The following is a 140,629-nucleotide window of genomic DNA, read 5'->3' on the forward strand; positions in this document are numbered from 1 at the left end:
TGAATAACAATAAACCAATGGTTCAAGGAGGTTTTTCAAGTGTTTTTATCAAGCAGTCACCCCTTTTATTCACATTCATCTTGAATGGGGTAAAGATCCGCATTGCGGGGTTTTACCCCATTTTGTGGGGCAAAGCCCCGCAATTTTGTTTTCCCGCTAAATTGTGATTTTCTCAATTATTACTAATCAGACGTAGCTAAAATTTGGAAAGATTATAGGTAACGACCCACGTAACGACTCTAATTTGAAAAGATGGGAAAATATGATTTTTACTGACCATGGTGGCATAAAAACTGAAAATCGCGGGGCTTTACCCTCACCTACCCTATATAGCTTTCAATCATAAATTTGAGTGTTCAAACATACATTTTCTTCTTCATGGGGAAAGTTTGGTTTGAAATGAGTTGAGCGCACTTTTCTTCGTTTGTGAAGTCTTTTTCTTGAAATAATTGAAAACTACAGGAATACTTAAATTGTCCTTTCTGACCCAGAAAAGTTATTTTGTCCTTCTGAGTGCATTATGAAAAGTGCTTAGTATTTTTTAAATTCTGTTATTTTAAATTTTTTTCTTTTCAAACAAAATTTCATTTTAAAATTTGATTTTTTAGCGTTAAGCTGTACCTTAAGATTACCAAATCATTTAATAAAAATTCTGAAGTCTGTAAGTGGTCTATTTGCTGAGATATAAGCAAAAGAATGGTTCACAACATATAAGTAACTTGCTATAAAGATCCTAATATGCATGTCTCTTTACTTAGCCCCATTATCGATTATTGGCACAGAAGCATAGATGAAGATAAAAACCGTCAGAAAGCAAAGACAGCGAATAAATTTCATTCTTGCTCCAGAGAAGCCTTGATTCGAAATTTTCATCATGGTTACTATTAACATTACATTTGCAAGGCAACAAAATTTGTAACAACGGATTTATATTTAATGGGGAAATTACATAAAATTGCTATTTTCCATCCTAACCGAAATAATAATTTTATTTCAGAATTTTAATTTTTCAGCGTTAAGTTGTACCTTAAGATTAAGCAAATCATTTAGTGAAATCCCGAAGTCTCTAAGTGATCTAGTTGCTGAAATATAAGCAAAAGCAGGCCTCAGATTACTCAGTGACAATCAGGCCAAGTATAATAAAAGTGCTTAAAAAATAAAATGTAAATGTTATGATTGGACCATGGCCCCACTGAATACTTAAAGCCCACTGAATGCTGTAAGCGCCAGCGCATTCAGTGGGGCCATGATTGGACACACCTTACCCAATATTATTGGTTGAACGACGACTTGACTTATTTCTAGTGTTTGACCAAGAAAGCTCTTAGAAAAAAAAAAAAACTTTTTGTTTTATAATTAAATTTACCTTTATGTGGACTTCTGTCAAGCAGAACAAGATGTTTGGATTGCATATATTTTTCAACGCTTAATGTTCCCAGAAACACAGAGCTATTAAGAAATCCTATTTTTATTCATAAAAAAATAATTTTTTCCATTTTTTCCAATCTTTCGTGAAAAAAAAAACGGTTTTTTTTCTACCACTTCAAAATTTTTGGAAATTTTCCATCTCTAGTTCAAAACGAAACGAGAATACTTTCCCGTACACCGATATCGACTTTCTAGTATCTGGTGAATATTCTCAAAATTAGCCGAGACTGCAACTTATTTCAAAAGAAACTTTTTAACATTATAACCTGATTCTAACCAGGGGTGGACTGGCCTGCCAGCCCATCGGTCCGCGAGCCGATGCGCCCTCCTGCCTATGCTTTTCAAGCCAGAATTTACATTGATAAAAAAAGCAATTTTTGCTCGTCCCAAGTTTTCATATCATGTCTGGAGCGCAAACTTCCGCAAGGACGGATACAAGAGAGGGGCGACGGGGGCGATCGAGCCTTCCTTGAGGGACCCTACACCGGTAAATTTTCGAAACTGAAGTCCTGAAACGAAAATATAAGCTGTCTTTGACGTTAAAGGAAGGAATGGGTTTAAAATCTCCCTCCTGGAAACTTTTTGGAATTTGAGTTTCAAAAAGGCAATATTAGGCGATCGTTAGTGATGTTAGAAGGAGGAGCTTAAAGATCACGGGCATTTTGCAAAATTTAAGTCTTAAAGACGCAATTGTAGACATCTCACGTAGCTTTAGGAGAAGGAATGGGTTCATTGTCTTTTTTCTGGTAACTTTTCGAAACTAAAGTTACAAAAAGCGCTATTTTAGACAATCGTCGATGATGTTAGGTAGAGGATTTCGAAACATTCCCCCGGAATTATTATGAAATTGAATTGATAAAACAAATTTTTGTTCTGATTGATTCAATTCACCGTCTTCAGTCAATCAAATTTGTTTCATCAAGGCACTTTAAGGTCAAAATGCAACTTCTCCACAACGTTACGTCGTGACCGATCACAATTCAGTTATTACGGTGATATTGTAATGAAGTCACATGAAAAATGTCGCAAATGTGTCACAATGTGACTTCGATTTGTCGTCACAATTCAGTCACTTTGTGACTGTGACGTTTGTAACTCGCTGTGACTTAGCCGTGACACGTTGTGTTATTAGAGAAGCACTGATTAAATTTCGGGGACAATCGCTCTCCATTAATCGGCGCAGTTGAAAATTTTTCTTATAGAATTTGATTATTATGCCTCAAAGAGTATAATTCTTTTTACAATTCGTGGGGCCTCAGTTTCGGATCTTACCCGAGCACTTGAATCGTTTACTTTTGTAACATTTTATGACTTAGAAGATCTTGAATTTCATTTAAATGAATATTTTTTCATGAAACAAATAAAACCAAAAAAAAAACCTAAAGTAATTTAATTATCAATGCATCAAAACATCGTGGTAATGTTTTTGTAATTTATTTACCACTGAAGAGAATTGAGATTCTCAACTGGTCTAGACAACGCAAGTTCACGATCATTGGCAAAGATGCAGTTACACTTTTTTTTTTTCAAGTCCTGAGAATTAATACTTTGTACAATTTTTTGGCGGCGTAAAATTCATTTTGGAGTAGCGAAATAAACCAAGACCGATGAAACCATAATAGTAAATAATTCCATCGAAACATTATCTGTTTTCTAAGGATGAAGTGGCAAAGAAAGTGAAGTAAGGGGTTTTAATTTTTAACACTTGAAATCTTTTAAATTTATGTAGAAAAATCAATCAAATGAGTCATTTTTAAAATTTCCAGTTGCTCCCCACTCCCTGTTTTCCATGATGTTAAATTTTCGTTTAAAATACAAAGCGTGAAAATACTCCTGATTATATTTTTGAAACGTATTTCCGATTTTCAATGCATGAAATAAGCTTGCAAAGGCGTCAAAAATATCTCTGACTATTGGTAATAAAAATTTTTAATAACTTTTATGACGTATTTCGAAGTATGTACTCCTCAAACCCTTAAATGTGTATTAAAAAAATTAATAAAATTAAAAAACTTCAAATATGTTCTTTGGCTTTAAACTTCTGTTTTAATAATGAAAAAAAAATTACATTTTAATTTAGGAAAGATATATGGTTAAAAAGTCACTTGGCAACATTGGGCTATAACTAAAATAACAACAAATAATTTACCATCAAATATATATCCCAAAACATTAGTGAAAATTGTAAAATACCTAACTGTTTAAGTAGAAGTAAAACGTTATTCATCATGGAATTCATACTTGGTGTTTTTAAAAGCATTAAACGAAAAAAAAAAAAAAAGCTACATTTGCGAATGCTGAAAAAAAAGAAATTTCTCCCCGTCCCCATCAGATTGGTGCATCTATGTTAAAAATTGATTCAATAGCACCTTCAGTGAGCATTTTCTTGCTTATTGGCAACTACAGAGTTTCAATTTACTCTTATATTTTAGAAGACTAAATTGGATGTATGTTTCCAAATGACAATATGAATGCATTTAAGAGTTAAAAGACGAAATGAAATTTTTGAAAATATTTACAACTTACTCCTGAGGAATCCTCTTCCATAGTCAATTTCACTTAATCCTAATTCGTAGCTTTAGAACAAAATATCCTTTTTAGCAACAGCAACTGCAGAGCTAAAATAAAAAGTAACTGCACAAAACATCCACTCATTTAGAATCGAAAAGATTTTCTTTGGAGTAAAATGTGAATTTCATTCCTGATAAATTATGGAAATGCACAAATCAGTATCGTTTCCAGGAATGTGAGAGGTGAAATTACTATGTGGAACGCTGGAGAATGGGAAGAACTGGTTTTTTTTTAGAAGTAAAAAAGCTAGTGCATTAAAAGCGAAAACCCCGGTGACATTTCACACTGGAGGATATGCATGAGTGCGCTTTTTTTATGCTCTTGCAATTGTGACTCAAATATTCCTGCATCCGGTTAAGTGTTAAAGCAAGTTGTAAAAGGGCATTGCATAATTTAAGCTCTTGTATGTGCATTATTGTCATTATGTTTGCAATGTAAGGGTCAAAGGATATTATTTCCGATCAAAGGTCATTCCGAATGAACTCGTTTTCTCCTATTTTCGAATAAAGTTTATTCTTTAAAGTAAAAAAATGCTCCTGATGTAAGTTTTCCGCTTTTTGTTTTTATTGATTCAAAGGTAATATTTAAAAAAAAAGAATTTTCCAGAAGTAAAACAAAAAAAAATTGAATTTTGACATCTTGAATTCAAATTATGTTTTTCGCAATCACGAGGTGTGTATGTAGGCGTGTGTGTTTGTGTGTAGGGGGTATGTGCATGTGTGTGTAGGCATGTGTGTTTGTGTCTGTGTGCTGGCATAAGTGTGTGGGTAGTTGTGTGTATGAATGGTGGGTGTGGAGGGGGGGGGGGTATGTGTATGTGGGCATGTGTTTGTGTCTGTGTGCAGGCATGAATGTGTGGGTAGTTGTGTGTATGTTTTTGTGTGTGTGTGTGTGTAGGTGTCTGTATGTGTATGCATGTGTTTCTGTGTGTATGTGTAGGTGTCTATGTGTATGTATGTGTTTGCGTATGTATGTGTGTGTAGTTGTGTACGTATGCGCGTGTGTGTAGGACATGGATGCAACCTGGAGACGGCTTTCGCTAGAGGAGCAGCATCGTGAGGAGCCGGTCGTCGGTGATGGGGCGGAGAGTGGCGGTGGAAAAATAAAATGATAGGACGCCAAAAACAGTCAAATGAGAGCAATAAGCAATCGTGATAGCTCAACAACAACAACAAAAAAGATTAACGCTGCTATGATTAAAAGATAGAGAAGCGAAAAACCATGTTCATTGTATTTTATGTATTGTAAAAGCACTTGTTTTCGGGAAATTGAAGATATCGGTCATTTCGGACGCTAAAATGTTCCGATTGTAATGTAAAAATGTACAGAGTGTTTCGAGACTTCTGTAACTGTTGTCCACATGGGCTGGTATGATCTTCCTGAAGTTCATACCCATGCCTAGTTCGTTGGCGAAGGTATTGCGAATCGAGGCTATTGTCACAAATTCTTGCTTGAAAAGCAGTTCGTTTGGCTTGCTGTATCAAAACATCTGTGTAGGTAGGAGGAAAAAAAATAATTTCCCTATTCTTTCTTGTAGGAAACACTCGTCTGAAGTCACTAGTGTTCCAAAGATCTGATGTTTGATCATAAAGTAGAGTAACAGAAAGATGCAGCAGATCATTCAAAGTCAATATCAGAGGTTCCCCTGCAGAGCCGATGCCATGCTCAATCAATTTTACGAAATGACATCCAGACTTTCCAAGTCGGCTTCCTGCTAATGCCACAAAATGTGAGAACTGTCGCAAAAAAGTTAACAAATTTCGGCAAATTTCCAGTAAGAGTGTGACACAAATCTCATGAATTGGAATGAATATCCTGTATTTCCCAAAGTCATACCAATCCATAATTCACTAATGTACTTGTGAGAACAGTGATATTGAAACAATCACTGGAACTCAGTCTACAATTCGTGTTAGGATGTGAATATGTCGACATTCTACTGCATGCTTAACATGGAGAAGTAGGCGACCTTCGGCTTCTTCGTATGACGCGGGAGAAAAGCTTAAAACATCCATAGTTGTTGATGTAAGTAAGAGCTTGATATCACAAGTACAGACAACAAGTTTTTTCGGATACTGGTTTCCTATTTTCCACTAACATTTGCACTGAGTATATACCCTTTGCCCCCCTCCCCTCCCTGGAAAAATTCAAAATGATGGACATAGTGCTGCGCACTAAGACCGTCTGAAATTCCACCTTATGATTGCAACAATGGACAGGATAGCTAGTGAAATCGAATTCCGGAAAACAGAACTCTCAATAACTCGAAGTCCTAAGGGTCTGGTTACAACCTTCGAGTTATCGGAATTGTCATTCCCAGCATCCTCAAGAATAAATTTTATGATTATCAAGAATAGTGCATGATAGATAAACTATAACACGCATAGTTTGGATAAAATTAAATGTCAGTTGGTACTGCATAAAAATAACTTTTCAGAGAATAAATTTTAAAAAGATAATGTCAGCTCCGCTTAATCGGGTAACGGATTAATGAATACTCCGCTTATACGAATACCCCCCCCCCCGAAGCGAGTTTTCCCCCTATAGACGTAGTGTTAAAGATCCCCGCTTTATCGAATAATTTCCCCACGTCATCAAATAATATTGATGGGTTTTCACAAATATTTTTGTTGAGAATTTTTTTTAATGCATTAAAAATAAAAAGAACAATTATTGACGTAGAAATGTAAAACAATATTTCCGCTACCAACGGGAAAGAAAAAAACTTTAATTTTTCATCAAAACATTTCCTCTATTCTAATTTTTTTCTTGTTGCCATTACAAGAAAAAACAATTAATAGTGCAGTCGTAGGAGTACATTCGAGACATAGAGATAACGTTATTGAAAACACGAAATATTTTGGGACCAAATGAAAATTTCGAGACGAAGGAATATTCGAGTTATCGAGAGTCGACTGTATTCTTATCATAAATTATATATGCTCTTGAAGAAGGGAAGCTATCATATTTCATTACTTTTGGCTCATGGTTAAATTTTGCGTCATATTAAAATTAGGGTTGAAAGAGTTTTACCTTTAGTTAAAATTGTTTTGCGAAATTACTTAAGTGGTCTAAATTAGGACTACAATAACAAATTCAATAGATTAATTTAGCAGTACGTTACCGCCCCTAAGCTAGGGCCAAGGCAGATCTACATAAAATATGCCAGACAGCACGGTTATCACATCCAGAGACTGAAGTTCTGTTTTTATTAGAACTCTTCGGTCTGAAATCGTGATTAACGAAGCTCGAGGCAGATGTCAATTGAAACTGAAAGCGCCAACAAACTTGTAGATAAAGTACATTTATCTCACCAGCGAGTGTCCACAGCATGGTGCGGTCCGACTTGTGATTAAATTCAAGAGTCTAAAGAAAACCTACAAAGCGGGCAGAAACGTAAGTCAAACTTGTAAGAAATACAGAATGAAAGCGGTAACGTAAAGTACATTCGTAACGTATAAATGAAACGAGTTTTCAATAATCAGGATTAAAAAAACTCGCATCACCATCTAGACACGCTTAAGCGGTTATGTTAAAAACCTTAAAAGGACAATATAATAAGAATAAAAAAATAAAGGCACTTGGAACAACTAAATCCAAAATATCGGTAAAAACAATAAACAGGTAAAAACAAACTATCACTTGTTTAAAAATTTAAAGTTTGTGCGGGGGGGGGGGCAGCAATCTAGTGGGCCGCTAGGACCCTGCAAATTCTTAAAAGGGAGGGGGGCTTAAAATTTATAGATTTGGGCCGGGTGGAGGGCAATGGTTTTAATTCTTGTCGGTCTAAGTCACTCCATGTTAGCTAATAGTGACTTTTGCACGATAAATCTGTTGAGATCACAAAATCCTTCAAGTTACCCTGCTTTCAATTTTTGAAATTTACCAGCCATAAATGAGTTACGTTAGCCGTAAAGTTTGTGGATTTCGAAAAAAAAAAAAAAAAACCGGAGGTATTGGTTGAAACGACAAATGAATATTGTCGATGTTCAGTGGGGTCGTCCCCTTGTATCCGCCCCTGAGTACTCTGCTCCTGGCCAAAGTTTGGCTATGTAGAGGGAAATGCTGCATGTAGTTGTTTGAATGCAATAATATGAAATTTATGCTAGTCAAATTTCTTTAAAATGATAAAAGTGTAGCATGTTTTCAGCACTTTTGAAAATGAAATTCTACAGCTGGGTCATTTTTATAGGCAAAATTTTAGTTTGTCATTTTAATGATCTTGCTGGTTGTTTATGGAACAACAAGGAAGAATGGCTGTTGCGGTTGACAAGTGCATCAGGTGGAGTAAAGAAATTTTGCGAAGTAAGTACAGTAGACTCTCGTTTTACGCTGGTTTATTTTACACGGTTTCGATTGTAGGCGGTTTAAGATTTGACATCTTTATTTTACGCGGATGAGTTTCGGTTTTACACGGACGGGGCAATGCAAACACATGAAATTTTTCCCTCTTTCAAAATCCAAACTCCTAACCAGGAAACATCACGATCAAGGAAATTCAAAAAAAATCCAAATTGGTGGCATTCGAAAGAGCATTGGAAAACATGTTTATGGCACTGAAACTACGTGCCCTCGTGACCATGTTATCAAAATATGATGTCTTAAAAATTGCCGAAATTTTTAGTAAAGTCGCCAAATTTAGCGAGTTTTGTTCAGAAATGGAAGGTACGGCGCGAATTCAACATCTGCATCTGACAAGACATTTCACTTCCATATTTGGTCACCACCAAAGCGCGTGAGAAATATCGCATTCTTTACTCGGAGTGACTACCATGGCGCGGGGTGTCGTGGCACAGATTGCGGCATTGAAATTTTTAGGGGCTTGTGTTCCGGGATATTAACGTGCAACTGTATAGGGGAAAACACCACAGCCCGAAATATTTGTTTTATTTTATTGCAGAAACAATGGAATTTTTTGTTATTCTTAAGACTGTCTGTTAAAAAACTGATGTTTAAAACTTTTATGCTTCTGCGGGTGAAATATTTCCACTGAAAGAGTTTATTCGATGATGAAACTGTTTTGAAAAAAATATGATAACCGTAGAGAAACGGTAAACACACTTCAAAGTCTTTTTTTTTTTTTTTTTTGAAAAGTCGAAAATCTGAAGTCTTCAACAGTATCTAAATACGAAGAAAACGACATTTTTAAAGATTTCAAACCATGTTCTCAAATTAAAAAAAAAAAAAAAACGATTTCTGTCGGTTATTTCCAGTGTGTTTTTCGTTATGTGTATCGTTTTCAAGTTATGTGTAAACCCTCTAACAAGTCAAATAAAAAAAAACTGTATTGATTTTTATTTTGCTCGTATTTGAATTCCCTTTTAACGTGAAACATAATTGGTAAAAGTGACTTCAGTATTTTTAAAAATGACTAAATAACATGCAATATGATGTGCATTTACGTTATAGCGACTTTCAGTTGCAGTGACAGACTTTTTCGAACTACAGGGGTTGTTGTAATGAACGTCGACTATAAATTTTTTGATAAGAATCTGTTATGAAGTAATTTCCGACATCGTTAGTTTTGCTGCGCAAATTTTTGACATTTACTATCCGTTGTTTTCTTTTTTTTAATTATTATTTTTTTCGATTTTAAATTAAACATTTTCGCTAGCAGTGGTCAGACAATAAAACTTCATGAATGATAATAACTTTTGAAAAAATAAATAAGAGCTGGGATACTACAATCCATGATCATGTTCTTTCAACATCAAAAACTATCCATTTTATTTTCAATATATAAGCTTTAATAAGCATGTTTTTTTACTTATTCATATTAATTCTCGTACATAATTATTAATTACTTACAACACATTTCATTACAAGAGTACAAACTTAAATTAGTTAAGTAAAACACACTTGAAATGCACCTTAATTCTGAAATGCATTATTATCACGATTACAAAGTTAAATCCTACGTTCAATTTCGTTATAAAGTTGTAGCTCCTCTGGATAAAACTCTCTAGTTTCCATTTCACAGGCTTCATAGTTACTTTTTAATTTTACCCACATAAGTAAAGAGTTAATTCGAAACATCATTTACGCGCTTTGCAGATGACCAGAAATGGAAATGAGAGTCTTGCTAGACGCAGGCGATGAAATCACGTGGTATTTTCCATTTCTTGCCAAGTCTTTAAATTTGGCGAATTTTCGTAAGATTTCGACAGACTTTGACCCCCCATATCTCAAAAACAAAAGGACGAGGGCACACAATATTTGGGTCAAATTTTTTTCTAAAGATACTCTTTCGAATGCGACCATTTTTAACTTTTTTCATGATTACTGAACTCGTGATGTTTCCTTGTAAGGATTGCAAATTACGCGTCATCAACTGCATTTTGGCTTGCTAATAATCGAGCTCGGACCACTGGAGACATTTTATGCGATTGGTCCCAGAGCTCTTTCCAGAAGTAAAGTCATTAAACTCACACAGTTAAGAACTCATTGGAAGAAGAGCTTTTAGGAGTTACAAAGGAGGCCAAAACCAACGAGGATACCGACGTCGGTGACACACAACCAAAAACGTTCACATTGAAAATTTTGAGCCATTCCTACACAACAGAAACGATGTTTCTGATTTCTTACTGAAGGAAGATTCTATCATGGATGCGTTAATAATCTGCAAAGAATTACAGAGAAAAACTTTTAATGACTGCCAAAAGACTACCATAGCCAGCTCATCTTTATTTACAGGACACGAAATCAATTTATGTTTCCCTTATGCATGTTGTGCATAAAAGTCGATATAAGTACACATTAAACTTATTATTCAATTAGTCATCACTAGAATATGAAGTATTTTGTTATCTACGGAACTAAACCCCTATTTTAACACTAGTATTAGGTCTCAATTTACGCGGCATTTCCATGGAACATAACCCCCGCGTAAAACGAGGGCCTACTGTATTAATTTTATTATGTAGATCAACAATTCTCTACTGGTGACCCGGAGGATCGGTAACTGGGCAGCAGAAAAATTTGACTGATCCTCAGAGGTCTCTGTCATGTTAGTCCATGTTAAAAGTATTACCTTACTTAAAAAAAAATAGGAAATGAAAAGAAAAGATAACCATCTAGCATCCAGCCCCTGCATTAATTTGGCTTTCGGCAGCTTGAATTCAAATCATGTCATAAGTTACGACAGGGACCTACTCGTTGGTTTCCTTGTTTCTACAAATACCTCCTCAATTTTAAATTAAAAATTTAATTAATTGTGAAAAACATAATTTGAATTCAAGACACCAAAATTCAAACTAATGCTGGGAACTGGATGCCAGATGCTGTACGCAGGACTCTGGACTGTGTAAAGTGGAGAAGGATGGCTATAAATGAAATAGATTCCCGGTCAGGTGATATGGGCGCAACATCCCAGGAGGAGCACCCGTCTGTGGATGCCAGGGGGAAATCAAACAGGAAAGAACACCTTTCAACGGCCAAGTAAAACTAGAAGAACAATCAAATGAAACCCGGTCACTAGTGTAAAGTAACGGTAATAATGTTATTAGCTCATAAATAGTCGCCAAAATTGTTGGCACATTTATCCCACTGCGACAATAGTCTTCGATTCCATCTTTGTAGAAGCTAGTAGGGTGCTACCAGATCCAGGCCTGGAAGCAGTCACACGCTTTGTTTTCCGCTGTGAATCAATGTCCGAGAATAACTTACTTTAAAGGTCCAGAAACATGAAAGTCGCATAGTAAAAGCAGTGGCGTAATTGGCCGATGATTTCAGGGGTGGGGGTTATATCTTAGGTAATTGCGAAGTAAAAAACGGGGCGAGAGAGGGAGTGAATTTGAAGCCCTCTTTTCACGTACGTGTATAATATATATATATATAGAGAGAGAGGAGTACACAATGGATAATCCGGACTTCTGTTTTTCAGAAATTTCAAAAAGCAAGCATGATTTTAAATATTTCTTTTTAAATCAAAAGAACAGTTGCAAATAAATATTTTGAAGAGCATGAAAATAAAATGTTTTGAACAAATTTTGGATTGGGTATACACATGGTAATTTTTCATCGTACATGAGAATAGTTCGCTGTAACTGCGATTATCATAAAGGGCCATTTTTGCGATAGGGATTTTGTTAATTTTTGCTTGTACTTTGAAATAATTACGGAAACATTTTTCTTTTTAAGTTTTTGTCACCTTATTACATAAGATGCTTTTAAATGCGCTCAAACTTTTACACACTCAACAATATGGAAAACTTGCCCATCAAAAATTCTTTATTTCCCGCATTTTTTCGGGCAGTTGGAACTTGTGAGTGTAGTGCTTGTATTATTTTTGGGTCTATTTAAATATTATTAGTTGGTCTATTTTAATTCTATCAGAGCTAGTTTGAATTTTGCATTTCATACTTATCTGCAATTTTCCAAAATATAATAAAACCCTTTTTTTTTTTTTTAAATAATGCCTTCATAACCAGAAAACATCTTAGTCCGAATTATCTATCCATCGTTCTATATCTACAATTCTACACATAAAGAAAGACAGGAATTCTGCCGTGCTAAACGCAAAAATCGAATATGCATCCGAGTTCAAAATGAGAAATTGTCGTTTAAAGTTTTGCGCTTCCATGTATTAGATTCAGTTGCAACATTTTCAGATTAAAAAAAAAATTATATCCCATTCAGAGATGACCGTAAAACGTATTTCGGTGAAGTATGTGGGAAAGAATCACCTGATGTACCGTAACTCAATTTTTATAAAAAGTGCAGATACGACTTTCGCGCTTAGAACGGCAGAATTGGCAATATGAAATAATGCATTCAAAGAAAAGGGGGAACCGAAGGTTCTTCCTTGGAGTTTTCCCGAAATTATAGCTCTAAAAACGCAATAGACAATCTTACAGATTAGTAGGAGGGAGGAAACTCCTCTCACGCTCAAAAATGTTCCAAAATTTGAAGTCTTTAAAACTCCGTAGTTGGCCATTTTTGATAACGTTTAGGAAAAGAATGCGTCCAGGGATTCTTTCCAGTAATTTTTCGAAATAGAAGTTCCAAAAACGCCATTTAAGAAAATCTCCAACGATGTTCGGGGTTCTCCTCTGAAATTTTTTCCGCAAACTAGCTCTAAAAATGCAATTCTAGACATTCTTGGTGATGTTAGGGGAAGAAGAGTTTCATGGGTTCTCCCCTTGGAAATTTTTCGAAGCTAAAACCTCCAAAGCACGATTGTAGACTTTTTGGAAATGTTATGGAAAATGATTGTGTTTAGAGCCTCCTGAGCAATTTCTTGAAAAACAATTTCCAATGATCTTAGATGATGTAATGGGGAACGGGAACAGGGATTATCCTACGAAAATGCTTAAAATTAGATCTAAAACTCAATTCAAAAAAATTCAGGAAAAAATGTTTTGCGATTTTTTTCTCCTTCTGTGCGATTTTTTTCGAACACTCGTTTCGGCGGGGGGGGGGGGGGGGGGGGGAGCACTGAGTGAAAGGTCGAACGGTGTCCCAGTGTTTCCCGCAGAAACTGCTGCAATGCCGTCTTCACCGCAATAGTCGTGTGTGGGCGCCATTGGATATCATGATTGGCAGTTTCGACTAAATGGCTCGTCTAAAGTCCTGTAAAGTGGCTTGATAATGCTGGGCATTGATGTTAAATTCTCTGTTTGAGGCCCTCGAAAAGCAGTGGGCCCACCCTTAGTAGGCCCTTGCGGTGAAAAAAGACACGATGTTTCACAGTGTATGATAGCTTGTATAACCACCTTCTCTTCGACGGGTAACCACAATCGCTGAGCAATATCAAACGTTTTGCATACATCAGTCTCTCTACCAATAGAAGAGTGTCTGAACATGTCCAATTTCTTCAATGTTACCAAAGATAGATTTGAATTTTGCTTTAGAAATTTTCACGGGTAAGCCATTAAACCTTCCTTTTAAAAATAGTCTAAAATTAAGTTTGGTTTCGAAAAGAAAAGGTTCCTTTCCTTCTCTCCATCTTAGTAAACTTAGAGTAAGATGGCGTTTTTAAAATTTCAGACGGAGAGCCGCCGGCATTTGTATAGACTAAAACTGACTAGTTTTTTGAAAAGAAAAATGGGAGGGTACTCTCTCCAACCCACTGTTTTCTTAAAATTACCCAAAAGTGAAAAACATGGCGACTTTTTTACTTCAATTTAGATTGCTTTTCAAATACCCATGACTTTCATTTTCTGCCATCAAAAAGACTTTCTTTTCGAAAAATTCACGTTGTAGATCTCCCCCAACTCTCCTTCCTCTGACGTAAATGGACAGCCAAAAATAGAGTTTTTAGATATGTAACTTTTGATATCTTTTTTTTTTCTCAAAGCAATAAATTACACAAAGTTTCACGGTAATAAACTTATCTTAAATTTTCTTAATTCAGCCTGTTTGTTTTTTATTTTGAAATAAAAACTTGGTATAAAACTTAAACGGCTAAAACGGATGTTTTTTTCGGTAAAATCTAACATTCGGCACTGCTTGAGAGGCGACTAAGGGCAAACATCCCAAGCAAGTTTGTTAAAAAATTTCGAATGGCCCCTCCCAAAATTATCGGCTAGATCCGCAACTAGATACTGGTCCAGCACAAGTATGCATCACACTAAGTTTTCAATTTTAATGTAATGTAAATTTAATAAACAGAAGTTTAAAATACAGGGTGACAAGAAATAACTCGGACAGACTTGACACATTATAGTTTTAATAGTAACGAAAATATTACGAATAAACTGCAAAAAAAGTATGCATACATTATTTCGGCTAATATATGTACAAATTTTCAAAGTGGCAACTTTTAGCCTTAAAACAAACCTTTAAACGCGTAACAAAATTCTCAACTATTGGCCACAGCTCACTGATATTTTATCCCACTAATTGCTTAAGGATTTCTTTATGGACGCGAAAGTTTTAAGAGGTTTATCACACACCCTTGTCTTCAAGATAGACCAAACAGAATAACCCATGAGCAGAGCCCGATCATTCTTATATTGGACACGGGGCACATTTCTATTTCAGCCCCCCCCCCCCGGAGAGGTCCAAAATATTTGAAGACACAAAATTTATTATGTGCCCCCCCCCAAATATATTCCCCCTTATGCTATCAAAGAAGCAATAAAATATTTCGATACTTGCGTATTAACACAGCTGTGCTAAATTTGGTGGTACCTCATATCACAATATAGTATAAAGGTACATTTAAAAAGTAGAAGAGATAATACATTGTAATTATATAAGATGTAGTTAAAATTTGTCAGTAACCGTAAACACAAAAATTATCTATGATATAACTTTTAATAGTAGATATAGACTAAACTGGGATGCAAAAGACATCAAATTTTTAAGGGGAAATTTCATTAACAAATAAGATTTTTTTCCTTGCCTTGGCATTTGCAAAAATATCAATGATATCATTGTACTCTAGATTCTGAGTGAAATTATCATTTATTTTTAATTACTATGATAAATTAGGGGGATTTTGGGCCCCCTGAAATCTAAGAGGAGGGGCCTGTGCACCAAGTGCCCCTGCAATAATCAGGCTCTGCCCATGAGGTTCTTATTTGGGGAATACTGGTGGCCATTCTTGAGCTCCAATGAAGTTCGGAAACTGTCCTGCATCAATCTTGAGTATCTTTAGCTCTGTGTGCAGGTGCGGAATCTAGTTGAAATATCAATCTTCTGTTTCCAAAGAACTTTTGCAACCAAGATAAGACATTATCTTCCAAAATGAGTTTGCGATTTGTTTCTTGATTAATCTTCCTTCTTCGATCAACAACAAGTGGTGTTTTCCCAATATCACATATCCCTTTCCAATCCATTACAGATTGGGGTCGTTGACGCTATTTAACAATGCAAGAAAGTCTTGGAGACAAGGCTGAGTGCTAAACCTCATAAAACTTTGGCATCCCTAAAGAAATCCTTATGCGAGGAATCTGATAAAATATCAGCAAGTTGTGGCGCATAGCCGAAAATTTTCTGACATGCTTAAAGCTCTGTATTAAAGGTAACCACTTTAAAAATTCGTAAATATATGAGATAGAATAGTGTATTCATATTTATTTTGAAGTTTGGCCATAATATTTGCATATTAGCATTAAAATTATGATATATCTAATGTGTCGAATTCATTTCTTGTCCTTCTTTATGTATAAAAAAGTACACAAGCATGTTTAATAGTTCAAAAATTATCAGCAAACTTATAGGTAATTTGCATAATGGCATGAATAAAATGTCATTTACACTAAAATGTAAAATACAATGCGTCAATAACTCACAAGTATAAATTAAAGACAGCAACTACAAATTTCTTGAATTAATTTATTATGCTTGAATAAAGTTACATGATTTCCACAGAACTTGTGAAACAAACTTAATTTTATTACAATTTTTATTACAATTGCCCTTTGTGAAATGGAAAGATGTTTTTAAAGGGGGGGGGGGACAAAAGTTCCAATGACCGTGAAAGTAACAAATGCAAAAGAAAGTAAAGGAAAAGAAATTAAGAGATGAAAATAAGCACATGAAACTAAGAATATAATAAATATAAGTTAGATTTTAACTCTAGGGGATAGAGTTGATATGTTTTTTAATCAATTTTTAAAGTAGTCCTATTTCAGTGTTGAAAATTTGCTTTTAAAAATCTTGAGAGTTAAAATGGTAAAAACATTTAAGAACAGGGAGCCTTTTGTACCAAATTTAATTTATTTTTTTATTTAAAAGCCCCTTTGATAACATATATACAGCAGAAAGTAGCTACATTATGAAATGTAGTCACAAAGCTTAGAAGTTATGTACAAATTTTATATACAGACAACCAATTTTTGCCCTAAACACTGGATGAAAATTTTATTGTAACACATGTATATCTATAAAACTATCCATATGTTTTTCTTTAATATGTACATTTCCTAACAAAAAATATAAAGTAATTACAACATTTCCTGCATGTCAATATATTTACATTAAAAATGTTCTTATATTAATATAAAAAAGCGAAGGCAGAAGATGAATTTGAATTTGTGATTTGCTAATACTCGGACAATAAATACATTTCATTAATCATTATTTTAATGATTTTATACACATCATATGAGACTACATAAAAAGTCCAGTATAGAGGGGTGAGAACAGTCAATCAAAATAATAGAATTTAAGAACTACCAACACAAATTTCCCTATTCCAAAAAAGTTAGCTTCTTAAAAATGTACAATTAGATACCATGGCACTTTCGGAAAAGGGCTTGGACAGTCCAGTTATTTTTATTTAATAGAAATTATTGATTAGATGGCATGTCGTTAGACATACATATATAACGCTTCTTTAGAAGAAATGTGGGGAGAGTAACTTTAGAACAGTGGCACTCAACCTTTTCTTTCACCTTATATTAAGATGATTCTGGCAGACCAGAACACATAAAATTTAAAACTACTGTCCATTCTTAAAAGCCAAAACTAGCACTTGGGATTGATTCCATTTTGAAAAAGGGGGCATTTTCCACTCGCATTTGCTGTCTTTTTCGACGCTATTTTACAGGAACTGCTGAGCACATTAGTTTGCATTCTATTTCCTACAGGTTTCCACCCCAATTTTGACAATAAATATCAGAGCAAACCTAACGCATGCACTAATTCGCGTCAGGTTTCGGCTAAGGAAAACAAACAGTATTTAAATTTTTTCTAAATAACACAGGAAAACATGTGAAAAAATGAAAATTACTAACAAACAATTGTTATCATTACTTTATACTCATTTTGTTACTGTAAAGTTTGCATTTGTTTCAATACAAATATTCAGAAACATATTTCTGAATATTTCTCATGGTTTTTAGTTTGTAACATTAAACAGAACAACTGGCCACTCGGGTCGGCTTCATGGGCTGTAGTTTGGCCACCACTGTCTTAGATAATTTCAAAGTTATAATTAACTGAATGGCAGACAATTCTCATCCGAGTGAAAAAAAGAACTGTTTGTGAGATACCATACATGTATACAAATATAAAAGTCTCATATCAAATAAAAGAAGTTGTCTTACAAAAACTGTTTGAAGAAAACAAGTTGAACCATTGTGAGTAAAAAGTTAAAGCCAGCAAATCACCCACAAACGTGCAACCAAAATAATAAAAACAAAAGTCATTCCATCAGAACGAGGCACTGCATAATACTAGATGCAAAATATCCCAAATACTTTGTTGATTTCTTGCTTAAAGCAATGTCTCCAGGGTTGCCACAGGAAAAATGCAATAAACAAGTGCGAAAAAAAAGGAACCAGAGAAACTTAAAAAGTAGCACTAACATGATTAGATAAATGACATAATGAAAAAATTTAAGGAATTTATTTTTATTAGATGAATAAACTACTTTCTATCATTACCTGAACCATATGGTCGTACTAATTAACACTTAAGTTTTTTACTGGCTGTGCTAATTTATGAAATGTCTCTGTTAATCAATGCAACTGGAAAACTGCATACTACATCGCCCATATTGGTTGCAAGAGACGCTGAACTACAGTGTCCACCTGACTTATCAACCAGAGTCGACATTTTACAGTTTGTTTGTTTTGATAGTTTTGGAATACAAATTCATGAATAAATAGGAAAAACTTCTTTTTGGAACAAGAAATACGTAATATCAAGTTTTTTTTAAACAAATAAATTTTATTGTTTTAAAGTAAGATTAAATATATTAAATGATAATTCAGCCTGCAATTTTGTCGGTAATTGTGTTTAATTTTGAAAATAATAGTTATCTTTCAGTTATAGCTTATATTTGCTAAATCGCGAACCAAACTTGGCGAACAAATTTCCTTCATAATTTCTATTTAGTTTAGTTTTAATTCATTTCTAATTTTAGGAAGAATTCAACTAATCATTAATCAAATTCAATGTTAAAAGGCTTTTAACTACATTTGTAATATTCGACAAAATTTTATCTTTCAACACACTGTAACAATGGCACTGAAATAGAATGCCTTATAATTATTATGTTTTTTAATAGACAAACTAAACTTTCTTCAGAATTGTTTCTTCTTAGAATTTTACAAAATATCAAGTGTAGCTCAAAAAAGCACCTGTACAATTAATTTTACTAAACAATTTTTTTTTATAAATCAATATTTAAAAAATTTTGACTTTTCTAGGAAGCATTTCCTTTATTAATATTAAAACTCATCAAACAAGAGGCTAAATTTTGAAAACTTTTGTTTTGAAAGAAAATTTGCTTTTCTCTTGAGAAAGTCTCCTAAGCCGCCTAAAACCAAAAAGGGGGAGCAAAAATTTGCATTTAAGTAGCCTGTGGCAACCTTCCTGTATCTCCCAAATATATAGTAGTGAACAACCAGCACTCACATATAGTTGATCTTGATGTGTTCATGTTTAAGTGAGAAGTGCAAAATGAAAGACAAGCACTTATCTAAAAAAGAAAGAAAGATGAAACATTTTACAATACAAGGATTCAAAAGCTAGTTACAAGTTACAAGGAAGATTTTGTCTTTCGATGAAATAACTAAAAAAATTGATACATTTCTTAACTTCAAAACAAGTTTAATTTAATTTGTTAAACAAAACTTAAGATGAAACCAAATACATTGCAGTTTTTTATTTTTTGGTTTTCTGGAGAGTTTTTTTTTTTTTTTTTTTTTTTTCAAGGTATGAAAATACTCAAGATTTTTCAAAGGGGTGTAATTTGTTTGGAGGAGTGAGACACAGGAAAACAGTAAAGACTGTAATAGGATCAAATCCATTAAAAAAAAAACGTTTAATGAATGAAACCAAACTATACTGCAGTTTTTATTTTCATACAATAAGGTTTTTTGTGCATATCTTTGATGGGCTTTTTTCTTTTTTAAAAGAGTCAAAAAGAAAACAAAAGAAATAAGTTGCAGAATAGTGATGGAAATTGATACTTTTCTCGTTAAAAATTACAGTACATTATTATATTTTCAGGGTTGCCAACCTTGGAAAAACAATTTGAGGAGTATCTATGGTGATTTTGAGGAGCATTTTGAAATTTTGCAGAACACCTAGGTATTTTGCATAAAACTCAATAAAAAAAATGAGAACCACTCATCTAAAATTGTTTTTGTGCTTTGATAGTTATTTTAAGCACTAGCATGAAAATGAAAAACAGCTTTAAATGCTGTCATATTTGAAAATGCTTGGCCGGAAAATGTGGAGCAAAATTACTTTTTTGCGGAGCTGGAGAGTTTTGCTATTTTTGTGAATCAACTCTGTAAAGATGCGGAGCAGTTGGCAACCCAGCATTTATATGTAACTTTAAAATGAAACAAACATACACCTAAACATATGTCTTTCAATATACATGCACACACAGAGATACAGAGAGAAATTGCTTTTTTTTTCAAAGCATTAAAAATACTCAAGATTTTTTAAAGGGGCAAAATTTATTTTGGGGGAATAAAGTACAGGAAATCATTAAAGACCATCATAAGATCAAATCCCCCTAAAAAAACAACTCTTTTAGGGATGAAATATGAGATGGCAGGGCAAGAACAGAATGTACTTTTTTGACTTTCAACACTCAAGAGTGTCTGACTTTAAAATAAAAGAGAAAGTCAAAAATAATATTTTAAAATCTTTGATGCTTTCTTTCTCTGACATTTTCCACAGTACTTAAGTTTTAGTTGTAACACAATAGGGCAAAAATAAGCTTAAATAAATTTCTGAGCCAAATTTCTGATTTTCAATGCATGAAATACTCTTGTAGGAGCATTAAAAATATCAGTGTATAAGTATATACTAACACGCATATGTATAGCATACATGCATTCCTTTATATTTTTTGAGAGCGAGAGACACAAAACTGTTGATGAACAAGTGAGAAAAAACCTTAATAACTTGAGCTGATAAGAAAGCATAGCATTTTTATTTTCAAAAAAAATTGTAAAAATTTTTTTGGGAAAATAATGTTAGAGTTTAACTATGGAAAACCTGTGTACACTATAATTAGTGCACTAAAATCGCACTGAGATCATTGGTCAAAAAAATGAATATCCTTGGTCAAAAAAAAAAAAAGAGTTAGGGGGTCTATGAATATCATAAGTATTTTAAATAGTTTTTTACTTGCAGCATACTATGATATGTGTAAAACATTTAAAAACAAATACCAGTACAATGTACAAACTTTAAAGTGACAACTGAAATCACAGCATGAATTAAAGTAAAATACAAAAATTCACTGAAAGATGAAATCCTTTACTTTGCATTCCTAGATTTTAGACATTAGCAGAAAAACCAAAACTTAAAAATTCAAATTTAATAAAAATAATGGAAAAAAAACATAATAGTTAATTTTTTTCCTAAGAAATTATGCAATAATTTATTTTGAACAAATAATGAAGAAGAAATTCATTCATAGTTTAATTTATAATTAAACATGAAAAAATACACTAACAGCAGTATCTTATTTGATGAATTATGAATCAAAGAAATTATTTAGCACATTTGGTTAATAAATAAAATCATGTAATTACTAGTTTGAAGATTAAAGTACTTACTTGACAAAAAATTAAAATATCACAATTCATCTCTTAACAGTGTGTATCTGTTCCTAGATGGTGCAAGTTTCCTAAATGATGACTCAGGAGGGTTTGTTGATATAACATTCTGGAAAAATAATAAACAAAATTGCTCAATGAGTGTCTAGATCATTTTATTTACTTCAAAGTTTTAAAAGAGTGTAAAAAGGAATTATTTTAAATGCAAAAATAAAAGGAAAAATCTTTTCTATTTTTAAAAAGCAAGTAAAATTTCCAAAAATATTTAATAAATTAATTGCTAAGAAAAGTTTAAACTTCTCAACATTTTGCTTCAATCGCAAGCACTTTTGCAATACACCCTTCAGTCAGAAAAAGGTTTTCAAGGCACAACCCTAAATTTGAACCATTAACACTATAGACAAATTGCATTTAATTTAAACATGTCCATAGTTAGAGAAAATACCTAGCATTGCTTGGGTCAGTAATTATTGAGAGAAACAATAGCTATTTGCTTTCTCATATTTACAAAAGCAAGTAAAATTTACAAAAGCATTTATTGAACTAGTTACTCAGAAAACCATTTAAGTTTTTGAGCAATCACGATTGCCTATTGTTCTCACTTGACTATTTTGATGTCCCTTGATTTTATTTTCCCACCGCCACTCTCTGCAGCATCACCGTCGACCGGGTCCTCACGATGCTGCTCCTCTAGCGAAAGCTGTCTCCAGGTTGCATCCATATCCTATACACACACACATACACAACTACACACACACACGCACGCACACACACACAGACACACAACTACCCACACATTCATGCCTGTACACAGACACAAACACATATGCCTTCATACACATACCCCCTGCATGCACACAAACACACACACACCTACACACATATACACAAACACATACACACAACTACCCACACATTCATGCCTGCACACAGACACAAACACACATGCTTACACACACATACACATAACCCCTACACACAAACACACATACCACCAACACACACGCCTACATACACACACTCGTGATTGTGAAAAACATAATTTGAATTCAAGATGTCAAAATTCAAATTAATTTTTCTTTTTTTTAAATTTTTTATCAGTTACAAGAACTTTTAAAATGGAAATTCAACAATTTTTCAAAAGTCAGAAAATATTTTTCAAGGCACTTCCATGAATGCATACCATAAACACTGTTGGCAGATTTCATTTAATTTAAACATATAATTAACTAGTGAAAATACTCAGCATTGCCTGAGTCAGTAATAATGGAGAGAAACAATTGCTATTTGCTTTCTCAATAGAAATCACTCATCACACTGGCATGACTGGGTGAATGTTTGAACTTGAATAAAAATAACTTATCCAACAACATTAGGAAGAACTGCCAAATCTGTTGCCAGTAACATGGTAATGGATTTGACAGTAACTGCAAAATAGCTTTCCAAACCCTACATGATAATTAATAACAAAAAGAAATAAATCAAAATGTTTTTAAAGGATTAATGAAAAAACTATATTTAATCAAAATAAAGCAATTAATTGACATTCTTAACACAAAAAACTAGGCAATGGATTCGACAATGAGTTAAAATACTTTAAAACAAATTGTTTATACTACTACACTGTTATTATTTTAACTGAAAAGGAAATAACTACAAGTGAATATTTTACTAGTAGGAGTGTTTTTAATGAAAATGTATTCAGATCTTGCAAAAATCATAAACCTTTTTTTTCTTGATCTTGCATCTTGGCAACAGACTTGATGTAATATGAGGTACAAAGTGCTTTTTAAATATTTTTATTTAAAAAAAAAAAAAATACTCTCAGGAATAATAAAGGCTACAAATAATAAGTAGTATCCACATGAAATGTCTCACTTTTTATCCTTCTATAGTAATAGAAGGAGCGAAAAAATATTGACAAAATATGAAATGTAGAAGAGGTACAGCTATTTTTTTCATCTACTACTTAGTACATTTACTAGATACAAAAGAGTTAAATCTTTAAAGAAAATATATGCAAGTAGACTTTTTTTTTTCCATATTTGTTGTGCAGTGTATCCTGTACCCTAAAGAAATGTAATATTAGCAGTCAGTTAAAAAGAACACATTAAGAGTAAAATAATCTTTTTCTGTGTGGGGCAGTATATGTATGAATACTTCGAAAATGACTCATCTATGTCATGCTATAAGCATTTTGCTATTTCATTTTGTATGTGTCTGTCTTATTTTTTGCTAACACTCTTTTTGAATGAACAAAAGCTGAAACTTATGGCATGCTTACATCACTAGTTACAGGATCAGGTCCATAATGGAATTCTCGATGCAACTTTCCAGAAAACAAATCTAAAACAAACTCCTTTAGTTTTCCAGGAACACTGAAAAAATAATTAAAATAATGTATTCAAGCAAAACTAAAGCACACGCTCGCAAAACGTCAAAAGTACTATCAAATATTTAAAAAAAAACAAACCAGAATACTGAAATTTTAACGAAAAAAGGTTTAAAATAAATAAAACTTATGCATTAAATTAAAAGAGCAATATGAAAGGTTCATCCACAACTTACTGAATATCATTGAAGCTAGAAAATAGATACATGTGGCGAAAACTATCGATTGCAATAAGTGGTAAATCTTTATGACTCTTTCCTAAATGATGCAAGGGATGAGCAAATTTCACACCATCAGCAATCAAAAAATTCACTAGTGCTATGGGAAACAAAATACAAAATAAGCTAAATACGAATAATATTCTACAAAATTTGCATAATTAATAGTAAAATCTGATAAATACTTTACATTGAAGTAAGAGGAGCAAAATGACTTGATGCAAATTAAATGAATTAACATGAAATGTAAACAAAGATGTGAAATTTGAAATGCTCATTTCTAGGATACCAAAATAAGCCTCTTCTTCAGTAAAAAATAGAGGTCCGCAGCAACGTAAAACACAGGATGAGAGAAAAAATATATATACTGACATTGGCAGTCAGAAACTGGAACAATACACTTCATCCAAAGGTAGGAATTGTGTTAAGAAAGCTGTACTAAGGGAATGAAGTTAAAAAAAGAACATGGTTCCCACTCTCTCAACAGGTTAAAAAAAGGGGGATTTTATTTTATGGCCTCTTTCCCGCAGATATGGGAGCATTTCACACACAAAAACTATAACAAAAATTCTATAAATTTTATAATGTTAGAAAATTATGCTGAGGCATGCAACTTTTAAATTATGATTTAAAGACTAAAACAACTGTGAATTAAAAAGGCTATGGTTTGATTGAAATTGTTCCACCTAATTCAAAGAACAAAAAAACTCAATGGGCACAACATAAAAACTCAATAGGGAAAAACGTACAATCAAACAAAATTTAATAAAGAATTGTAAAAATGCATGGACATTGTGTTTACTGCAGTAGTGTAAACCTAGACTTTCTTTTGCACGCAAGGTTCTCCCCCCCCCCCCCCCGGTAGTGAAATTTAAAACAAAATCTTTCAATAATGAAACGGATTAATCTTAAAAACTTTTTCGTTCATTCAAAAAATTAATCCCAATCGTAATAGAGAAAAGGAGTTATAACAGTCAGTTATAACTTTTTATGTAAATGAGTAATGAATGAAGCCCTTGTCATTGTCATTTTCAGCAAACAAGATGGAAGCAAATGGAGTTCTGTTTAAAAAAAAAACAGAAAACCTTTAATCATTATATAGAGGTATTGGGGGGGGGGGGAGGAAGTGTTGCCAGATGGTCAAATCCAGATTTCCCCAATTCCCTTCCAACTTTTCCCCAAAAGGCGATGTTTTCTATCAAAATTCCCCAAATTCAAAAAAAAAATTTCCACTAATATTTTCATAAAACGAATCGATTTCCTCAATATTTTTGTCTCTTGAAAATTTTTTTTTCCCCCAAATAGCCGAATTTTCTTATAAAATTCCCCAACTTTTTTTCTTCCCATTTTCACTTTTTTTTTTTGTCTTTATCTTTATCTCTCTTTATCTTTACTAATAATGAAGCTAAATCCTCTCTGGATATCTCTCTGTCTGTCAGGATCTTTCTGACGCGCATAGCGCCTAGACCGTTCGGCTGATTTTTATGAAATTTTGCAAAGTTAGTTTGTAGCATGAAGGTGTGCACTAGGGTGGGTCGATTTTGACTTTTTTTTTAAATCGAAAACGCCTGTGGTGGGAAAAGTTGTGTATTGGCATCAAATGCTCGCATAAAAATTTTTTTGGAAATCAAAATATATTTAGATCCCCCGCCAGCCCCTTAAAGTTTGGCCAAATATTTAGAATTGACATTTTTAAATTTTTTTAAAAAAAATCTTATGTATAATATTTTTAATCGCCTGTGGTGGGAAAAATTGTGTATTGACATCTAATGCTCATATAAATTTTCTTTTGGTAATCAAAATATATTTATATTCCTCACCAGTCCTTTGAAATTTCACCAAATATGGAAAAATTGACATTTATTTGTTATTTCTTAAATTTCTCATGTTTGATTTTTTTAATCACCCGTAGTGAAAATGATTGCCTAGTAAGATACTTTACTCATAAGTAATAATAATAATAATAATATTCAAGCTCCGCTCAACCGGTAAAATTTGGAATATTTTCATAATTTTTAAAATCTTGACGTTTTAAAGCAAAAATTTTATCCGACACTTTTTTAAAAAAATTTAAGCATTTTTTATACTTTATTCTTCTATAATAACACTATAAAATTCTTTAGGCTTAAAACATAAGTATAAACGATTAAAGTACCAGAAATCCGTCGTCGCAGTTTTACAGCAGCTCTTCGCTCATTTTCCCGAAGTATTAGCGGAAAATGGCCAAGAATTCACCTCGGAGTTTTTTGTAATAAATAAGTTTTACACCTTATACATTGCTTTGTTCTTAAATTTTGGCATTAATTTTCGGGAAGCCAATGTTGTACGTATAAAGCCATCATGGCGTGTTGCTTCACAAACAGATAAAGATGCTTCTGTTACCAACCTAACTGCTCTTTCATGGTAAATTCCACAACTCACTTTCAATAACGGCACCCGTTTTAGCTACTTTCTCAAGTTCCGCATTGTTTGGTGAGTGGAGGGTCTGTAAGGACACAATTTTGCCGATTTATCAATTCTGTATAGTCTTTTGCTCGAAAATTTAGAGGTGAAAAGACAAAATCACGAACAATTTCATTAGTAAGCCTTCAGGATTGTTCTGTAGCCTAATTTCCTTACTGAGGATTGCGTGCCGTTCATCATGGCTATCAGCAGGTTTTCTGGATGACCAAAAAAAAAGAAACCATTTCTTTATATAACAGGGTCAACTATTGATTTCAGTTCATCACTAAGATATCTTGAGTAGTGGATAACTTACCAAAGATGTTGTGCACCGGCTATGCATGAAAGCTCAGTTTTAATCAAAAACCAAACTTTTGCATATACTTTTATAATGTATTCTACAATAGTCCTATTTCTGATTCTTTGTACCGACATACAAACGAAGTACTCTGTTTGCTGTTGTAAGCCACCTAGCATGAGAAAGCTTTCCTGGTGATTTGGTGGACTGTGATGTTGAACAATTTCCTGAACATATTGCTCGACATATTTCATACAAGTATTTTTGGTCAGTGCAAGTCCGTCTGTATCAACTGTTGACAAATGAAAAGCGATTTTTTTAAAGTTGACAATTGGTACTGCTCACATGTGCCAAGAAGTTTCCCTATAGGACCATTATATGTAAAAGGACCTGTAGTGCTTCCATCAAGATGCCGTAACGGATAGGGTAAAGGTAGCTCATTGGCATGCAATTGACATATGAGCCACTGCAATGGTCTTTTTAAATGCAGCTCAAACAATCTTATTACACCATCTTTCACACCAGTATTGACTGCTGTTCCATCTGATCCTACTGCAATTAAATCCACAGTAGATACTTAGGTTGTTTTTAAATAGTCTAATATGCTTGATAACACTTCATTCGCTGTACCAATTCTTCTGTTCTGAGTTTTTCGTTACGATTTCTATTTGGTTCATATATGCTTGGCTAAGTGCCAAGAACAGGCCGATTTGTCAGACTGGGGGGTGGGTGATTTATATGGTTTCATTATATCACAGAGAAGAAGAAAAATAAACATTCGGAGGCAAACGAGCAATTTCAGATCCCGGTAGGGGTGGTATATGTAATATGATATGATAATTATTTTGTTCACAAACAAAGGGTCTTACTATTTACTATTTACACCACAGGTGATTAAAAAAAATACATAAGAAATGAAAAAAAAGTTTTAAAAAAAGTTAATTTTTACATATTTATCAAAACTTCAGGGACCTGGCAAAAGGTATAAATGTATTTTAATTACCAAATTTTTTTTTAATGAACATTAGATGTCAATACACAACTTTTCCCACCACAGGCAATTAAAAATATTATACATAAGATTTTTAAAAAAAAATTAAAAATATCAATTTTTACATATTTGACCAAACTTTAAAGGGCTGGCAGGGGATCTAAATATATTTTGATTTCCAAAAAAATTTTTATGCGAGCATTTGATGCCAATACACAACTTTTCCCACCACAGGCGTTTTCGATTTCAAAAAAAAAGTCAAAATCGACCCACCCTAGTATGCACCTCGAAGCAATTTTAGGAAAAATAGATTTTGTTCTTTTTCTATTCAAATTTTAAGAATATTTTCCCGAGCAAAATCATCATAAGATGGACGAGTAAATTACCAAGCTATCATAACATGGAACCGTAGCGTGGGCAAGCCAATTGGAGAGAAGTTCATCATGCATTAAATATACAGGGGAAACAAAAGACCTTTTAATTTTCTACTGCGTACAAAGCCGTGCGGGTGCCACTAGTCACAAATACAAGCGCCTGACCGAAAGATAAGAAATAGCCAAATATTTTTTTTTCTGCTTGCATTGACTACTATGCTTCTGTATGTACATTTAAACTATGATTTTTGTATATATTTATCCAAGAGCATTCTTTATCACACTTATTTTTACCCGTTTCACGTATCAACTGGCTACTCACGCAGAACATTGAACGCGAATTCCATAGCATAATATTCCGCATAATGCGAAATCCATAAAGTTGAGCAAAGCTAAACCACGCTGTTTGATACAAACAATGTAACTACTACTTCTTGACGCGAATCAAAATGCGAAAAAAAATTCTTTTTTCCCCCCCAAGGTTCCCCCCCCCCCCCAGGTTTTCCCCAAGAAAAAAATTTTTCCCCAAAGAATTCTCCTCAAAACCCATTTCCCCAAAATTTCCCCAGAAAGCACCAGATTTCCCCAAAATGGGGAAATTTCCCCCAATCTGACAACACTAGGATCCATAAAAACTAAAGTTTTTTAAGCCTCTTTTCAAAAGTTTAATTAATTTTGTAAGAGTAATGTTTGTGTTACGTCCATTTCTGAGCACGACTTTCGTCAAGGATCTCTATTTTTCCATCAGTACTTCACCAAGGATGGTGTTGAAATCAAAAAAGACTCTTGGATTAATAAATAATTCAGAAATTGAAGGAGACAAAATTTTGTATGAAAGAATTTTTTCCTTTTTTGTCAAAATTTTCAATGTAGCTAAAAAAACCAATTTGATGACATACTTTAATTTCATAGAGAAATGAAATTTATGAAAATTAAAATATTGATACATGATAAAGCTCATTCTTCTCAAAATATATTTACACAGACCTAATAATGACATGTCAGACCCCTAATTGTATCCCTAATAATAATTTTACTTACTTCGATCATCAAGTAGTTGCTTTTCGACTTCTTTAGAATATATTTTAGGGCTTTCAGTGTCATCTGGATGGTGAAAAAGAATCAAAAATGGTATACCTTCTTCGGTTAATTCCTATGGAGGAAAGTATAAATTATTCTTTTACAGTGTATAAAATAACTCTTTCCCTTTCACTGTTCAGTAAAAATGTTTAGAATTAAATTGAAATAAAATTCCACGGCACTAAAACCAGGGATGCAGAGCCAGAGTCCAGCTGATTTTCGGGTAAAGAAATTGGGAGTTGGAGGCTTAACAGTTCCAGGAGTTTGAGTAGGTCATACTGTAAGCCCCGCTTAATCAAGTAACGGATAAACGAATACCCGCTTATACTATTAAAACCTCCTGGAACTGAATATTTTCCCATAGACACAATGTTAAAGATCCCCGCTTTGTCAAACAATTTCCCTGGATAATTGAATAATACTGATCATCATTCGCAAATATTTTTGCTGAAGTTTTCTTACAATAAATTTAGAAAGAACAATTTTTGGCTAAAAATATAAAGTAATATTTTTCGCCGACAATAGGCGAGAAGAACATCCATATTACATCAAAACGTTTCCACTATTCCATAGTTTCTTGTATCTTTGCCATTACAATAAAAAAAAATGATGGGGCAGTCGATAATTGAACCAACCAACAGAAAGAAATATACACATTTTAGACAATAACAAATTGATGTAAAACACAGCAGAGAGGGGGGGGGGGGAGAGTCGGAAATATGTTCCCAACACAACCCCCACCTTGAGGAAGCAACTCACTGTTATGGAATTTTTCAAAAAATTATGTACTGAAAAAAGGTGCTAAAACAAAGATTTTATAACTCAAGTTGTAAGTTACTTATTCTAATTTTCATCCATACTTGTTTTTTTCTATTAATTATTATTAAACTATTTTGTTGTTAACTTAGCTTATTTCAAAAACTTTTTACCAATAACATTAATTAATTCATTTATATAGCTACTGCTTTGTTATTGTTACGTTTTAAGACAAATGTTGTCATTTTAGAAAGGTAAATAAATTTTCCCTGCTTAATAAAAGACCCTGCTTAATGGAATAATATTTCTTGGAACCCACAATATTCGATTAAGTGGAGCGGACAATATTCCCTCTGAGTGGCAGCTACGTTATGGTTGTATAGTTGCAGTCTGGCTGATTTTGAGGTAACAGTTCTAGTTGGATGCTTTGCAATCCCTGAAGTTTGAGTCTCAATTTTCTTCCGATTCCACAATCCCGACTACAACTACTTAAAGTAGTTCTTTTCATTTTATTTATCTTTTAGAAAACATACTTTTTTAAAGTCTGAATGTAGCACATCATAAATTTTTGATTTACAGTTAGTTAATTATTTTTAATTAATTGTTTCTTTTAAATTGAAAACCACTATTTACGATCATGCATGAAAAAATATTCCTCAATTTTTATTTTTGAAAATGTTTTTTTTGGTAACTTTTTATCATTAATATTTTTATGGACAATATTATAAAAATTTAAAGTAATTATCTTTATTAGTTTCATTAATTAATTTATTTTATAAATTACTTTCACACAATATGTTGCACAGATTGGTAGTTTAAAGATATATCGGTTATGCAGCATTTACACATTTTTTAAATATTTTGTATACTTAGTTAATTATTGAAGACAAAAGTAATATTTGCTATGAATAGCAATTATTTGTGAGAACATTCAACGTAGCAATCTTAATTTCTAAAGATACATATCACGATATGCACAACACATGATTGCACATGCTGAGCATTTAAACCAACTACTACATACTTGAAAGCTAGGTAACATACTTGAGAAGTAGGTATCAAAAAGTACTTATTGGGTAACAACAGTTTATTTTAAGAAAGAAATTAACTAAGTAAAAATACCTCTGCATTTTCAAATGTAATTTCTCGCACAAGTGGTATACATCTATTTGTAGCCCAAGCGCTCAATTCATCATAACTAAGCAAAGCACCAATATATACTTCATCTTGAACTCCAATCTACATAAAATGAAGATAAGAAATGGTTATGTAAGACAATATTATACAACTACTTGACCTTTTTTCAACTAATAGCTTGATTTTTTTTTTCTTTTTTGAACTAGCATTTTTTCCAAAATTTTACTTAATAAAAAACAAATTTAGAGGGAGAAAAGGGTTAAAGAAAAGTAAATGCGCAGAATTTTATTATGTATTGAAATTAAGCAAGTTTAATAAGAAAGAAGTTGACGCATACTTAAACAGGGGTACTTTCCTATAAACCAACGATTTTACTATATCAGCTATTTCTCTTTCAATTAATTAGTTTTGATTTAATTTTGACCCAAATCAATCCAAAGATACTTTTTCAACAGTTAAAAACCATTTTCAAAAATGAAATATGTCTCTGTTACATAAAAAAAAAACTATTACATATCTTAAAAACTAATTAAATTCCTTCTTTCAAACTGTCAGGAATTATGTATCAAATATAGTTCCACGTAAAATCAGGGTTAGTGATTTTATTAATTTTTTTTTTAAATCAAAAAACTGATTTTTTTTAATTTAAATCGGATTTTTTTTGACTTAAATCAGACTTTTTTTTTTTAATTTTCAAAAATTTGTAGATATAAATTACTTTAAATTTATTAATTTAATATATTTCATACAATAGATGAATCCATTCAACTTTTAAAACTAAGAGAAGTTCTATAACTATCCAATAATATTTTAAGATTTATAAATATGTTATAATGCTTAGATAAGAATTAATTTTGTTTTATGCTTTGCATAAAGATAAGGTTTTCATCATCATGTACGTTTTTAGTGGAAAATAATACGCTGCACAATTACTTTTCTGAACTACATTAGCCATGGTGTACAAGAAAAACTCTAAATTTTTATTTTGTTCTAAACTGTAATTTTGGAGTAAAAGCAAGAGAGTGAAAATCTGTTACACACACAGAAAGAGGGATTTATGCAGTTTTGCCAGTTGAAGTTAAGATAGTTTAATGCAGTGTAGTTAAATTTAGAGCAATACATTCTAAAAATGCAAAATTAATTTATAAAAGTAAAATCAACCGATTTTAATTAATGATTTTGTTAAAAAAAATCACTTAATTCAAATCATTTGATTTAAGTATGTGATTTTTTTAATCACTTGATTTAAATCCTGCTTTTAATCAAGCTGATTTAAATCAACAAACTCTGTGTCAAATGTTCTTTATAATGGAGACAACTGTAATTCAAGCTTTGTTTGACATAGACACACAAACAAAGGAAAAACAAGCTATGGAGCAAAATTACAAGAAATGTTTTTCTATCATACAGCTTTGAATATGGAAAAAATTAAGGGGGGAAAATAGATACAGTAAGAACTCTTTTTAGGGGGGGGGGGGTAATACGTCAGAAAGGCAAATAACTTTAAGTAGATAAGACTTAAATTGCATCACTTTATTTAATAGGATTTTTTTTTTTCAATCAGGGTAACATAAAAAAATAAAATTTAGAAATTTTTTCAGAAAGGAAGGAAATATGTACGCATCAATAATCAATTATACCAAAAATAAAATCTCTTAAAGAATCTCCAAACAAAGATCTCTCCCCCTCCCCAAAAATGACTATTTCCCAAAAAATTGTTGAGGATGGGAAGGGGCAGCAGATGGAGATACAGTTTTTCATCAGCTTATATCCTTATTATACTTAGAAAATTTTTATTTCTAAATATTTGCTGTCATTTCATTCATCATGTCATTGTTATTTCATTTTATTTTTGCTTTTAGAGACACTCCTATAAGTTAAGTCATGCTTTTATTTATTTTCTAGTTTTCATTCAAAAAATACTGGAAAGCAGGCTCAAAATAATTATAGGAATAAGACTACAATAAATACTTTCTAGTAATAACAATATGAAAGTTACAAACAGCAAGACACATATTCATGCAGTAAAACCTCTGTTTACAACAATCAGAAACAAATCTTACCAAAAAGTGGTTTAACCTGTTCGACACGAACGACGCGTCTTTGCGTCAGCACTAGGTGGTTCCTCAGATACGAAAAACGCATCCGTGCGTTACGGTAAGTAGTACGCGGCGGGCCTAACGACGACGCTTTTCTGCGTTTTGGATTTGGAATGAAATGTTTACTCTTAGATGGCGTTACTTATCCATGTTCCGTTCAAATGATTCCTGTTCAAATGATTCCTCTCCTGCGTTAGTATTTTTCTGTCTGACGTAAGAATGGGGTCTGTCAAGTGTCTGTGATTTATTGGATTTCATGAAAGAAAATATAAACATGTCCTCGCAAGTTTGAAGGGAAATGTGTACTCATTTTGAAGTGGCTCTTTCTAGTTTCGATTCCATTTATAATGGGATTGGAGGGGAGATATTCTAGCAAGGGGTTTTACTTTTATGTTCATTTAGTAGCCATGGTGAACATGTTTTATCTTTCCGAGGAGGAAATATCTTAATTTATGACTGATCCATCTATGGATCTTTTGGGTCACACTGAAACAACTATAAATTATTTTTGTTGGAGTTCTTTATGCAGTAGTTACTTTCGAAAATGATATGCTGAAAAAGGCAAAGAACTTAGGCGGAGATGTGCAATTTGCTAAAAGCAGAATAAAAGACGTAACACTACTAATGAGTGTAAAATGCTCAATGCGCATTTATCTGTGCTTTGAAATTTTTCATGTGGCTTTAAAATATTAATTCTTACAATATTCTTCAAGTATTTCAAAATATTAAGCACAAATATTTCCCCTGTTTTGTAGAAAATATATTGTTTAATTTTGGTACTTTTAGTTATTGTAAAAACAATATATTTTGCATTTTTATTGTTAAATATTAATTATTTTCATTCAATTTTTTGTTATGATTGAAATTTTGATAGATTTTATCATATATTAAAAAATGGTTTCATTTCTGCTTAAAGTATACATTTTATCCATTATTATGTATGCGTACTTTCCGAAATTGCGTATTAGGCTTCGAGGGAGAAATTGCCCCGGCCTGTGCGCACAGTCTGCGTGTAACAGCTGCCGTCCTGAGGGAGCGCTATCTTCTGCGAACTGCCGTCCCGAACGGGTTAAAAAGAAGATTCAATAAAGTAAGAACCAAGTACATATTTGAGTAAAATATTAAAAATACATGAGTATTTTACTATCAAACTGCAAAAATTTAACTAACAATGAAATTACCTTTGACTTCATTGGACTGAACACTATTTTTGCATTTTGGTTTTCTGAAAATTCTTTCATTGCCAATTCACTAGAAAAAGAAAATTTCAATTTAAATATGCATCACTTCGTTTTTTAAAGAAGAATTAAACTTATTCAAAAGGGAATTTAATTTTCATTCATTATAAATATTTGTAAGACAAAAAAAGCTCTCCTTCTTTACATTATAATATCCTTATTGAAACAGAAGTAACAAGTAACTAAAATTAAAAATTTAAAAAAACCCTGATTGAGTCGCAAATGTAGAATCAAGAAGGAACATTGAAAATCCTTTTACTATCAATGGGCTGCTTTACACCAGCGATAGGCAGCCCGTTGATCGCGATTGACCAGTCCATCTCAAGCCTGCTTTCAGTCGATCGCGACAACATTCTGGACAATGTTTTTCATCAGAGGAACTTGAATATACGTCATTTTCTGCGAAAGAATGGGGCACAACTTCATAATCAAAAGTCATTTGAATATTTTTGAAATCTTTTTTGCAATCGCTGGAAGAACCATAACTTTTGATTTTCATTAAAATCCTTTTTGCCTTTTGTTCTTGAAAAATCTTCTCAAAAGTTACTATAGATTACAAATAAAACTTGTCAATGATTTTATACAATGTTTTCAGGTCGAGGACTGCTGATGGCCTTTGAAAAAAGTGAGAAAGGTGACAAATTTGAAAACAAAGGTGACTAAAGGGTGACAAAAAAGTAACTAAAAGGTGACCAAAAGCAATTTGTTAAGAACTCAAAAAACAGAAAAGCATTATCCCTTTTTACTGATTTTTACCAAAATAGCCTATATATTTCTTGTAAAGATTTCTTTACAATTTTGGAAATGAATATTATAGGGCTAGAAGTAGTAAAATAAAAATTTTAAGACATTTTCAAAAAACTTTCAGTGTAAACTCTATGTAACCTTATTATATATATATACAGGGTCCATTATGAAAGTAATGAGCATAATGTTATTGTGACGCGACGATAGATGGCAGCACGGTAAAACCGGCTGGGAAATGTGGTGCGGGATATGCCCTTTCAATGCATCCAGTCGTCAGTTGCTTTTGAGCAGTGTGAGCGGAGATAAGTGCCTCCGCTTGAAGTATGTTTTCAACTTTTGTAACATAATGCAATGGAGCGTTCGCTTGAACAATGATACGCCATAAAGTTTTGCGTGAGGTTTGGAAAAAATGCAACCGAAACATTCCAGATGCTGCAAGAAGCCTTCAAGGACGATTGCATTTCAAGATCACAGTCTGGGAAGTGGCACAAGGCATTCAAAGAGAGCCAGGAGGAGGTCGTCGACAAACCCCGTTATGGATGTCTCCCCCCCCCCATCGCCGGTGATCCCTCACCACCTTACAGTCCCTGCTTAGCTTCATGTGACTTCTTTTTGTTTCCACGACTCAAGAGAGAGAGAGAAGAAAGGAAAACATTGGGGAACCTTGGGAAACATCCAACACCATGTTACAACGTTCCTGAGAGACATTCCCTTGGAAGAGTTTCAGGGTGCCTTTCAGGCGTAGCAAACATGTCTCTGCGAGTGTATTGATGCAGGAGGAATGTATTTTGAAGAATATTTGTACAAATTACGATCAATAAATATATTTTGCCAGTAAATGCTCATTACTTTCATAATGGACCCTGTATATATATATATATATATAATAAATCTTAATATTGTGAAGTAAAAAGCAAGATGATGCATTTCTTGAACATATAATTTATGTTATTCAATCACGTTGTTAGTATTGTTTTTTCTCTTTTTTTAGCTTGTTGAAAAATTATCAGCATTCTTTCTTTTTTCTTAGTAAATACAAAGCATAAATATTAAATCGAAAGTCTTGACAGTAGAGAATAACTGAGAAAACCAATTTGAAAAATCAGACTTTAACAAAATGATAATTGTACTTACAATGCAAAAATAAAATGATGAAAATATCATTTCATATGCCTGAAAATGTTCATGATTTTTTCTTTCTTGTTTTATTTATTTTTAATTTTTTTAACAAGCTCTGAAAATATTCCATGACATGTCCATGGGAGGTAAAAAATGTAGTATTAAATCAAGTTGTTAATAATTACAAATACAAAAGTGACGACCAGCAACAGGCTCTGGGTCCAGCTAGACTGGTCCTAGTCAATTTGCAATCCCCAACTTATCAGGCTTAGGAATAAAAAATAATGCTGAATAAGCAGGAATGCTGTCATGGTCTCTTCTGATTTGATCAAAATAGGGGTGATAAAGATAGCGATGTGAGGGTACTTTTGTTTTTTTTTTTCAATCGGGACTCATTTGTTAGATGCGTTGGTTGGCTGTTTTTTTTTTTTTATTTCTTTTCTTTTTTTTTAAACATAAATTTATTCCTTATTGAATCTAGAAAAATAATATCTCATTTATCAAAAATACTGTCGTGGTGCATTTTGTTCCAAATAGGTTTACAGCAGTTTTTTTGTTCCAATTCAATAAATAAACACTAACCGCCACTTATAAAATCTCTGGATTATAAAATCAGCAGCTTTCTGAAATGAATGTGGATGAACCAAATCATTACATTAGGGCAATTCCATTGTGACGGGTGTGACGTTGAGACGCTATTTTTGAGAGTTGTATCTGAATTTTACCCAATTAATAACTTAGTAAACACCAACAAAGTTTTAAATGATGTTAACCTATGCATTTGCTTAAATAATTAAGCTAAAATGAAACTGTAGAAGTTTTCAATTTTTTAAAGAAATATTTTAAATTTTGTGACGGGTGTGACGTTTTCGGGGGACATGAGTTTTCACTTACCTTTGCATTTGTACAATTTCCTGTGAATTTTTTAATGTTTCATTTCTGTAGCATTTTATTTTATTGAATGAGATTCAGATGAAACTTAAAACACAAGATTTATAGCACAATGAAATTTTTTTACCTCGTAGGAATTTTTTTCTGGCGTGACTGGTGTGACAGAATTTGTGACGGGTGTGATAGTGTGCCAAGTTGTGAATTTGAGAAGCAAATTTTTGAAGAACAGTGATCAGTACAACTATTAAACTGGACAATACTTAACATATACTTACATTTTATTGGAAATAACACCTATATAAACATACATACAACTGTTTCAGAACTTTCAGTAGCCTGTACTTGTTACAAGGGCTTGTGGAGCAACTTTTCAAAGAAGAGTACAGACAAACAGAAAAGTACATACAAATAGTGAGCTTGACAATAGTTAATATATACTTACATTTTATAATAAATTAAATCCTATACCTATATGTAGTATTGTTTTAGAACTTATAATGGCATCTACTTGTTACAAGGGCTGGTGGAGCAACTTTTTTAATATTTACCGATATTTTTTCGGATGAAATATCTTCTTTTTCTGGCCAAATCCAATGGGGTCCACTAGCCTGCATATATTTTAAACTTACTTCTTCTTTCGTGATGTCAATGTCCAAAACAGTAGTATAATAAAATTTATTTATGCAGTGCTTCGTACAGCTGTCTGTAGTGGTAAGTGAAACCAAAACAAAATCACCAATTGTAAGCTCAGGTGGTTGTAGGATCCTGCTAGGAGGAAGCTCTACTGTTTGAGTTGAAGTGACAGCTACTTTTTTCAATGTAGACTTAGCAGTCTTTCCAATTAAAAGATTTGTAGAATCGCACACCTGAAAGTGGTGAAACGATTTTATGCCTTCTACTGCAATAGATTTGTCCCATCGTGATGACACCATTGCCTTTGACTGTAGTATTTGATGAGTTGTGACGTAAAAAGATGTAATATTGAAGAAAAACAGCTTCTGTTGTAGGAAAGAAACTTTGATCTCTTCACCATCAGAATCACAAAAGAACTCTCACAAAGAGATAGAGTTATATGAGATAAAGTTACAGTTTAAAAATGTAAACCACATTTAATTCTATGGCACAGTTATGTTTATATAAAATTAATCTTATAATTTGTATTTATCAGAAAATTTATGAAGAATGAGAGAAAAATGAAATACTAAATAATTACAATTCTTGCCAAATTCAAATGTTTTGAATTTCAGGATTTATTACTATTTTTTAATCTTTTAATTTTTTGTGAAACAGAATTATGTAAACTGTTCTACTAAATTTAGGAATTATTTTGAAATTTAGAAAGTGTTTGAAGTGTTGTCACACCCGTCACACCAAAATTTTCATATTAATTTTTTTAATCAATTTTTTTTTGTGTCATACTTAATCAGATGCACAATAATTAGACTTTTATGAAATTTCATGCTTTTTCATGGAATACTGCATTTGCTATGCTATATTAAGCATCTTTTCTGTGACGGGTGTGACAGACAGACCTTATAAGTATATTTGTATTACAAATGTTCTTTAATGTATTTTTAGCAAATATTAAGTACTTTAAAAGATAGTGAAAGGTCAGAAATGACAATAAATGTACACAAAATAAAAATGCTACTGTTTGAAGCATTGTTTCAGAGAGAATGAAAATACCCTATTTTTTCAAACTGAAAGTTTTTTATGTTGCACTAACTTTAAGCCCCAAAAAATGAAAAACAGTAATTATAATGAAAATATTCTTTATAGTTTCATAATTCTCATATTATTACCTTTAATTTGACATATTATTTATTGCAAAAGGACAATTTTGAAATGTTTACCCTCATGTCCACTCTTTCGTGGAAATGCCCATTACCAAACCATGTTAAAACTGCATTTTAATAAAATTAGAGACGTACCGAGTAGCACTTTGGCCGAGTAGCCGAGTACCGAGTACTCGGCCGAGTTTCCCAGTACCAATTATGTTGAAAGAAGGACCACCGACACACACCGATGAATTTTGAACTTATTAAAATAGCAGTATAGACCTCCTTGTCCATATAATAGTTTTTAAACTAAATTCCTGCTGAAATTTAACTACAAAATTTTGCAAAAATAATATTTTTTAAATTAAAAATGAATAAATAAAAGGTATGACTTATCAAGTTGGAATTAAAACAAATTATACAAATTAATTCATTACAGGTCTAGTTCGCTAAACATAAATAATTTTTAAAAGCAAAAAAAACAATATGCAGGAACACTGCAGACACGTTTTTCTGTGTTACAAGGATCGTCTTTTCAGTGCATAACATGTGAACTAAAGACTGTAAAGGCATACGACAAAAAATTCGACTTTTGCTGGATGCCTTTAAATCAACGAGCTCACATTTTGTGCATTGAAAAAGAAATTCCTCGTAATGCCAAAACACGTGTCTGCAGTGATCCTGCACTGTGCTTCTAACGTTGTTTTATTTCCTTTTATTTTTAAAGCTAAGGTATTTTTATATATCTTATAGCTAATTTCAGTTTGTAGCAAAAATTCCATATTTGCACAATTTTCAACAAAAAAGCTTTATTAACTTTCAAGACATTCGAACCAAGATTTATTTCATTGAAGTATTTCAAACTTCATTATTCTCAAAATTTAAATTTGAATTGTAAATGGTTGCAAAAAATTATATATGCTTGAGCTTTTTTGTAAATTTTAATGTATTCAATTTTTTGCAACTACTCGGTATTGGCTGAGTATCTGATCAAAATTTGGCCGAGTACCGAGTACTTGGCATATTGGCCGAGTACCGAGTAGTTACCGAGTACTCGGTACGTCTCTAAATAAAATCAATCTCGCCGTTACATAAAATAAAGCTTTTGGCTAGCATTTGCTTCTAAAAGCTTTATTTTTACTGGAACTAGCCATATAAAGCATTGAAACCTAAAAAAAAATATTCGGAGATTCTCTGAGACGCACCAAAAAAGGAAATGTTAAGAAATGTTTACACAGACCAAGTTCACTTCGCACTTGCGCAGCAAAAATAAAACCCAAATTAACCATTTCTGTGCAAACACAAAGTGACACTATAAACACAAACCAAAACTTTTCACTATTCTACGCTCAAAGAAGACATCGAGGCAGGCCTCCTTAACCCATCACCCCTTTTTCAAATCGAACCACGTGTGGCTGCTTAGTCGCGACTTTCGAAGTCAGTAAAAGTAAAACAAGCAAGTAACGTGCCTGGCTAGAGATGAGCGTGAGATTCGGAGACATCAGATGATGTCATTTGATAAACACGGAAGACAATTTGCATTCGATGACCACTCACTCAACAAAGTGTGTAGAAACAAATTGCACAGCTGAAGTCGAACAACACTCTATGGCCAGAAACACGATAGGAAACAAAATGGCGTTTAGACAAGACTTGCGGAAAATGCGTCTGACGGTCGAAGGGGGATAGAAAGACTGGTTTTGCTCATAGGGTGCAATTGCAAACAATAAAAAAAAAAATCCCGGATTTTCCGGTAGCATAGCTATTTTTCTTAAACAACAACAAGATGGGGGGGGGGGGCATATTTAATGCTACTTTTTTAATTAGTTTCACTGTTAACATTCAGATACTTTTCAAGGATTTAATTATTTATTAAAAAAATCATAAGACATTTCAAGAAAGGTGAGAAAGGTGACAAAAGTTGCAAAAGGTGACTAAAAGTAACCAAATTTTCAAAAGGTGACTAAAGGTGAGAAAGGTGACTGACTCCTCGGCCTGTGTTTTTCAGCTGGTAAAAGTTGTTTTCAACGGGATGTTGCCAGTTACCCGAAAGGAAGATAATTCCTCCCCCTCCCCCCAAAAGTCAATCTTAGTGTCCACCAAACTTGGGAAGTCAATTGGCAGTTAATTAAGGTTGCCTACCACTGCCTTACACCATTAAAAATCAATTACAAATACTTTGTTAACAAATAGAGAGGGGCAACAGATAAAAATTTTAAATCATTGTGTTTAATTTCCTTATCAACCAACAATCTATTTGGTTACTAACCGTATGAATAATGGCTTAGCTGTTATTAAAATCTACTTTAAAAAAACATTATAATTTGAATTCTATATAACATTGAAGTTCCAAACACATCCTATCAGACCCCGAAAAAAATTACCTTTATTTTAGTATTAAATTTCTAAACATGTTTTCACTGTAAAAATCACGAAAAACCTTTCAGATGTTTTTAATAATTATCTTCGTTAATTAATGTCATCCAGTGATGCAACCTAGCTAAGAACACTATTGATCAACTCTTCTTTCGGCCTTTTTTTTTTTTTCAAAATCGGTCCATCCGTTTAGGTGCTAGACAGATACACAGACACGTCAAATTTATAAACCCCTTCCTTTGTAAGTCGGGGGTTAAAAATAACAGAGTAGAACAACTTATAAGCTTGTAGTAGACATAGTTAATATTTTTTCTCCCAGGAACAAATATACATCTTGATTTTTTGAAGAGTGAAACATATAAGAGAGAAAAACACTATAGCAGTGTTTGAAATTAGAATTTAAATTAAGGTGTCATGATGACACCCTTAGTAAACATCTTTTTACTTTACTAAGCATCTTTTTACTTGTTAGCAGAGTCCTACTGCTTAACTTCAACAAAATTAAACAAAGTACAGGATAAGATAAATAAATACCTTTGTGCTGAACAGTTGTTATTTCTTACTTTAAAGTACAGGATGCCCAAAACAATTGAAATTTGACAGTAAGGTGTTGACTAGTTAATTTATAGAATGCTGCTGAAAGTTTTTAACTTACCCACATAAAGAAATATAGATAAAGTGAAATCCCTTGCAAAGAACTCCAAGGGTCCAAAAACAAATTTTGTGGTAACAGAATAGTCTAAAAACTTTCTTCTTTTTTATAAAAGTGATAATTTTGCAAATCTGCACTCTAATATAATTCAACCTGCAACATTTATTGTCCAAGATTACTGACCTAAAATGTAAGTAAACACATTTATTTCGAAAAAACAAAGAGAAAAATATTGAGCACTGAACTTTTATTCACTGGTCAGCTGCACAAAAAACGTTTTTTAGCCTACTTTCCCAGTAAAAGTCAGAAAAAGAAGAAAAAAGCATGAAAGAAGGCTCAATGCATCTTAAAAATATCGCGAAAAACAAAAAAATGTCAAAGATAATTAAAATAATTAAATAAATATCGAAAAATCAAAAATTGGAAAGTAGGGTATTGAGATGGGGAAAAATGTCTGTCGGTCCGTCGGTCTGTCCCCCCTAATAATTTTTGAATGAATAGTCCGATACGAAAAAACTTTTTTTTGTTCGAAAGATCTCGGCGAGGACACCTCATTCCCATATTTTACTTTTTGATTTGAACTATTTTTTGTTTAATTTTGAACAGTTCAAAAAAAACTTAACATTAGCGTTTACGGGGAAATTCAAAGGCAATTCCGAACTGTGAGGCAAATTTGCTTCAAACAAACTTTGTAGGAAAAAAGCTTTTGATGAAAAACTTGTATGTAAAATATCTTTTTGATTTGAACAATTTTCCGTTCAATTTTGAACAGTTCAAATCCCTTAACTATAGCACCTACGGGGAAACTGAAAGTCAATGTAGATTCTGTACTTGAAGGCAGATTTACTTCAAATAAATTTTGTTTGAAATAACTCTTGATGCCAAACTCCAGAATTCGACTCCGAGAATTTAGGGGCACTTGACTCCGACTCCTGTGCCCGACAATTAATCGGACTCTGACTCCCCGACTTCAACTCTGACTTCGTAGTTTTGGCAAAAATTTATACACGGAGGACAAATGACTGACTCCGATTCCTAAATATTCGACTCTGACTGCTTTATCTCAAAATGAGATTGACTTTGACTCCAACTCTGCAGCTATGGTTTTAACTGTGAAATAATTATTGTAGATATGACTTGTTTTTATTTTTACGCTAAAGTTTCAATTTAGGTACTCAGTTTTTTTGGCGAATAAACTCGAATTCATTTATGTTTCTATATAAAGATATGCGCAGACGATTTTTTTTCTTTTTGACAATGAAAATTATTTCTTTAAGTTGACATTTTATTGTTTTTTTTTGAGCAATCACGAATGCTCATTGTTCTCATTCGACTGTTTTTGAGGTCCTTTGATTTTTCCTGCCGCCACCCTCCGCACCATCACCGTCGACGGGCTCCTCACGATGCTGCTCCTATAGCGAAAGCCGTCTCCAGGTTGCATCCATGTCCTACACACACGTGCATACCATACACAACTACACACATGCACGCACACACAAACACATACAGACACCTACACATACACACAACTACCCACACATTCATGCTTGCACACAGACACAAACAGATATGCATATACACATACCCCCCTCCCACACACACATTCATACACACAACTACCCACACACTTATGCCAGCACACAGACACAAACACACATAATCCGTACACACAAACACACACGCCTACATACACACACTCTTGATTGCGAAAAACATAATTTGAATTCAAGATGTCAAAATTCAAATTAATTTTTTTTTTGTTTTGCATTAATTCATTTAAAAAAAATATTTTTGGCAACAGGGGAAAAAGACGATTTTTCTTTGATATGTATTTATTTTAATGAGCTTATTAATTTTAATAATTTTTTTTTCGTTTTGAAAGCTGTTAAAGATTTTTTTTAATGGAAAAAAGTGTATTAGCTGCTTTGTTTCAAAGTTGCTGTTATTTTATTTGTTTGTTTGTTTGTTTTTTTCCCTCATCTAATTTTTTTAGATGCGTGAGGATTGTTTTATTCCTAGAAATCAGCTTAAAGTATTTTAAAAATATGTTTGAAAAAATGTGCGACTTTAGCTATTTTTGAGAATATTGATCAGGTACTAGAAAGTAGTATGGGCATACGGGAAAGTAGGCTCGTCTAGTTCTAGACAGAACTTCTTGTTGTATGAGAGATTCGGTCCCAGAGGACATTATAAAAGATTCTATTTTGTTAAAGGCATTTACACCACGAAAAAAGTTGAAAACTTGAAAATTCACTACAGCGTGGCTAAACACTGGCTTTTGTTGTCACACATCAACTTAAATTTCAGCATGAACGGATTTCCGCCTTGAATAACTCCGTTTTGAAAGCACAAGCAAAGTTTTCACATTACGATTTATGGAAGTCGTTTTTATTTTCCGCAAACAGCATTAAGAAAAAAAAATCCTAACTGAAGTTGAGCAAAACATTTTGCTGTATGCTGTATCAGCAGTTGTAATGGGATTTCACTGTACCTATATTTAGCACCATGTACTACCCCTTAATAAGAGTAGGTAAAATGTTTCATTCAGACAAAAATTTAGTCATTCCAGCAATGAAGACTTTGAAATAAAAATTGAGTAGAGGGAGAGAGGGAAAAGAAAAGTAATTCATACCCTTTAATAATATAAAATTGACAGTCATCTCTCAAATCTTTTGCAACTTTTAAGAAAACATCATAAATAGGCGATTGTTTCTCCTTCATATAAATAATAATTTTTCTTTTGTTTGCCTAGAAGAGAGGTTTGAAGGAAATTAATTTTATGTTTCCAAACATTATTATTATTATTTTATCAAATTTTATACATTAAAACTACAGATGGAACGAAGCTTCTGCCATTCCACCAAAGCTTCGGCCTGGCTGAATCATGAGCTGTGATTCGACCTGAAACAATTAACGTTGCAAATTTTCTTTAACAATTATGTATTATATACAATTATAATATAAAATACAGTCTTTTAAATTCAAAATTGTACCTTATGATAAGTCATAGCAGAAGTGTACACTTAATTTTAAAATTTGTGTACATTGAACCCTTGAAGCCAGAATTCATTCATCAATTAATAAAATGTTTATTAAGAATACATTCTATTGAAAGTTACATTATTTTATAGTTTATAATTGAATGAAATTAGTTTATAATTTCATTCAAAAACTTTTCTAAAATAAAGCTATATAAATATACTGCCTTAAACATTTTTAAATATTTCTAACTTTAAATTTATAACCATAGTGACATTATTAATATATACACTGGCGGATATGTGACTAATGGGCACCCTTAAGTAATCTTTTTTAAATTATATTTCATTTAACAGTTATAGGTACAATAATTCAGTTTTTTAAATAGATGCATTGACCTGTCAACATATTTTGCATTCATTGATCAAGATTATCAACTATAAACCAGGATTGTAAAACATGCAGATAATTCTCAATATTAAAGCTACATTTTCATTTTAATTATTCTTTTGAGAGTAAGTCAAATTACGAGAAAGGTGTCCAGTCCATTAATAGAAGATCCATCCTAGATTTACATTCTAAATTTTTGTTTTAAATAAATTAAATCCAGAAATTTATTTCAGACTAGTTGATTAACATAAAAAAAATTTAAAAAAATTCTAGATTAATACTTAAAATAATAGATTAATAATTGATTTTTTTTCTTTGATATTTTCTTTTCTATCATTAGTGTCAAAAAAAAAAAAAAAAAAAAAAGCAAGCTTAAAGCAAGGATTAAAAGCTGTTACTAAATAATAGTTTTCAGCATCTAAAATGGATTTGAATCTCCTGTTTAAATCTTGTAAGAGGGTTTCCTTCATAGTTCCTACACCCAAAAATTAATCTTCATTTTTTTCATTGATTAAATACAGTTTGAATGTAGTAACCATGGGTATGACTTCCAAAACCAAAGATAGAGAAGCATTCATTTCCTTTGTTGACAGCTTCAAAGGGCTTGAGTAAATTTCGTGTTTCCTCTGGGAGCATCCATTGATTTGGGGTTAAATTATTTCCAAAATCTTAATTGATGATACAAATTAATTTAAAAACAAAGTATGCTGAAATTGCTGAAAAAACTAAAAGTAGTTAAGTATATGAAGAATTACATGATGTTATATGCCTTTTTTGTGCATTTAAGGCTAAAACTCAACATACAGGGCAGCCAAAGTTTTGGTAAAGTCGGCCAAATTGAGCTTCAAATCTCTATAAAAACCTTAAGGCACACATAACAGGTAACATTAACTCATATCAAAAGATATTGGGTAATTTCTTCTTACAACAGTCATTAAATACTATTTTTATTAGAAAGTAGGCTAACGAGAAAAAAAGTCACAATAACATACTTCCAGATTTCTCGAAACAGCTACAATATTTCTTTTATTTATTTTTTAAAATAACACTAGGGGGCTCTGTCCCCTGCTCGCTAACGCTCACCAACCCATGAAGATTGCTTCGCAATCTTATTTGATTCGCCAAGATTTAAATCGTCAATTAAAAAGAAACAGATTAAAAGCGCATTATGAGCTCCCTTTGGAACAAAAAGCATCCCTTCCCCGGGTTTCAAAATAACTTGTACCAACTTGCAGAGCCGTAAGGGCTAATAGGCTGTGGGACGAAGGCATAAAAGATGCTTAAAAACATGGTTTCGTTTGCCAACTTCGGGGACTACAAAATGTGATATTTTTCTGAATCCTTAGTGTCTACAGATGAAAAAAACCCAATGTTCACAAAAAAATAGTGTCTCATAATTTTTTTACAGACCTTTAGAGATACATGAAAAGGAGTGAAACTGACAAGCAAGAGGCAGACAAATTTTAAATACATAAAAAATATTCTACATGTAAATTCAAAATATTATGCATGTACGTTAAAAACATTATGCATCAAAAAATAGTGTTTTTCAATTAGCAAACTTCATTCTGAAGTATCACCGTCAGAATCACTGAATTCATCTATCCCGTTTTTGCGTACAGAGTTAATTTCCTCCTGAGAGTTTATACAGCTACAGTCACTAGAGGAAAATTATGTGCACGAAAAATTTTACGTCTTGCATGTACTACATCTCTTCGAAGAACACCGAGTTTTCGGGCATGCACAGGAGACTAATTTTTGAACATTATCTGATGTAATGGAAATAGTGCTCCATTTTATTTCAATACTGCCCGCATTTATAGTCCATTCAATGTTTTGATGAACTGGGAACATTGATTAAATCAGTGGTGCTCAATCTACAGCCCGCGGATCAAACCTGCCCTTTGCAGCTGACCCATGTGCCCAGTCGTTGTATTCAGTGTTAAAAAACGAAAAATATATTCTAAAACCTTCCAAAAATACTAGTAATCTTCTTTCGGTATTATTAATTTTGAAGTCAAGTAGTCATAAATTGATTTCTGAAACACAGATGCAATAAAATAAGAATGTGGTAATAAAGTCAGCAATTTTAGTTTGTAATTGTCTTTCGTGTCACTTGTTTTTCCATGCTATCTAGAAAAACTTAAATTATATAATTAAATTTGATATTTGTTCTGGTCCACAAGATTCCTATTAATGTGAGTTGTAGCCCGCAGGTAAAAAAAGATTATTTACCACTGGATTAAATTTTTCAAGCATCAGCAATGAATATTGAGTTAGATTGATAGTTAGTGCACAAACGAGGGGATAGGGTAAGAGCCACAGTCCGGAATTGGTTCTTTTTCACTCCAGCTCCGCAGCCCTGGTAAAAACATTTGCGCTTTAAATTCATTTCGATTCAGTCATATTAATCTCTGACTTTTGTCAATGTTAAGTCTATGAGGTATGGTATTTCTATATTTATTAATAACTTTCATTTTTATTTCTTGTCACAAAAAATTGAGAATGTATTCAGAATCTACTCCATTTTGTCAATTTTTGGTGACATAAAATAATTTTTCGCGTTGTCGTTAATGTTTAAAATAAAAATTAATTGTCGAAAAAATGCCATTAAAATGGCTAATTAAAAAAAAAATCTTTTGTAAAAATATTCTCATTAAGAGCTTTTTCCAACAAAGTTTTTCTTAAATAAATCTGCCTTTAAGTTCGCATTTTATATTTGCCTCCAATTTTTCCCGCAAACGCTAATATAAAGTGCTTTGAACTGTTCAAAGTTGAACGAAACATTATTCGAATCAAAAAGTGAAATACCGGAATGAGATGTCATCGGGGAGATCTTTCAAAAAAAAAAAAAAAAAAGAAAAACGAGCTGATGTGTGCATCACATGACTTCCTTTTACTCCAATTTACTACTTAATTTTTCCATTATTGGCAATTTTGATGTGATTCAATAGTTTACTCTCTAGATATCGCCAACAGTGGCGAAAGAAATCAGATTTAAAAAAAAATCGCCAAGTTGGCGACAAAACATGCCGACCAAAAGACTGGCGATGTATCGCCAAGTGTCCGCCAAATTATAACATCACTTGAGTTTACATCGAAATTAACAATGATTTCCTCCCAAAAAGGGGTAAAAGACCCCTTTAGAAACACCCGAATGCAACTAAAAGAGAGGTGCACAACTAGACTCCACTAGGAGTCTACGTACCAAAATTCAACTTTCTAGGACCTACCGTTCTTGAGTTATGCGACATACATACATACATACGGACGTCACGAGAAAACTCGTTGTAATTAACTCAAGAATTATCAAAATGGATATTTCGCGTGTCTATACGTTCTTAGGCACTTATCCACATGTGGTCGAGTCGAAAAAAAACTCAACATTCACTCAGGGGTGAGCAAAATAGAAATTGAGGTCGATTTTTGGGTGAAAATTTTTTCGCGAATACAATGCTTCCTTTTTTTAAAAGGAAGTTAAAAAGTTTGTTTGAATCGAACGATTTGTTAATTTTTTTTTGGGAGGGGGGAGCACATAGGTCGACCGACAGACACATATTTTTCCCATCTCAAACCCCTACTTTCAAATTTGATATTTAATTAATTATTTCATCTATTTTTTTCGACTTATTTTTTGTACTAAGCAATATTTTTACGATACAATAACCTTAGCACAGTAAACCACCTTTTATGCCTTTTTTTTTTTTTTATATTACTGTGACGAGAAAGTAAGCTAAAAATGAGCCCAAAATATCGTCTGTAATCAAAAAGCAATATTATTAAAAAAGGAAAAGATAAAACATCGTGATATGAAATATACTTTTTAGTTTTTAATTTATCGTCTGCTAATGTTTAATTTTATAATATTTTTTAAACATCTATTGGCATCTGTCAGAGTTGTTTATGTTGTTAAGATTTTGTAGGGCAATTATTGCTATTCGGTGATTCATTAAATCTTTTTTGTGAAGTAAAGTGCCTTCTAATTTTTTGTACTTAACAATGTCTGTGTGCGCTGGCTCAGTTGTAATAAACGAAATCTTGAGATGAAGATCATTCAGAGCTGCGGATTGATACAATTTTTGATTTCCTTTTAGTTACGAAATTACTAAGCGAAAGTAAGTAATTTAAAACGTATTAATATATTTTGCAAAGAAAAATTGAGTAAAACAGTAAAATTTCGGTTGAAAAACTGTTTATTAAATTTTTAGATTATAAATATTGTGTTTAATAGCGCCATCTAGAGACAATTTTTTTTGTGTAAGTGCTAACAGTCCACAGAACGTAGTTCCTATTTCAATTACTAATTAAAACTTAATGAGACAATTCCAGCGTGTGAACATTGTATTTTTCTATTGAGTTCATCATTTATAATAGATTTCAAGCAAGTTCACGTAGTCCCTAAGATTGGTAAACGAACTTGAACGATATTCACACTCGGCCCATAGACTATAAGGGGCTCATGAGCATTGAAAATAACAGCAGTTTTGTGCGTTTGAAAAGTCGCTTTCATATTCGTGGTCTCTTGTAATGTATTTTGCTCTTTAGCTTGAGGCTTGAATATTGTCGAGCCTAAAATTTTCCGTTAAACTCGAAACCGTTAAAATTCGTGAATAAGAAAGAAGAAACATGCAAATTGAAAAACGTAACTATGGAAATGCCAAATAAAACATCAATAATTTTAATGAAGATGAGATTATTCTAACTTGATTTTTAACGGCTTGTAATTTTTTTCTTTTGGAGATAGAAGCTTAGTTTTTCGACCATAGGTCGAGTTAGATATGGAGTAAAAAAGCCGCTCTTTTCGGTGGTGTCAAAAAGAAAACTGTAGGACAATTCCTTTGCTTTTTATTGATAGATTTAATGAAGGAAGAAGTGCCTAAATTTTAGCTGAGCCTAAAAAAGTTCAAGCTAAAAACATAAATAACTCCCGCCGTATTTAAGTTAGAGCATTGAAACAAATTGCATGGAACGTGGAAAATTCTACCCTTTCCAACGATTTAAGATATTAATATATGCAAGCAATTTTTCACCCCTTTAATAGGCAATAATAGGCAATTTATGCAAAATTTGATATTGAAAAAATTAATTACATAAAAACTAATTGGAATTTTTAAAAATAAAATCCCAGGTGCACACCCCCGGGGCTCGAAGTAGTTTTGTACAAAATTTCAAAGCTTTAGGTGCTATGGGGTCTCCTGGACGCATATCCGCCAGACTTCCTTAAAGAATTTCTTTGAAACCTTACTTTTATTTACTATCAAGAGATTTATCTTGAAGGGTAACCACTTAGGGTAGGTAACCAAGGAAAAGGACTACTTTCAAGCCTTGTTACTAAGATTAAAATTAATTTAAGCATGCAAGATTACTTACATCAACATTTGTAACATCCTCTGGAATAGCCAATTCTTTCACAGGATCTCTCATTAACTCTCTAATATAATCAGTTAATGCTTCCAAGGATCTGGCACCCCTATACTCTCGCTTCATCAACTTTCCATTCCTAATTAGTTTTAAAGTGGGGTATTTTGATATTTTGAAGCGGGAAGCCAAATTTGCTGAAATTGAAAAGAACAAAAACATAAACTTTTAAAATGCAATAAAAAGTTGATACCACAAAATTATTAAATTTAAGAGCAGAATAAAGAAATCATCAAATTTCAAAAGAATAAATTACTACTTATTCTTTATTTAGAAGGTTTTGGTTTAGTTCAGCATTGAAAAAAAAAAAAAAAAGCATTTCTGACTAATTTGCTAGTTACAACTTTTTCAATGCTTGATCAGTGTTAATATTTCCCCTAAAATTTTACTTCCATGTAATAGGAAGTCCCACGTGTTACAGTTGCAGCTTTTTATCCATTCAACCTGAGCTTCTTGAATCCCTGCATGGGAAGAGGAATGAAGTATCGTTTGAATAAAAAAGGAAAGTAGGAAACAAATTTTGCTCTTACACTATTAACTGTTTATTTGGTACCTAATGAAACCTATTTATTCATCTTAACATAGTGTCTGGCTTCCACATTTTGAACAGTTCTTGTTGAATTTCAAACCTTTGCATGACACTTTACATTCATGAAGTAGGTACATAAAAATGGTTAAATTGATTACCTCTTATATTATACATAATCAAAACAAGCCCTAATGAAAATAAAAGATAAGAAAATTTATTGTAAAAATATTCTGTTTCATTTCTATTTTCAAATATTAATGAATACAATGTCATGAACACCATTCAATATGATTAAAAGTTTTTTATTTTATTTTATTTTTTTGTTCTTTTTAACTTCCAAGAAATAGAAATGTAACTAGTCTATACCTGTCCAAAAAAAAAAATCTCGTATCGTTGAACTTACTTTCTGCAACAGAGTCTATCTTTCCAAACAAAACAGATCCACTTCCCTATAAGAAACAATTACAATAAGGAAAGAAAGAAAAAATACAAAGAAACAAGCAATTTTATAGAGAAAATGTGTTTTAGAGTTATCTCTCATTAGTACTAAGATCTAACGCTTTTTTTTTAAATCTGAATTTTTGAATACAATTGAAAAAGGAAAAATAGTTAAAAACAGTCAGATGTTAATGAGTTAACACATCTTGGGCTATGGTAGATTGTATAGTAGGAGAACATTATATTGGACAAAGATTAATACTGGGTTTATTTACTTAGGGGGGGGGGTTACATTTTTGTCCCTTTTTTCCCTTATAATGGCCAAAGTTGGATTTAAATTTTATTAAAAAATTCCCTTTTTATTAGAAAGTTCACTCTCAAGTGCAACTGGATTACAAAACATAAGAAAAGTACAAAAACAGTTAAGAAACGAATTTTTAATGAAATGCACCATAGACATTCACAATTGTTCAGTTTCTGAATAAGTTTAAGAAAAAAAGACCCATATCAATATGATCCATTTTTGATGACTACAATCATCTACAGCTTCGCACAAAAGAGAAAAGTTTTCAAAATGCTCCTTCAATCTCCTAGAAAATCTGTTGACTTTTGAGACAGTTGAGAGTGTTTATAGCATTTTGAACCATGCTAAATTGAAAAATTTACACCAAGATTTGTTCACTCTTAATGAAGAAGATCATGGTTGGAAAATTAAATTTTGTGAGAAGTATCATGCAAAGCTTGCATAGGATGATTAATCACCAAACCACCCCCCTCTCTCTACAGTCTCTAAATTTGAACCCAGTAGCATAACTAGGGGTTGGCAGGAGTGGCTCTCGCCAGGGGGGCGGCATTTCAACTGATTACAAAAAAAAAAATTAAGATTTTTTTTGATCATAAAATTTTAAAAAATGTTTTAAAAAATTAAAAAAAAAAAACTTGCAAGAAAAAGAGTAAGAGACAGATACATAACATCTACGGATAAGGAACATTGGACATCATTGAAAACAATTCTTAAAGATAAAAATAAGAAAAAAAATTACAATGCTGCCTCCTATTTGTCGAATCAACTAATCAAAATAGTCCAAAAAAAAAAAAAATATTTTTTGGAGGTCACAAGGACCTTTGGTGACTTCCCATGTGAGCGACCCAGGGGGGTGGGACGCAATTTCTTTAGTTTGCCAGGGCGCTAGACCCCATAGTTATGCTACTGTTTGAACTCAGTGTCTTTTTTTTGTTTCTTTCTGAGTGGGCATGTCAAGCATAAAGCTTACAACAGGAACCTTACTACTCAGTCAATGAGTTGAGAGCCGCCATTGAGAGGGATTGTGCCTACATACCATTCCAAATGTTTCAGATTCCATTGCTCAGAGCTATCAGCTGTGCCCTTGCCAAAACTGTCAGCCATTTGAACGATTTCACTAAATGTCAGGTTCTACATTGGTCGCTTTATTTTTACATTTGAAATATTTCTGTATCATAATAATTGTTTGTGTATTGCAATCATTCAAAAAGAGTATGGATTTTTTTGGTCACCTTAAATATTAGGGCCACTTAAAATGGGTTCTGTAAGCTGTAACTTAAAATATATGAAAAATAAATAATATGGATCTCAAACAGGAATTTGTCTGGCAAAAATTATAAGCTTGGCTTCAAGTTATAATATTTTTTTTTTAAAACAAGTTACCACCTGGGCCAAGATCTCTGCCCCCCCCCCATATCGACAAAGTAAGCAGACAAAATATTTAAACTATTGTGCATAAAAATACATACCTCAAATTCTTTTGCAATCGTCTCAGCAGCTTCATCGAAAATAGGGCCCAGAATTTGACTAAATCTACACCAATCAGCATAAAAATTTAAAAATACAAGATCATGTGAAGCTGAAAGAAAAAAATTAATAATAAAAATTTTACAAAGCACAAAAGAGAAAAGCAAAAAAAAAACAATAGAACTTTAATGGTAACGCTTCCTTAATAGTACAATTTTTGTTTTCAAGCAGACAGTGCAGGGATAACCTAATACAAGGTCACTGTGACCTCCCAATAATGCACTTATTTGATGAAAATTGATCGACAGCAATAAAGATTATGTGGTGTAATATTAATTCCGAGTACAACAATAAAACAAAAGATTTATCGACTTTTTGGGAAAAATTCACATGTCTACACCGTGCATTGAATAAACTGAATTTATTATTTTAATTGTTTAGTTGCAGGATCATTTAAATATGTATACCAACACCTAACATGTAAATACGTTAATTTTGGAAATATAGAGTGGCAACTATGCAGCGAATAGTAGGTACTAAAATATTTTCCGACTTTTTCTCTTTTTTTACATAGTCGCCAAATGGCAAGTAAAGACCGCTAATCATATTTATTCCTAAAATGTAAGCAAAAGTGCAATTTTTTGGCATAGTATCAAAAAAATAAAAATCATTTTTAACAGCAATCAACACATAAAACATAGACCAACTTACCTACATATTTATCAAAATTATTTTCTGTTAGTGCAACAGCTTTTCCTTCAGCATTGTAAGGAAACTGCAAAAAAAAAAATCAAAGTTAGTCTTTACCCCACACAAAAAGCTCGACTTTTTTGAACTTAAGATGCCTTTTGCTAAAATGTTCTGTTAATACTGTTACAAATGTTATAAATAGTAATCATTATTTTTATGCTCATATGTGCTTAATTTGCTTTAATCTGGTTAAATTTGGCATTTATTCCATTACTTTTTGCACAAAATTACCTTAGGTTTTGAAATAACCTGTGCGTAGACTTTGCCTGCTTTGCACCTTGCACCATTTAACAAGCGGATATGCGAGAAATTTAAGAGATATTTCACCAAGTTGGCATCATTTTTGAGGACTTACTTTTCACGCCAAACTGGGTGGAATTTTGAACATTAACCTGGGAATAGTATTTCAATGTTAAAAATGAATGGATATCTTGTGTAACCTCTAGAAAATACTATAATATTTCTGAATGGAAAATTCTAGATTATACCTAAAGTTAAAATGCTAGAAGTTCATTAAACGTTATGTAAGGGGAGACGCTTTAATGGCAGTCTAGTCGAGTTTTGATCTTCAGCCATTTGTGCTTGAACTTTTTGCTCTGTTAATACGAAGCTTTATGCGCTATGATTTTGACTTAGTGTAAAGTATATTTGGATGCAATAACGTGTTACCACCGAGTTAAGTTTATGGTGTTTAATGATATTTGCTTAATTGCTATGGAAATTTAAGCAATTGTTAATCAACCAGTTGAACATATTTGTAAATAAATTTCCTAGTTTTTCCAAGAACTATGTCATCATTTTAAGAATTTCTTGAAGTGTGTCAAACTTGTAACAATATAATGTACCTAACCAGAAGACTTAAAGAAAGGGTAACATGTTTTTAGACTTATTGGAGGGCTTGACTGATGAATTGATAGAGGTTGTTCAAATACTAAACTATCAGCAGCAAATGTTAACTTGGCAGTATCAAGCCTTCAGCATAATCTTTGAAAAACATTTAAAGTGCTTATAAAACCTGAATGTTTTTCCATTTAAAAAATAGAGGGGAGGGGGGGTATTAGAGAATGTAAAGATTGAAGCCATTCTTCTTAAAATTCGCTCAATTTCACATTGCTGCTGAAAAGTTTTATATGGCAAGCTTAAACACTTATTGAACAATCACCTTACTGGCGTTTAAAAGTTCATAATTGTTTGACAGTTCCTGTACGCCTCGTGATGACCTCTCCTTCCTCTGAGTATCCCCGATACCCAATAAGTAAGCATTACTTTATAGCATAAAAGTTTGCTTTCTACAAGAAAATAATAGTTAACTATTGAATAAATATAAAGGTATTCACCATTAAACAGTAGTTATGTCAATATAACTACTGTCATTTGACCAAATGATACCAAACGAATAGTTAGACCCAAATAATATAGAGGAACACGCAAACGCAGTTCCCAGAAAATTTTCAGTTTGCCAACAATTTTGACATTTAAATGCATTTATGCAAAATTGTTTTTTCTTTTTTAGGCCAGCAATAAATGAGATCGCCAATGTTAAGAGAACACCAATTAATAATTCCAAAACAGATGTAAGTGTAATGAAAAAAAAATGCTGGTTGCTTGTGGTACATTGCGGCATACGAGTCTTGGGAGGAGCAAGGCATTTTTTTTGAAGAAAATGTTTAAGAAACTATTCGAGTTAGTTGACTGTTTTAAATTTTATCTAGGACTCTGAATAGTTTAAAAAAGAGGAATTTATTTGCCCCCTTGCAGGAAGATTTAATAAGTTACAATAAATGAATAAAATAAAAATATTTGAATCAAAATAACATTGGTCTCTCATTTTTTAAAAATGACATAACATTGAATGAATTGAACATCCTCACTCCCCCCGTGTTTTACTTTGATGCTATGTCAATTTCAGTTTGTACTTTCAAGATGAACAGAATTACTTTTATTTAAGAAAAAAAAATATATTATAAGAATCTAGCTAACGAACATTAAAGGAATAATACTTCAACATGCGTTTAAGAATCCGTATTACATTGACAGTTAAAAAATGGAATTTTAATTACAATGTAGACTAGGAAATATAGTAAATTTCATATAGATGACAAAAAGATTTATTCTTCATATCCAAACAGAGGTGAATAGCGATAAATCTAACAAAATTTCGAATTCATTTGAAACGAAAATTGAAGAAATGTGTATTCATCATCAAGTTCTTAAAACATGTTTATAGAAAATAATGGATAAATCAAAACATTTACAGCAAGTTTTAAGTGTACTTATTTGACATCATTAATATTTATTCGAAACTTACCGATGACAAGCACAAGTATGATAATAAAAGGACAATACGAAACATTCTGAAAGAATTTAAAACTGAAGAAAGATTTTTTTAGATTTTATTTATTTCACAATATGCGGATACCATATTACGCAAAGTTTACAGGTCGGTTTTTAATAAACGTGTACGCCGAAAGATTATTTAGCTCCACACGTAATTTTATGTTTTAAGGCGGAGATGGTAACCGCAATAATAATCCACCAGAATAACTGAGAATAAAAAAGGGACTCCAGCCGTGGCTTAATATGGAAATAGAAGAAGTTTTCCCCTCTCCTTCTGAAGCTTTAGAAATAAACTTCTACGAAGAAAATTTGATCCTTCGGAATATTTCAGTTTAATTAGGAATTAAATTTTTCAGATTTTCAAAACCCCATTTCATTTTATGGATTGAAAAGTTAAATCTTCAATGGTTTAAGAAATTCAACAGAAAAACAGATTAAAGTTTTTCTGAAACAGAGTTTTTTGCAACAAAACTATCTTTTGAAATGCTTTTATTTTTTATTGAATCGATTAAATTTATACTTTTTCAATTTTTAAATACCAGCGAAAAAAAATGAGCGCTGGCGCTAGCCTAGCAGAAGCACATAGCCGTGCGCTGTGCTGTACGTTATTTGCCTTGTTGGGTAAATAATTATGTGCTCTGTTTATCTAATGATATTTTAATTTTGATTTTTACGTTGTAATCTTTATATATTCTTCACGTTTTCGCTGTAATCTTTGTCTCTGGCTGTCGGTAATAAAATTTCATCATGCCTCCCAAGAAGAAAGGTCCAGAACCCAGCAAAAAAGCGGATTTAAAGAAAAAGGAGAAAATTATTGAAGTAAGAATTCATCGTATTGATATTTATCTTGTATGATTTCATATATAAAATCTTGGTCTTATCTTTAATCCTAACATGGCGTACTTTAAATAGTTCAACTAGCCACGTTATTTTTCTTCAGTCACTCAAGCAGTGAATGATTTGTTTACTTCCTCCAAATTCAGTTATACCATAAAACTAATTTATTGTTTGGTTATAAGATTTTCTTTTTGCTCATAGGCAATGTTTTATTCGACCTTTGTATTACTAATAAATCAACGATTCATTAATGACATACTGAATGGCATTTAGTGTGTTAGGCTTTGGGAATACGTTTTAATGGTTTTTATTATCATGATAAATATAAGGAATTATAATAGCTCGTAACATCTGTGTTCTGTCTGCAGCGGTTTCTAATGGCAATGTATAAGGTTTTGCTCATTTTAAAAGAAAACTTTGGGTTCATTTGAACATTTCAGTCAGACTTGGCTTTTAAAGTGTCATCTGAGTTGTACAAGTTGCCTTTTTAAGGCTAAGAATTTCTTCACGCATAAATAATTGCTCAATTTTTTTTTGTGTAATTTCTCTTTTATTTCACATTTTTATTTATTTTGTTTCATCCCCCCAGTGGCGTATGTATGTTTTTATTTTGGAGAGGGCCCATATAATCAAGATTAGCCCCCCCTCCCCTCACTTTTTTTGTAACTTCAATTTTTTTTGAGGGGGGGGAGCAACAGTGCCCTGATCTTTTTTTCGAGCTAAGCAAGGACTTCATATTGTCACCTATTGGCACAACCAAAAAATAGTCTTAGGAGGGCACTCTTTAAAAATTCTCGCTTTCGATGGGAGGGGGTGAAGGGAGGTCCGGGGGTTCTCCCCCGAAAATTTTTTTGGAATTATAGTCTTAAGAACGCAGTTTTAGACGGTTTTTGGTAATGGTACGGGGAGGAAAAAGTCGGGGGGGGGGGGGAGGGGGGATCGGCCTTCTACGGAAATGTTTAGAAATTGAAATTTTTAAAACGCCATTATAGGCTATATTTTTTGACATTAGTGTAATGAAAGGAATGGGTCTTTTTGAAGTTGCCTTTGATTGATTTCAGTCTTCAGTCTTTCGCTCTCCCAACTGAGCTATTTCGGCCTTCGATTGATTTTTTTTTTTTAAATAGAGCAAAATCCACCATCCCTCCGCTCAACTTTTCGAAATTGAAGTTCTAAAAACGCAGTTTCGGAATAATTTCATTGATGTTACGGGCAGGGCGGTTCTGGGACTCTCCCCAAAAACTATTTGAAATTTAAGTTATAAAAAACGAAGTTTTAAAGAGATATTCAGTGATACTGGATGGAGGGATTTAAACGCTCTCCACCTTAAATTTTTCGAAACTAGTTTTTTTCGCTTGTGTTGTGATTATGTAAGATTCGAATTAAAGAATTATTCAGATCAAAGAAACTGATTGAAATGAGATTGAATCAAGATTTGCGCTTACCTGAATTTATTCCCGTTTGAGACATCCTGTACCGGCCTGGAAAGGAAGTATTTGGCACATAGAATGGACTTCGAGAATGATTACACGAATTTAATTTCTTTCGAGTTTAATGGAGATTTAAGACTACATGATTCAATTTATATCAAGACCAAGCGGTCTCAGCGTGCTTACACAGACATTTGAAAACACATGACTAAGAGTTAAGAGTTTACAGTCTCTCTTATGCGCTAATTGACTTCAGCTCCCTCTATCAATGTTTTGTCCGAAACATCTTCCGGGGGGGGGGGCACAGTCACTAATCGGCAGCAGTCGTATATATCCTATAGCTCTGGTAACCTCTCCTGTGGCGGTTCGGATGCTGATCACTCGGGTGATGTCATCCTTCTCTGGAAATATTTTGGCGATTCGACCTAGGATGAATCCTTGGGGTGAAGCTTTGTCTTCCACCAAGACCATTTGTCCCAGTTGCAGTCGACGCCCTGCTCTGGTCCACCGGGTCCTGGATTGAAGTGACTGCAGATAATCCTTGGACCACCTTCTCCAGAACTGCTCTTTTAGCTGTAATAACAACCTCCATCTGGAATAAAAACTAAGATGATTATTAGCGGAGTCAGATTCTGGGATTTCCAATAGAGGTGACCCGATCAAAAAATGACTAGGGGTAAGCGATTGGAAATCGTTAACGTTGGTAGATAGAGGCGTCAGTGGGCATGAATTTAGACATGCTTCTATCTGGCAGAGGAGAGTACTTAGCTCCTCAAAATTTAGAAGTGCTCCTCGAGTGATTTTTACCAGATGACGCTTTGCTAACTTGATGGAAGACTCCCATAGTCCCCTGAAGTTAGGCGCATACGGTGGGATGAAGTGCCACGTCACGTTTCTCGAAGCACAATAGTCTTGCACAATTGGGTCTTTGACCATTCTTATGAGTTCTTTTAGGTACTTATGGTCATACGGCAGAGTAGGATGCTTTGACAGGCGACCACCAACTCGAATAAGCCCCTCGGCATCTAAGAAGACATTTAATCTCAAAAGTCGAATTGAAGTGGGAGTAGCCCGGTTTTTTCTCAGGCAGTTAATCTCCATGTTAAAAGTCTCCTGTTGAATTTGTAGAAGAATGCACTTTAAAGACCGATCTAGCTCCGGAACAGTCAATGTCCCTGAAAGTCTTTCCTTGTGCTTCAGATTGTAGAAATAACATAAAATCCACCCAATAACCCTAATTGTTTTCTTATGAGAAGAATATCTTTAAAGAAGGCTCTGCTCTTCAGATGCGGTAGTTGCTAGGAAAAGATCCTCCTCAATATGTGAATCGTTCCGAACAACATCTGGAATTGTAGGCGGACTTGCATAATTTGAAGCATCTTGGAGTCAGGTTGGTCCCGTAAGCCAAGTCTTATGATCTTTCAATTGGTTAGGAAAGAGTCACCTGCTAGCACAGTCGGCTGGGTTCTCCCGGGAAGGAATGAAATTCCAGGACTTAACATTTGACATGGATAAAATCTTTGTAACTCGATGACGAACAAATTGGTTTCCGCTTGAGGGTGGATTGGCTATCCAACTTAAAGTGATGGTTGAGTCACACCATAAAAAGGTTTTCTCATTAGTGAGTGACAGTGTTTTTTGAATAGTGTTTACCAGTTCTGCGAGCAATAATGCTCCACGTAACTCCAGACGGGGTAAAGTCAATTCTGAGCTGGTGCAACTCGAGTTTTTGCTGCAACGAAAGATACGCGCACAGTCTCAGAAATAGCAGGGATGTAAACCACTGCTGCGTACGCCTTTGTGGAAGCATCTGAGAAACCATGTAGCTCAATTGCTGTGGCTTTAGCGCATTGCAAATACCTAGGTGCAGAGATATCCTGTAAGACGAAACTTTGAGACTGAAAGGTTTGCCATTCATCGAGCAGATAATGAGGTAAAGAATCATCCCTACCTATTTTAGTTTTCTAAATCTCTTGCAACATTATTTTCAGTTTAATGGTGGCAGGTGCGATAAGACCAATTGGATCGTATGTTTTAGCAATAACGGAGAGTAATTGACGCTTAGAATTTACATGTTCTATAAGGACGGCCCGAACCCGAAGACTGTCCTTAGTTCCATTCCATTCAAGACCCAAGACTTTCTGATTTACGTCATTTTGAAAGGAATAGGTATCTGTAGAAGCTCTCATGTGATCAGGAAGATTCTCTATTACCTCCGGGTAATTGCATGATCATTTGCGCAGAGGGAAACCCCCACTTTCCATGAATTTTATCATTTCGTGTATTATGGATCTTGCTTCTCCAACAGATGCAGCACCGCACAGTAAGTCGTCGACATAAAAATGAGTAAGCGATAATTCTGACGCAATCAGAAAATTTTCCTTTTCGTCGTCACATAGTTGATGGAGGGTACGTAGAGCTAAGAATGGCGCTGCTGACGTACCGTATGTCGCAATGTTGAGACGAAATATTTTTAGAGGTTCATCTTGATTATTCCTCTACATTATTCTTTGATAATCTTGATCTTCCTCAGCAATACGAATCTGACGATACATTTTGGCAATGTCAGCCACAAAAGCAATGGGATAAGAACGAAATGTTATCAAATTGCGAAATATGCGAGTCTGAAGTTTAGATCCAGTAAGAAGAATGTGATTTAGAGAATTTTGATTAGAGGTTCTAGCTTTGGCATCGAACACTACGCGTAATTTCGTGGTGGTGCTATTTTCATTGACCACACCATGATGGGGCAAATAATAGTGTGGGACCTTATGGACATCTTCAGATTTTACGACACTCATATGATTAAGTTTCTCATACTCCTTCATGAATGTGACATATTGTTCCTTCAACGCGAAATTTCTATCGAGTTTCTTTTCTAGGAGATGAAACCTTTGATGCCCTTGGGTTTTGCTTTCTCTCATATTCGAATTTACTTTTATTGGAAGCTTTACAATATATCTTCCATTTTCATCTCTTTTAACGGATCTCTTAAACAATGTTTCCGCGAGTTCATCATCTTCAGTTTGAATTTCTTGGATGGGCACAGATTCCACGGTCCAGAATTTTTGTAAAGTCTCATTTAATGACCCAGTAAGGTGGGACACAGATTTCCGATCACTGTGGCAATGTCCGACTTTGCCTGCCAGCACATATCCTATTTCTGTTGGCAAGGCATCTGGTGTTCCGTGCTGGCCTTGAAGAGGAGGGCCAATGATAAGACGTGTGGCTAGCTCAGCCCCTAGCAAAATGTCAATCTCTGATGTGTCATAGAATGTGGGATCAGCCAACTGAATCCCTTCCAGGTGAGGCCAAGAATGTTTTCTCAAACGAAAATTCGGAAGAGGTGAGGTTATTTGATTTACTACGATAGCATTAATTTTCAGAAAATTTTTAGGAAAGTGTGCGAAGAATTCAAAGGTATTCGAATGAAGAGAAGTTTCAGCCATAAGGCCATTAATCCCTATCAACTGATGAGATGTGTTCTGAAAATTTAATTGTAAGCGTTCCGCACATTTTCGAGTGATTAACGAATTTTGGGATGCATTATCAATCAATAATTTACACTGAATTACCTCTCCCGAACTACCCTTCACATTAACTAATGCTGTTGACAAAAGTACACACATTGAGTTTTGCCCCGCATTATTAGACGCTGCTCATACTGAATGTATAGGCTCTGGAGCCACAGTATACCTATGCAACAAAGTATGATGGCGCAAAGCACAACATTTACATGTGTATGAAAGTTTGCACTCCGATTGACTGTGATTATCCCTCAAACAATTTTCGCACAACTTGTAAGTTTGCACGACACCCCACCTATCATCAAGGGGCATATTATTGAATTTTGCACATTTGAATAATTTATGATTTTGTTTGCACACAACACAGATATTTCCTTTCTCTATAATTGTACTATTTACAACAGGCTTACGGAATCGATTTGAATGACCCATTTTATTTTCCCGATTATCCATGGGTTTACGGTTTGAAATGCTACTATCAGTTCGACTTTCCCTTTTGTTTTCCAGACTTCGCGCTTACTTTTCCATAAACGACTTAAAACTCTCTAGACTTGGTATACTGCGATTATCTAAAGTCAATTCCCATCTTTGTCTAACCAACTCATCCAATTTGGAAAGCATGAATCGAATTATCGTTAAGTCACTTAGAGCGTTAGACTCCAAACCTAATGTTTTTAGATTTCTGACTGCTTCATTGCATCTATCTAACAACTCCAGTAGACCTTTCGAATTATCAACCTTTGTTATTTTAGACGAAAACAAGTTATTTATTTGAGCTAAGGCTAAAATGCGTTTGTTTTCAAATCTCTGACATAAAATATCCCAGCAGTTTTTTAAGTTCTCTCCTTGGAGGGAAAAGTCACGAATTAATTTGGCTGCACTTCCACGAACAGCTGTCTGGAGATATTGTAATTTTTCTAAGTCTGTTAACTGACTGTTGTCAAGAATTGCTGATTTAAATATTTCTCTAAAACTAATCCAATCCTCTGTATCTCCATAAAAATTCATCAAAGGCATTTTCGGGAGTTTAAGAGTTTTTGCTTCCGGATCGTTTCTTACCTTCTGATCAGCGGATCCCGAGTTCTGTGATACAAAGATTTCGATTTTAGCTAATGCTTCAAGCACTTTATCTGACGTTTGAATGTATTTATCATAAAACTCCTCATTATCTTCAATTAAAAGGAATGCTGATTCCAAACCCCCTGCTAAATTATCCAATTTTGTTTTTATGCCCATTAGAAATGCAATGTTTTCATTTTCCGAAATTAAAGTTCCGACTTTATCACAGTATCTAATACATTCTTTCGACAGAAATGTGAATTTAGACACCATTTCACTCTGATTTTGCTTTTTTGATTTCGGCATATTAATGCTAAGAATCTTCTTACTATTGCAATATCTAACTTTTCAACACCAAATGAAAGAAAAAAAAAATGTCCCGCAAGGAAAAGAAATTTTAGGTTTTGCCACTCACTACTCATTCATGAAAAAACCATAAACAACGCAAAGAATCCCAGCCAAACTTTGAACACATGGCGCCAGGCGATATGAGGGGGAAAACCAGATCAATCTGCTATGCACAACGAAATCAAAATGAAATGAATTAGATTTTCGCAATTTTTTAATTTATTTTTACTTTTTAATTAGCTTCTTTACCCTCGAAAGCTCTCCGGACTGTGACGAATTATGTGTTGTGATTATGTAAGATTCGAATTAAAGAATTATTCAGATCAAAGAAACTGATTGAAATGAGATTGAATCAAGATTTGCGCTTACCTGAATTTATTCCCGTTTGAGACATCCTGTACCGGCCTGGAAAGGAAGTATTTGGCACATAGAATGGACTTCGAGAATGATTACACGAATTTAATTTCTTTCTGGTTTAATGGAGATTTAAGACTACATGATTTGAATTATATCAAGACCAAGCGGTCTCAGCGTGCTTACACAGACATCAGAAAACACATGACTAAGAGTTAAGAGTTTATAGTCTCTCTTACGCGCTAATTGACTTCAGTGCCCTCTATCAATGTTTTGTCCGAAACATCGCTTTCAGATATCATACGGGAGCAGTCGAACCCTCCACCCAAAATCATTTTGTAATTGAAGTCTTAAAACCGCGACTATGGACCATATTTGGTAACGTTATAGGGGTTCGGCCATTTTTCGAAATTGAAGCTCCGTAAAAGCAATCTTTAAACGACTTTCGATGCTTTCAGAAGGCAAAGCGTTTGGTATTGTCCCCTGAAAAATTTTTGACACTGAAGCCCTGAAAACGAGGTTTGATAAGTTCTTTAATGGTTTTAGTGAATGGAGAAGTCTTGCAAAGTGTAGCATTTTGAAGACTTTCCTATATTTAGACAGACTAAGAAAAAGAAAAAAATGGGGCGAGGGGGGGGGGGGTGAAAGAAATATGAGGTGTTGGACGAAATAATCAGATAAATAGTCGGTAACTTTTAATTATTATTTTTTTTTTTTTCAAGTTCTTTTCCAAAGCAATTCAGACTTTTTCCCTAACATTAGGCATCTTTGGAAAGGAAGAATTCAAGAATCCTCCTCTAAAAGGTAAAACGCAATTTCAGGTCATCTTTGGAGACGTTTAGACGAAAGGAGAGGTTCCAGGTATCTTCCTCCGAAGCTTTTCAAAATTGAAGTCTTAAAGGCACAATTCCAGACTATTTTTTGTAGTAACCTTAGTGAAAGGGTGTTCGTTTGGGGACCCTCCCCCGGAAATGTTTTGAAATTGATGTCTGAAAAACGCCTAAATAAATGCGTCTTTACAACCTCAATTTCTATCATTACTCCAACCGAACAACTGAAAAGTATTTTAAATGTCTTGCAGGGGACACGAGTTAAGGAGAGAAACATTTTGAAGACCCTTCTTTTCATACAGACTAGAAAGGGGAAAAAAAGAGGGGGGAGGGGAATTTAATTTGCTAAGTAATAAGCTGCATCTGTTTAAAAAAATTAAATTAAAAAATATCTTTTTGGAAGAAATGAGATCTTTTTCTCAACATGATTTGCTTTTCTTTTTTTTTGAAATAACCTCGCTTTCCCAAGACATGTTCTTTTTTTGAGTAAGGGGTACAGATCCCCTGACCCCTTTTGAACACCATTGCATAGTACGAGCCCAGCTAACGCAAGGTTCCCAAACTTTAATGATTCGAGCAGCACAATTTTAAGAATTAGAATTTTCTCACAGCATCCTATAGTCCCTTCGCGGCACCCTTCACCTCCTCCTGCGGCAACCAGTTTGGAAATCTCTGATCTAACTTTTTATAATTTTTACTATCAATATCATACCAATAGTTGACACCAACAAGACACAAGCTATAGTACAGCTTGAGGACTTTGTATTTTCCAAGGGATGACGTTTTACTTCATTTGAAAAAAATTAAAGAGACTAAGGCTCCGGGACCTGATAATATTTATCCAAAAATTTTAGTTGAATGTGCGGAGGAACTAGCAGATGTAATCGTAAATATTTTCAATGCTTCTTATAACTCGGGGACAGTGCCAGAGGACAGGAAGCTGGCTAACATTACACCGCTCTTCAAGAAAGGGTCTAAAGGGAGTGTGGGAAATTATAGACCTGTGAGTCTAACTTCGGTGGTTTGCAAAATTTTTGAAACATTGATAAAAATTAAGATAGTAAATTTTCTAGAGACTAATAATCTATTGACTAGTTTTCAGTACGGTTTCAGGAAAGGCAAATCTTGTGCAACTAATTTATTACATTTCTATGACAAAGTTACCATGACTTTGGACAATAAGAAGCCTGTAGATGTTGTTTACATTGATTTTCAAAAAGCTTTCGATAAGGTACCGCATGTTGCTCTACTTAGCAAATTAGCTGATATAGGAATAGGAGGGAAAACTTTCATTTGGGTAAAAAAACTGGCTGACCGGAAGGAAACAAAGGGTAGTTGTAAGGGGAAATTACTCTAATTGGAGTGAGGTTTTAAGCGGGGTTCCTCAAGGATCAGTGTTAGGGCGTGTTTTGTTCATTGTTTTTTATGAACGATATTCACAAAAATATTTCTGGGAACATGAATTGTTTTGCTGATGATGTCAAAGTTATGGGGATTGTAGATAATGAAGAACAAGCAAAACAGCTGCAAGAGGATCTAGATCATATTACAGAGTGGGCTGATAAATGGGGTATGGCTGTTAATGTTGGGAAATGTCAAGTGCTACATTTAGGGCATGGAAATAAGTGTACAAGTTATTATTTGCAAAGTTCAGTCATTAGTCAGGCAGACAAAGTTACTGATCTGGGGGTCTTAATAAGTCAGGATTTAAAGTTTAGCCAACAGTGCAGCATTGCTAGTAACAAGGCCAATAAGATGCTTGGGTTTATCAATAGATCTATTTCAAACAAATCTAAAGAAGTTCTTCTGCCCTTATATAGAAGTTTGGTAAGATCTCATTTGGAGTATGCTGTTCAGTTTTGGTCTCCTTATCTTAAGAAAGACATTAATGTATTGGAAAGGGTTCAAAGGCGAGCTACAAGGCTAATAAAGGGACTTTCTCACTTAGACTATGATTCCAGGCTTAGAAGGTTAAAAATGTGCAGTCTTAAGCAAAGAAGAGACCGAGGGGACATGATTCAGTTGTTTAAATTTATTAAAATGAAAGATGTTACGGGGTTGAAGTTAAGCACTGAAAACAGGACAAGGGGTCATTGTTTTAAGCTATTTAAATCTCAGGCTAACATGGATATTAGGAAAAATTATTATTATAGCAGGGTAGTGGAACCTTGGAACAGTTTACCGGAATAGGTGGTAATGAGCAAGGGAGTAGATAGTTTTAAGAGGGTCATTGATCTTCACTGGGGATTGTAAATTGACTACGACCAGTCTAGCTGGGCCCAGAGCCTGTTGCTGGTCGTCACTTTTGTATTTGTATAATTATTTATTCTTTTTTTTTTGTAGCTAAAAGTTTGGAAATTCTTTGTGAGCAACTAAAACCAAAAATAACTTAACTACCTTTCGCAAAAAAAATTCCAGATTTTGGAGGGGGCCCGGGCTACCTCAGCCCCTCCCTTATATACGCCCTTGCATCCCCCCCCCCCTTCGTAGTGTAGCTGCTTCTAATTATAGGATAGATATGTAAGCTTGCTTAACTGCTCTTTCAGTTTTTTTTATTATTATTTTTTTAATTATAATCTGTGAATCTACCTGAAAATGGTGAAAGTTCTTTCTTCTGCAGTAGATGTAACTGATGCACTTAAAATGTTCCTCACAAACTTCTCTACCATAATAATAAACCCATGCTCTCTTAATTTCCCCCACAATCCTATGATGAACAATTGAAAATATCTTCAGTTAAACACTAGGTATCTAATTTCGAATGCTTTCCGGTCCTTTATAAACAAAGGGTAGGCCATCAAGTAGGTTGGATTGTTTCAGACTATCCCCTTGCATCATTGGATTTAAAACCTGTACAGTGAATTAGACCACCGACATTTTTTAGGTTGGAAGTGAAGATTCTTCTATTAAAAAAAAAAGAATTTTTTAATGATTTCTACAAATTATTGAATAAAAAGTAATATAACTGTGATACTTATGTATACAATCAATTTTATACATTTTCTTTCGTATTTAGATAAAAACTTATCATTGATTCCCCCCCCCCTCTCAAATATCCAGTTTTTGGGTATTTACTCAATCCACATCACTAGCCGTGTATGTTGATCACTACGTTTATCTTTTCTCTGGTTTGTGTGCTTGCATTCGAAATTCAAATAAATGTAAGGGGAATCAACGCGGACCATTGAGCATGTCATACCAATCTGAATAAGTTTGGTTTGGTTTATTGAAAACATACGTTTCGAGTTCGTTTACTTGGTCACACAGGACCTGTTTATGAACTCATGTCCAGTATGACAGATAGCACAATACAGGCACATGGTTTAGGATAGAATTAACAGCACAGAGAAGGAAGTTACAACCGGGGGCAAGGGGCGGGAATCGAACCCACCACCTCGGGATAACTACAATGACGGTCGAACCAACTGCGCTATACCGAGGCCTCAATCTGAATAGCTTTAATGCTATTAATATTTCTTTATTTGTAGTTTTGACTAACAAATAGCTACTTTTCCTTGAGCAGGTAAAAGGCAGTAATTGCAAATTTTTCATTTATTTCATCTTTGTTGATCTATGGTATTTTAGTTTTATTGCACAAGCTTGTTTATTTGGTTTCTGCTGAAAAAAAGCCTGAAACACACCTCTAATTTCAATATTTACCTGTTGTAAGTATTTAATCTAAAAGTAGTTTCTTCAAATATCTCGAAAACCCATTTCTCCAGATATTGCCATTTACCTGCCCCAGGGAATGTGACTTCATTTTTGAACATCCCCCCCCCCCACATGCAATGACAGTTAAAATGGGACTGATCTTTTTTTTTTTTTGTTGAAAAAAATATTTGGTTGTATTACTATTTGTTGTAACAAGGTTTTACTTTTAAGTTTGTTTACTGTATGTTGCATTTTTAGGACAAAACTTTTGGATTGAAGAACAAAAAAGGTGCAAAAAACCAGAAATTTATTCAACAAGTACAACATCAAGTAAAAACAGGGAACCAAAGTGCTCGAAAGGTAACTAATGCACAATATTCTTTTGCTGTAAATTTTTTGAATTTTGTTTCAACATTGTGCTTTAAAAGTAGGTTTTAAAAAGAAATTTTAGCCATTTAATATCTTCTCCAAAAATTGAGCTTCACAACCCTAAGCTACTTTTTTTTTCTTTTTTGCAGAATCAAAAGCATCAAATCTTGATTCATAGCCTATTCTTTTCATTTTTAAAAATTAGAGTTCTAAATAAAATTATTAATTCCCCATCAAAAAACACATTTTCTAGCGTTTTATTCAATTATACATCTTGCTCATACTCTCTATTTTAGTTGATAAATTTTGATAAGGCTCTTTCATTTGGCTAGCGAATTCCAAATATTGTTTATAAAGTTCCATTTTATAGGGTTAAAGATTGTTAGAAATAAGTACAGTAAAACCCCTCCTATTGACACCCCTCATATGTGGACAATTTTTAATTCTCTGATTCCAAGACAAATAACATTATTAAACCCCTCTCCTGCGGACAAAAAAAATTGTCTCTTTGGTGTCTGCATTAGAAGGGTTTTACTATAGTTGAGCACATTTTGAAACCAAAATTTTAATTTTAAAAATTATCATTAAACATTAGTTACAAGGAGAGTTTGATAAAAACTCCTGTACTGGTGGGGGAAAGAGGAAGTGTATATCTCACACACGGCTGCTGAGAACCAACTATATTCTAATTCCGAGTTGGGCCCCTTCAAGGAACGGGCACCTAGTTTCCGTGTAGGCTGAAATGGCCTCTTGTCGGCCCTGATCTCACACTGGATGACACGAACAAATGTGTTAATTTTTTCGTTCACATGTGTTTCAAGACGGACAGCAGAGCGTTAAACAGTCTAAGTTATTAAAATCATTTTTGAGCTCATTTAAATGAAGTTTAAGATAAAATTTCAGAAGCTTTACTTCAAATTTTAATTGTGTCAACATTTTCTCATATCAGTTTTTGGCTAGCGGAATACTGATGCTTAATTCTCCTTTGCTATCTCATCTCTCTTTGCAGAACATTTTTCTGTTTCATTAAATGAAAAGGAACATATAAAGTGATAGATTAAAAAGCCAATTTTTAAAATGTTTCCAAACATGAGGTTTCACACTAGGGAAACTGTATGAATAGTAAAGTACTTAGTGCAGTAGACTATACTTTGTAGATGATGAGACGGTTGTAAAAAAATCTTAATGCATATAGTTTTACAAAAGAATTATGTTTTGCTTGCCCCTTAGTAAGTGTTTCATAAAATTATTAGTACTGATAGTTAGTAAAATTGTACTAAATGAGATGAATCATGTAATATTTTTTTTTTTTTTTGAGAAAAGAATGTAGGTAAGTTTTTTTGTGGGGGGGGGGGGGGAGATATATCATCCAGCTTTAACTGGTCATTAATAATGGTTAGAAAACTTTTCCTTGTTGTTGTTCTTAATTTCAACAATTATGTCCTTTTAGTACAGAAACTTCTGCTTAACCAGAGATCCCTCACACCTGTTTTCCTAGTGTACTGTATTTCTTTGTTGTAAACAACCCAAGACTTTTTCTCTTTTTAAACGTTTTATTTATTCAGTTGTTTGACCTTTTTGTATGTGTGTGTGTGTTTTCTTCTCTATTCGTTGTTAATTGTTTGTATGTTGTGCTCATTTTATTTTGTGTATTTTGTACTGTTGTGCCTCTTACCTTCGGGCCCTATGTGATACTATGTGGTGCATAGGGAGTTTCTTTTTGTGTCTAATTAAAAAAAAAAAAAAAAAAAAAGTGTGTTTGGTTAAGATTATTAATTCCTCAGTAAGAGATAATGCATATGATCTATTTCAGGCTGAGCTTTTAAAACCTGCAGATAAAAAGAAGGATGACAAGAAGAAAGAGCTTGATGAATTGAATAATTTATTTAAACCTGTGACTGTACAGAAAGTGGAAAAAGGTTTGTATTAAACTACTGCATAAATTTATATTTAAACATAACTTATACATCGGAAGTAGGTAGTGACCAGAAAAAGGTGCAATAGTAAGAAGTGTTTTAATCAAATCAGGTATAAAAGTGAATACATTGTAGAAATTATAGTTGGGCTTTTTAGAAAAACTTTAATATAAGTGAGTAGTACTGACTCCGGAATAAAAGGGCCTCAGAGGGAATTCTGAAAAGGGTTATGTTTTCTTCAAGGCACTTACGAGTCCAGGGATGTGCCAATTGAGCCAAACTGCTCCAAAAAACCGCTAAATAGACTTTTCTGCGCCAAAATCGGATAAACTTGCTCCAAATGCGCGATTTTGCATTTAATGTTGCAGTTTTTTTCAACATATTTGGCAGTTTTTGCAGATTATCATTAAGTTCATGCCTTTGGAACTTGTTTTTATGATTTTTTTGATTTAACTCCCGATTTTTCGCGCATTTCAAGATCCGATTGCATCTGCTTTTGAAAAACTCGATCATTTTAATTTATCTGTTCCTTTGACTGGAAAAATTTTGTATTGACTATTATTTTCAACCATTCTTATCATTTGTTTTTAGAAGATTAGAACTTGTAAGTTTGTTTTCTTGCCACAGCCACTCGAAAATGTCAATCCAGTTGCATCCAAATTGATTTAAGCAAAAGCCATCTGTAAAAATTAATATCGTTCACCAGTTTTTAATCTTGGGTTTCTTAAGATTTTAGGACAGAAAACTGGTCTGTAGTTTTGGTTGGAGACACTTAAGATTGCAAAAATCTGGGAATTCAAATTCTCTGGGGTAATGAATATGCAGATATTTCAAGTTTCTCAGATTCAGGCATTTTTTTCCATATTCTTAGCCTGTCTCTAAATTTTTATTTATTTATTATTTCACATTTTTTTTCACATTTATTTTTAAATTAATCTTTATGATATAATTTCTGAATCATTTTTTCCCCATTGTAGTTTCACTATTAATTTTGTGGTTAAATATCAAACAGCTAAAAATAAATGGTTTTAATGTTGCATTCGCTTGATCTTCAGATTTGTTAATCAAGTAGTTCAGTACATAACATGTATGCCTATGTTGAACATAAGTAAATAAATTATACATAGGCTACCAAAAAAAAAAAAAAAAAAAAGATTATTTATTAGCTTTTTAAAACTCACTTGTAACTTGCTGAGGTAAAGTTTTTAACTCTAACCATTATTTTTTGCCATCTTTCTTTTCTTTTCTTTTCTTTTTTTTTTTTTTGAATATGTTTTTGAGTTTTATGAATCAAGCAAATTTTAAAAATAGATATCAAAGCATTATAACTTAAATGTGCTCTAAGCAGTGATGTATTAAGCAAAGTAAATGTGTGAACTAAATTTAAATCAGAAGAAGTGTAAGAAAAAAGTAGAGCAGGGCAAAACTAATCTTTTGAGAAAAATATTTCATGGAAAAAAGAAAAAAAAAAACAATAGTAATAAATGTAATCAAGAGAGCTTCAATTAGTAGTTGGAATTATGGTGGTTTTGCATCCTTGGTCTCCTTTTTTGTTATTTTATCATGCCACACATGTTTCTGTGCATGAAATATACATGGTTGCTCCAAACTGATGTAAAATTAAAATTTTTGCAGCTGCAAGCTTCTCCAAATTTGCAACTTTACTGCTCCAGGCTGCTCCAAATTCACCATTTTACAATTTAAAGCGGCTCCAAATTCACCGTTTTACTGCTCCAAACCCACCATTTTCCTGCTCCCAAGATTGCTCCAAAAGCGAGTTTTGGTTGACACATCCCTGTGAATCCCATCCAGCTCAACAAAAATAGAATTTCCTGTTATCAACAGTGCAAAATACAAACTGGTTTCCTGCACCTTGATATTTTTCTTTTCTCTTTTAAAATCTGTTAATTGTAAAATGATTGATAGTTTCATGCCATTTTTTAAAATCTAATTAAACTTTTAAAAGCATAGGAACTGGGAAACTTGATTAGTAGAATTTTATTGCAAACTTCATTTTATTAAATTATGTTTAATAAGTTGTGAAGTATATTTAAATGGTTTAGTGTTTTAATCCCAGAAATGATATGACATGAATAAAAGAGGACAACAATTAAAAGGTAAGAGAAAGTATGGAGAGAAGTTAATTCTGCAGAACATTGCATTCAGTGAGCAAAAGGATTCTTTTTGGACCTAATCTTTTCCTAGGTGCTCTTTTCTCTTTTTATTTTCATTCAAATCCTGTTTTCAACTGAGGTGGCTGACGTACTCTGGAAGACATAGAAATGTAAGTTGGCTGCTGCCAGTGGTAAAAAGGATAATAAAGAGTCGTTGGACATCGGCCTTGCCAAATTGGATTCAAGTCTGCACAGTTTGCTGTAATGAGTGGTTGATGGTTTACTCATTGTGAGTTAAGATTTTATTTTGCTAGTTTGATGTTTAGACTAGGGAATTTAACTTTTAAATATTTTTATCAAAGTTTTAATGTGGGGAAAATTACTTGACTTTAATATAAATTTAGATTACTGTCATCAAGGTGCTGAACCCATTCGCGAATCTAGTCATGTAAGCAAATAGGCTGTTTGATAGGTTTAAAAGCTGTCACTTTGATTTATTGTTTGCATAATGTAAAAATTATATAATATATAATAAAATTGTATAGTTATAATTATTAATATATAATTGTTATGTTGAATATTGTGTTAACAGGTGCTGATCCAAAATCAGTGTTATGTGCTTTTTATAAACAAGGACAATGTACTAAGGGTGACAAGTGCAAGTTTTCACATGATTTAACTATAGAAAGAAAGGCTGAAAAACGAAATGTATATGTAGATGTCCGAGACAATGAAGAAGGTAATATTTCCGTTGTTGAAAATTAATTTATGAGAAATGTATGTTTAAAAATTAAATTGAGACAATGAGAAGCAAAAGGATGTAAGTGGATATTTTCCAGTTTTTAGTGAAATGCACTCCATGTTCTAATCCTAGGTAGCCTTTCATTGAAAAGTTTTTATAATTCATGCTGTATAGCAGCACCTACCAAAGCTACTAGTACTATCTCTTTCTCCAAAACAGAAGAGGTTCACCTGTGATTTGCACTAGTTATCTCAAAATTTTTGATTTTGGCACTTAGTGCATCTCTTTGCTTCTCACTGCCTCAATTGTAATTAGTATGTAGTTTTGTATTTTGCAAATACAATTATATATTACTGGTTACAATTGTACTCTCAAAACCATAACTCATATTCCTTTCTGATGAAATAGTAATAGGAAATTATAATGGTTTAGTCTGTGCGTAAAATTAGTTTTATAATCACATAAATTACAGGGATGAGATTCTTCAGGCTTTTGTTTGAATTTCAAGCTTTTTAACTCTCTGATGGTTTTGAACGTCTTATCATGCCCTAGTGAGCATGTTTCAAAAGCTATCTGCACTTATTTTTCTGATGTTAAACGTTTGTTGTCAGAGACGCAGGGCGATAGCTAGGCATTGATAGAAGGTAGAGCACTTGATTTACATGGCAAGTTACTCCAAAAAACATTTTCATGGGGAAGAATTTCACGCATCTTACTTATGACCTAGGACCAATAGAGGGTTAAGCAAATTTCAAACCATCTAAAAATTTGTAACCATCTTTTAAAAAAAATTTAGTATATGTCCATTTTTCTCTTTTTTGAAAACAGAAGAACTCGACTAAGCAAAGTAGATTTGTCCAGCATTGTACTCAAAATCTCACCAGTGCTAAGTTGTATCAGTTTCCTGAATGCAATCTTTAATGAGAATCTTAAATTTACAAAATGTTGATATGATGGATCATGAAAAATTTGTTGTAAATGTAATAAAATCAATTTAACAAATATTTATGCATACATACATACGTTTTTGAACAGTCTGCATCATTTATATTATTTCTAAAAAGCATTTCTGAATATCACACACTTTTTTAATAAAAAAATAAAACTTTTTTTTTTTAATTTAATTTTATTTATTTATTTATTTATTTTTTTTTTTTTTTTTGCAAAATTAGTTTTATGGTCTGTTTTCAGACTTTTTTAAAATTTAGCTTTATAAAGGTTAAATTATTGGCCAGAGGAAATATTTTTAAAATAAATTTCTCACACATTTTTTAAATGAATGTGATCTATAATTTTTCTGTCTTAAAGTTATTACATGCAGTTCTCTCTCTCTCTTTTATATTGCTAATGCTTTCTGGACAGCGGCATTTAAAGCATAAGATAAAAACTTCTTTTATCATTTCTTCTCTTTATTTTTCTTAAATTCTTTTCCTTGTGTATTTTTCTGATAATTTGTATTAACCTTTACAGATGTTACTCAGCAGTATGTGAAATATAAGCATTGTCCTGTGTAGTAAAGATCAGTTTGAAGACACATTCCCTTACTGCTTAGAAATTTGTCTATCTTTATCTATTCTTTTTTTTTTCCTAATAAATATTATTGTTGATTTTTCTTTTATTTTATTTATTTAATTTTTTTTTCTCTTTTTCCTTCAACAAATTAGATTTCCACCTTGTTAAGTATTTTCTATAATAGGAAATCCAGCTTCCCCTGACTATACTATCTTTTGGCACATTTATATGAAGATTTAAATAGCCATCATATAGAAAATTCTTTGTAGTTTTGCTACTCAAATCTCACTGGATCATAGCATTTAAAACTTCTGGGTAAATTCTCTCACTAACTCCCCTCACCAAATTTTTTTTAATAAAAATGTTTATTTGGCTACCAGAGGGTGAATATTTATTTGCAGGAAATCCATTGCTTTCCATTTACTACTTCAGGGTGGCGACAGATCAGGGAAATATCAAGGAATTTTGAAAAAATAACAAAAAATCAGGGAAAATTGATTTTATGAAGAAAATTTTTTTTTTTTTTTTTTGCTTTACAAAATTAAGTACTCTAATTCCCTACTCATTTTCCGCCAATTATCTGTTCAAAAAAAAAAGTAAAATTAATGAGGTGGGATTATACGCTGCTGCATATTTGTGCATCTTTTTTCCTCTACGTCAAAGTATTGAATCTTACTTATTAACCACAGGATGAACTTCCTAAGATTGCTTCTGTGTCTGTTAGGTTGTTTATTTTACCTAGCTTGAAATTTCCTTTTACGCTTTCAATGCTACGTAAAATAAACAGCCATACAGGCAAAGAGGAAGCCTTCATTAATGCCTGAGCTCCTTTGCCTTTATTCCATTGTCTCGAAGTAATAAGCGTACTGTAATCACGATTTCAAGAAGAAATCCGTGGTTTTTGAATTAATACTATAAAAGCTTAAAAGTTATTACTTCTTCACGTTTTTAATTTAATTCCTAAAATTGAACTTTCAATTAAAAAAACTTTGTTTTTTGCCGTTATACTATTTGTTGTCACCGCAAATTATAATGGTTTTCTTTTCTTCAGACTTAAGTGATTCTTTAATTTATAACCAAGTTGTATTCTTCTTTTATATATTTTGAAATTAACTAATTGTTTTTTTTCCTTGCATTTTAAAGTTGTTTGTTACAAAAGAAATCTTAAGATTTTTTTTTGTTACATACTGAAATCATTTGAAATAGAGTTAACTTGTGCACCTAAGTAAATATCTTTATTTTTTTATTGTTAAAATGCTGTATTCATTCATTTAAACCTATGTTCTTGATTAGAGAAAAGCTCCCTATAAATGAATGTCAAATGGTTTCATCTGTTTTGCATAAATAGGTCAATTAGTTATATAAGAATAACTATTTTACTTCTATTATTTCACTATTACTTGTTATTCTTGCAACAATTACTATACTGTTTGAAAACTTAATTCAAAATAATTTCAATTGCTTTTTAGTTCTATCATAAATACACATATGTTTTTAAGAGTAATTTTAATAGTTTCTTAAAATTCTTATGCTAAGTGGTTTCTGGAAGTAAAGTTTTTTTTTTTTTTTTAATTTTCTATTATCTTTCCATGTAGAAAAATTTAATATGCTGTTTTGTAGGCTTTTTTCCCCTCAAAAAATTGACTTGATATGTTTTTTTAAACCATTTTATTAAAAAAGTAGCATCTTTTTAAAATATATCTTTAGTTCAACAACTTTACACAACCTAAAACATTTAAAATACTGCATTTTATACAAACATGCAATGGATTTCAAGTAGAGCAAAGAAAGAAAACCATTATCATTGGTAACGTAAATCAGGAAAATTTGGTGAACTTAATCAGGGAAATCAGGGAAAAGTCGGGGAACTTTTTTTCACAGTTTCTGTCGCCACCCTGTACTTGATATTTCACTCTTTGTAAGGAACTTTTTTTTTTTTTTTTTTTTTTTTTGTATTTAAAAAGAAATTCCGAAAATGAGCCAGAGATGTATTTATTTTTTGATTATTATTGCTACTTAAAAAAATATATATATATCTTACATGTTTATCTGCACCTAATATTAAAAGGAGCAAATACATGCAATTAATTGCATATGCAGTTAAATTCTTCAAAGTAAAGTAAACTCCTGATCATCGGCGGTCAGATTATATGCGGGTCTTTTCACATTTTTTAATAAAACTTATGATTGTGTTATTGTTAGCTTTTAGATTTTACATATGTTTTTTATATTCAATGTTAGTAGCTGTGATGTAGCAATGTTTTAAGTTACAATTTAAATGTAAGTGTGAGTCTTATCAATATTTTTTAGCTATTGTAAATATTAAGTATTATTTTTTACCTGTTCAGACTATCAGTGGTTTTTGCTTTTCCTGTGCCATCCTATTCCACGGGTAGTCGAGAGTTTACTGTAGTTTGATCAACATTTTTTAAACTTAATTATGGATTTTCAAATTAAGATTTTTTTCTATGTTTTAGATTTAATGGAAAACTGGGACGAAGATAAGCTAAAAGAAGTTGTAGAAAAGAAGCATGGAGAAATTGATCGTAAAATGCCTAAAACAGATATTGTAAGTGCAGTATTGAATATAATTTTTTCCCAAATTAAACTAAAATGCAATTTCAATCATTAAAAAGTGTTTATGTATGTTTTGTATATAATATGTTTCTTACCTTTAATTTGGCACATATTAAATGGGATTGAAATGCTTAATGAAGATTTTTTTATGTTCTGATTAGCAGTGAAAAATTAAGTATCTCTGACTGATGGGCATATGTAAAAACTACACCAGGGCTTGCTTTATGTATTTCAAATTGTTATCGAGTAAATCATCCAAATTTTAAAAGTCTGAGCCAAAGGCTAGTTTTAATAAATTTTAATGATATTTTTATCCTAAACTAGATTCAGAAAGCAAAGTATTATTTTTTTTAAATTTAATCTTGGGGAAATCTTTACCCAAGTTATTAATATCTTGAGAAGTCTATAACAATCTTTCTATAGTTTTAGGGATTGTAGGGAATATTTTTTCTGTATTTGACAATTCTGAGAGAATTTTCCATTTTCCAATACTTGCACCAAATCGGTTATTCATCTGGTTTTGTGGAATTTGGCATGCAAGCTAATGCTGACTCAGTCCCTGTGTTTATTTATTAGTTTAAGTTCCTTATTAGAGGAAGCTGCTGTACCCACAGACAAACTTTACTTTTCAATTTTTGCTGGTCTCTGGGAATGGATAATCGATCGGAAAATTTTTCTGGCAGAATTTACAACTTGTCATCTAATTTGGCAATTTTTGTCAAGTAAAAATTTCAAAGCTTTCAACTTAAAAAAAAAAAATCTTAAAAATCATCTTTTTTGTCTGTGGGTACAACACCCTGTTCACCCAGCGGACATATAAAAAAACATATAAATAGGTCTGAGGAACTCAATTATACTCAATACATTTTCATAAGCCATTTTATATTGAAATACTTCAAACATCAGTAAAAAATAACATTAAATAAAATATCCAAAAGAATTTAAACTTTGAAAATTAATTGAAGATTTTTTTCTTTCTTTTTTAATTTTCCTTAATTTTTAACATCAGTGAACTATTTAAAAAAGTTATTAATCTTAAGAGTTAATGATGTTATGATTAATTAATATGTTTCTAAACAAAAGAATAACTTGATTTGTGATAGTATAACTCATTATGTACCCACAAAATAACTTCAATTTGTAGGCAAATTGAAACCTTTAACCAAAATTAACCCATGACAAAAAACTCAGTTTAGATTAAACCAACAAAAATCTAGAAAAATCGAGTTCAAATGAAAACAGGTGGGATTGACGGTCTGTAGATCCTACAACAGGTGGGGGGTTACTTCAACACTATATCTTCAAATCCTACTATAAATTCATCACCATTGTTGAAAGCAAATTTCGGACGTTGATGAGAAGGCACTATTTTGAGGTACTTCACATTGTAAGAAGGCTCGGGTGTGACCAAAGGAGACTAAAAATTTCTGTCCGTGGGTACACATGCTTATGTGTCCTTGAGTTCAAAGGTACTTCATTTTGGTTTTGCAAGCCAGTCACATCGACAGGACCACAGTTTTACAACATTAAAAATCAGAAACGGAAACCTTCAAAATATAGGGAATCATGATACCTGCAAAAAAATGACTAATACAATCCACGATGGACAAAAAAAAAAGAAATTGCTCATGTTATTTTTTACTTAGATCGTACTAAAACCAAAAAAATGTGATAGAATCTTAAATCTGTTTGATGGCGTTGAAACTTTCTGGGGTACTGGAAAGGGCTGTGACACACACGTTGAACCCCAATTAGGGTCTCTCTCGACGATACCTGGAATTTCCAGACCAACGTTCGTAGGTACAATCGTCCGTATGTACAGCAGCTTCTTCTATATATTTAAGTTAAACCTTTTTGAATGAATGATATTAGATTAGAAATATTTTTACTTTTTATTCCTTCAGTCTTTTTCCTTACTTTGAACTCATTTAAAAACATTTCATTCTTCAATTGCAGATTTGTAAATATTTTCTGGATGCACTGGAAAATAATAAGTACGGTTGGTTCTGGGAATGTCCGAATGGAGCGAATAAGTGTCATTATAGGCATGCTTTACCTCCTGGTTTTATCTTAAAAAAAGATAAGAAAAAAGAAGAAAAAACTGAAGAAATTTCTATTGAAGACTTAGTTGAAAAACAGGTAAGCACAAATTTTATTAACACATTAAAAATGTTTCTTTAGAAAACAATACTCTATGGAATTATTGAATTTTTAATATAACCTTATTTCTTAGCCAGATAACATAGACTTTGTGTTGACATTGACTTGGTGTCATGCAAAATGTCAAAAAACTAGAGAAATTTGTTACCTGAACACTTAGGGTGCTAGGGTGCTGTTTTGGTTCCTCTATCTCGTTATGGATTTTTTCTTGCTAGCAGAAACTTAGATGAGTAGGGAAGTAAATTGCATTTTTATTTTCTACCTTATAGAAACACATTTTATTTTCTATTTCCCTGTGAATGCTAAAGAACTGCAATGTACATAGTTTAATAAAATTTTTCAATTTTGAGTTGATAGTATTAATATTAATAGTATTTAATATTTTATATCCTTCAGCTTAACAAAAGAGGAGAGGATTTAAGTCTTTTGCATCTTGCCAGCGGCGCTCATATTACGATCACAACTACCTAAAGTGCAATGGAGTGTTTTAGAGGTTAATCCCCCTTTTCCGTCAGCACTTTTATTTTTCTTCATTTATCCCACCCTAGAACATTAATGTATTTATACAGTTGGCCCTTGTTTTGTTGTTCGTAATCCAGTCTGAACTCTTACTGGGATAAATACATATTTGTGCAATTTTTTTTTTTACAAATTAAATATTTTTGTAGTTGGAGCGTAGAAAACTTGTTGATATTTTAAATATCTTTTTACTTTCTTCTATGTCTAAAATGTAGAAGTATTGGCTTCGTGAAAATTTTTTGCATTTTGACTGATTTGCATGTTTTTAGGTGTGCTAAGTTCATTTCGACCATTTTTGGACCAGGTCTCTCTGTATGTGTGTGACTAGTTTTTAGTGGCCGCTCTAGAGCCAAACTAATGCATGACATCGAATGAAAATTTGATAGGCACATGAGGCAGTGAAAAGCAAAGGGATGTTAGTGGACATTTTCAAGTTTTGAGAAAATGCGTTTAAAGATAACGTCTTGGGAAGACTTTCATTGAATTTTTTTTCTTCCAAACAACGCTGTACAGCAGCACTTGCCAAGGCTACTAGTACTATCTCTTGCTCCAAGACAGAAGAGAGGTTCCTTGACTATTTGTACTGGTTATCTCCAAATTTTTAATTTTGCGCTTACAACTCTTTGCTTCTCACTTTCTCATATGTGACTTTATGTGAACTTGTGCTCCTTAGTTTTTGGCGTGAATTTTTCCAAGAGGGGTGGAGCAATCAAACCATGCTTCCATTATGCATGCCTGCTACATCTCAGGAGGTAACTGTACGAATTATGTCCATATGTTGACCTCAAAGGGTACAGGTGCCGATTCAATTTTGGCATCAATAGCTGAAAAAGAGGTGGTGCAATCAAATGTTTCTTCTTGTTTATTGAAAGTGCTATATCTCGAGAAGTAATGCTATGTTTTAGTTGAAGTTTGGAACAAATGTGAAGGTGCACGGAAACAGGCGTTGGTTTAACTTTTGCATGGTTGCCACACTTCCGTCCAAGGGACGGACTTCCGTCTTTTCAAAAATTTCTGCCATCAGATTTTTTTTTCCCATGTTCAAAATGATTTTTATAGATGAAACAAATCTTTACTTTGAATCTCTCACTCAAAAAAGGTCTTATTCTTCTGAGGATAAAAAACTGGCCCATCTGCTAAAGTTAAAAAGATAAGCTGTTTTTTTTTCCAAAAAATAATTAAATAAGTCACTTAATCTGTTGATTTCAACCATTCTTATCTTAATCTGGAAAATTTTATTAAAGTTTTTATCACAATGCATCTTATAGCCAAGAATCTCATACCTGAATTTTTTTTAATTACTAGTTTTTTTATGAAATATGAACTATTTATGTAACATGAACTATAAAATCTGAAGCTTTTTTCTGCAGTAGCAAATAGTAAGTTTTTTATTGTATTTTATTATTAAGTTCTTTTTCTGCTTTTACCTCCTAAAAATCTTGGACAATGATATGTTAGTTTTTTTTTATTTAGGCTTTAATTTTTACTTAATCTTACAATTTGGTTTTACTATATAGTTACAGCATCAAAAATTAGCATTATATATGTCTAAAACATCAAACAAACTAAGCACTAACATTTTGGTATCGCGAAATGTAGCCACGCGCTTTTCAGTCCTGGCCAATTTTTAGAGTGGCACCCATGAACTTTTGCACTAATGGCTCCAAGGCGGGCCGATTTTTGTAATTTTTTGTGTGAATAATAAAAATTAATGCAACAATTGAAAGATAAATTATATTGAAATGTTTTTGGGAGTTTAATTGTTGGAAAACGATTAGGAAAATCTCAATGTTTTGAAGTTTTTTTATCTGCTGCCATCCTCTGTTTGTTAACACATGAAAAATTTACATGTATTGAAAATTGGGAAAATTCTTTTGAAATTTAAAAAATACTTTCCAAAATTTATCAATGAAAAGCACTAGTAGGCGGCACAAATTGAAGAAAAAGGTGTGCAAAAAATCTGTTTAGTTTTAGTTCTACATTAAAAATTATTAATGAATTATAATTAAGAATGTATTAATAGGTAAAAATTATTAAATATTTGATGATTTGGTAAATATCTGGCTATTTGTTTCTCTTAAGATTAAAATTTTTAGATGACATACCCAGAAAAATTTAAAATGTTAATGAATTTTTCAGATTAGAGGGAGTGGGGAATAGTCAAGGAATAGCTAGACATAACAGAAGCATTGTGTTGTCTACATTAACTCGAATGTAGCTCAGAATAACTATTTTAAATTATTTGGCTAAAAATTTCTTTTCTGAAGGAGGTACAGAAATTTAATTTTCCTACTCTGTTACACATTTAACAGATGAGAATACAGTATAACCATAGTAAGATAAAAAAAAATAAAGTATCTGTGCATGCAACTCAAAACTATCTGCAAGTATATTAAATATACAGTGGGCAGATAAAATTTTCAGTAAGGCAATGCTTATTTTGCTTTCAATCATGTATTCATTAAAGCAAGAGATTAATTTCATTAATTTATCTACAGATTTTCAAGATAATCATTGTTTAATATTGATATTAATCTAAAATTTTTAAGCGAAGTACATATTTACAGTAAATGTATCTGCACAGCGGCAAATGTATCCTTGCACGGCGTGCGCGTGTGCATCTACATTATTTAGCAATGAATATAACTCTTACTTAATGATTATCAAAGGCTTGGAAAAAGTTATCAAATCAAGGAGCATAGACATTCAATGCAGTCAAAGCTGGGTCAGTCAAATATCATTAAATTGAGGAAATCGTTAAATCATGTATTGTTGAATCGAAGTTATACTGTATTTTGAATATTATTCTGATGATATCTAATCTTCAAACTCAAATTCTACTCTTAATTTTCTGACATCATTCTCAAAACATTCAAAAATAAAATAACTTTTTTAAAATTAAAATATATTGATTTTTTAAGCATAACTTTTTTTTATTGTATTTCAGAGAGCTCAGTTAGGCGTAAATTTGACACGAATCACTTATGAAACTTTTCAAGCCTGGAAGAAGAAAAAGGTAAGAATATGGCAATTTACATTGTATATTTTTTATGAGTGAACTTTTCTTTCATATTTTAATTTTTCTTTCATAGCTTAGAGAGAGACAAGAAAAAAATAGAAAAGAAGAGGATAGGAAAAGAGCAGAGTTTAAAGCTGGTCGGCATGTTGGGGTAATTTTCTTTCCTTTTAATTAGTAATCCAATTTCCATGACATAGTTGCTCAGTGGCGTACCAAAGGGGGGGCGGAGGGGGCGGTCCGCCCCAGGCCCCGCTTTGGCATAGGCCCCTAAATTTCAATTTTTGGTTTTCACCCATATTGTCGCATATCTTTGTTTGAATGCTTAAACAAGTTGACTTAATAAATTATAATTTTTTTTAAAGAACAAATATTTGCTCACAGTGACTCCTCTTCGGGATCAATGGAGGGTTTATGATACCCAGGCCCCGCTTTGACATAGGCCCCAAAATTTTAATTCGTTTTCTTTTTCGCCAGACCTGCCTTATGTCATGGTTTAGATAAATAAAAAGTTGTCTTTTTATGTAGAATGAATATTTTCTCAGTGCCTCTTGCCTAAACAAAGAGAGGGCAAATTATGTCCCACAGGCCCCGCTTTGACATAGGCAGTGGCGCCGACTCCATGGGGCCTGAGGGGGCCCAAGCCCCCTCAAAAAAACTTTTGAGGGTGCAGAGCCCCCCCAATAAATCAAGAAAAGTATTAGTTATATTATGTTTTCTAAACTCATAAATTTATCTTTTATTTTCCTTGTTAGAAAATAGTTTACCTTGTAAAATACATTCAGTAATGAGTTAAAACAAATAATTATTACGGTAGTAAGCAGGTTAACTGAAAAGGAGTAGTGTGAATAATGATGGTGTTATAGTGCTGCAAGCACACTTAAAATTTGTCCCAGTGCGCGAACTTACGGGTCAAATCCGTTGCCGGTGGGCAGCGCTGCGGCGAGCTCATCTAAGTGTTGCTGATCTGGAAAAATTATATGAGGATTTGATTTGTATATTAAATGGGAGGCATGATAGTTTTGAGTACTTTTGGGAATTGTGTTTAAAAGAAAAACCTTCACACAATGATGATCCTTCGCTTCCTCGGAATCGACGTATACCAAAGTATGAAAACAACGAAGCCAGCTCACCGCATGCTTTCAAAATCCCAAAGGCACTTTACATTGAGGTTTGTGAAATGGTGCAATCTTGCATTATTGGGCGGTTTACATCAACTTGTCTCGCACAGATCATTGCAGTTGAACAAGAGTGCTTGCTTTTATTAAACAGAGGTGAAACAAATTTTGAAAAATCAATTGAGTTTTCAAAAATAACCTAGACATTGAGAGAGTGCGTTTACACTTGAATATGTTAGCCGGTATAACTAATGAAAAAACTGGTCTTAAAAAAAAACATGCGTAAATTAAATTACCTTTTTACGAAAATACTGTGCGTATTTGTATTTATTTTTTCCTTTTTTCAAAGCCAAAAAATATGTGTCAGGCTTGTCGAGTTTTTGGGATTCTAATGTTGATTATATGATTTTAAAATGCTTTAAAAAAACTTTAAAACTCACTATTTTTCATCTCAAATTTAGAAAATTTCCCCCGGTTACCCCCCCTCCCCCCATTTTTTCAAAAGTCTGCGTCTCTGGGAATGCCTTTCCATTCAAGTCTAGTGTCCTTCCTACCTTATAATATCAATGCTTAGCTACGGCACTGCACGGCTCCCCATAAAATAGAACAAAAAAATCTCTTACTAAGACAAGTGATATGCTTTAAAAGTTGAACCAGAAAATTTGTCAACCAATTTTTAGATTCTTTTACTTCGAAAACGCCGTGTCACATACTGTTTATTTGTTAAAATTATACACACTAGAAAATATGGCATTTTCAAGGCACAAAAATCTGACCTTTATTTGGAGTGAGGGACCTCCGAGGGATTACATAACACCCTAAACCCCCGGTGATGTCCAGCCCCCCCCCAATAATTTTTGCAAGTCGGCGCCCCTGGACATAGGCCCCGAAATTGTATCTTTTTTTTTTTCCAATAGACCTGTCATATACATCATGATTAGAAATATTAATCAGTTACCTATATATGCGAGTATATATCATAAATTTTGTTAAATATGACTTTTTTTTCAGTGACCCGTCTTAGTGTACAAAGGCACATGAGCGCTTGTGCCACGAATTTAATGGGGGGCCCCAAATTTTTAAATTAACCAAACCTATAAAAATCGTTTGCTTTTATTTCGTTAAGTGCTTTCAGCAAAGTTTCATGCATCTTTTTTCAAACAATTTATATATATATATAAAAAAAAAACGAATGCATAACAGATGCACGTTTATAATTTTTGATCATTACAGTATACAGCTAAAATATCTGTTTTATGTTTTGTTTTGTGTATTAAGACTACGATGGTCTAGTCTTAATTCATACACTATTTTTGAAACCAAATTCAAACATATAACCAAGAAAATCCATTCCTAAATGAGCAGTTGTCTATCCTTTGTGGCATTGGAAGAATCAGCCAGATAAATTTTTCTTTTTACCAGCTGCACTTCTGTGGTTTTAAGTTTCGTCTTCTGCCCGAAGCTATAACTTCTAAGAGCAAATCGGACGGACACCTTCTGACTCAAGCAAAGGGGACCATGGGCGCCCATATACAAAATTGTAAGGGGGGGGGGCTCAGATATTTTAACCATGGTTTAGCATGATATTTTCCCCATGAAAAACAATTTCAGAATAGATTAGAGTCGTTAAAATTGGACATTTTTAATTACTTATTCATTAATGGCTGGAAAAGAAATATTTTTACATTTTTGCAAAGAAAAAAATAGTAAAAACAAGGAAGTTCTAATTTCTAAGGGGGGCCCGAGCCCCCCCCCCCTTGCCCCCTATATGGGCAATATGAAGGGGACTTCCTTTTTGCTATGCCCCTTTCGACAGCATAAAACTGTTTAATTGGTCAATCCTTCGGGACTTTTGACCTTGACTGCTCTTCTATACTCGATTGCAAGCTTACTTGACTGGAGAAATGAGCTGCAGCCAAGCGAAAGAAATAGTTCCTAGCGCTTTGTCCGATAATCGGGGAAAATTATGCTTTTCGCTTCAGAAATTGGTTCTATATTTTGAATACCCTCATTTCTACACATGCATAAAAGGTCAGTAAAATGTAGTTACTAATATTTTTAAAAAATATTTCAATTCATGAGTACCAATTGAATTTTGTAATGAAGAATTGCAACTTCTATACAACTAGATTAGAATTAGCTGCTTTAATTTGTTTTAAATGTTTTTAAATATATACTTGGATGTTCAGATGCAATAAATTTTTAAGATACAATATAATTTTAAGACTTTTTTCTTTTTTTGATATTTTCTGACAAAGCACAATTTTATTAAAAATATAGTATTTACTTAATTTCACTTAATACCATGTGTTTTACTGTGGTATTTACAATAGTGTCCGAAATCAAACCAACACTACCTGAAATATGTAAAAATGTACCACTTAAAGTAATTACTGTAATATATGGTACGTACACATAGTTTGAGAAACTTCAGTTTCAATATCAGATAGGCCCCCATTTCGAGTAGCGCCCCAGGCCCCCATCCGTCTTGGTACGCCACTGTAGTTGCTGTTTTTTTTTTTTTTTTTTAATTTAACCCACATAACAAGAAGTTTGAAATTCAGGTTTTGTACATTATTCTCCAAGAAATTTATTATAATGAGTTATTTCAAATGGCTCTTTTTGAAATATTTTTTAAAATTAACTTTTGAATCTCAGAATTCTCTGATAATGTTATTAATAACTTCATATTTTATGCTGCATGTGTCGTAAGTCACTTTACTGTAATATTTAATTGTAAAACATAGAAATTATTCCTATTTATGTGATTCGAAGTTTGATTGATAAAACTTCTAATTTGCTAACTTAACTTTTACAATATTTTTTTGTTTAACACTTTATTTTGAAGTTAAAATCATTGATGTTGAGATTGCTGGAGGAAAATGTGGGTACTGCTGTACTAATTCGAATGAGGATTTGTAGGTCAAATTTTCTTAGCTAAAAAAATCTTTGTTTTGATCTCAATCCCCCTCTTTGATTAAACCTCGGGATATTCAGACATAACATGAAATATCAATGCAGTTTTCAATTCAACGTTAAAATTGTAGTATCTTGCAACAGTTTTATCTTAGAATTTAGTGAATCTTTTTGTTTGTTCTGGAGATTTAAAATACTGTTTTCTTTTTTTAACATTCTGAATGTTGTTAATTTTCAATGAATAAAAAAAAATAAAATAATTTATCTATTTTTAAATCTATATACATACAGCTTAGTGGACGAGATATGTTTACATTTAATCCTGAAATGGCCATTGATGATCAGACAGAAGAAGGAGAAGCAGCTTTTGACATGAAATCTAGGGAAGATCAGGAGGTAAGAATGCACAAAATTTAGTATATAGTAGGTATAATTCTGTAAAATATTTTCCCCTGTATTTAATTCATCACTATTTTAGCTCTTAAAAATAAAGATTCTTAGCTAAGTTGCTATCCCTTGCTAATTAAATGTTTTAAATTATGTAATTAATTTATGCATTTCTATATGTATACATTTTTATTTTTACTATGGAAAGTATTGGAAAAAATTATATTCTGTTATAGAGTTATATATTTTTTAAATGCTGCAAAGAATTGATTTTTTGTTACTTGAATTATATGCATTTCATGTATGCAATTTTTTGCTGATTCACATTGCATGAGATATTGCAGTACATACTGTTTCATTGTCAACCTTCGAACATTTCACATCCAAATTTCGAAATTTTTATATTATTTTCACTTAAAATAACAATAAGAGTTAATATTACTTGAAAACTTTTATTTGTATTTTCAGAGTTTTAAAAAAAAAATCAAAATTTAGCTGTTAAATGTCTTGTACGTTACACCCAATGTGGAGTGATTCTTAAACTAAAGTGCTGACTGTATACAGAATAACTCATGCTTAGTTTTTATCAGAAAGGTGGATTTTAATTTTCATATTATTTGAAGTTTGGATTATATTCCGTTAGATGCTTTAAAACAATAGTATGTTTCATTCATTTTAATTTCTATTCTAAATGTTTTTATTTGTATACTGTACTTTTTAAATAATTATCTAGGCTGAACCATGTAAAGAAATATCATCCGAGTTTTTTGAAAGTGAGCTAAGTGATGATCAAGGGAAAACTGTGGCAGCTGCTAGACATTGGGAAAATTCTCAAGGTCAGTTTATTTAGTACTTTTTATAAGTTTATATTTTGACAAGTACAAGCTTGAAAAACTTTAAAATTGATTGTTTTCCTAATATTCTACATTAAATTAAAAATTTCTCTAAAAAAATGGTGCGTGATGTATGTTACCTTGTTGATTTATATCATACTTTTAAATTGGTTCTTTATCAGGGGCCGTGATAGTAGCTCTGTCCCCCTGGGTGATGTTTTCTAGTGCTACCCCCAGAATTGTCCACAAGGTCAAAAAGTTTGATGACGACCCCCCCCCCCCTTTTTTCCCAACATATACATGTAGAGATAAAGAGAATGAAGCCAGTTTCTTGTTTAGGAGATGGCCAAGAGTACATAGTTAGATTTTGAGAATTCAAATAAGGAAAATTACTTCATTGTATGATAACAAAAGGAATTAGCAAAAAGTTTCTATTCCTAAGTGTCATATTCCTCCATTTCACAGTATTTTGTCCAAATGCAAGGTTCACAACATGAAACTTTTTTGCCATAAGTGTTTAATTTACTGTCTGATTAGCACATTGTTTTATTTTTGTGTTTGTGTGTTAGTATGACTAACTCAAAATAAAATTTTGTGCTAATCAAACAATAAATTAAATAGTTATGGCGAAATAAAGTCTCATGCTGGTACTTTACATTGGGACAAAATGCTGTGAAAAGGCCCCTGAATGTAAAAAAAGGTGTTCCAGTTTTTTATTTTCCATAATCCCCTTCTCTTATTTAAAAAAAAAAAAAAAGTGGAACACCAAGAGTATATCATTAGCATTTATTAGAGCAAAAAAATTATGTTACAAATCATAAGACAATGAACCCTGAAAGACCTAAAATGTTTAAGACAGATTACAAAAAAAAAATAACTTTGATAAATTGAATTGTATTGACTGAAATTTAGTTTGATTTATTCGTTTCAATCAGTGGCGGCAATTCAGGGAGGCAAGAAGGGGCAACCACCCTTTCACTTTTTATGGTTGATTTATTTATTTCATTTTCCAATTTAGTTTCCAAAACTAGAAATTATAAAAAAGGCAGAAATGTCAAAATTTTCAGAACATAATCATTTGTTTTACTTGGTATATCTGTTTATGAAACATTCTTTAGCACAAGCAGAAATTTTTAGTTTAGGAATTTATTGTTTCGATATTAGTAAATCAATTGTTTTACTTAAACAAGCCTTACTTGTTTAATGAAATTATTATGAAGTGTTTATGACATCTCAAAATACTTCAGGGTAAATTATGCGAGTCTAATTCGTGGTTTTCCACTTCTGGGGCTCAGTCACTTCCTTAGCCGGGCTGATGAGTGCTAATTAGCACGAAACTACAGTCCTTGGCTGGAATGACTGAGTTGGCGGTGGATTTCATGCATGTCTAAGTGTTTCTTCAGGGAAAATTATTGTGTGCATAATTCAACAAAATCTTAAGAAAAATGTCACCAAAGTTGTTGAATTTAAATCAATTTCCACTTATTTACTCTAAAAATAAGCCCTAACAAAAGTTTATTTCTCTCTATATATATTATTATTATTATTATTATTATTTTTTTTTTTTTGCTGCTGCCAAAAGTCCTATGGCTTTTAGTTTTCTTTTTTGCCCCCCCCCCCCCACTTTTAAGCCCCAATTGCCGCCACTGGTTTCAATATACCTTCAACATTATAAGCTTATGGTCTTCAATCTCCTTTTGTAAAAGCATATCTTCTGTGGTCTAGTACCACAACTGTCATTCAAATATATATATAGTAGAGCAGTAAGAGCATTTTTTGACCTACTTTTCCTATGATGAGCAAATAAATAAAGAAGTAATAACACTGATAAAATATACTGTAAGATTTTTATTGCACTTAAATTTATGAACTTAATGTTTATTTCAATTGCTCATGATGTTTTTTGAAAATGTTTTAGTTTCTGAACCAGCAGCTGAAGGAGGCATTGAATCAGATGATGACAATAAAGATGCAGTTCCAATTGATGAAAATCTTTTTGATGAAGACCTAGAAGATTTAGATGAAGAATTGCAGGATTTAAATGTTGATTGATGATGATTAGGCATAAGAATTAAGTGTCATGTTTTAATGGCTCTAAATAAATTTGTACAGATTATTTAATGTGTGTGTGGTTTTATCTCATGAAATAAAACAAAATATTTTGTAATGCAAAGTATTTATTTTTTGCTGCGTTAGTACTACTTTTTAAACTCTTGAAGTGTAAAAATATTAAAAGTAATAAATTGAAAAGCAAAAGGGGAAAATGATTTGAGTCCACATCAACTGACCCAATTTTTCAAATCATCCTAGTTCGACCCTCACCGATTTGGGTGAAATTTCATAGAGATGTAGAGATACCGTTGAAACTAACCTATGCAAATTTTTTGCTTCTGACCAGGAAACATCACGATCAAGGAAATTCAAAAAAATTCCAAATTGGTGGCATTCGAAAGAGCATTGGAAAACATGTTTATGACACTGAAACTACGTGCCCTCGTGACCACGTTATCGAAATATGATGTCTTAAAAATTGCCGAAATTTTTAGTAAAGTCGCCAAATTTAGCGAGTTTTGTTCAGAAATGGAAGGTACGGCGCGAATTCAACATCTGCATCTGACAAGACATTTCACTTCCATATTTGGTCACCACCAAAGCGAGTGTGAAATATCGCATTAATTCTTTACTCGGGGTGACTACCATGGCGCGGGGTGTCGTGGCACAGACTGCGGCATTGAAATTTTTAGGGGCTTGTGTTCCGGGATATTAACGTGCAACTGTATAGGGGAAAACGCCACAGCCCGAAATATTTGTTTTATTTTAGGGGAAAACGCCACAGCCCGAAATATTTGTTTTATTTTATTGTAAAAGCAATGGAATTTTTTGTTATTCTTAAGACTGTTAAAAAACTAATGTTTAAAACTTTTATGCTTCTGCGGGTGAAATATTTCCACTGAAAGAGTTTTTTCGATGATGAATCTGTTTTGAAAAAAATATAACCGTAGAGAAACGGTAAACACACTTCAAAGTCTTTTTTTTTTTTTTTTTGAAAAGTTGTAAATCTGAAGTCTTCAACAGTATCTAAATACGAAGAAAACGACATTTTTAAAGATTTCAAACCATGTTCTCAAATTAAAAAAAAACAATTTCTGTCAGTTATTTCCAGTGTGTTTTTCGTTATGTGTATCATTTTCAAGTTATGTGTAAACTCTCTAACAAGTCAAATAAAAAAAAACTGTATTAATTTTTATTTTGCTCGTATTTGAATTCCCTTTAAACGTGAAACATAATTGGTAAAAGTGACTTCAGTATTTTTAAAAATGACTAAATAACATGCAATATGATGTGCATTTACGTTATAGCGACTTTCATTTGCAGTGACAGACTTTTTCGAACTACAGGGGTTGTTGTAATGAACGTCGACTATAAAATTTTTGATAAGAATCTGTTATGAAGTAATTTCCGACATCGTTAGTTTTGCTGTGCAAATTTTTGACATTTACTATCCGTTGTTCTCTTTTTTTTAATTATTATTTTTTTCGATTTTAAATTAAACATTTTCGCTAGCAGTGGTCAGACAATAAAACTTCATGAATGATAATAACTTTTGAAAAAATAAATAAGAGCTGGGATACTACAATCCATGATCATGTTCTTTCAACATCAAAAACTATCCATTTTATTTTCAATATATAAGCTTTGATAAGCATGTTTTTTTTTACTTATTCATATTAATTCTCGTACATAATTATTAATTATTTACAACACATTTCATTACAAGAGTACAAACTTAAATTAGTTAAGTTAAACACACTTGAAATGCACTTAAATTCTGAAATGCATTATTATCACGATTACAAAGTTAAATCCTACGTTCAATTTCGTTATAAAGTTGTAGCTCCTCTGGATAAAGCTCTCTAGTTTCCATTTCACAGGCTTCATAGTTACTTTTTAATTTTACCCACAGAAGTAAAGGGTTAATTCGAAACATCGTTTACGCGCTTTGCAGATGACCAGAAATGGAAATGAGAATCTTGCTATACGCAGGCGATGAAATCACGTGGTATTTTCCATTTCTTGCCAAGTCTTTAAATTTGGCGAATTTTCGTAAGATTTCGACAGACTTTGACCCCCCATATCTCAAAAACAAAAGGACGAGGGCACACAATATTTGGGTCAAATTTTTTTCTAAAGATACTCTTTCGAATGCGACCATTTTTAACTTTTTTCATGATTACTGAACTCGTGATGTTTCTTGGTGAGATCCAAATCGTAAGAATCTAGTATCTTCCAAAAATTTGATCCAAAGTGGCGGATCAGCTTTTTGTGACATATTGTGATTTTTAGACCAAGATTGCAAAAAAAATTATCCCACTGAAAGCCTGAAATTTTGGGAGCTCAAAGTGTGTTTGGCTTTTAATATGTTCAAGTATTTTAGTAAATTCGAGAGATTTTTTGTAGCGTCCACTATATGCGTCACAAGCTTCCACTATGATAACATTACTTGCATGCTACACAAAAGTTAATGAAGTCAAACTCACAAAAATACTAGAGCATATTGACAGTCAAAAGTACTTTAAGCTCCTAAAGTTTCAGGCTTCCAGTGTGATAAAATTTTGTGCAGCCTGAGCTTAAACATAGCAGTTTGTTACAACAGACATAATTTCGAGCTCATTTTTTTTATCCTCAAACGAAAGAACACCATCAAAGAAAAAGCTTACTTTGATTGGAAAAAATCTGTCCTTTCAATGGACTTAACGAAAAGAAGATGCGAGGTGACAAACTTGAGCTACATCAGTGCTTCGAAAATCAACTATTTTTTCATTTGAACAGCTTTGATAGCCACTTTGAATGGCAATATCTTTTAGGAAATAGATATTTAAGCTCTGCAACTGTAACCCATTCAAAACAAGTAAAATTACAATGAAATCACAAAGTATGAGGCTTTGAATTTTTTTGTTCAAATTTTATGAAAACCCAGGAAAAAAATTTCCCCATTGCGCTTTTTTCACGAGTTTACATGCATACTACCCAAAATCTAACGAGCTCAAATTCACAAAAATACGTGAATATATTAATGGTCAAATGCATTTAAAACTCCCAAAATTTCAGGCTTCCAGTGCGATAAAATTTTTTATAGTCTTAGTCTAAAGATCAAAGATTGTCACAAAAAGCTAATCTGCCATTTTTGATTACATTTTCGGGTACTCCTAGATCCTCAGGATTTGGATATTGGAAGCTGAAATCTTGCAAGGCAGCTCTACACCTCTATAAAATTTCATCCAAGTTGGAGAGGGTTGAGCTAGGAACACCAGGTCACTTGACGGGGCCTGAGGAGGCCCAAGCCTCTTAAAAAAAATTTTAAGGGGTCCCCTCCAATAATTTAAGAAAATTATTAGTTATTTAATGCTTTCTAAACACACAAATTTGTCTTAGTATTTTTTTATTTTCCTTGTTTAAAGATATACCTTGTAAAATACATTCAGTAATGCGTTAAAACATAATTATTACGGTAAAAAGCAGGTTAACTGAAAACGAGTGGTGTGAATAATGATAGTGCTACGGTGCTGCGAGCACTTAGAATTTGTCCCAATGTACGAACCTGCGGATAAAGTCTGTCCAATCAACAATGGGGCGAAGCGGGTGTGAACAACTTGGCTGCTCTTCATAACCACCGAGATATTTCGTCAACGACTTCAAATTCAGTAATCTAGTCAAGCGGTTGAGATTTGCACCTTTCTAAAGACAGCCCTAATATTGGTATTTAAAGCAATTTTAAAAATCTTCGTAAAATAGAGAAATAATTACATACAGAATGTTAGATTTAAAATTTTGAAATATTTGTACTATTTTATTACTGTATTACTATAGTACTGCATTCGTTATTTTCAAATAAGTACTTAAATATTTTTAGGGCATAAGATCCTATAAAAACCTGCTATTTACATATATTAACTATATTAAACAAATTAACTTTGGGATGTTATTTCTGTTTAATGAAATCTGAGCCTTAATCAAAGCAAGTTTAAACTAGCTATTTCACTTATTGATCAAAGTGTGAGAGCAATATTTTATGGTTTATTTTTTTAATGATAGTTTAAGATTTATTTAAATATAATTTTAATCTTTTTAAAGATATATATTCACTGTTCTGTAGTAGTCTAAAAACAAAATTATTATGCTATAAAATAAATTGCCTTTTTACAAAAATAACGTACATGCGTTTTTATTTTTTCGTTCTTCAATTCCAAAACGTGTCGAGTTAGGGCGAGTAGAGTTTTCGGGGTTCTAATGTTGAAAATATATTACTCTAAAATGCTTAAAATACTGTAAAACTTACTTTTTCCATCTCCAATTTAGAAAATTTCCCGGGGTTAGCTTCCCGCGGTATGCTCCCTACCCTCCCAATATTTTTTGTAGATAGACGCTACTGGGAGTGCCCTTCCATGCAAGTCAAGTGCCCTACCTTACATCAACGCCTAGCCACGGCACTACACGACTTCCCCCAAAATAAAACCGTAAAAATGTCCCTCACTGAAGACAAGTAACATGATCTAATTGAACCAGAAAATTTGTATACCAATTCTTAGATGGACTTTGAAAATGCCATGCCACATATTGTTTGTTTTTATAAATCATATACAACAGAAAATATGTAAATTGGCATATTCAAGGTTCAAAAATTTAAACTTTTATTTATTTTATTTTTTTTGGAAAGGGGGGGGGGCTTAGTGGGATTGCATACCCCTGGATCACTGGTGATCTTTAGCCGCTCTTCCCCATAATTTTTGCGAGTCGGCGCCCCTGATGATATACTTATTTCAGTTTGAGAGTGGGGGGGGGGGGGAGCAGCTGCCCTTTCCCTCCTCTGCATACACCCTTGTTATTGGGGGCGGTTGTTGTTTTTTGGAGGGGGAGGCATGCTTAGCAAAATTGAGAACTTTCCAAGATCTGCTATAAAGACTGCTATTGATTATCTTAAAAAATAAATAGTTGAGCAATTTACTCTAATAATAAAAGCTAAAACAGGGGTACCTGTAGGGGGGGGGGTGTCATGGCACAAACTATACAGGTGTCCCTCGTGTAACACGGTTAATTCGTTTCGTGTGGTATCGAAACCGTGTCGTACGAGACTTTTAAAAATAACTTTTTAACTTATTTTTTACACTAATCATGTACATAGTAAAAAATCATGTCAATATGTGTCATGTTGTATCGAAACCGTGTTATACGAAACTTAGAAATAATGTAAATCAAGGGATGTGTACCGTGCAAAATCGAAACGAAGTTTCATAAAAACGAAGTAAAACCTTATTATTTATCAACCATTAACAGAATGATTGAAACAAAAATTACATTGCATCTTTTTTAAAGATAACATTCGTGTTGTATCAAAACCACGGAGCATTAAATCCATGTTTCGTACCGTGTTATACGAGGGAAACCTGTACCATTAAAATTTTTAGAGACGCTTTTAAGAGAATTTTTGTTTCTTTTGGGGGTTGCGTTTTTTGTTAGAGGTTTTAAAATTAGAGGGGGGTATGTTATGATCACTCTTGGAAGTGGGTATTCCTTAGTTTATGCTGACTACAATCTGCAATAGAGAACAGCCATTGGCCATTTTGTTAATTAAATATTCCAGTTATTAATTTTGAAAATAATAGCTGAAGGTGCGGGCTCATGACGCAGATTAAAACATTGAAAGCTTTAGAGAAGGAATTTTAAAAGGATCCTAGTCTTATTGCTGGAGGATTGCGATTGGGGAGGCGTGCCGGTGAAATTGCGGCAGGGGGGGGGGGGGTAAGCAATCACGTTAAAAGAAATGGGCTTCCCTAGTTAAATTTTTGGATTCTATAATCTCGTAAATACCCAGCAAAAAGCAGAAGAAAGGAAGATCCAGATATAGCCGGAATGCGGTGATGAGCCGATTTAAAGTGGTTTACAAAAGCTCCATGTGAACGTAGCGAATGAGTGTTACAGAAACGCATGCAATCGGATTCCGAAACGCGTAAAAAAACGGAACTAACTTAAAGATGTTGAATAAGTTTAAAAAATCTAGAAATTTGATAAAAATGACAAATCGAGTATTAGTGAATGAATCAAAAATCGTAAATGCCGGATTTTAGAAATCACAAAGAAATTTTTAAGAAAAAAATGTCCTTTTTTTTCGTCAAAAAAAAAAAAAAAAAAAAAATCTTACTAAAGAAGGTTTCGCACCAACAAAAAAAAATTTTTTTTTGACAAAAAAAGATAAAATAAATAAATAAAACTTAACATGGTGTGGAAGAGCTGGGGGGTAATAAAAACACTTAAGTGTTCAGATGAGTAATTTTCGTAACATATGTAAATATATTAATATTTGAGAAAAATCTTTACTAATTTTTTTTATATAATCACAAAATACATGTAAAAATGTCTTACAGGATATTATTAATGTGTTTTTGTTTTCGTTTATTTTTCTTTTTCTTAAGTAAGAAAATTTCTTTACGTAGACAAGCAAAAATCTCTGATTTGCAGTCGATTTTTCTGCGGACTGGTGTCTATTCGCTGAACGATAGTATCTGCTCGTTTCAAGGACGTAACTTTTATAGATGATCCGAAGAATTGAATTTGTATTAAATTTTAATTTTTTTCAATTCAAACATATTTTTTCTACGATGAATTTTAATCCTTATGGAGTTCTAAGTATTTTTTGAGTTTTTGACATATCATTCATTCACGTTTTGTAAAATTAGGATTTTGTTTGAAGGAAAATATTGGTTGCTTTTCGTCCTCTTCCCATCATTATTACTTGTTTTTACCAACTCTAATTGTATTCGATGTTGAATCGTTTCAAATAAATATTTTAATATGTGTTGCGATTCATGCCTTCTCTACGGAATGAATTGGAACTCCGCTAAATATTATATTAAAAAAAAATACAAAATGCTATGTTTCTGCATAAATAACAACAACAAAACAAGACTTAAGTTTCTAGTCAAAAAATCAACTTAAAAAAAAACATTAATTATTATTATTATTTTATTATTATTATTATTATTATTATTTATAGATGTTCAAAGTTTGAAAAGGTTCCGATCCCCCCCCCCTCCCCTTCCGCACCACTTTACGGTATCTTTTATTGGACAAAAGTTACATAGCAATTGGTCTCTCATTTCTCGAGAAATTTGTGAGAATGTGAATTTTTGCAAGTGGTGTTGGTCTTTGCCCGCTACAGGCAACCTTTGGGGGCGTTAAGGGAATAGGGAAGGCAAGGGGTGAGGTTGCTGTGATGTGGCGCTTCTGCACCTATGAAATTTTTAGGGGTAGGAAGGAGGGTTTTCTTTCATGGGGTATTTTTTCTTTTTTTTTGGGGGGGGGGGGAGCCTTTGTGTGTAGTTTGGGGTGTCATTGCTGTTGAAGGGATTGACACCCTGGGGGAGGTTCGGAGCTCTCTCCAGAATTATTTTTAATATCATAGCATAGTTAGTTTGTTGTGAATGAAACCTTTTCTAGCACCCCCCCCCCAAAAAAAAAAAAAAAGATTATAAAAATCAGTCAACGCCGTATTCAGATGCCTCTTCACCCCCAACCATGAATCCGTCCGTCGTGGTAAAAGAAAAAAAAAAAAACATTTCAAAATATATTTTATATTGTTTGCAAATTGGTTCAAATTTACGTGCTGGAGAGGTGTTGAATATGTTCTGCAGTCGGTAAATATGAATTATTGTGAATATTTTATTAAGTGCTGATGAGTCTGTAACTTTTTTTTATATGTTCTTAGATTACTTTCTTTAACCAGTTTTTCTTTCCTTCTTCGTTAAAATTTTGATAAAAGTATCATCCTCTTTTTACCAGATTGCGCGTGCGCGACGCAAAGAAGGGTAATGTGTTTATCAATCTATGTATGTATGTCTGTTCCTATGTGGCGTTCTAGGGGCTAAACGCCTTGGTCAATTTTGGTAATTTTTACATCAATCGATTTGTCTTAACCTTGGGAATGTCACTTAACACATGACAGTAATCAAAAGTACCATTTCAAAAACCAGTTGCCAGTTTGTCAGTTTGGGATTGGCGCACGCTGGGTGTCGCACGCAACCTGCGTGCGACAAATGCAGGTAGTTTTCACTGCCTGAATTTTTTGTTTACTAAGTCAACTAATTGGGGCCTCAGTGGCCGAGTGGTCTAAGCGATTGCTTCTCCCACTTGAGGCGGTGGGTCAAAACACCTTTGCTCCGGATGTACTTTCCCCTCTTTCTCATGTAGATTCTTTCATTTGTTCTTTATTACCCGACTGCGCGTGTGCGACACAAAGGAGGGTAATGTCTTTATGAGTCTATGTATGTTTGTTTGTTCCTGTGTGGCGTTGTACAGGCTAAACCCTTTGGCCGATTTGAATAAGTCTTACGTCAATTGATTTGTCTTAACCTTGGGAGTGTCACTAAACACATGACAGTAATTAAAATTCACCTTATCAACAACCAGTTGCCATAAAGCCAGTTCGGAATCGTGTCGCAGGGGCGGACTGGCCACGTGTGAGATGTGGAAAATTCCACATGGGCCGTCCTTAACTCGGGCCGTTTTCTGTGCATTCAATGTGTACGTGCCGTTTTCCTCAATTTTATTTAAAAAAAAAGTTCTTAGCTAGGCCGGCCGTTCTTGTGTCGAGGGCTGCAGCTAGAACTGCTCTTTTTTGGGTGGGGGGGGGGGAGGGAGAGGAGGACAGCCGCTCCTTTTCCAACGGTCACTCTCAGGACGTTACTCTGTTCTTGCCTAACTATTACCGTATCTTGTTACGTAGGGAAAACTAGAGTCCCTATATGAAAACGTAGTTTTCATATAGGGACTCTAGGGAAAACGAAACAATGTCTTGGTTGGGTGGTCTTCGTCCGAAGCGAAGCCTTCAGGGTCCATGGGTGTCTCTCGTATCTGTTCGGGATTGATGTTTCCTGGAATTCTGGTAAGGAGTTTTATTGGGGGTGGGGATCTTTTTTTGTGGCCATCTGTCTGGGAAAAGATTACATTGAACCTTTTTCAAATGAAATAAGAGAAAGGCGCCATCCTAAGAATAGAATGAATAGGAGCAAAACGTCTGCTCAATGGGATTGCATGTGTTTTAAATCCAACGGTGACAAGAATTTTTTTTAGGTAAGTTTAATATTTTTAATCATCATGTGTTTTTTAATTTTTTTTTTTTTTTTGTCATCAGCACTTTAAATAATAAGAACTTGAACTATCGGTTATAATTATAACAAACTGACGATGTTACACAAATATGGGTCAACCCACCAAGCAGTACTTTTGAGTAATTGAGTTCTAAACTGAACTTCATAGATGGCATTTTAAAATAGAATTTGGCTTAAATCGTCTTTGTATCCCCGTAGTGTAACAGTTTATCTGCCAACCTATGTGAATAACTCATTATTTTTTTGATAATTTTTGTTGGATAACTCTTTTTTGTATAACACCGTCCAATTCATCTATTTTCGTTTGACTAAGATAAAATTTATAAAAGTACTAACAGTATAAATATTTAAAACAGTGATTTCCAACATTTTTTTATCCGTCACCCCCTTACCTTTTCCTTTAAAAAGGCAAATTTTAGAGCAACGTAAAATCGATATTGGGTATTTTTTGTATACAGTGAAACCTGTGTAAGTTGACCACTCGCGGTGCAGTACTTTGGTGGTCAACTTATAAAGGGCAGTAATGATTTTTTGAAATATTTTTTGTCATTTCTCGCACCGTGTATTCATTTTTCGAGGAATTCACCTTTTATTACTCTTTCTGTTTAACTAACTTTCATTGTTTAACATTATTGAAAGTGAAACCATAATTAAAAATACTATTTAAATAGTTTTATTATTTTTTCCTTGTTTTAAACTATATTAGACGCCATAGTTTTAGAAATTCCATATGTGCCAGCTAATTTTCTCTGACTTTCTCCTTTTTCAGTTCATTTTAATATTTCATACTTTTTATTAATTTCAAGTTCAAAACTTTCTTTTTGAAGTCTTTTTATGTAACACTTACAGCCCAAAGAGCAACAAGCTCGACTCTCTCAGTTCATAAAGGCAAAATTAAAATGTCTTATATCTTAATCCCTTGCACCCAAAATAAGCCAGAAGGACTCTTTAGCAAGCCCATATCTGCGTACCCGCAGTGCGGGGGGCTCACTTCCTCAAGGGGGCTGACGGCCCTAGAAATTGAAGAAAAAAAAGAAGAAAAACTGGCATTAAGACTTATTAACTTTACAAATAGACACTGGGCCACTAGGGAGATGCCCTATCCATTTTGTTTCAAAGGGCCCAAAATGTACAGATCCGGGCCTTAGCGCAATTACAGTATTGCCACAACCTATTGCAACTGAAAGAAAACAATTTGTACTTTTCTACTGACACCTATTTTTATTGAACAAAGTACAAAAAACTATCTCAAATAGAACAACAAATGAAAAACAAGTTTGGAGAATAAAGAGCAGCATAAGTTTTATGCTGCTGTTTAGTTAGTAAAATTCTAGTCCGTCATCAAAGCATTAAAAACATTCTTGGGAAGCTATCAAATAATAATAATAATACAATAATAATAAATTAATAAATAATAAAATAAAATAATTTACTGAAGAAAGTTTTAAAAAATAAACCAAATGATAAACTTACAAAGGTTTTTTTTTTTTACAATACTTCAAACCAAATTTGGCGTACATTAGTGGTCAAGATAGACAGGTGGTTAAGTTACAGAAGTTTTCCTTCGTTATATAAGATAGGACTAATTCCGTTCCTGACAAAAAAGGTCAACATAGACAGGTGGTCAACTTACAAGGATGGTCAACTCTACAGGTTTTACTGTACTTAATTTTAATTTAAAGCCTAAATACTGTACCAATTTTATCCACTTATTGTTACACACATTTTTTATGTTTTTTTTCAAGAGTAATTTGTGAAGGGAGATAATAAACTAAGATTATTAATGTACTTCTCAAAGACAGCAGAACATTTTTCTCCCCCCCCCCTTTTTTTGGTATAAAATTTAAGATTTGGAAGAATAAAATACTTTGACAGTTTAAACTTGAAGGGAAAAAAAAAAAAAAAAAAAAACAGAAGAGAGAGAAGGATTTGTTCCGGTATCCAGAACCGAGAACCTGCCATGAGTACAATTCGTATGCTTGTCCAAGATATGAGGATGTGCATAGCCCTCCTGAACTTCATTCATTTTTTTAAACTCATGATTTTTTGTCTAACCCTTTCTCAAGAAAATTTAGAAGCTCTCATGTTGATGTCTGTAGAGAAGGACACTTTAAATCAAATAGATTCAGAGGATACCATTGATGTTGTTGCTCAACAAAGTAGACTTTTTGTAAGAAAGATTAATGTTGTAGAAATGTGTTTTTTACGGGAACCGGACAAAACGTCCAGATCCAAAACGTCCACGGACATAACATCCATGACCAAAACGTCCAACGGACAAAACATCCAAGGGACGTAACGTCCGACGGACATAACGTCCAACGGACACAATGTCTGACGGACAAAAGGTCCAAAGACAGAACGTCCACATTTTTGGACAGCTAGGACATAACGTCCAGTTTTCTGAGCAGGCTGGACAAAACGTCCGGATTTTAAAGTTTTTCCTTTGTCTCAACCAATTTTGTTGAATATATTTGTGTTTGTGTTTCTTTTATTTTTATCTTTAGTACCAAGTAGTCTTTAACGGACATTCATAATCTATTACTTTTAAGAAAAAAAATATAAGTTACATGCTTTGAAGGAAATGTTTTGATAAAATCAAAAAGGAATGTTGAAAAATTTAAGTAATTATTATGTCTTAAATACTGTAAAATTTTGTTTCCCTATCTTTTAAAGGGATACACTAAGTTATAGAAGAAAAAAAAATTAGCTTCTTTAACCATATATGTATTAAGTATTTAATAATATTTCATCAAATAATCTTTATTTTTGAAGTTTTTTCCTGTTAAATGATTTGTAATGCTTGTTTATAGATTTTTCTTTCTTAACTAGATTGATAAGTGTGATTGCTTTAAGTGTTTTTGCCCATTTTAATCATAAATAACGTATCTATTTTCACTTATATTTTTAATGTTGCAATCGTAAAAGCGAATCTAAAATTTCCGAATCTGAAATTCAGTATTCCCAGAAACTATTATTTTTTAATTCATAAGTAGAACTACCATATTGCAACTAGTACGAAAAGTACATTTTTAAAAATCTTATCATCATATACTTTTCAATTTTAATGTTATTATTCAGTGTCAAATTGATAAATGCAATGTTTAAATTCGTTAAGTAGCATACATTCAAATTTCGGATAAAATTTTTCCGGATAAAATGATAAGATTTAACACTAATTTGAAATTTACAAAGTTATTATTAGTTTGACGAAATTAGGGCCTGGTATGAAAACATTTTTACTGGTTCTTGAAGAGTATTATTATTTTTGTCATTTTTAGTTTATTACTTTTGAGTAACTTTTTTTCAAATATTATTTCGTTTTCATTCATTTTGTTTAATTTATGTCATTAAAAAGGTTTAAGTCGGACTTGGGATAACATGTTCTCTGAGCGCATTATTGCTGTTGTGCCACAGACCACCTAGGAAAGACTTCAGATGCCGAAACAAATGAAAGATGCTGCGAGCAAGGTGGGGGTAGACCAGAGGATGTTCAAAAACGTCCCACTCAAAGCCCTGTAAAAATCTCATGGTTGACTATACGGGCGGCAACTTTGTAGGAATAGGTATACAAAAACCTGTACCACGCTATGACAAATGCTCGGAAAATCACGGGAGCAATGTCGAAAAATAGCGTAAGGGTGGTAGATTTTTGTGCAATAAATTTCTTTGCTCTATTTGTACTCGTTCTTTTTTTATTTCAAAACGGAACTTACTTTTAAAACACGCCTCGTATGTAGCATAGGCCACACATATACCATAAAGCACAAGCGCTGCCAGAACTTGCCTTCTGTGGAGAGGGGAGGGGAGTTTGGTCATAACCATCTTTACATGCATATAAACTACAGTATTAAAATTATTGGCAATCTAAATCTACTTTAAAACCAAGGGCCCGGGAAGGAGACCGCAATCCCCCCACCCCAAGTGTATATCCCATGATTTTCACTTTAGTTCTTAGAACCTGACTAATAAATTTCATTCACTGGATAACAATTTGAGAGATACCTTTGAAAATCAGTTTTCTCACTGAGACAAATGGCAACTTTTTCGGGCGAAACTCTTTTTTTTTTTTTTTTTTTGTAGATTTATTCGGGCTTAACCGATATTTCCGATCAGTTCTCACTGTCTCATGATCTGTGATGTATTCATTCTAAACGGATCTATTTCGTTTGGTTTACATGAAATTTTTCATCAGTTTGAATACGTACAATACAATTTTAAGAAAAGACTTAAAAAAAAAAGAGTTTTTTCTAAAGGGTAAATAGTACCGCTTATAGCCATATGAGGTAGTGAGATGCAAGGGATGCAAGAGGAAAAATTGAAAATTTGGAGATAACCAGTAGAAATGGTAGGTGGACCCCTCCTCTGTCTTGGGGCAAGAGATAGTACATACCAGCAGCCCTGGTAGGTGCCGCTGTACAGCATGATTTAGAAAAAATTCAATGAAAGCCTACTTAGGATGTAATCTTTATATGAATTTTACTCAAAACTTGAAAATGTCTACTTACACCCCTTTGCTTCTCACTGCCTCAAATGTATTACGTTTTGTTTTAAATAAAATTTTTATTCACTTTTACATAACCGAAATACTCTTAAATGCGGATTTTCAAAGATGCCACACAGTTCACAGTGGTTTTTTATTTCGTAGAGCAATTTAAGCTTGCAAATATTTTTGAGAAAGTTAGATCCTTGAAAGATCATCTGTATATTATGGGCGTTTGCTGTATGCTTAGTTTAAATCAATCTGCCCACTAGTTTGCTTCAAATGAAAAGTTAAATAAGGATTTCTGAAAAAAAAAAAAAAAAATCTTGGTATTTCAGCAGGGGGGGGGGAGAGGTGAGGGCTGCTGGAGGAACCTTTTTTTTTTTTTTTTTTTTTGAAAAAACACACTAGAAACTTTTTAGGTTTGGAAAACTACAGCCAAATTTTTTTGGATGGGGCCGGCATGAATTTTTTTTTCACATTAAAGGTTTAGGGCCAGTCCGCCCCTGTCGTGTCGCACGCTTCCTGCGTGTTACACATCGTGAAACAAATGCAGGTAGCGTTTTCACTGCCTAAATTTTTTGTTTACTAAATCTACTAATTCCACTTTCATCTCTAACATGTTGCATTTGTTTTTGTCTTGATTCAGGAGACTGAGTTTCGCGACGTATACTTGACGGGTTTTTTAGTTTTGGGAGAATGATTTGATAGACGACTTTTCCGCGCTGTTAATATAGCCGTGGTTGATTTAAGTTCGCGCATTTTTGCTAAAGGTCAAGCATATGTAGCTTTAAGCTACATATAATAATACTTTAATAATCCTCACGATATAAACTTTCTCAATAAAATGACAAGATTGCGAAATCTGCCGTCTTATGATCATAATAACTAAGTCAATGAAAATTAACTAAAAAGGGAAAAATAAAAAATTATTATTAAATAAAAATAAAAAACCCGACTGCGTAAAAAGCAAAAAAACTAAAAAGAAAAAAATATGAGCATATTAGTTTAGAATTTTATTAAGTATTACTGAATAACTACTCCATTGAAATAGTTTTATAATCGATACACACATAAGACAAATCATGAATTCAACAGCAGAATAAAAGGATCAACAGTCGGGGCCCATTAAAATTTTACGGGGTTCCTTGATTGGTCAAAAAGGAATGGGCCCCGACTCTTGAACCTTCTATTGGGTTTTTTGTTTTTATTTAATAAATATTTTTCAATACAAAAATTTCTCTTTCACGAGTTTCGAATTGAAAAATTTTGTTCATGCATTTTCATTATAGAGAATATTAGTACCTAGGAAATTAGATTCTAAATCTTTTTTGTTCAGTTTTATTTTGATAATAAATGCAAACAGTTCTGATTTAAAACATATACACTCGGAAAAGGAATTTTATGAATTCGGATGAAAATTTATTTATTTTTCAATCTGCATTGTTTCAAAAAACTCGCAGTTGTCTGACTTTTTTTTTTTTTTTTTGCCTGAGAGATCTGTTGACTCAAACCCGACAAAATCATTCAATTTACTTTTTCAACGAATCTATATATTAACGAATAAAACTTTTAAAACGCTCCATGAAAACAGCATTTCCAAAATTTTTTATTTATACTCAGATGTGGAGAAAAATGTAAGGAGGAGAAAGAAAAGAAGAATAAAAAAAAAAGAAAGCAAAAACGTCGTCTGTGCGCTGATGCAGGTCGGGGAGGAGAGAGAACCCTGTCATTTTCGTTTCAGCAGGAACGAAGCTCTGAAAAAGTCTTCAGCTTTTAACAAATCCTCAGAATGATTCGATTTGCGGAATACTTTGCTTCTGACGAGCACCGAAAAAGATGTAGTAATCTCCTTTTTGGTCTGCGTTAGCCGAGACCGTAGCGGGTGGCGCGGAGAGAGTAATCCTACCGGTCGAGTTTGTCGGCAAATTTTTAACGGACAGAAAAGTTTTTAGGATTAGACTGGAAGTCAGTACATATATCGGGTGCATTTTCCGCAAAGTTCTGGTTAAGCATTTTTATCTCTTACAGTGAATAGAAGAACATATTAAGCTTGAAGATAACATATCCGAAGATATTAAAGAACTAAAATGTATGGGTATACATTGAAAAAACAAATTAGGAAAAATAAATATACATAGCAAAATCTTTTAAACAAAGGAAATGCTCTTTTTTTTTTTTTTGAAAACGTGAGACAAAAATAATTTGGATTATAGTTGATCATTCTCTCACGTTCTCTCTGCCTGAACTGTTGCAATGAAATATTTTTACATACCTTTGTATATTTAGTGCGATTCTAATCATTTTCTTTTCTTTCTTTTCATTGTGAGCTATTGATGCTTGTATTTTAGTATTCATCCAACTTTAACATAACATTTTGACTCTATCTAGTTACTCCATGTGCAAGGAAAATCACTTTCTTGCTCCAAATCCGGTAGGTTTTTACTACTGGACTTGCATGCTTCAAGTAATAAATTGCAAACGGATTGATTTTTGGTCCCTAATTTTAGCACCGTAACGTCCTGTTTGATTTAAAAAAAAAAAAAAAAAAATCCAGCTTTCGCTGTCACGAGTTTGTCATAGGACCCTATAGTCGTAGGGTTTATTGTTTCTACAAACGGCTCCTGCCCCCGGAATCGACTCTATTTATACCCGACCCTCTGGACGTTACAGAATCCTTTTTAGACAAAAACAGCACCCAGTGCACAGCGAGCTTCCGCGAGCGTGTCCCTCCTTCTGGGTGGTGGCGGCCATGTCATCTAATCCAGGGGTCTTGTGCAAGCCCTTTCTCCTGGGCGGTGGTGTGTGTGTGTGTGTGTGTGTGTGTGTGTATTACAAGGGGGTTTGTGATCCGAAAATTTTGGGTTGCCGTTTCCGAAAATATTGTGCTAACAACATTCTAAAACTGTAAAATTATTTAAAAAAACTTTTTAAAATGGTCGCTTTTCGGCCTTTTGGCTAAGTGTTTTTGGATTAAGACATGGACGCCACCGACCCTGAGGAGCGGATTCCGGTGGTCAGTGCTGCTGGTAGAGGCACCATGGCATGATAATTTGATAATATTTTTGTTAATGTTGGACAGGCAGAGAAATGCTCTATTTTGACAAGGCTTAATGGGATCCATAAACTTAACTGTTTTACTAGTAGGACTGTCATCCTCATATGTATAAAAGTGACTTATTTCACTTATCGAATAACACTCCTGGCATTAACAATGAAACTCACGCCACGGCATGATAATTTGTTAATATTTTTTGGTACCTAATGTTTGACATGCAGGAAAGTGCTTTATTTTGGCAATGCTGAACTGGATCCGGTAACTTAACTGTTTTACGGTAAGACTGTCATTTTAAGAGAATAAAGAAACGAAAAGTTGGTCGCTATCAACTGGAGTTTAGGTTTAATCCTCTGGACCGCTGGAGTTAGGGTTACAACTTCAACCATCAAAATATCACCAAACAGGCAATTGCTTCGTTCAAATGTAGAAGCAATTTTCACCCGTCATACCTTGGCGGGCGATTTTCTAGTATAATGCATAAAAATTGAAAAGTTATTGTCTTAAAAGGTTTTAGGATACTAAATTCCCTTAAAAGCACAACGTTATAGTATGTGTCATACAGTAATAATAGATCTAGAGTTTTCTAGAACTTTCGCTAAGGTTATTAAGCGGTTTTGGCTATTATCGTTAAACGAACGCAACGGTCCAACTTTCAGTCAAGCACGCAAACTTGGTTCACGTACTGCAACTTTGCCATGATGTATCGAGAAAGATCCACAATCTAAAAGTAGATTCCACTCCCCAAACCACTTGTTTGACCAACGTTTTATAATTATGTCGAAAACCATTTCTAATTTTCAGATTAACGAGCACACGCACTCTAGTGTTTTCATGTAACCTCTTTTTTTTTTTTTTTGCCACAAAACTTAAAACGTAATAAATAGCAATACACATAGTTTGTACTGTTAATTTTATCATGAATAAGCAATGGCAAGAAGTATAATTACATGACAGCAGCGTCAAAGGCTACAACGTGATTACAACAGATACAGGAGCGGATTTTAGGGGCAGGGGGCCCGGACACCCCCCAAAAAGACAAATAAATTTAACTATTCCATTTTTTTTTTAATTGACTTTTCTCCTTGACATGAAGAAATGTTTTACAGTTATTTAAAAAGAACACAAAAGATACAAATCTTATTTGAGACCAGAGCAGCAAAAGAGTCAGTGACCAGCGCAGCAATTTGACTTACTGGTTTCGAACTCGAAGAAATGTTATGCCGCCTATCTTCTATTAAATCTTCTTTGATGGAATCAGTAACTGACATTTTTTTTAAAAAAAATGTGTGAAGATGTGCCTAGAAAAGTCATTTCAATCCAGGAAGCTATTTGCGAAATAATAGATTTCATTTTTTTCATCTTACAAAAAATGCAAAATGAAGTAAATCACATGATAGTTCCTTGGCAAAACCGTAATATTAATTGAAACGGCATGTAGTGTTTAAATTTTTAAAAACAAATCAGCAACTGCTTTGAAATTCGCTAAGAAGTAGCTTCTGAATTCTTCAATAAAACCTATGTATATTATAAAGCTATAATTTTTTTATTTAAATAATATTTTATAGTTAAAATATGAATTCATTTTAAAAACTCAAATGAGGTATGGGTTTATTTAATTACCTTGTCCCCGTGTCATAATCATTATGAAAATGTTCCTAATTTAAACCACTCTTTTACAGCATCTCGATGAAATTATATAGCGTTTAGTGTTTGGATATTTTGCTTCCTCATTCAAAGTAGAAAAGTTTTTTTTTTTTTGGGGGGGGGGGGTTTAAAAGTTTATTAATTGGCCTTAAAGGGATAATGATGGGGAAAAAAACACATTTGAAAATAAAGTCATGAACGCTTCGCTATTCGCAATGAAAAATTGAAATGGGGGGGGGGAGGGGGAGCGCTTTTCAATTTCTTGGGCCTCCTCCAAAAATTACCGTAAAACCGTACAACTTTAGACTATTGAAGGAATCTGGTAGTATGTGCCATGTAGTGGTTGTTGAAGCAAAGCTAAGTCTTTTAAAACATTCAGTAGGTTCACAAGTGTTGTCCAGCGGAATTCATGTTGTTTATCCCATGGTCCAGTGTTATCATTCTCGTGTCAACATTCATTTGTGTCGGGATGTTTTTTGAAATATTTGCTTCATCTCAAAGTCTCCTTCGAAACCTATATTTGCCGATTGAATTCTCCGAAGTTAAGTTTATTACTTTGTTACTTAGGTATCTTAGATGATTTAGCCTTATCGGCGAATCCTGATGTTCCCTTGTTTACTTGTCGTTTCGAAGTAAACAAAATACGGGAATTCGAGTTGCAGCTTTAAATCACCCATTTTTACTATCGTTTGTCAATATTTCGTGAACAATTTTGTATTGTCTTGAGCAGTTTTTTAGTTTTCGGGTTTTCTTTGGTTTTAGACATGAGTCCAGGGAAAAGAAAGAAGATAGGCCTTACCGCATCTAATCACCTAAACTGATGAAAAAGGTGATTCAAGAAATCAGGAGCAACCAAATTTCAACAAGGAAGGCAAAAAAGAGTAAACGTTGGTGTTGGCCTCATTCCCCGATGTCATTCGGTACAAAAAAAGAAAAAAATATTGCGACAATGAAGAAACTTACCCAATTTTAACAAAATTTGCATCAACCCCATATATAAAAAAAAATTATAACAAAAATGCCCTTGTAAAAAGAAATTGTTGATCGCTGGTAGTGGACTGTATAACTTATTTTGAGAAATAGCTGAGGCTGACACAATTGTAGTTTTGCTTGGTTTTATTAAAGAACAATTATATTGTGTACATCATGCGCCGCAGTCTTACAGTTTCTGGCGCTCGTCCCAGAGACCGTAGTATAAAACTGCAATCCCAGAGGCGTTGCCACAGGAAAAGTGTAAATATATAAATTTGCATATGCACAGTAAAATACATACTCCCGGCGTTGAAATTGATAGATTTCAAAAATATTTACCAATAAAATTATCAGTAAAATACCATAAAATGCACAGAAGTAAATTGAACAGATATAAAACTCAATTACAATTAAAACATGTAAACATTAAAATAGGTATAGTTAATTAAAATCATCCACTTTACACTGGAACAGGTAAAATTGCTAACTTAGTTATGGGACGTCTGAATGTACCGCCCTCAGTCTTTACCAAACAGACTGGAATGCATTTATCCCGGCCTTCGAAAACCTTTATTACACGTCCTAAGCTCCACGAATTTACAGGCATACTATCTTCTTTTATCAAAACCACTGCCCCAATGGCAATGTTTTCCTTCAAAAAACACCATTTTGACCTTTGTTGTAAATGGCATAAATAGTGTCTCGACCAATTTTTCCATACTTGCTGAATTATTTTTGTTGTTTGCTGCCATCGTTTTAATCTGTTATCAGACAAATCTAACAACTCTGGCTCTACTACTGTGAGCATTTTTCTGCCAATTAAAAAATGTGCCGGAGTCAAAACCTCTATTTGTTCTGCATCACTCGGAAGTGGCATTAAAGGCCTCGAATTTAAAATCCCTTCGATTTGATTTGAGATTGTTAAAAATTCTTCGTAAGTAAAAATCAATTTGCCCATTGCGCGTTTTAAATGAAATTTAAATGATTTGACACCACTTTCCCAAATGCCTCCAAAATGAGATTTGGGTGGGATAAACGTCCATTTTATTCTTTAAATAGAAAGAAATTTTGATAAAATCTCATCTGGTTGACTCACTAACTTATGCAAGCGGTCGAGCTCTTTGTGAGCACCGATATATGTTTTTGCGTTATCACTGAATAAAACAGCACATTTTCCACGACGGGATATAAACTTTTTCAATGATGCAATAAATGAATCAGACGTCAAATCCGACACAATTTCAAAATGAACAGCACGGGTTGATAAACATACAAATATTGCAATAAAGATTTTTTTTAAAGCTCCTTTACGTTGATTTTTATTTTTGATATAAAATGGACCTGCGAAGTCAGTGCCAGTATTTAAAAAGGGAAATGTTTGTTGGCAGCGTTCAGGTGGAAGGTCTCCCATTTTCTGTTCTAAAAATCGTGGTTTGTATTTTGAACAAATCACACACTCATGTACAATTTTCCGGGCGAGATCTCTTCCATGAATTATCCAAAATTTTAATCTAGATGCATGCAATAGTGCTTGCGCACCAAGATGGCATTTTTTTAGATGTAAATCTAATAAAATGAGTCTTGATAACTTATGATTTTTAGGCAGTGCTATTGGATGCTTTGCATCAAAGGGTAATTGAGAATTTGCCAAACGACCTCCAACTCTTATGACATTTGAATTTTTATCGAAAAAAGGCAACAAAAATTTTAATTTACTTGACAATTTTACCGGTTTTCCCGAACTTAGCTGCTGAAAATCATCACTAAGACCTTTCTGTTGAACAAACGATGAAAGTTTTAACTCACTGGCAGTGACCTCATCAGCTGTAAGAGGTCCAACCTTCCTTACTTCATTCTGGCAGTTGTAAATGAACCTAAGAATATAACTAAATACATTAATTAATTTTTGATAGTTATTACTCAAATTCAGGAAATTTACCAACAAATCATTTTCTGTAGCAGTTAAGACAGTCTCATGAGTATCCTTCACTTCACTGTAATATAAAACTTGATTAAGACCGTTTAGTTCAAATGAATGTCCAGGTGATTGAGGTTGTTTTAAAATTTCTGGTCCTTCCCACCACTGTTGATTTGTCAAGAGAACATTTGCATCTTGTCCACGGGAGATAATATCCGCTATATTATCTTTAGAAGAGGTATGTCGCCACTGGTAAATTTGATTCATCGATTGACTTACCTTCACTCTATTGGATACAAACGGCTTCAACTTCTCGGGAGGGGTTTTAATCCAGGTGAGAACAATGGTCGAGCCACTATACAAGTAAATATGGTCCATTGGCAACTGCAACACAGGTACAATCTTGGATGTTAGATGCTAGTCGCGCTAATAGAAGGAACGCTGACAACTCCAAACGAGAAATTGTTGAGGTCTCTAGAGGAGCTACAGCTAATTTACTGCACAAGAGACTCGTATTTGCGCATCCAAACGCATCTATCGAATTCAAGTAGACGACTGTTCCAAAGGCTTGTTTTGAAGCAACAGCGAATCCGCGTAGCTGAATAGTAATTGCGTTAGAAAGATGACTGTATCTTGGAATTTGCAATTCATTTACTAATAAAAGTCGTTTTAAAAAACTCCACCACTCCTTAGGAGGATAAGGATCCGACCAGTTGTGTAACAACACCCAAAGTCTCTGAAGGAACATTTTTTCTTTCGAAGTGAATGGTTGTATTGGACAATGGGGCTTGAAAATTCTAGAAATCGTAAAAAGAACTTCACCTTTCATGTGATTTTCCTTTAGATTCACTGTCACTTTAAATTAAAAATAATCCGAATTTGAACACACCATTTTCAATTTCTTGCCAGTCATTTGTTGAGGTGTAAACGAATGTTCAAATTTCGTGTGTAGTAAGTCGGGATAGTTAGACATCGATTTATGGAGTTCCATTTCTTCTTTATGCAAAACTTGAATGAGATCAGACTATTGGAACTTTGCCTGATCCAAATTTTTCGAACCTGACAGAACGTCATTGACACAAAAGTCCCCGCGTGCGACTTCACATGCATCGGGAAAATCTTGATGTCCTTCATCTATCCAAGTCCTTCGAGTGCGAGTGGCAAGAAATGGCGAATGTCTCTCTGCGACATCTCTGGAGCTTCTCAAATTTCTTAATGTCCTACTCTTTTCCTCTATTGGAAGTTTTACTATATCTCTACCAGAATCATCGCGTTTAGCCGTTTTACTGAAATATTCCTCGCTATACAACTCTTTAATAGAAACATTCTGATTTACCCTACTATTTTCAGGTTTCTGACCTTGAAGCACACTGACGAGTGACGCTTCTTGTTTGTACGAAAATTCTTTGATCGCGGAAAACGAATTGTTAACATTTACATTTGAAGGTGCCAATTTACCGCAATTATTGCCTTTTTCATAATGTAGCAATGTATTATGCCTTTCAAAGCATACAGAGCATTTGAATGTTGAACGACAATCAGACTTGTGTTGCCTTAAGCAATTTCTACACAATTTGTGATTCTTTACAAATTTTAAGCGCTGAGAAATATTTAAATTGTTGAACTGGTTACACTTAAATAAAGAATGTTGTTCATTACACATAATACAAAGCTTAATGTTTTCATCGGCATTAATCAATAAATTTCTGGGTTTTGACATAGGATTTTGAAACCCTTTTACATTTTTGTTAGAAATACTCGTATTTAGTTGATCAAGCACATTAGATCTATTATCTATAAATTGTAATAATTCATGTAATGACGGAATTTCTTTAGTAGCTACAGATAATTCGTATGCCTTTCTAGTATCTTTGTCTAGCTTTTGAAGAACAGTGTTCGTTATTATCGCATTTAACGAATCATTACATTCTAAATTAAGCACTTTTAAGCCTCTTAAATTCTTTTTAACTTTATCAGATAAATTTCTCAATAATTTTGAGTTTTCGAAATTTATTTTTTCTAATCCCAATATTTCCTGAATATGGAGATCCATTATTGCACGTTTATTTTCATACCTAGCCTCTAATGCCCTAAACAAGGATTTAAACGTGTCCTCACTAGTTTCTAACATTTTTGCTTCACCTTGTAAGGCAGCTTTTAAATAGAACAATTTTTGAGTTTCAGAAATGTTTTCATTAGCAGAAATCATGGATTGAAACTGACCCTTAAAGTTAGCAAATTCTTCAATTTTACCGCTAAATTTAGGTAACGGGATAGTAGGCAATTTAGGAGCAAAATCAAACTTTAATGAATTGTTAGCGCTAAAGTCTTCAGTTTTAGACTTATCCGTTTTATCAGCAAACCTAGTAAGGAAATATTTAATGTTTACCTCCAGAGTGTCGCAGATCGAATCCAATTCCATGAAGATTTCATCACACTCGAATTCTTCTTTTTCATCCAACTTTAACTCACCGTATAACTCGAAGAGCCTTTTCAATTCTTGTTTTAATTCCGAGATATCACGTAATTTACTTCCGCATTCAACTTTAGTCTTCTCACACAATTCTTTATCTTTTTCATCGAATTTAGTTATAATCGTGAGCTTTGCTTTTACGCGTCCCCTTAATCGGTTCAACTCAGCTTTATTATATGTTTTAGCCATTTTATTATCCGGCTGCTGGACCATATGTTGATCGCTGGTAGTGGACTGTATAACTTATTTTGAGAAATAGCTCAGGCTGACACAATTGTAGTTTTGCTTGGTTTTATTAAAGAACAATTATATTGTGTACATCATGCCGCTGCAGTCTTAACAGTTTCTGGCGCTCGTCCCAGAGACCGCAGTATAAAACTGCAATCCCAGAGGCGTTGCCACAGGAAAAGTGTAAATATATAAATTTGCATATGCGCAGTAAAATACAGAAATAAATAATAAAATCCAGAAGTAGGTATCTACTAATTGCTTTTCATACTATCTAACGTTCATATTAATATATCTGAATAAAATATTGTATTTTTCGCAATTGATTTTTTAAAGAGAACCTGAAATTGACTCAAAAAGTATAAACAAATTTATAAATCGGAAAAAGTAAGTACAATTTTTTTTTTTTTTTTTTAAACTTTTAGAGTGTGCGGGATTGGAACAGAACTTTAGACTGAAGCGGTTTAGCGGTGCATATCGAGGAAAATATGAGGTGGTCTAAAGTTGTCACCACCATGTGCAAACTTAATACCACTACACGAAAAATTCTTTCCCCTTCCTTTGTGTGTAATTTAGAATTTTTTTCGAAGCGTCACTCTACAGCTGAGATGTATGGTAATGTATGGTTAAATTCTCAACCTTTTTTGGCAAGGAATGATGAAAATATGAAGAAAAAAAACATATAAAGCGGTCTAAAATTGTACGGTTGTACGGTATTTCTGTATCTGTCCCTGATCAGATACACTGCAAATAATCGGTACATATTGGAAACACTAACACTGTTCCAGGCGCCTACACTGAAATGTTTTTTTAATCTGTTCTATTATGAAGAAAATGTTCCAAAAGTGCACCGAATGCGCTTCGCTAAGGATCTTTATTAAATCGAAGTTGGGGGATATATTTGAGAACACAATGCTTGTATACTGCCGTGTGCAGGTAAACGGCAGTATCTACAGAAATGAGTTTCTGAGATATTTGAAGGAACGCATTTTTGATTTCCCACAAATATCAATTAAATATTGAAATTTGATTTTAGGCTATTCTATATGTTTATATCGAAGTATTTTTTGGGCAGTTTGTTTCAATTTTATTTTGTAATCAAAATTTTAATTAAAGCAGACACTGCCGTTTACCTGCACTTCGCAGTAGTAATTTTCATGCACTTTTACTGGTAATCAGCAGTAACTGCACAATGTACTATTGAATGACCAATAATTACAAAATTCAACATAATACGGAGTAGATATGTCATTACGAAGTATATTTATTGCATGCAATGTGAATAATATATTTTACTTTAAAAAATAAATAATACCGTGTATACACTTGACATAAATTTAATATAAATAAATAAAATGTAATTTAAAAATAAAATAAAAAGGCATATGTTTTGATTGCTAACGGCATTGTCGAAAACTCTTTAATGTTCATAAGTTGTCACTTGGCAACTGGAATATTCTTTAGGCATTTTTAAACCTACAACAAATCGCTTAATGTTCCGCACTTTGCAATAAAGCAATAAATATCCATGAAAAATTAGGCGAAAGAAATGCTTCGTGTGTTAATAATGGCTCTCATCGAACTACTAAAAGTGCAGCAGCTTAGTATGTATAAAAAATTGTGAAAAATATCGTCTGCGACAGAACAAAACAAATGGAACAGAATCGTTCTGTTGGTACACGTTTTTTTATCGTCTGCCAAGCATTACTTGTGTTTACTCGTATGTTATCTTCTATAACTGTACATTAGCAAAAAATAATTTTGTTTTATTGTTTTTAGAACACGGATATGAAGAATCGAACATTTTTTTTTTATAAATGTTTGAGGGCTGTGAAATTACAAAACGTTTTCTTCGACTTTATTTGAAATAAAGTATGATTATTTTTCCCCAAGTATCTCCCCCTTTTAAGTATCTCTTTCGCTCAAGGACGAGAGGCGGTAATTCCCAAATTTTGCCGAAAGATAAAATACGACATGGCACGCATACCTACATCAATTGAGAAGCGACTAGAAATCATTTTAAAAAATGCAATATTTTCTCTAAATTTGCCAAATCAAGGAAATTTTTGAGAGGTCATACAATGACCTTCCATCGGGGCGTTACTGCTTGCCCTTAGTTGAGCTAAAAAGAAATCGCGAAAACCGTTTATGTGTCTTGGTTCAAGTTTGGCGGCGATTCATTTATGTTCCATTCTCCAGACCATGGTTATAGGCAGGTATAGAGCAAAAAGTACATACTGCTGATTACCTGCATAATGTAGCGATAATATCAGTTACTGCTAATCACCACTGATAAAAAAAAATGCTTTTATTTAGCGCTAACCAAATAAACATGTTTGCACCATAAAGCTGAAGAAGCATGGATTTGAAAAATTCCAAAAAAAAAAAAAAAAAAAAAGTAGAAAAAATTGCAGTTACTGTCATTTACCCTCCCATGGTAGAACGATCATGGGCAAAAAATTTCATGAAAATCAAAAAATTTGCAGTTACTGCCGTTTGCCTGCCCACGGGAGAAAGTTTTCGTTCTTCTGTGTGCAGGTAAAGAGCAGTAAGTGCATTCTGCCAATTACCTGCAAAATGTAGCGACAAAAGCAGTTACTGCCGTTTACCAGACCACGGGAGAAAGTTTTCGTTCTTCCGTGAGCAGGTAAAGAGCAGTATGTATATACTGCCCACTTCCCCCGCAAAATGTTGCTAAAAAAGCAGTTACTGCTAATTACCACTGATAAAAAAATGCTTTTTTTCTGCGGCAGCCAAATAAAAATGTTTGTACCATAAAACTATAGTAATAAAGATTTCAAAAATGCAAAAAAATGAAAATCGAAAAATCTGCAGTTACTGCCGTTTACCTGCAGACGGCAGTATACTTGAGGGCAGGGGTGAGGGCGTGCACAGACATTTTGGGGTCCGTCACAAATGACTGTTACGGGCCCCCCTCCATATTGTTTACCCTACATCCTTACATATATTTCACCCCTCATTTTAAAAATCTCGGGCCCCCTTCAACTAACAGGTGTCCCCCCCCCTGTGCACGCCCCTGCTTGAGAGCACTTCTGAAATCATCGCTTTCTATGCTACTACGATGATGGCTAGATATAAGGTTGGTTGGTTGTACTATATAATGTGTGCGTACATATTGAAAAAATTGTACTTTTTACAGCAATTTTTGCTGCATTTTTTTCAATCACCCAAGCTATTAACTTATCTCAAAATTCTTTGTTCAATTAAATCTGGAATTTTTTTTATCACATGCGCGAAGTAACCACTAACCAGTAAGAAACTCGAACCAATTTCTGCGAAGCTACTCAAAAAGAGCAGCATATCTTGTTAGTAAACATTGTGGATCATCCGTAACCATCTTCGTCTTTGCTTTGGAATATTTAAAAGGTACGTTACTCACTAGTATTAATGTTCTTTACAGTGTGAGAAATTTTGTATTTTTGCATTTACTGAGCTTCATATATTTCTCTGAATAAACAAATAGCTTATCATACTGCTTAAGTTGTAAAATCATCTGAATGCCTAAGTTTCAAAACTATGTGGTACGTAAAGATTAACATGTTACTATTCTAATCCTGATATTTGACCATGGATTTAAGGCTCTTTATCTTTAGATTTTCGAATTATTTAAGAACTTTGGATTTTGAATTCTAAACACGGGCTCTCAATCTCTAGATTACGACTCCAAGCCATTTCTTATGGGGATAGTAAAAGGGATTTTTTTATGCTATTCTATTTCCATCTTTGAGAAAAAACTGTTTGTTATACGTGTTTCTTAAAGTCTGTTATTTACTTTTCTGTTTTTACAAATATTTCAGATAATTTTTTTCTGCTTATAATTTTCGACACTCAATGTTCGGCTAAACAGACCGAAAAAGAATGAATCGCTGGAGGTACTATGGCTTAGATTAGGTTGAACTAGAATATGAGTTGTATCTACTAGAATAATATCGATGAGATTCAAACCTAGGTCCAGGGACCAAGATTCTTCTGAGTAATGATGTTTGTAAAAATATATATCGTCTAAAGTTTTATATCAATTAATTTTAGCTCACTTTTATGGGGAAAAAATTACCTGCCATTTGTATCTTATTTATGAAGAAGTATTTTTTTCATCTGTTGCATTTCATCCATTTATGAAATTTGAGTTTCACGATTTATATTTAACACCAATGCACAGTAAAACGGAAAAGTAGCGTTTTTTATGAATAATCTGAGCTCAAAATATTAGCTAAAAATTTTATTAAGTATATTAAGCACTTAGTGCAAACGTGGTGCTTAATATAAATATGTGCTATATTTAAGTACAGTACTTGTATTTGTTTTCAGGTTCTTGAAAATGGGGTCATAACACACAAAAAAAAAAAAAAAAAAAAAAAAAAAAAATTAATTCGCTTGTTCAAAAGATAATGCTGGGTAGTTTTTTTTTTTTTTTTTTTTTTGACCTCATTTTAATCCCACTTTTCAATTTGCTGTTCAACATGTGAATAAAAAAATTTAGATTTAAAAAATATTTTAATCCCACTTTTTAATTTGCTGTTCAACGTGTGAATAAAAAAAAAATATATTTAAAAAATAGCCTTGATTTCTGTATAAAACAGGTACAACCTGATAATGTAAAAACAAAAACAAATATTAAAAAGAAAATACGATGAAAAATCTTGTGAAAACATGTTGAATAAACTAAACGTGCAGTCTGTTGGAATTCTTAAAACTATTTCAAGTACATATAATTATTTATATAATCTATCACATAGAAATATAGGTTAAGGTTGACCACTGACAGAGTAAACTAGAATTATCAGGACTTTTTCGGAGAAAAATTCCGAATTTAGTATTAATATCGCAAGTTTAGGCCATTTTTAATTCTCAGGAAAGGGTGTAGGGAAATCTCCCCTCCCCCCGGTGATTTATCTGTCGAAACTAGTCTTAAAAATAGTTTAGACTGTTTTTGCTGATGTAAAGGTGAGGAAGGGGGGGGGGGGGGGGGTAGTTCTGAGAAAAAATTGAAACTGAAGTTTTAAAACTAAATTTAGGCCATTTTTAAGGTACTTTCGGTGGCGGGTTCGCTTAATCATTTCATTCAAAAATGTTTTGAAGCTGAAGTGCTAATTTTTTTTTTTGTAAGGTAACTTAAGACTAAAGGGATACGAGAGGGGTATCGCCCGTAATTTTTTTGTAATTGATTTTTTTCATGTACAATTTTAAGCTATTGTTAGTGACGTTAGAGGAAGGAAAGTCTGGGTGGAGGAGGGTCTCCAGAATTTTTTTTTTTCAAACTGAAATTTCAAAATTTGATGATGATGTAAAGGTAGAAGGAGCAAAGTCCGTAATTCTGCTAATGTTTGCGGAGTCGGAGTCAGACTTACTTTGGCAGTCGGAGACTTTAAGTTTCCAAGAATCGTAGTCATTCATTTTCAGTCCTTGTCTAAATTTTTGCCAAAGCTACGGAGTCAGAGTCGGGGAGCCGGAGTCGATTGCCCTAAAATTCTAAGAGTCGGAGTCGGAAATTGGTCATCAAGAGCTATTCCCAACAAAATTTGCTTTATTGTCTTTTACTTTAGCCGTATTCGCTAATGTTAAAGGATTTGAACTGTTCAAAATTGAACGGAAAATTAATAAAATCAAAAAGATATTTTCTATGCATGCTCTTCTTCAAGAACTTTTTCTTACAAAGTTTGTTTGAAGCAAATTCGCTTCTAAGCCCGTTATTTATATTTGCCTTGAGTTTCCCCGTAGTCACTAAAATTGTTCAAATCAAAAAATGAAATATGGTAATGAAGTGTCTCATCTCAATACCCCACTATCTGATTTTTTATTTTCCGATATTTATTTAATTATCTTATTTATTTTTTATTTCTTTTTGTTTTTTGCGATATTTTTAAGATGCATTAAGCCTTCTTTCATATATTTTCATGCTTTTCTGACTTTTGCATTGAAAGTAGGCTGATAAGATCGAAAGAGCGACTTTTTATGCGCTTAATGGAATTTGTTTGGAGCTTTCAAGTTACAGAAAACTGGAATTATATAACCTTAACTGACGACGTTTCCGATTTCGCGTCATCATGAGTTATACTATACAGGCTGTTTATATAGCTGTGCTGTGGTTGACTTAAGTTCGTGCATTTTTGCCGAGGGTCAAGCACATGTAGCTTTAAGCGGAGTTAGGTCCCTAGAGGGACTAATTATCAGTAGTTTAGACCACCGCAAGTTATTTAATAGACCTCACAATACAAACAAAGTCTCTCAATGAAATGACAAGATTGCGAAATGTACCGTATCATAACCATAATAACTAAGTCAATGAAAATATACAAAAAAGTGTCAAATAAAAAAATATTAAATAAAAACAAAAAACCCGTCTGCGTAAAAACCAAAACAACTAAAAAGAAAAATGTATAAGCCCAGTAGTTTAGAATGTTATTAAGTACTACTGAAAAACTACACCGTTGAAATAGTTTTATAACCGTACACAGATAAGACAAATCATAAATTCAAAATCCGAATAGAAGGATCAGCAGTTGGAGCTCATTCAAATTTTACGGGGTTCCATGAATCAGAAAGGAATGGGCCCCGACTGTTGATCCTTCTACTCTGCTTTTGAATTTATGATTTGTCTTATCTGTGTATACAGTATAAAACTATTTCAACGGGGTAGTTATTCAGTAGTACTTAATAACATTCTAAACTACTGGGTTGATACATTTTTCTTTTTAGTTGTTTTGGTTTTTACGCAGTCGGGTTTTTTTGTTTTCATTTAATAATTTTTTTACTAAATTTTAAATATAATTCTATTTAATTAAAGTATAATTTAAATTAAATTGCATTTTTATCTAGTTATCACTTTCGTAGGATATTAATTACCACAGATATTAATTTGATGTCAAATTAATTATAATTTTTGGTAATTTTAACAGTAAACACATTTAAAATATGAGTACCAATCAAAGAGCAACTTTTCCCGCGTATAATGGAATTTGTTTGGAACTTTCAAGTTACATAGAACTGGAGTTATACAACGGTTTTTTAATTAAATTTAAAAAAAAAAAATTCCAAGGCTTTATTCATGTCATTGGTAATGATGGTTGACAGCAAAGTCAAGAAAGCCGAATGATTAAAAACAAATTATCTGTTGCCACTTTCGATTAATTAACAAAAAAGAAACTTGCAATTGATTATAGTTTTTTTAGTATATGAAAGATTTTCTCTTTTGATTCAGCTTTTGTGACTAGCAAATTTTAGAAATTGTGATTGTCTTTCTTTTTCCGTGCTGTAATGAGTTATCTGAATTTATAAAAAAAAAAAATAAAATAATAATAAAATAAAATTATGTGTCCTGGCTCGCAAGGTTTATTTTAATATGGGGTGATGCAGTCAGAGGGTGGGGGGGACGATTGAAAATTTTAAGTTTTCTCAGTAACTTTATGTATTAATACGGAAAAACTTTGTACTCCCCCCTCTCCCGTTTTTTTTTTAAATCTATGGTCTATAATTGATAACTCCGTGTTTCTAAAAGTCATAATTTAGCCAAAATTTGCGTCTATCACTCTATATTTTTAATATATCCTAACTATCGTATAAAAAGAACACTGGTAAATTGTATTTTTTTTGAAAGGTTAAAATACATAAAACATCTTCGTAATACATAAAGACATCTTCAAAAAAAAAAAAAATAGATAAATAAATAAATAAATAATTCATATCTGCAATAAGAAACGTGCGCAAGATGCAGTTGAAAAAGTTGTGACATTAAAAAATAACTATAACCTTGGAAATCAAGCAAAATGAAAAGGATAAACGTATTCTAAATGAATTTCTTTGCGTCTTTCTTTCTCCACGGGAGGTCACTGTGACCTCCCGAAACATTCCTTATTCGCCAAATTTTGAGACAATATTGAAAAATTAAAATTATTTCATATTTTTAAATTTTTTTAAGGATGTCTAATGTTTCTGTTTACTAGATGTTATGTATTCCCCGAGTAATGTGATTTACAGAATAATCAATCGTGATATCTGATATACAGTGGCTCCCAAAAGTGTTCGTACACCTACGACTTTCAATGAAATAGGCCTCTATCCATTGGTTAGAATTAATATTTCGGAACAAGTATTTAATTATAAGGTCTATGATCATTTTTCAACAAAACTACATAAAATTATTTTTAAAAATATTAAAACTCAATTTTTTAAAAATCAAAAACCAAAAAAAGCCGGAAATTTTATCTCTCAAAAGTCTTCGTACACTTCAAAAAAGCCTATATATTATTGAATAATCTAACTTTTTATTAAGTTATTAATTATATATCATGCAGTATCAACAATACCTTTTAAACGTCTGGGAATATATTTCATTGTTCTTTCTTTCTTTTTTTGCGCAATTTCTGAGTAAGTGTTCAATCATCACACATCGAGTCGTACTGTTTCTAGCTCTATTTACGTTTCAAAGCCGTATTTTCGTAATCTAGCCTCCAGAGTCCAGATATCTCTAAATATGTTAGATTAAGTTTGAATCTAGAAATTGAGGGGGTATTTTCTAAACTTTAGGAAAATTTTCGAGGCACTAGACGCAAACGTTGAAAGCCCTTATAGTTATTTTGATAAAAAACAAAGTTGTTCCCGATAACCAAATTTCTGGCTAAGAGTTTAGAATTGGTTTTTAAGATATTTAAATGAAAAGCATGATTCATTATTTCATCAAAAAATTCCAAATTACCAAGTCCTGATGCTGATATGTATCCTCACACAAAAACACCTTCACCGTCCTGATTAACTGATCCAACTAAGTTCTCAAGATTAAGTTCCTCGTTTTTTCTTCTATTAACAATTATACAACAATTCAACCAAAAATGTTGAATTTATTTTCGTGTGTAAGTAAGACGTAATTCCAAAACGTTTTGAGCTTATTTGTTATTGATTTTGCGACGAAAAGCATAAGCTTTCTGTTTTTCGCACGATCAAGAAAATTTCTGCGGGAAGAGGTCCCATTTAATTCAGCTAATCAGAGAACTTGGAGAACAATTTTAGGTGAAAATTAAATGCAAAATGTTTCATTTAACTCTGAAGAAACTTTTACAGTACTCAAATGTGTATTTTTCATACTTTTTTAACTTTAAATCTCCGATCACGCTTTGTCAACTTTGCCGGTTGACCTTTTCTTACCTTGTTTTCGGTCCGATTCCTTTCTTTACAGCATTTTATCTAGCACTTTACAATAGAATGGAATAAATAACTAATTTAGAGACATTTTAAGCCAACGTACGGCTACTGTAAGGAAAAAATTTAAATTTCGAATGGTGTTTGTTGTTTTTTACATATACCTGCCATTTTAAAGAAATAAGCACGATATTAAGGAATAATTAAACAAAAAATTAAAGCCAAATGTTAAGCCCTTTTAAGGTTCACCACAATGCAAAAATAATAATAAAAGAAAACAACGTATGATAATTTTAATTATGAATTTGTTCGAAAATATTTGAGTGTACGATGACTTTTGTGGCGCGTTATTTCTCTGTCTCTTCGTTTTTTGACCCATTTCAGAAAGAAGATCCTTCAATATTTTGGAAAAACTACTGGGTTGTATTTAGAATGACATAGGCATGATGTGAAAAAATATTGGACTTCATATTCGAATTCAGGTTTGCGTTATTTTGGTTTTGCTAAAAAATTTCAAAGTGTATTTCAACACTTTTGGGAGCCACTGTAAGTGTTTAAAGTCAAACTATGTTCCAAAAATTTACAGATATAATGATAAATACAGAGAATGTCCAACTAGAAATAAATTTCCGTAGAAAATAAAGAAATAAGTTAAACTAAATATTGTGTTTTTATGTGTGAAAAAGCAGGCGGTAATATTTAGTACCATAATCGTCATGTTTTCCTCTGAATTTTTATCTTTAGTGAATTTCGTTTGTCACACAATAATACTGACTGATGTGATTCGCTATTCAACAATCCAAAAATGAGCACCAGTCACGTTATGTTGAAGAAAGAAGTAAAAGATGAAAAGGAGAAACAGTTTAAAAGAAAAACAATGGTTTAATCTTTATTTAAACTACATATTTTTGCTTCGGTAACATTTCTTAAGAATACGTAATCCTTAGTTCTAAATAAAAATTATGAAAGAAAAAGCATTAGGCTCAGTGTTTTTCTATTTTTATTTAAAGTCAAAATAAGGTGGAATTAAGATAAATATACATATATATGCGAGCTACTATGGCAGAAATGGAGCATGTGAACTCATCATAAAGAGCTGAATTTCTTTTCTTACTGCTCCATGATTCTGCTTACATTCATTCAATTAAATCAGTTATTTGATTAGTGTTAAATTTATTTTATGCAAATGTGCAAATTCAAGCAAATAATTCCATTTTACTTTAGTGAATTCCATTTTACGTAACGAATAACTCCATCGCGAGAAACGAATAATTTTCCGTAGCAATTCCGTTTTATTTAAGCAAATTCCTTTTTATTCTTATTCACGAGTAACTTTGAGAAAGTTACTCGTCAATTTATTTTATGGCTTTATTTAAATTTGAGCGAATAATTTCGTTTTATTTTAGTGAATTCCATTTTATTCTCTTTCACGAGTAATGAATAACTCCGTCGGGAGAAACGAATAATTTTCCATAACAATTCCGTTTTATTTAAGCGAATAATTCCGTTTTATAATTATTCACGAGTAACTCCGGGAAAGTTACTCGTAAATTTATATTTAAGGTTTCTTCAGTGTCTACGGCCGTTTTGTGGGCATTTTGACCTTCCGGGAAGGGTGGTCGAAGGGTCTGAACGCTGCGCCGACGCGAACTTTTCCCCGAAAGGTGGAGCTAAATGGGGGGTTATCCCTGCCTCTCGGCAGCGGGAATCGCGGAAGAAAGACGCTCGAAATGGTCTGGAAATGTTTCCTTGTTTTGCCGCTTCTCCTGGTTCCTTTGCCGCTCGTTGGATCCCGTGATTCTCACTGGCTCCAGGTAAGCGAATACCTGCTTGTGTTTAAAAAATTTGCACATCCGCACCTCATGATTCTTGAATTTCTGCTCGTTTTTATGCAGAAGTTTTTTCAGCTTTTATCTTATCAAACCGAAAATACGTTTTCACTCTTCATGTCTAATCAATTGATATCTGGAGTTATGAAGTATTTGGAGAAAAATCAGGAGTTTTATTAAATAATAAGAAGAAATGTTAAATGACATTATTATAATTCTATTGCTCACTTTTGTTTTTTGCTAATTAATTTTTAATTGTTTTTTAAACTACTTGCTCTTTTTTACTTTCCCCATGTTCAATTTTCGTATTGTTTTTCATTTATTTTTCTTTCTTCTGAAATAATTAATAATTCTTCAATATACTATAAATAATATATGATCATTAAACCTGTTGCCATTTATAATTCAAACTGTAAACTGTATTTTTCCTTACAGTTTACAGTTCCTCGGTATAATAGTGAATAATTAATAAATGACTATGTATCCTCCCAATATGTTCTATAATTTTATTGTAATGTATATATTTTTCTATGACATAATATTTTGTACTAAACATTCTAAACATTTCTCTAATAAATAAATCCCCATGTCACCCTAAACAGGTTAAATCACGTCTGTTGGTCGGCTCGGCACAGTGTGGCTCTGGGATAGGAATAAAAATAAATATCCAGAATAGGGTAGCGGTAACTTGTAAAAGTTTTTGTACGAATTAACCGTAACTATTTGGAAACACATACAAGAAGAGGGAAGGAGGAACAGTCCTCAATGAGAGCACGATGCTCTTTTTTTAGGGGGGTGGGGAGAGGAGCACTTTTAATGATACATTTTTCCATAAACTGTGAATCATAATAGGTACATTATTAAGTTTATATTGTAAAAAAGGTTTTTTTCTCGCCATTTCAAAAAATGATTAAAATTTAAATTCTTCACATAAAAGCTTCTGGAGAAAGAGTGCTTTATGTAGCTTTTTAAGATGTTTAATATGCTGCAAAATTCGAGCAAATATGACTTTTTTTTCCGATTAAACACTCGCAAATTTATGATTTACTTTAACTTGAAATAAAAATCTTGGAATACTTTTTTTCTGGATGAAAGATATCTTATGTTATATTCTGGATCCACCCTGACAACGTGTATACACAATTTCATGATGATAGGCATGAAAATGTTACAAACAAACAAACAAATTCACTTTTGCATAATAATAGTAAGACTCAATTTCACACAACAATAAAATGTGAGGAAATATAATTTTCCATATGATCATGCGATTATATTAAATTTAGTATCAACAAATACAACAAAAAAGAGAATGGTCGTAGGTAAAAATAAAATTTCCAATTATTGTTTTTGATGTGAAACTTACAAAATGATTTATTAATATTTTACGAAAGAAATCTACTGAAAATGTACTTCCTTTCAAGAAAATTACTGCAGACATTTTCTTTCCAACTGCAGCTTTGTTTTTAGGAAAAATTAGTACCAAAGTTTTTCCGTTACGGAGAATTTTTGTTATAAACTTCTAAATCGTTTCTGTAAGTCCCCGACTTTCTGCTGTACACTTCCCTCCCTGTTTATTGGGGGAAAAGGGAGGATCAGTTTCAGTTTTGCAATCTAGGCAAGAATGTCATCATTTTAAACGAATTTTTTCTGTAGTGTGAAACAAGAAATTATTAACAACTTTGTACCCGAAATTGACATTCTCTAACTTACAAAGATACTCATTTACGTTTCATAATTACAAATTCTTACATTATAAATTTAGTTTCGAATCGTCTGTTTAACGGACTGTTTATGTTAGATCATGTCGATTCTTTCATGTGTCATAATTTTAATACTATTTTTGTTTTGAACCCCACTTTACGTTTACAATGAAACAAGTGGTGCCTAAGCTATTTCAAAAAATTGCAAGTTCAAAAATTTATGCGAAAAACTCTCAAACAAATTATACTTTGATTCTTGAAACTAAAATCTGCCTTTACTTAATGTTTTTTTCCTCCCCAAAAGACTCATAATGCAGTGTAAGTACTTTTACACCAAAATTTGTTTCGCGTCTATTCGAATTTACGTACTGAACGAAGTTATGAATGTGTAATTTAGTAACAGCAATGGTGCAGCGAAAGGGGCATGGGGGGTAAAAACACCCCCCAGAGTCTTTGGTTTTAAAAAAAATGCAAAGTCTAAAACAATAATTTTTGCATATGAAAGGGCTGTTTTGATTTTAAAAAGAAGAAAAACCCTTCAGAAGGTATTTTTGATCAAAAAATCCCCTTCAGAAGCTATTTTTTTTATCAGAAACCCCTCTAGAAGTTACATTTGATCAAAACAAAACCCTCCAGAATGTATTTTTCATCAAAAAAAAATTCCAGAAGGTATTTCTGGCTGCGCTAGTGAGTAACAGTAAAGATGTTCATTAGCACGCATTTTAGCTGATTTTCATCCGCCGACAAAAAAGGTGGCCGGCGTCTGATATACAGGGTATTTATAAAATCTTGCCTTAATAAGAACATGCATTTAAAAAAAAAAAAAAAAAAAAACGAGGAAAGATTTTTAACATAAAATAAATTGTGGCTGCGCAAGTGCTAGACACGAAATTGAAAATCGTCCGATTCTTCACATTACTACCAAGGTCGCACACGTTGAGGTGTAGTAACGTTGTAAAAAGCTTTTTAGGAAAAGTATGAAAATGAACAAGAAGTTCCGGCCAGAACTAAGCGAGCCTAATTTCCCGTGCACCAACATCGACTTTCTATTTGGTTGGTTGATTGGTTTATTTGATTTTAATGGCGCAAGACCCGTGTTAAGGGCTATACTGCGCCAAACGATTCCTTATTGTATGATATTCATTTATTTATTTATTTTAGTATAAAGTCAGGAAATGTTAAAAGCAAACGTATTTTGAGGTAAAAGGACTAAAACTTCAAGTACGAGTTTACAATAAACAGTCGGTAAAAACATGTAAACATTAAAAACTTTTAAACAAGGTGGAAATTAAGAAAAAAGGGATGAAAGAAAATATTGACAATAAACTTTGAGTAAAAACAATTGGACAAAACCACATAATGTCAAGACAAACATTAAATTAAAAAGGAAAAACCAATTTCCTGGAAGAAGGAGTACAAATTGCGATGGGGTGAGTCCCTCAGTACCTCCGTCCAAATCGACTTTCTAATATCTGAAAATTATGAAAAATCCACCTTTTTAGCATTTTAAGCTGATTTCTAAAAAAATAAATAAAATAAAATAAATAAATCCGCCTCTCTCATTAGATACGTTAAAAGTAAACAAACGAGCAAATAGCAGCATCTTTTAAACAAGGTAGCTAATGTTTTTCTTTTTTTTTCAATAAAAAAATTATATAATCTTTTCAAAAATAAATAAATAAATAAATAAATAAGTAAAATTATTAGAATAAATTCATTTTATTAATAAAAAAAAATCGTTTGTTCCCTTCTTTTGCCTCTCAAATAAATATTTATCCCAATAAACATCTGTACAGCTGTTTCTTTCTGTTAAAATAAAGCACTCCGAGTTTCCTTTTATTTCCCTTTTCCAGATATAAAATAAATAAATTTTAAAACTTTAAATTGGAAATAAAAACATTATTTCAACAGTCATTAATTCACAGCAAAAACCAAGGCTTTGGAGATGAAGTTGGAGTCGCGAAATCAGAGTCTACTTGATTTTGGAGTAAAGATTCCGCAGTTGTAGTTGGAAGTGTAAGGCTTTAAAATTTCTAAAGTCGGAATCGGTCATTTTCCCTCCGATTCTGTATTTCTGCCAAAGATGCGGAGTCAGAGTTGGAGTTCGACTGATCTTGCGGTACAAAATCAGAGTAATAACTGAAGTCCAGCAAATTATTGGAGTCGGAGTCCGAGTCGGGAGTTTGTCATTTTCCCAATGACTCCGCAGCCCTGGTAAAAACATTTGCGCTTTAAACTTATTTCATTTCGCTTCAGTCAAAATTTTTACTGACTTGTGTCAATGTTAAGCCTACTAAACATTTGGATTATCCTTGATCATTTTTTTTTCTATTTCTAGAAATAAAAAAATTGAGAATATATTCCGAATTTGAACATTTTTTTCCTTTTTTGATACCAAAAAGTAATTTTTCGCGTTAAAAAAAATTTGAGTTGTTAAAAAAAACCCCCTTAAAATAGTTAAATAATCAAAAACATCGTTTCTATTTATGTTCTTCATTAAGAGCTTTGACCAACAAAGTTGGTTTGAAGCAAATCCACCTTTGAGTTTGGGATCTATACCGATCATAATTTTCCGCGTATTCGCTAATGTTAAGGTTTTTTTGAACTGTTCAAAATTCAGTACAAAACTTCAAATCAGAAAGATATTTTCGATACATGTTAATCATCAATATCTTTCCAACAAGGTTTGTTTTAAGTTAAAGATTTGTATAGTTGCTTTAAATTTTCCTGTGCTAATATTAAGCTCTCTTTAACAGCTCAAAATTGAACGAAGATTTATTCAAATCGTAAAGTGAAACATAGCAATGAAGTGCCCTCGCCGAGATCTTTCGGACAAAAAAGAAAGTTTGTTTAGATCGGACTGTAGTCATTCAAAAGTTTTTACTGTGTAGGAGGGACAGACATACCGACAACACACTTTCCTCATCTCAAAACCCTACTTTCTAACTTTTAGTTTTTCGATATTTATTTAATTATTTATTTATTTTTGATAACTTTTATTTTTGCGATAGTTTTAAGATACATTAAGCCTTCTTTCATGCTTTTTTTCTTCTTTCTTATACTTTTACGAGAAAGTAGGCAGAATTGGCGTTATGGTAATTCGGAAGTAGTTTTTTTCTTTAGTGAATTTTCTTTGTCAGTACAAGACTTTATAAACACCCTGTATTATTGATTCTGCACGTATATTATTACGGTGCCGTTTACTTTTTCGAATGGGGCAAAAAACATTTAAAAAAAAATTCGATGATGTGCGGAAATTTCGATGATTGGTAGGGCGGTGCAATGATTGGAAGCGAGGTAGTGCGGAATTCTTGCAATTTGCTCAATCAATGGCGGGCATGGTGTCATTGATTGAGCAAATTGCACGTAAAACACTTGAATTTATCGGACATTTCTTGATCTGCCGCAATTCGACTGATTGAAAAATAATATTTTTCTATTTTCAATGATTGGTAGCACGGAAAATGTGCCCTTAGTGGCCCTAAATTCCCATATTTTTTTAGGTCTGTAGTATATATATATATATATATATATATATATATATATATATATATATATATATATATATATATATATATATATATATATATATATTGTCAGAAATGCTTTGAAGGTTTGGCAATTTTTTTTTTTTTTTTTTTGAACATTTGTAATAAATTTTATCCAAACGTTAAAATAATGTTTTCGCTGTATTTATCTGAAATATTTAATTAGTTTATTACATATAATGCATTTTTAGTTGCTTGAAGTGTTATAAATTAACTGTATGCATACAAACTTTAAAATTTGAAACATGCAATTAAAACCTTCGTACAGTTGCGTTTAACATTAAGGTTAAACAGCACAAAGAGCTCAACAGAGAACTAAAGAAGTGGTGGATGTTCAGAAAATTTATGCTTGCACTCCCAACAGTGTTTAACCTACACTTTTTTAGGCAATAAATGCTTTTTTCGAGGTGATGAGTTGCTGCATTTTAACGCTTTTACCTCTATTACAGTTTTGCTACAATGAAAGCATCTCTTCCTTCGTGGCCATTTGCAGCTTCTGTACTATTTCAATGGTGTTCTAGCTCTTCATAGTTGGCGTAGAACTTGTAAAGCAGACTTTAATTTCTAAAATCGTTTCGGATACAGTGTTGAGATTAGTTTCTTTTGATGAAAGACGTTTCGTGACTCGAGGCTCACTGATTTTGGTTGAAAATAAATCGCAGTATTCGTAATCCTGAATTTTAATTTTGGAACCTTTGGCTCCCGAATTTAGTGATCCTTATTTCTTATTTCATTTGCGGCCTATTTTTTCAATTAATACTCATTACAATGCTTTGCACGATCCAGTTGAAGCAGTGTCACAACTATCAAGTACTTGTTTTTGGTCTATGCTCAAATTTTTAGCATTTCCCCTTTGTTTTGCCCATGTAATATAACAGAGGTAACCTAGAATGGCAGCATAAGTAGCTTTTCACATTCCATTAGCTTGGCTTTGACTGGGCCAGAAAGTCCTGTGGTCCTGTGGTTTTGCTTATCTTATTCATCAGATGTCAGACTGGAAATTCTTTCGTATGAAAAGTACACACCCAATGTTGCAGTTCTTTTCTTTTTTTTTTTTTGTGTGTGTGTGTGTTTTTTTTTTCAATACCAGCAATGACACCGTTGGTTTTTGTATTTGTTTTCCTGTTTTTACGGAAGTGCCTTTTCATGCGACTGTTTTTAAGTAAGGTGTAATAACTTTGTTCTTATTTCAAAAGATTTACGAATGATTAAGATCAAGTTCTGAGTTAGTTTTGTAGGCAAAGCAAACAGTAAGCTGCTCCAAAATTTCTGATAGCATGTTTTAAATTAAAAACTTTATGAGCAATAAGTAGTTAATTTATAACAGACCATGCATCTAAAAATTTATCACATTTTATAAACTATACTAGCTGCGTCGCCCGGCTTTGAACAGTCTATCTCGAAAATAAAAGTTACCTCAAGTGACGCGTGTTCAGCAATCCCGCTTGAACAAAAAAAAAAAAAATCAGTAAAATTTTGCGGCAGATTACGGAAAAATAATCAAAAAGGAAACATTTTAAATCCCCTAATTACAGGAAAAGCCTCTAAAACAAAAGACAGAATTTTATTTGTACATATTCGAGAAAAAAACGGCAACAAATCTTTCTTCTCAATGATTTTCGTCACCGCTACAAATTTTAATTAAAGCATTTTTACCGAAAGTTGAGATGAAACACTGAATTATAATTTGAATGGAGGAAATATTTCGAAAAATGGAGATTTTATGCCGAAATCAAAGTGTCATAATTTATTGTTTTTGATTGATATCTGCGCTAATTATTATCGGAGGATTATGTTAAATAGCCAAACATAAAGATGGGAAGATTACAAATCCATCGATACCTGGTTCGATGGTCAGTTCACTGTCGTTCGGGAGAAGTAACTCGGACATACATTGAGAGGGCCATACATACGTAGGTTCATACACTGAGTTTTTAACAATATGAGATAATTACTTCAGATAAATATAACGAAAAAAAAATGTTTCCTGTTTGACCTAATTTATTGAAAACGTTAAAAAACAAAAACTTGCCAAAACTTCTACACATCTGCGGCAAAGAGAAGAACTTGACCACACAACCACAAAATTTTAAAGGAAATTTAGTGCATCCGATGCCTTCTTTTCCGCTCTACCTAACATCGAAAGTGGAAAAATATTAGTTTTACTAACTTTACAAAAATTATCAAAAAAAAAAAAAAAACAGTATTTTGTCCCTACTTCAACTCAATTTCTTGATCTGCGGCAGATCAAGAAACCCCGAAAAATTGAAATTTTTATGTGCACTTTGCTTCACCAATGGCACTTTTTCCGCACTACTCATCATCGATTTTTTTTAAAGATGTTTTTCGGTCCACCATAGTACTTATGTTTCATATATTCTTTAAAAAAAGTCGAAAAAATCCTTAAATCCTTTCTTTTTTTTTCAAGCAACTAAAAAATTTTCCTTTACTTGATGTTTTTTTCTTCTCCGAAAAACTCGTAGTGCAGTGTAAGCACTTTTGCACCAAAAGTTCTTCCATGGCTATTGGGAACGGCTAGAAAGCTAAGGGTCTCTCGAAAACTGATTTTAATTTTTTAATATTTTTTTGTAATTATTAATTTTACGTTCCTAACTTTTTTACTCTTAGCAATTGATAGTTGAATTATTTATTTTTTATTTAAATAAACACAGTATGTTTTTAACTAGGGGAGACTGGGGCAGGTTTTCGCGCTTTTTTTAATTTTTTTTTTCTTATTTATTTACCTAAGTTTGAAAAAACTGTACTACATCATTCAGAGAAACCTTGACTACAACGTGGAATTACTTACATCAATTAATTAAGCTTTGTTTTACAGAAAAATAGTTTAAGTGTCGTTATGTCACGTGCGAAAATGTGCCCCGTGACTGGGGCAAGTTTTCACATACCTTATTAATAGACTGGGGCAAGTTTTCGCATGCACTTATATCAATATAATTTAGGAAATCAAACAAAATATTTTCAAGGTAGGTTATTTATTGATTTTCCATAAATATAGATTAAAAAAAAAAAAACTCATCACTAACTTGGCTACTTAATAATTTTAATATATGTAGGACTGTTAAAAACACTAAACGTCATCGTCACTGTTACAATTAATGCATACAAAGAACATAAGGTTTCCTTTGATGCAAGACTTGTGGGCCCATCTTTTGCAACGAGTGCACTTTGCCCATATCTCTTTAGCCTTAGATTTACTGCACAATTATAAGCAATAAATGCAAGCACAGTCTTCTTCCTCTTCATCACTTGATTCTTCATTTTCTTCGGGCTTGTTAGGTTTTCCAATTTGTCTCTTAAATAGGGTCTGGTGGGGTAAAGTGGTCATAAAATGGTAGGTTTTCAACTTAGGTGGATAATAAATACAATAAATTCTTTAAATACTTCAACTTTTTTTGTTATTATTTTACATTGCATTATTAAAGAACACGTTCATTGAATTTCAGGAAAAAAAATATTGATTAAAGTAGTTTTATAACATTTTCATTTCCCTTTGTATTTATGACCACTTTACCCCATGGGGTGGGGGAAAGTGGTCATAGCATGGGGTAAAGTGGTCATAATTAAAAACAGCTGCAAAACTGTTACAAATAACCCTATTATTTGTATATGTCGGTTATTTTTATAGTTACAAGTATATGTACGAGTATATGCGGGTATGCACGAGTATATACGTGTCGTGGAAACAAGAGTAAACATGTTCATATATGAATAAATACATGTATACATCAGATACATGCATGCATGTGCTACTCAAGTATATTCGTGTATGCACGAGCATATAAGCATGTATACGTGATTGCGTACAGGAGTGTATACGTGTCTACACGAGTATATACGAGTCACGTGTATATGCTAGTATATACGCGCAAAACGAACATCATTTGCGTGTTTGCACATGAATCTCGAGTATATACGTACATACCTGAGTTTCTGAGTATATACGTGTATAGTCGACGTATATACGCATAAATAAGAGTACATAGATACACTACTGGTCATTAAAATTGCTACACCAAGAAGAAATTGCCAGAATGAAGCTAAATTTTACACACGTGATAGTAAAATTTACATTGGAAAGTGATTACAAAATTAAAGCAAATTAATCATTTATGGTTGGAAAAATCTCGAATAAATGGAGGTTTAAGTACCCTGTTAAGCCACCTCTAGCGTGAATGTACGATGTACTTGAAGCGGAACAATCGGGCATTGAGACATAACAGTCTCCTACGATATCCTGCGTCATCTCGTACCACAATTGCTGTAAACGTGTCACTCATTCAATCAAACTCATACGTGTTAGCTCTCACGACGGGGCTCCCAGGAACCATTTTTACTTTCTTCTATATCTAATATATGGAAGAAAGTATTGGATTCGTGCAAATTTTCGAATTTCGAATTTTGACATTCGAACGTTTTGAGGAGTGCTGAGTCCATTTCGACTATTTTTGGAAAATGTCTGTCTGTCTGTGTGTGTGTGTGTATGTGTGTCACGTCTGTGTGTGACCAGTTTTTTGTGGCCGCTCTACAGCAAAAACTACCGCATGAAATCGAACGAAATTTGGTACACATATGTGCCGCTATGTGAACTTGTGCCCATTGGTTTTTGGCTCGAATTCCTCCAAGGAGGGTGGAGCAATGGGACGTTTTTTGAGTTGCGCGTGCTTGCTATTCCTCAGGAAGTAATTGGCGGAATCAAACAAAATTTGGTCCATATGTTGCCATTAACAGGAACAGGTGCTGATTTAATTTTGGTGTCAATAATTTAAACGGGGGTTGAGCTACAGAACGTTTTTTGCCGTCAGTTGTGACTGCTGTATCTCAAGAAATAATGAACGAAATGAAAGAAAAATTTATCGGCAAGTAGCCCTTAGTGGGTATAAGAGCTGATTTCATTTTGGTGTCAACAGCTAAAAAGCGGGTAGCGCAATCGCCCGTTCTTTTTTTCCATTGTGAGTGCTCTATCTCAAGAACTAATGCTACGTTCTGGTTGAAATTTGGAATATATGTGAATCCATACGTAAACAGGCTTTGGTTCAATTTTGACTCCAATCGCTCCAAGAGGTGTTGATTTTTTTAGCAATCACGATTGCTTATTGCTTTCATTTGACTGTCTTTGGCGTTGTGGTTCCTTTTTCAGCTTGGACCAGGCCTGCAGCACCACCGTCCGCCGGCGGCGGCGCGACTGGTCCTGAGCACTGTCCCCCGAAATCCACTTTTGCTGGGCGGTGGCGTCCATGTCCCACACACACGAACGCCTACACACACACGAACGCCTACACACACACACACGCACGCACGAACGCCTACACAGACACACACACCACCGCCTACACACACACACCCACACGAACACCTACACGCACACGCACGTACACAACACTCACTCACACACACGCATACCTACACTTAACGCACCCACGCACCCACACACATGCTGCCTACACAAACACACACGCTCGTGATTGCGAAAAACATAATTTAAATTCAAGATGCCAAAAATTCAAATTATTATTATTTTTTTTTTTTGCGAATAAAAATAGCTTTATTAATGCAACAATAAGAAAGTTAAATCGTAATAGATTGTCGTCTGCGTATTTCTCGTGATTTTAATTGTATGGAAATGATCGGAAATATTATCTCAATGATTTAAAATTTTTAACTGTTGCCATCTTATGTTTGTTAACAAATAAAATATTTGTAATTAATTCAAGCAAGGCTTTTAAAATAACTTTCAATTTTCGCTCTTTGCTTTGCTTTTACAATAATTCAGACTAATATTGCAGACTAGGAATATTGCTTCCTCGTCAAGCATGGGGAGGGATCAGAAAAAGGAAAAATATAGAAGAAAGTTTCGTGATGGCCACAACATACTAGTTTAACATGACAATGCTCGGTCAAACACAGCAAGGGTGTAAAGGGATTTCCTCTTCCGCATTATCACTTTCTCTGGTCTGCGTGATGCTCTGGTCTGCGATTTGTGACTTGTCACAAATTGAGCATATCTGGGATCACTTGAGATGGTAAATTGGACAGCCTGTAAGTTTGATCAAATTAGTGGTGCGTTTATAGCAACTGTGGTACGAGAAGACGTAAGACATCGTACGAAACTGCTGTACCTCAATGCTCGACCGTATCGGTTCTTAAATTCCAACTAGAGGTGGCGAAACATGGTACTTAAACCACCATTCATGTGAGATTTTTCCAGTAATAAATGATCATTTTGCTTTCATTTTGTAATCGTTTTCTAGTGTCAATGTTGCCATCATGTGCGCAAACTTTTGTTTCATTCAGACTATTCCTTCTTGGTGTAGCAATTTTAACGGCCAGTAATGTACTTACATACATATACGGGTGTACACGAGTTAATTCGTGGATATATCCAGTGCGTGTTTGGTACGTGTCTACTCACGTAGATATATGTGGAAGCAAGAGTATATACATATGCTTACGTGTAAACACGATTCTATACTTGTTAGACGTATATACGTACATTTACGTGTAAACACCAGTATATGTATCCACGTGTATCTACGAGTATATCCGCTAATATACATGTATGCTTACATAGTGAATCCAAGATCTTGGGCAAAATCTAAGTGGTGTGAAAGGGAGAATAAGAAGCAAAGAATCATAAGGAACTTAGGGTCGTTGACGCGCTACATGCACACAAAGCCAGAAATCGATGGAATGAAAACAGGTCACAAATTTGTTACACAAAGATGATTCTACCCGACATTTTAGTTCTTAAGAAATATTTAGACAGTTGTTAAAAAGTAAGGCCTGTAGTAGCTCTAATACACGCATCGCAACAAAGGCGCAGCGACTGATGAAAGTTTTTCAAGAGTCTCGTAATTGCAACAGAGTGATTGCGACGCATGTATTACAGATGCCGGCCGCAAGTTTCATCAATCACTTTAAAACTCTCTTAAGTCGTTGTGTAAAATTGTCTTTTTTTTAAATAAATTTGTGACCTGTTTTGCATTCATTAGTTTCTGGCTTTGCGTGCATGTAGCGCGTCAGCGTTGAGTTTGTGGCCATATGTTTCTTATGATTCTTACTTCTTATCCTCCTCTCTAACACCTTTTAAAAATTTTCCCAAGAGTTTAAACTCACCCTGCATACATGTATATCATATGCTAGTATGTAAGTGTCAGTTCGAGTACGTACGTGTATATACGTCGTGTCTACCTGAGTATATAAGTGTTCGTATATGTACGAGCATGAGCGGGTATATACGTGTATAGTCAAATGTATATCTGTATAGATAAAAACTACTACGAGATACCCAAATACGTGTTTATTGTTGCATTTATGTGAATACGTATGTATACGTGCCTACACGAGTATATGCGTATACATGCGCATATACTCATATATTTAACCTTGTTTACTGTAAAAACAATACATATTAAGTGAAATTAATATTTAATTTATACCTGCCTTATACTTAAAGATTAAGTGATTTTAAAAGAACAATATTCATTAAGCCTAATATTATGACCACTTTACCCCATCTTACTAAAATTGTTCTAAAAAATTATTCAAAATAGATTCAGCTAACTGCTAATGAGTATGAGTTCTTGAGACATGTAGGAAGCTTCCTATGCAGTCAATCTGTACAATACATATTAAGTGAAATTAATATTTAATTTATACCTGCCTTATACTTAAAGATTAAGTGATTTTAAAAGAACAATATTCATTAAGCCTAATATTATGACCACTTTACCCCATCTTACTAAAATTGTTCTAAAAAATTATTCAAAATAGATTCAGCTAACTGCTAATGAGTATGAGTTCTTGAGACATGTAGGAAGCTTCCTATGCAGTCAATCTGTTCATAATTCTAACAAACAAAATTTCCCAAGGAAGTTAAAAAAGGTGTTTATATTTTTTAAAAAATCATAATCATTCAAAAGATTTTTTTTCACCAAATAAAATTTTGCCAGTTGTAAAATTTTGTATTCAAAATGTAGTTTCTAACTGCACTACTCTAAAATAAAATTTTCACGTTCATTCGAACATTTATTTCTAAGGTATAGCCATTTATATGAATTATGACCACTTTACCCCATTGACCACTTTCCCCCACCAGACCCTATACTTTTTTAAAATTTTTCTTATCTTTCTTTTCATTATCATTTATCATTCGTTTTCTCTGTTTAGCTTGTTGCTGCTCTGATCTAAGCTGCTCTTTGACCGGAGTGTCGGTCAAAATGGCAGACTTTCTCTTCTTTCTTCCTTTGCCGGTCTATTTTCTCGGACCCGCTTTTTCCAGAGGTCTCACTTCTTCTGGAGTGGAACAACCTACTTGGCTGTGTTAGAACTTGAGTATCACCCTCTTCGTGCTGCCCTGTTACAGGCTTGTACATCTCTACCTGCACTGTGGCAGGTCTGTCGGTGAAATAGGCTAGCATGTAGTTGGAATCTACAGATATCTGGGTTCAAGGGAAAAATTCCTGACACCCTGAAGCCAGACATTATATTGTTTGGCGTTAAAGCCAGAGGCGTTGCTGTTGCCATAATTGATGGGGAAAACCGCACTTGATGGGCCAGGAGTCGCACTTGATGAGTCAAAAACCACACTTAATGGGCCAGGAGTTGCACTTGATGAGTCAAAACCCGCACTTGATGGGCCAGGAGTCGAACTTGATAAGTCAAAACCCGCACTTGATGGGCCAGGAATCGCACTTAATGAGGCAGGAACACAGAACTGTCTGGGAGTTTCAGTTACCTTTTCAGAGGTTAACTTTCTACAATAATTTACCAAAGGCCTGTCGCACAATCCGAACTCTGCCGCTACATTTTTCATACTTCTTCCTTCTTTTACTTTGTTGACAGCTTCTACCGTAGTCTCTATGGTGTACTTGATTCTTTCAGATTCCTTTTTGTAGTGTCGTACCATGAAAAAAACGGAAAACCCAACACCCAGATCAATATCAAGTCATAATAATCAAGTCATTCTGTGAACATATCAGTTTAATGCTATTTTTATAAACACTAAGGCCTATTTTGTTTTAACATGTATCTCTCATGAATGATTGAGATTGTAATTTATTTTTTGTCTGTTTTTTGTTTAAAAATATAAGTTGTCAAATAAGAAGCTTACCTTTTCATGTGTATTTAACTATTTATGCTTCATTTAAGAGTAAATAATATAATAAACATCGATAAATAGTAGCAATCGAAGGGGGCGGGGCATATTTTCGATGCGACGGGGCACGTTTTCGATGCGAAAATATGCCCCGCTTGGTGTTCGAAAACGTGCCCCGTCGCCATGTTTTTCCTTTAACTTCACGCAGACGGTCAAAAAAAGAATTTTATGGAAAAACTATCACATCACTGGTAGCTCCTAAATGTGCTCTTTCGAAATATTACAACAGACAAAAACTTAACTTCAGACGTATATTTTTGTTTTTAGTTTAAATGAGGTCATCAAAATTTACTTACCTGTATAAAAACAAGTGAAACTGACGTTAAGCAGCGATGTGAACAGTCATCCAACTGGAAACTCTTGTAGTTGTCGTCTAGTAGCGCTGCCTT

General features: G+C 33.0%; 2 protein-coding genes across 2 annotated transcripts; one reads left to right on the forward strand and one right to left on the reverse strand.

Annotated features, from left to right (window-relative positions):
* Positions 1 to 16,273: 16,273 nt before the first annotated feature.
* LOC129216165 (endoplasmic reticulum resident protein 44-like) lies at positions 16,274 to 56,839 on the reverse strand. Its single transcript, XM_054850336.1, has 13 exons — positions 56,651 to 56,839; positions 54,304 to 54,367; positions 53,595 to 53,704; positions 51,787 to 51,832; positions 50,807 to 50,991; positions 44,700 to 44,815; positions 34,448 to 34,517; positions 31,153 to 31,269; positions 29,236 to 29,347; positions 24,048 to 24,189; positions 23,764 to 23,857; positions 21,480 to 21,588; positions 16,274 to 19,375 (listed from the first exon to the last, which is right to left on the reverse strand). The coding sequence occupies exons 1-12, from the start codon at positions 56,693 to 56,695 to the stop codon at positions 21,499 to 21,501; spliced, it is 1,191 nt and encodes a 396-aa protein (XP_054706311.1). The 5' UTR covers positions 56,696 to 56,839; the 3' UTR covers positions 16,274 to 19,375; positions 21,480 to 21,498.
* A 390-nt stretch (positions 56,840 to 57,229) lies between these two features.
* LOC129217506 (zinc finger CCCH domain-containing protein 15-like) lies at positions 57,230 to 91,084 on the forward strand. The gene is made up of 11 exons (XM_054851818.1): positions 57,230 to 57,498; positions 68,974 to 69,075; positions 70,898 to 71,003; positions 73,707 to 73,853; positions 77,846 to 77,937; positions 79,902 to 80,084; positions 83,572 to 83,640; positions 83,717 to 83,794; positions 87,966 to 88,070; positions 88,795 to 88,897; positions 90,813 to 91,084. Exons 1-11 carry the CDS (start codon positions 57,427 to 57,429, stop codon positions 90,944 to 90,946), a joined length of 1,191 nt encoding a protein of 396 aa, XP_054707793.1. The 5' UTR covers positions 57,230 to 57,426; the 3' UTR covers positions 90,947 to 91,084.
* Positions 91,085 to 140,629: the final 49,545 nt, after the last annotated feature.

The sequence above is a fragment of the Uloborus diversus genome, chromosome 2 (genome assembly GCF_026930045.1).
Source record: "Uloborus diversus isolate 005 chromosome 2, Udiv.v.3.1, whole genome shotgun sequence".
Taxonomy (NCBI): domain Eukaryota; kingdom Metazoa; phylum Arthropoda; class Arachnida; order Araneae; family Uloboridae; genus Uloborus; species Uloborus diversus.

What these genes read in the sequence shown, in the direction of transcription:
- LOC129216165 (XM_054850336.1), bottom strand. Translation starts at nt 56,695, where the DNA reads ATGTTTCGTATTGTCCTTTTATTATCATACTTGTGCTTGTCATCG. An exon ending in TCAGTCCAATGAAGTCAAAG is followed by an intron (nt 31,270 to 34,447) that starts GTAATTTCATTG and finishes CATTTTATGTAG; the next exon opens with ATTGGAGTTCAAGATGAAGT. An exon ending in TCTAGCTTCAATGATATTCA is followed by an intron (nt 23,858 to 24,047) that starts GTAAGTTGTGGA and finishes TTATTTTTTCAG; the next exon opens with TGTTCCTGGAAAACTAAAGG.
- LOC129217506 (XM_054851818.1), top strand. Translation starts at nt 57,427, where the DNA reads ATGCCTCCCAAGAAGAAAGGTCCAGAACCCAGCAAAAAAGCGGATTTA. An exon ending in AAGCTGGTCGGCATGTTGGG is followed by an intron (nt 83,795 to 87,965) that starts GTAATTTTCTTT and finishes ATATACATACAG; the next exon opens with CTTAGTGGACGAGATATGTT. An exon ending in AATCTAGGGAAGATCAGGAG is followed by an intron (nt 88,071 to 88,794) that starts GTAAGAATGCAC and finishes ATAATTATCTAG; the next exon opens with GCTGAACCATGTAAAGAAAT.